Raw genomic sequence first — 144,179 nt, forward strand, 5'->3', positions numbered from 1 at the left:
TTGTCAGTTCACAGATTGACTAATACAATTCCACACTGGCAGGTCTTCCTGATCACACTATAAGAAAATGTCAGCTGGTCCCCTGTATCTCTGCAGAGTTAATCATCAGTTCAAAATGTCACCATCCCATTTCCTTCTTTCTTTGCTTACTTGTTGTCCTTCTCATAAACTTGCGAATTAACTTAAAAAGGCTGACTCTCCTTTGCACCAGCACAGAAGAGATACTTTGGAAATGAGTAATCCACAGCTGGAACAAGGTGCACTGAAGCTTGCTGCCAATATAAAGTAACCAAAGCTTTCAATGCTGTTTAGATTCTCTACCCTATCGCTTTGGTACACACGTGCTCTAGGTTGCATCATGTGGTCCCAAGGCAGACAGTGAATACTGAAAGCGTGTCACATCTCCAAAACACTAGGAAGAAGTCTGTGATTTCTTGCACACACAGGCCTTCCAATCACAGGAATTGGTTAGGTAGTTCTTGAGGAACAGGCATATTTCACATCAGTAATCCTTACAACTGGCCTCCTTCAGCAAATACTGCTGAAAATGAGCAAGAACTGGAGGTTCAGGCTCAGATAAGGGAAGGATAAGTTTTCACATATGCTAAGGGATCATTACTACACAAAAAAATTTACTGTCACGTATCAGATGAGATTCCACTGCAAACCTGGGGGAGGACTGGACATAGCCTTTGACCCTAAGATCTTGGAGATGTCTCATCAAGATCTTTTCTTCCAAACTGAACAATCTTAGCCCTGAAAATATGGTACCCACATAAGTAATAAGCCCTGCATAGACTAAGTAGCACTATAGAGAGAAGCACTTCACCCGGTGCATGGTTTCATTTCGGTCAGGCAATGCTGCACACTTTACCCCACCAGTGATATCAGTATGCTGTGTGTTATTATGGAAAAGCACAGATGATCCTTATTAACCTCCTGTATCCCACTCAAGGTTTCACAGATCCCCATCATCCCTGATTATTGTCTGTTGTCCTGGCTGATGAGCACCAACATGGAAGCCTGCCCATTTTTCCCTTCTATACGCCTTTTGAGCTCACAGTCAAAATGTAAGCACACTATGGATGTAAAAAATACATGAAAATACCCATGTTGTTCTCCATCTTTTCACCTGATAATTAGTTACTAACAATTTATGTCCTTTATCGTTGCTACTTTCAATTAATATTGTAATCCCTAATACACTTCCTGGGTAGTGGCAACCAGTCCAGAATCTATCATGGTATATGTGAAGTTTGAGTTGTTCCCCTCTCCCAACACCCAAATACCTGTCTATCCCCATTATGCTAGTAACATTTTGCTGTAATTCATAATAACAGAAGCTAGCCTAAATATTAATACAGCCATTTTAAAAATGCCACAGTGGGTTAAAAAAAAAAACCAAACAAACCCAAAACCAAACAAACAGAAGAAATCCCTTTCTTTAAAAGACTAATCCTGCTTTTAAATGTACAAACATTTTCACTTCTTCAGTCCCTTAAGTGTTGGAATTGCTTATAGCCTCAAGTGAAATACTTCCCTAGAGAAACAGAAGCAATACAAATTTGCCAATAATTTTTTTTACAACCACTTTGTATTATTTACAGTAAATAAATTCGTGTGGAGAAGGGGTGCATGTGGAGAAAAAGAGTCTTGCCAAATATCTTTTGTTCTACATTTACAAAATAGAATTAAAAGAATAATTTAATTGCATTTTAATAAAACACCTGCTTTCAGGATTTTCTTTGCCCTGTCCCATTTCTTACCCTCCCTCCCTTAAATCTATGACTTGAATGCAAAATGCATGAATGGTGCACGAGTGCAGGGAGTAGAGACTGCAATTCCTTCTAGTTAATTGTCCTGGGTTCAGCTTGGCTACAAAGCATTTCTTCAACAGAAAGGCTGGCTGATGCCTTCCAGTCAAGCTTGCAGCTCTGTGGTTGGGACTGGCATCTGGTAGACATAGGTTTGAAGGCCTGAAACTGAAAGGACAGTTTTCACAGCAAACAGTGTTTCCCTGTACAGCATGAGGCCTGCAGAATCCTAAACTCATTCCTTGTCTCTTCTTGCATGCTCATCTTCAACTTCCTAAAGAGCCACCGGAATTTCAGATGCATTTTTCACCACTTCTGATATGGAAAAATCAGCCCCTGGTAGGGAAGTTTTGGGCAAGTTTAAGAAGTTGCAGTCCAAACAGCTCATTCTTGATGCTGGATAGTCACAGAATTCCTGCATCTCTGATCATTGTATGGAACACAGGTCAATCATTCCTAAACTCACAAAAAGATAGACTCAAACTTCATTCCAATGGTAGAAAAATTATGTGATCATGACCAAAAAACAGAGCAAGCAGCTCCATGTGGGACTATGATTAAAGTATATTCTTAACAGAAATATTTTCCTAACTTAACCTTCTTGATGTCTCTTCTCATCTATAAACCGAAACCTGAAGTAAAAGAATAAATGTTTAAAACTGCTTATTGAAAAGGGCGAACAGTGGAAAATATGATTCCAGTTTTTCACACAGATATTCTTAGGTGAATCCAGAGGATTAAAAGCTAGCTTTCCTGCTGTCCAAGTTGGATCAGCTGAATGAAGTGCCATAAGAACAAAATAGACATAAAGCTAAGTATATTTAGGAAGACCCTATGTAGCTTTTGCAAAGGAAGAATCCTATCTCACAGGTCCACTAGTGGGGTTTTTTGTTGTCATTTTTTAAACAACTGCTTAACACATGAACATGGAAATCTAGCAGATGCAAACATCTGGACTAGGAAGCAATCCTGATACATTCACTGGGACAGAGCAAAGAAGAAGCAAGTAACCAATATCCATTCTCAGTTAGAAGAAAATAGTTGCATTCGCAACTGTCCCGTGGAGAAATCCATTGCCTATTCCATAAGCCTTTGTGCCTTTCGAACACCAGCACCCCAACCCCAAATTACACTGTACTTAAACGTTATACTGAACATAAGAAATTCCCAGAGAGGTGAACTCAATGCGCTGACAATTGCTAGATAGAACTCACTTAACCAGGAGGTGGGAAAGCCTCTAAAGATGGGCTCTCAACATTTTCTTCTCAGTTAAGAGCTGGAGCTGAGGTAGAAGAGACCCCAAATGGAGCTAGAGCTGCCCCTGTGCCTGGCAGTGGAGGCAGGCACATACAACTACAGATTTCATCACATGTTTCCATATAAATATCTGGGCAAAAATTCCCAGGTGTACAGCCTGACTTGACAATCCACTCCTGAACACTTGCTGACATGCCTGGTCCGCTAGTAATCCATCTCCACCTCTGTGACCACCCTAGACATGAGGCATGGTGCTATTCAGTCATACTTTCATAAAGGCTGACTAGCCCTGATCCACATCAGAACAAACCAACACAGGTATGAGGCAGCATAGAATCCTAGAATAGTTAGGGTTGGAAAGGACCTTAATATCATCAAATTCCAACCCCCCTGCTATGGGCAGGGACACCTCACATTAAACCATATCACCCAAGGCTTCCTCCAACCTGGTCTTGAACACTGCCAGGGATGGAGCATTCACAACCTCCCTTCCCTGGGCAACCCATTCCAGTGCCTCACCACCCTAACAGGAAAGAATTTCCTCCTTATATTCAATCTAAACTTCCCCTGTTTAAGTTTGAACCCGTTACCCCTTGTCCTATCACTACAGTCCCTAATGAAGAGTCCCTCCCCAGCATCCTTATAGCATCCCCCTTGCCTTGCATTATGGCTTCAAAGTCTGGCAATACACCCAAATGTGTGTGCTATTTCCTGTCCGCAAGTGCTGTTTTATCCTAGGACAGGAGGTAAGGGGGCAGCACATGGCAATAGGCTGTTGCACGTTTTCTAGTACGTTCAAGAAACAGAGATAAACACAAAGGTAAAAGAGTCTGAGCTGTTTAGGATTAAAAAAAAATTAAAAAAAAAAATAATGCCAAAAGTTGACGGCAAAATGCTGCAAAAGGATTTCATGATTCTGAGTAAATGGGCAATAAAAATGGCAGATGAAGTTAAGGTTGAAGAAACATAAAGTGGTGCACCTAACAAAGGCAATTCTAACTTCATATCTAAAACAATGGCATCTGAACAAATTCTTACCTCTCAGGAAAGTGATTTCAGAATTAAAAGAGAGAGTTTTATTAAAACACTCCATCAGTAATCAGTGGCAGTCAGAGGCAGACAAAATCCTAGGAATTACTAGGTGAAAAAAGGCAGAGAACAAAACAAAGGTGTGTATAAATCCAAAGTGGCTCCAATTTTTGAATACTGCTTACAGGTTTGGCTTGTTCGCAGATCTCCAAAAATACAATATAGAAGAAGAAAGGAGAATGGTAACCAGAGGTACGGTATGATTCCAATACAAGGAACAACTGGATCGCCTACAGCTCATATCTCAGAGAAATGCCACCACTCTCTCTCCACTTGAGGCTCCCCTAAACTCATGCCTCTGCCAGACTTGTTGCTTAATTTGATTAGGTCATCTTTATGCTCTCAGTGAAACTGTATTTGTCAATGCAGCCAGTAAAGTCCAGCAGCTTGTGTTAAAAAAAAACACTGACTGCATATGGACCATACTCAAGAATTCTTAGCTATTAGTCCCACTAAAGACAAAGCAGCTTGCTGTTCAGCTCTTTCTGGACTCACCACAAAGATGTTCTTACAAACTCATATTTCATCTCCATTTATAGATATCTATATCAGGTAGTAACTAGTTAATCAATAATTCATTAATATCCATGAGCCAATAAACAGTTACTAAGTTCAGATGATAAGTTATTTCTATTCCCTTCCCTTAACAGTCTTCTAGAGTTCTACAATTACCAATAACTTACTCCTAATTATAACAATTATTATTTTTATTAGCTGGCAAGCACTTTACAAATCAGATAGTAAAGCAGCTGTAAAATAACTTGTGCTTATTTTGTTACTCAATTTAAGATACTAACCTGTGACATTCTGTGCCTTTTCAAATGCCATCTGGAAGAGCAAGTAATTTCTCACTACATCTGATCAGCAATTTTATAATTTTTTCCAACACTTTATTTTTAGCTATCTATAGCAAAGCAAAATATTTTATCTCATCATAGACTGCAGTGTAGATGAACTGGGAATCTGCAATGCTGCACATAAGTGCACATAACAGCTATTACTGTAAGGTTGCCTGAAGCAAACCAAGTATGTCAAGCACTCGCTGCTGGTGAGCTTTGTCTGATTTGATATGTCCACACAGTGCAATGGGAACAATCGCAGAGAACTTGGCTACTGTCTCATCCACTTCAGTTCACACCAGGGCTAGGCATTTGACTGCCACTGCCAATTCATCTTCTCTTCCTGTTGTCAAGAAGCTTAGAGTACATAAGAATAAAAGGCAAGGCCCACCTATTCCAACTCTTTGCTGATGTGTCCTTCAGTATTAAATGAGAACATAACAACAACTCAGCAACAGATAAAAGGGAATTAAATGACACACATCAGTTGGCTGTGTCAACATGCAGGGCACATATGACCCATGGGATACCTTGTCTTCAGGGCATACCTTTAGCCCAAGTGTCCCATGTCCCTACAGGCCTTGGCTCTTTGAAAGAGCATTTCAGCCTAGAATTATAAAACTAATGAGGATAAAGAGTGAAAGGTCTCCAATCCCCATGCTTTTTCCCTTCATTCTATGATTCTATGATTGCTTGTGGCACAGTAACCAAAGTGATCTGTGTTTATAATATAATGTTTATATATAATATATATAATGTAATAATATATAGAGAATATAATATTATATATAATATAATGTTTATAATAGAATGTTTATAGTATCTGTATTATCCAGAAGGACATGGAGAACTGGAAGTGCAGCTGCTACATTCTCCCTTGAGTTTCCCCACTCATCTCAAATTTAAACTAGCCTAGGCGTTTCTTTTGACAGATCTTTAAAGATTTCTCTCTCTGATTTATCCTGTCCTGCTGGTCTTAATGCTAAGCAAAAAAATATCACCTTGGCTTTCTGTGTCACAGGTAATCATGAAGGGAAAAGGTGTGATGATAAGAGGTTTTTCACTCTTTCTGATCATCGTTTTTGTAATTCTAGGCTGAAATTCAGTGTTTTTTTCTTGGTGTTGGGTTTGGTTGTTTTGTTTTGTTTTTTTACAGCCTGATGAAGATGACCAAAGCTTACAGTGTGCAAAGTGTCAAATCATCTTTCAGGGCAAAGGGTAGGAAAAGACAAGACCTGCTAAAGGACTTGCATGGTTATATGAAAGCCACAAACTATATCTAACAAATTCTAAACTGCACAGTCCTATATCAACTGCTGGACATGCAGAACGGGTGTGAAGTCTGCAAACACACATTTGCCCTCTGAAATTTCACTTGTACCCTACAGCTTTAATTCCAGACAGACCTAACGTCACTTACAGCTCAAAGCCTCCTCTTTTTCTAAGCTACCGACCCTCCATCTCTAGTTCTTAAGGGACCTGACCTTCAAAACTTTCTCAAAGCCTACCAAACTAGGCTTGCCAGAAATCAAAAAAAGCCAAAACCCTCTGAAAGAAGGCAACAGATTCCTGCCTTCCCAAAGGCTGAAGGAAAAGGGTCTTCCTCTAAAACAGCTCGAGAAAGAATCAAACCAGAAGGACAGCTCCCAGAAGTTCAAACTGTAGAACTGAACTAAGCAGCTGCCACAAGCACCTCTGTGCTGTTTGGAGGCAGCTGTATTGGCAGCTCCTTTTCCTCCAAATGATAATTCACCTATTCTAAATTAAAGGTTATTCACTACCACATTATTAAGTTTCAGTTACAAAATTATAGATTTTTATGATGAAAGTGCACACTGCTTCATTAACAAGCTTCATCTTAGACATTAAGAAGTCATTTTCCAGTCAAAACCACAAATTTTAAACAAAATTTGCCTCATACAGAAGACAAAAAGAGAGGTGTTTTTCCTTTTCTGTCAAGACTCCTCTAAGAATGTGTTCATAAAGGTACAATAAATACACGGTAAACATTGTAAGTATGTTACTTGAAAAGTAGACATGACGTACATGAATAGAAACCATTCTTTCAGGCAACCTATGTCAAGCCAGTTTATATAAAGGTGTATTAACCGTTTAGTCATCCCTAATAAATTACACCGAAAAGAAGCAAAATATAAAGCATTGCTGAATTTTGATCAGAACAGATTTAAGTGATTTAACACTTCACTTACAGAAAATAAACTTGCCTTGAACTCTATTTGACAAGCCAATAATCAGCACAGCTTGGCATTAGGGACACTTTCCCATGTCTTGCATTGCTATCACCACTCCAAAGCAAAATCAGCTATTGTACTTAAACCAGCTCCAACCACAGGAGCTGGTCAGGTATCAACAGGTACCACCTCTGGGAACTCATTACCAGCAACAAGTCACTATCCACAGCCTCCAAAGCCAAATATTTAAGCTTCACACAGGAATTAAAGTGTAATAAAAACAGGAACAGCAAAAAAGAAGCTCCAAAACATGTCTCACTTACCTAGATGCTGCTGCTTTTCCAGAGATGAAGTACTTTACTTATGTTCCTCCACACAGCTTCCATACAGAGGTCTATCCCCCAGTGTTGGGCAGTAACAAGACTCACAGGTATCTTCATTACTCCTGATTAGCCTTGCTTGACCTTCCACTAATTGGAGATAACCTGAAGGGTGTCTGTCCTGGGCATGTGCAGAACCCCAGGGGAGGAACTACTGCTCTGCTCTACCACCCCACAGCTTGGCTGCTTTAGAAGTTAAACTAATTTTTCCTTCCTCTGAGCAGTCCTACCTTGTTTCAGAGGGCATGCACGGCGATTCTGTTACAAATACTGCTCAGGTTGTCGTAAATTCATTAAAAGGCCTGGTTGTGTTCTGTAAAGCTGGAGACAACATGGGCCTGAGTTCCCTTCCTCTGCTCCCCCACCCCAGTGCATTTAGTAGAGTCACACATTTTGGAGACTCACCTCTTCTCAGTACCTAAGCAAAACCTCACCTACCTGCTTCCTTGGGCTCACCCTTGGGACACCCTTTCTTGGCTTGCATGCACACCAAACACACAGTTGTCACCCAGGATTGCAAACCCCACTGTGAAAGCCACAGCCTGCCAGCTACCACTCAACAGATACCACATAAACTCTTCAGCAACATCTTGAGCACCAGAAGCAAGCACAGCTCAAGCAGTCGACCAACAGATGCAGTGAATGACTGTGGTCCAGCTGCTGCTTTTGCCTAAGCCCAAACAGAGTGCAGGGAAGCTCTGTGGGATCTTCCTGGTACCCCCAGTAACGGACTAACGTGTCAGGTATCTAAGCAACAGCAGGCACACAGCAAAAGCCCTCAGAGATGAAAGTCTTAAAGATCTAATTGAGGAGATTTTTAGTTTTTGTGAATTTTGGAACAGTGGAGAAATTCAAAGACAAAACAGAAACGTGAAAATAATCCCCCAAGTAAGTAAATGTGACTGCAGCTTGGTTAGCTGGCCCCCAGTTCTGAATGTTGCATGGGAAGACTGTGATGGTCAAAACCTCTATCCCAAACAGATAATGTGTTTTGACCAACTACAGCACCCAGTTGAAGGCTGCTATAAAAATAATTGCCATGTCCCCTTTTTGTATTCAAAGCCCCAGAAACAGAGAACAAATAGTGTGCTGCTTGAAGCAAAGTCAGAGCTAATTCTACAAAACTGTACAGGAATCAAAGAGCCATTTACCTGGGCTCTGCTTTTTTCTATCACCGTTAAATTGCAAGTCAAACATTCACTAACTGTCCTTTCTTAGCCATGGAAAACAATAAAGCTATTGATTTTCAGCACTTTTTTTGTGTGCTGACTTCTTGCTCCCATTAAAATGACTCCAGAAAAGCAATAGGCTTCCCGCTGAGTTTGTATCCATTGTGAGTTTGCATGGAAGCATTAATGAAGAGTAATAAAATACCAATAAATTAGGTGTGACAAGAGTTGCAAAATGTCAGCTCAGGTGACTTTGGTTCCGTCTTCTCCCAGAAGATGGAGCCAAATGACCAACTGTCTGTGGCCCAGACATGATGCACGTAGATGCTACTGAACAAATCCCTTTTCCAATGTAGGAAGGTACAGTTAGTGTCACTCAACCACTCCCATGACTAAGGCTGGCTTGGAAGGCAGTCAGGTTTCTTGCAGGTTTTTTTTTGCATGTCATTTGCATGTCAGAGTTGGTTTATAGCTATCAGATTCACTGATCCCAGCCTGGGCCCTTATGGCTGGTTCAACCCTAATGGATTCTGGCTTTTTATGCTACCACGTTATTCTCATTGCAATGACACTGGGCCAAGTTCTCTCTCACGTAAGAGCAAGTCCTCTCATCTCCAGCGATGATACCAAGTTATTCAGGAGAGGTGAGGATTGCCTGATGAACTAACTGCCTGAGCTGAGGGGAACATCTAAGACTTGGTGATTACGCAATGTAATAGCAGATAAAATTCAATGCAGACTGCAAAGTGACTCATGGGGAAGAAAAAAATCCTAATTTGGCATACAAACATTGATTTTTCATCAGGCTCCATTTTCCAGTCAAGTAGTACAGCATGAAGAAAGGCTCCAGCTACATGGCAGGACAGGGTACAGTAGGCAAACTTTATACCCAGCAATTCAGCAGAGCTGTGACAATTAGGCCAGTTGGAGGCCACTAAAAAGGCTGGTATGAAAGTCTGGGCTTGGAGTCAACTGTAGACACCTCTGCTGTCCTTGCAAATAATCTATAATACATGTGCATTCCTCTAACAAGAAGAAAATGAGGTCTACCTTCTGACAATTATGATAGAGGTAAAACTTATAACATTAAAATTGCAGCTAAGGCCACTTAATATTTGAATGCACATTTCAGTGGAAGTGTAGCAAATCTCACTTTTGATTCTTCCCACACAGACCTCCACCTCTTACTCCAAAATGGATATTTTTCTCCCATTATTTTCAACAACTAAAAGCCTACAAAACCATGGATTTCAGCTGTCACACACTGTTTTCAAAATATTTTTCTCCCCTGTTTTTAAAACATAAGTGGAAATTTTAAAATGCCATTTATTTTTTCCTTCAAGGAATCAGATGACCATTGAAAATCAGTTTTTGTGGCAGAACAAGCTTGCCTACCTAAGACAGCAAAATTTATTTCCAATAACTTAGAATCATAACTCATTGTTTATGGGATTGAATTCTTCCTTGTTTCCCTAAAAATAAACCTACAGTTTTATTTCAGTATCATATTCCATATATCTCCAGAGATTTCAGAGCTTCCACTTTAAAACATATCATACTTTAGGTGAGGTGGGCATTTCTGTTCTAAAAAAAGTCATTATTTTATTTTTGTGACAAAATGTTGAGAGTTTGTCACAAATTATACAGATGTTTCTTATTATAGGAGATTTAGAATTGAGCTGAGGTATATGCAGGAGATATTGTCACACGCTGCATTTGCTAAGAAAGGGATGCAAAGGGATTAAAATTTGATGGTTAACATAAATATTGATAGGATATTGTAATTATCACATGGAGGCTCTGGATTCATAAAGAAGGGAAAACTAATAAGTGAGCACAGCGAGTGAAAGCCCAGCTGCATCAGTTCCGATTTTCATTCAACTCAGATCCTTAGGTACAATCTAAAGAACAGAACAGTCTAAACAAGTCATTTGTGTTGGCTAGCCTTGATACAACTATATATACATGGCCCCACTTTGGATTTTTTTTTGCTATACAGAAAGCAGGAAGTTCATTAAATAAAGAAAAGCTCTATTTTCTTTAAAGATGAGTGAAGAGTCAGCTACAGTTTGGGAACAAACGCAAAACATGAATTTAGCTTAGCCTTGCATAGGCATACGGATGTTGAACCCAGACCAAACATGGAGATGATCCCTTTTTGTCCAAGGAGTTATTTAGAACAAAAAATAACAAACAATAAAACATGTGTGGGGAGGGACACTTAGAGCAAAGGAAACTGAGCAGAGGAAAAGAATGTCTGTCGGCCCCTTTCAGCTGCTGTACATCAGAAGGGATGTGGAAGTACATAATCCTGCAGGAAGCAATTGCAACTGAGCTCATGGAGTACATGAAGAAATGAATCCATTATGTAGGAGTTTGCAGATGTGCTGTGTGACTAGGTTTAGCCTTCACATTGCATTCTTCTTGGGCAGGTGGGATTTTTAGGAAGCCTAAATAGTAGGTGTAATGCAAATACAGCTGTGGAAATTCCAGGCATGACAGAATACAAGCGAGGGAGTAACAGAAGAATTCAAAACATAAGGTCTGATTTGCTCTAGAGCCATTACCATGCTGATGGATGGAAAGAAAGAGAAATTAATTTACTCAGTCCTTCATAGTCTCAAATCCCACAGTTGGGAATGTGTTTTCAGAAATGCAGTCCTCATCCCTTTCAGAAACTTAAAGATGAAGGGTGTCTTTCAGAGAAGATTATCACCTGCACAACATCTGTTTGCCAAAACAAGAGCTAAGCTCTTAAAACCTCTTGGCCCATTCTTTGAGAGAATACAGACCAAAGACTTTAACTTGTATTAGAAGAAAAGTATATGTTTTAAGGAATACGCAAATCCCCACAATTTGGCTTTAAAATCACCAATCACACAACTTGAACATCATTACTCCAACAGTTAGTTAACCACAGGGTTAAATCTTTGTATCCGATTTCCACTCCAGATTTCAATTTCTAACTACTGGATTTTGTTATTTCCTAGGGTCAAGCTCAAAGCTGTCAATTGTCAATGTTTTCATATCCCTTAGAGGTAATTATAGCCTATGAGGAAGTTGCTCATTTATCTTTGCTTTGATGAGACAAAAACAGACAGTTTCTGGAGCCTCCATGTATAATGTGCATTTTTCCGGCTCATTTAACCATGTGTGTTTTCTTCAAACATTCTCCAACCTCACAATACTTTGGAAGTACGAAGTCTAGAATAGGACTCTGTATTACAGAGGTGTTCCAGACAAGTCCACATGTGGGGCTGGTGGTGTCTTACATAGGTACTGTCATAAAGACAAGGAAACTATTCACAAAAACTATCAAATGTACTTTTATCCAGAAGAGCTATTTAGCTCCATTGGAAGAATATGGCACAAACATCTGCGAAAGAACTGGGTGAACAGTCTGATTTTATGTACTGCTACTTTAAATTGAAATAATTGCTTCTGGCAAGATTCCAGTTCAACTCTTTCAAATTATCAGAGGGAGATTTTGAAGGAGAGATGTTTGAGATTCAGGATAAAAAAATCCAACAGCTTCAGGTCAGTAGCAAGAGCACAGTTCCCCTCCACAGTCTCTCCTTTACAATTTCAGGTGCCATGCACCTTTCTCCTCAAGAAAAGGAGGAGGTAATAAAAGCACATTAAACCTGTCCTGGTAAATAACACTCCTTTTGAATAGAAGCAATGTCTTATAAATTCCTAAAAGAAGCCTTACATAGTACATTATGTGACAACTAAAATCTGCCCGTGGCTGTTGCTGCTGCTATCTAGTGGTGTATGGGGAAAGTAAGGCTTAAAGAGAACTTTGCAAAGATGATATTCAGCATAAGCATGCTTTGACATGCGATTCACATCTGGATCAGCCACAATATGTCAGAAGTTACTGAAGGATCGGGAACTGTGTTAAGTCATGACCTGCCACTCCCTGCTTCTTTTTTGCAGATGAGACCATCTAGGTATAGACTAGGAAGGCATTTCAGCTTCAGTTCTTATCTAAAGCTCTTGATACACTTTTTAACAGCAAGATAAAAATGCCTTGCACAAAGTGATTATTTTCTGTCAGATCTGGGAATTAGTGCTAAATTCTGATGCACACCATAAATAACTGCTTCCATTTAATGATGCTGAGCATGTTAGGCTATGTCACTCATTCCTTCGAAATGAAGAGGAGATGTGATTTGAAATGACAAGCTGCGGGTGTCTAATCAATAATCCCATTATGTGTCAAGCAAACCAAATTTGATTATCACATAGCAGCTACAATCCTCCTCAGTGAAGTTGCAACTCAGTTACCATTCAAACTCCCAGTCTCAAATCCAGCAGGTGAAACTTGTGGGAGATTGTTTAGCTTCCAATTTTGGAAGTATCTAGAGGGTTTGTGAGACTGCAGTCCCATAACTGCTGCAAACCACAGGAGATTCTACCCTCTGGTGGAAAAGTGGCAAAAATGCTAGTGTTTTCATCTGTTAAACAGCCCTAGCTTCCCACCATTCCTTGAGGCATCACTTCTTCCCCAGGCCCCTCACTGGTTTCTTGCATCTCTAAGCCCTTTAAAATATAAGTAGTTCCAGAGCTTGACTAGATTCTTCACTTGTCCTGTAAAAACATTAGGAAATTTCAGCCCTTCTAGTTTGGCTCTTCTTAGCTCTATATAGCATAGTTCATCTCATAGACTGCTCCTTTTCGTTGATCTGCCCACAAAGGCTCATATTCTGCCTTGCTCTTCAACCTTGTAACATAACTAAGGAATCTAGACAGGAGTAAGCTGTAAATCAAAAGATACTGTGAGATCCAACAGTGTATTTCTACAAAGGGTCTGCAAGACTTCATGACATCAGTCAAGACAATTATTTCCTCAGTATGCTCTCCACATTCACAAAAATATCAGTTCAAAGCTGTGTTCTGCTTACTCAATATCTACATATATGATAATGACACTGGGTGCATTTGTTAGGCTTAGATTTAGCAGTTGTGTCATCACCACTGTGAAGGTGGTGATACATATATAGGTACAGTGACATGGATGTGCTGGAGTTAGTCCAGACAAGGGCCACAAAGATGATCCAAGGGCTGGAGCACTTCTACAAAGACAGGCTGAGAGAGTTTGGGTTGTTCAGCCTGGAGAAGGTTCCAGGGAGACTTTAGAGCATCTTCCCACTACCTATAAGGGGACTACAAGAAATCTGGAGAGGGACTTTTTACAAGGGAAAGTAGTAACAGGGCATGTGGTAATTTGGGCTTTAAACTGGAACAAGGTAGATTTAGATTAGATATTGGGAAGAAGTCCTTCACTGGGAGTGTGGTAAGACACTGGCACAGGTTGCACAGAAAAGCTATCGCTGCCCCATACCAGCAAGTGTTCAAGACCAGGCTGGATGGGGGTGTGGGAGCAACCTGGTCTAGTGGAAGGTGTTCCTGCCCATGACAGGGGTGGCATCATCAGCAGAGTGGCAGACTTGGCGATCTGCTATCCCATACACATATCCCCAACAAGGACTACAAGGTTACAAAGAACGTATCCAACCCCAGGCAGTGTCACTGTCATGACACACCGAGTTTGTGCAAGACATGCTCAGGGAAGTCTGTGGCTTTCCACTGCATGAGAGATGTGCTATTGTTGAAAGTTTCCAAAGATCTTTAAGGTCCCTTCTAATCCAAGCCATTCTATGATGATTTGATGATGATTATGATTCCATCTGAGTCAGTACAAAACCAGATTTTGCTGCAAGCTACCATTTGTGGTGAATCTGTATCAAAAATAATGATAAAAATTGTACTAAACAGTGTGTCTATAGCTATCTCTAGGCCATTTTCAATAGACACATGGTCTTTTTGGAAGTGATGCCAGAATTATTTTTCTCCTTTTCTGGAGTGGCAACACAATGAGAGGTTTGTGAAGATGAAGAGATAAAATGGACTCATTTAGATTTCAGAAATGCCAGCTGGAAGTGTTTCCAGTCTGATTAGCAGCAGCACTGTTTACAACCCTGAGATTAAGTTTTCTTATGTAAAGCATTAAAAAGGTTCTAACATTTATTTACCAAGTTAATATTCTAAATAAAACTGAAAGTTCTAGCCCAACATAAGGAATCATTTATTGAATCAGACTGAAGATTTTTAAGAGGTGATGACTCACTGTACTTTGGGATATAATAAATCAATGCCTTTTCAGTCGTAGCTAATGAAAGAAATGCTCCATGATATATTTTTGTAAAAACCAGCTTACAGACAATTCTGTAAAGCATTTGCCTTGGATCACTATATTGTGGAGCTGAAAGCCAGATTTCACTTGTTAACCACACACAGGACAAGGTTTTTAGGGAGTTCCAGTCCCAGTTAGGTACAACAGAAAAGTCCTAAAGCATCCAACAGCCAGCAGCTTCTCTGTCACCATTGCAAAAACCACACTGCTGCCACCATTACTGCTGCATATAGCTGAAATGGGAACCTCTGGCATGTTGTAGAGGCATGCAGCCAGACACCAGGAAGGACACAGCCATGCTCCACTTCTTCAGAGCCTTCACGCACAAATCCTAGAGTTGCAGGTCTCTCATCTTAACTTGCTGAGCTCTCTCATGGTTTCAGCATAGCCAGCAGACAGGGGCAGTTTGTAGAAGCAATAGATAAGTGGCAGGGCCTTAGATAAAATTTCCCTGTGACTTGCAGTGTATTTTCTTCCTGCTGCCATTCGTTTTTTTTGAAGTTCTGCTACCTCTCAGCAAAGATCTCAGGAACTTTTTTCCTTTACCCAAATGGTCATAAGGCCTGAGATTATTTCAGCTCCTGAAGGAAACAGATGCCCTCAGGAAAGCAGGCAGTTCACTAGTTTTCTGACTGTGGGAGGTGAGGATGCTTTTATAATGAGAGGTACACAGAAGGGGCAGGATGTGTTTGTTACTTAATTCCACAGCTTGCCTCATAACCCTAGTTGAATTCTGAGCATGTCTCCTTTATCCCTTGTCTTCTTTCTCTTCCCTAACAACCTGGTTATAACAATCATAGTTAAAACCTAGAAGACCTGAGCAGGATTACAATGTTGTTATTCCAGTTTGGTGACATTGGCCAGAACGCAGTTTGGTATGAGATAGGTAAGGGCTTAAGGAGCTAAACTTGCGTTGTGCACAATCCAAAGTGCATCAGCCCTGCAATGCTTTTTACAAACAAACACAGGCTCTGACTTTAAAAAGCCTATATACACTGCACATCCCAAGCAGCAGCATTCAGGCCATCGTACTTGTTTCCTCTGCTAAGTATAGAAAAGTGGGCAAGACCAGACTGCTGTGAAGCAGACAAGTTTTCCTATCAACATCAGTAGGAATCCAGCCTTTAAGCATCTTATTGCTTCTCTCTTCTTTCTTGTGCAGCAACTGCAAGTACCAATAGCATTTTAATTTGAATTGGAATACTTAAAACTGTGATTTTTCAAGGACTGCTAACAACACCTACTTATCCTAAGCAATGGCGCCCTATGATGTCCATGTTTATTAATTGAAAGTTCTCTTAATGTTCCTAGAAATGTTTCCTGATTGAAGTTTTCCTCAGAGCCAAGGGGAGTTTTCTAAGGAATCAAAAGGAACAAAAGCTGCATTTTCCTCATGCCGTGTTCTAGAGTCTAGCAAAGCGCCTTCCAGCTTGGAGTATCTGAGCAAGCCCATTGAGACTAATAGGATTATTTCAAGCTGGTAAGGCTTCTGTATCTTGCTGAACCTTAAATGAGATGTGAAATGATTGAAAAGTCTCCAGAGAAAGCATGGGTTGATCAGGTGGAACTTAAGGTGCAGTCAGACTCAGAACACGAAGTCCAGCCTGTATGGTAGGATCACATGAAGGAGGCATGTCACCCTCAGAGGAAGGCACACTAGAAAGAACATGCATGTCAGCATGCAGGGTCACATCCCATGTAAGGGGATGGCTCTTTTTTTGAACCATGTAAAGTGCCTTCCAGAGAAAAGACAGCTCAGATGAATCTTCCATGCCATGCAACATAAAAACCTGTGAAATCTCTTTCACACCAGCTGCCCCATCTTCCATTCCAGTCTCCTCATGTTGTTTTTTTTTTTTCCAGTCTTCCCCTGTAAGGCACTTTTCCAGTTAAACTGTCCAAAACCACTGGAGAAACTCTCCAGAACAACTAAAATTGCAGATTTATAACATGCTTACCTCATACCAGCTAATCATAAAGAGCTGCTGTTCTTAAATAAAAGGAAGCCTGGAGCAACACAAGCACTAAGGCTCAGGCCCTGCAGTGCTACTCCCTGAGCTCTGATCCTGCCAACACTTTCCTGCTATGCCTCAGCAAAAGCAGATGCGCCTGTGAAGTCTTTGGTAAAAGTCCTGGGACTAAAGAAGTTTTGTTGATGATTCATTAACACATTTCTCTTAAGTCAAGGAAAGAGCACAAGAAGTACTGTCCCTCAGACTGAGGTTCTCTGCACCCCCAGTGATCAGTATAAGGTCTGACATCACTCCCCATTCTGGTTTTCCAGAAAAAAGAAATCCCATATAGTGAACTTCTCATTCTATCTTTAGCATTTTCTCTATGCTCAGCTCTGCCAAGAAGGTGTTGGCAACCTAAATATCCTGCAGGACAATTAGCTAACTGGTGATATCCTTCTTAATTTAAGAATTCTATGCTTTTTTATGTAAATTCTAGTACTTTCAAGTGGGAATTAAAGCATCTTCTCAGACATTTTCATAAAGAGCAATGCGGGTATAAGAGTTACACACCATTTTATTCAGTACACTTAGGAAACACATAATCTGATTCACTTAGCTTTGCCTTATCAACTTAAATAGGTTCTCATGTACCAGGTGCTGTCAGTATTTGAATACTGAAATTTCAAACTGTATGCATTATCAATGCTTCTAGGAGCAGACCTAGCATTTCATAAAACAGAAGGAATAAGATTTGAAGGGAGTGGCACACTTGTTTTTAACAGTAATGAAAAACTGTATCAAGGAATCTAAAGCAGGTTACTGCTTCACCGAGTAAGAGAAGTAGCAAGCTAAGGTACATAGGTCACCATCCCAAACCATACTTCAACAGCCAAACATTTTGTAGAAAATGTTTTGTAGAAATTTTGTAGAAAATGTTTGGATGTTGTTTTGTAGTTACAGATAAAATATACAGTACTCAAAAGCATAAATGAAACCTCCTCAACAAAACTTTCAATTGGGTTACGCTGGCTAAATCCCACATCTACTAAGTTTAACTTATGACAGGTGGAATTTCTCTCCAGTGGAAGAGAAAATTTCTCAGGAGTGGGCATCAGGCTTGCCATTGTACCAATGGAAAGAAGCTGGTGCCTCTTGCTAGCACTTTTTGAAATTCTTAAGAGAAACTGGAGTGATTAGTTTCTCTTGGAGCTCAAGGAAAGCACATGTCCACCATGATAACATTTCTAATGACAGGCAACCCGGTATTAGAACTCCACGTAGCAATATCACCTTTACTTTGCTTTTCTATGCAAAGATGTGTATCTCTTGTATCTCTCCTAAAAGATGCACCTTCTGCCTCCATGTTTAGTATTTCCAACTTTATTTTAGGATATCCAAGAAGTCCCGGTTTTATTTTATTTTGAGAAATAAATGGCTGTACTCCATAGCTGGTTTCAGTGCAGTGTACAGTATATTTAATCCCATAATCTACACTTTAACTGGTAAGAAATGATAAAGCCACAGGACAATCCTCCTGTGAGTGAATCCCTTTAATATCTTTCAGCAGTGTTACGTAGTATTGGAATAATTTGGTGTTTGTGGAAGTTGCATGGAAAAAAGCCCACCCAAACAAGCTGTCCAGTGAGCAGTGAAACCATTGAAGGTGGGCATCCTGTACCTATAGGATGCATGTCCCATGATACTATACTTGTACCTTCCCCAGACCTCTTTTACTCTTGGACAGTCTTGCCTGGAAGAAGCTATGTGGCTAATCTAAAGCAAAACTCATGCAGATTATACTGTCCAGTACATGGAAGCCAGACCCTGATCTAGCTATTCCCTAACAATTTCTCAGGGCTATATTTGGTGCCCTGCCCTCAGCAAGGGCAGTAATCTGCACAGCTCACCTCTTCCAGCCACCAATTCTCATTAATCACATAGGAGCACAATGACTTTAAGTATCTCCTTTTCCAACTGGATTAGGAGATTTTAAAATTATTGAAGAAATTGCCTCACCATGTAATTACCTGAGTCTCTCCCCTAGAAAAATTCCCCTGGAAGCTTTAAAAAAATCAGGACTAAAGAACAACCATCTCCTCCTGCAAAACAACCTATCCGCCCTTTTCCATCTATGAATAGATACACAAATGTACAAGCACGCACACATTAACTTCTAGTGGAACTTTTATTCTTCAGTCATACCTTTTCATTGCTGTTACAATATGAAACCTTCAATTTTTTTACGACTTAGAACACAGAAACTTTGAAAGTGAAAAACTATTTGCCTTTCCAGAGCAGCAAAATATATTGGAAGTGAGCAGCAGGAAAAATAAGTCATGCACCTTGCAAATGATAACTGTCAGTTTTCTCTTATGGAAAACTAAAAAAAGTCTGAACAGAGTCAGTCAAGCAAGAAGATTTGTTGATTACAAGATTGCGTTTTTTTCAATTGGATTTAGGATTGGGGGAAGAAAGTCCTGAGAGAGTGGGATGGGATAAAACTGAAGACACTAAAACAGGAACAGAAAAAAAAAAAAAGGTAGGTGCATTGGCAGAGCAAATAAGATATGGAATAATTAAGTGAGAGAAAAATTAGAGACAGCTAGTCTGTGACAGAGATCCAGTCTTGAACACCACCTTGGAAGGATTAGGAAAAAACTTAAGGACACCAGAGGAGATGGTCCTCTGCCCCTAGTTCCTTGTCAGGACTCCATACAGGTGTCCCCCCATATTGGCTTTGACCTCCTCACAGGCCGTAAAAAGCCTCCAAAGGGGTATCTTCTACTAATACAGGAATGGATGATCTGTACAATAGGTTACCTTCACTATCTCAAACCAGTTCCTTCAGTATTTTTTGCCCCTTCACTTTCCATGTGACATTTACTTTCCCTAAGTTAAAATGTGTCACCAAGCATTGCTGCTTCAGGAAACACAGCTGCTCTGTTCAGGTTCCCAGCAGTGCATAGGTCTAAGCCATGAAGAAGGAACAAGAATTTTGTTGCCAGCAACTCAAAATAAGTATCAATAATAAGCCCTACAGGGTAAAATTTTCCAAACCACCTACCTGTTTTAGGAGCTTAAGATCCATTTGTAGAAATCATTGAGGAGTGTAAATTCTACTGAAAAATCCTATTTGACTTCAGAATGTCTTTAAAAATTACTCTTTAATTACAGGTAGCATTTGAAATATGGTTTGTAGACTAGCATGGAAGCATGAGTGGGTATATAATAAAATTTTCCATAGCATCTCACCCATTTCTGTACTTCCATATATCCCTTCAGCCACTTATGTACAACCTTTATTTATAAATCTTTTCCTCCAGACTCCCCACTGGAAGAGGTGGGTCTGAGAATTATATCCCCTTTATCCTTGGAGTCAAATAGAATTTATCTGTACAGCAAACTTACTTAGGTTTGATTTAATTTTTGGGGAGCTGCGTACGTTGAAAGCAGACATTTAAGAAACCCAAATAGAATAGTCTGACATGCCCATATATGACAACTGGCTCCTGGTAAAACAGCGTATCAGGTCCTTGCTTGTACTCATTTGCAAAGATTGAAGAGACAGTGATGAGTTTCCAAAACACAGCATGTGGCTTTAAAGCCATGAAATCTACTCTCCTGCTGTATACTCAGAGTGCTGCAGGCATGCAGGTATGTCAATTATTTTCCCTGAGCAGCTTGTGAAAGAAACTGTAATCCCTGAAATGCTCTGACACTGTCTGTATCTACATGGTTCTCGCTACAGAGGGGACAGGCATGAATGTACTATACATTACCTGCCTACACATTAGTTTATTTATAGCATAATTGGCAGAGTACAGCTATTGCATGAATAAAAATGAAGCTTATGCAAATCAGTTTCTCCTCCCAAACACAAAGATCTTTTTGCAGCCATTGAGGTATATGCAACACAATAGATTTAGTCAGCTGGGATGATTCACTTGAGTTTGCAGGCAACAGGTCCCATCTGGGCATTGAGATGATAATATGGAAGATATTCTGAATGGCATATGCTAGGCCAATGGCAGAGACCCTTGTCCTATACTAAGCACTTGAGAATAAAAAAGCTAGATGAGTACCCATTGCCTACCCTACCCACCTGGGAAATAAGAAACATTTAAAAACTTGCTTACTCTAATGTATCCCCTTCATCTCTCCCTGAAACTTGATGTAAAAAGTTAAAAAAGACCCAAGCATTTTAGCAAAGGTCTATCAATACCTGCCCTATTTTAAAACTGTTTACCTTGCAATCTGAGGGCAAGCTGGTCACATATGTATATTACAATTAATGGCAGGAGTGGACAGGTAGTTAGACACAGCTGTGGGCTTCCCACTCCCTGCCAAAGCAGACAAGTTATAGAAGGACAGCAACTACACCCTTAACAGTTTCTTTCAATAAACATAAACCATGCTATCCAGGGCCTGTGATTCTCATGTAGTTTATAAAAAGGATTTAGCTCATGCTTAAGCCTACATCTTTAATGTTGTACCAAAGGCAAAGGGGTTGGTCACAATCATGAGTTTAATAAACAACGGAGGAAAACCAAAATGCGATGCCAAGATTTTCCATAGTGTTCATAAAAATGCTCAGTTCTAGTGAATTTTCCTTCTCTTGCTAGAGCTGATAAAACATATAACAATGCACCATCAAAATGAGCAAATCTCCTTTCCTAACCAGTCTGGCATGTACATACAGCTGCACAGACAGATAGTGAGAAGGTTTAGACCCAGCTGGCAGTGTTAGGTCTTTCAGCTCTGTATCTCTATTAGATCATATACAAACAGCATTAGCTCCTAGCTGTGCCAATCCTTCAGGAATGCAATATTTGGATGTAGAAAGATTGGATAAATCTAAGCCTGGACATGGCTGGAGAAATGACAAAGAAAGAGGACATAATCAGGAGCCTGAACAACTTTTAAAGGCTTGCTTTTACTATGTATCATTAGCTATCATGTTTATCTCTTCTTTTACATGTGCCTGATCTAAAGATCACTAGAAGCTGCTTTCTGAGCTCATCAATAAAATAAGCACTTCTCCTATGCACACAGGACCAAGACATCACACCCACCCTCAAAGAGATGCAAGAAAATCTGTTCATTTATTATCTAAGATCAGTTTAAAAACAGAAACTTGTGTGATGCTTCTTTCTTCACACTGCTGGAAACAGCACCTTCCTACAGCAAATGTCCCCAGACCCAGGCCAGGAAAATCATTTGGGAAGAACTGAGTAGTCCTTTTTTGCCTTGGTATTTGAAAACAGGGTATGTAACCTTCAACCGTCTGTGCTCAAAATGCCTTAAATATGAAGCAATACAAGCATAATCTTTCTTCTTTTGGCTTGCTTGCTGTGGCTTCTCACTCAATATAGCAGCCAAAGGAAAGCAGCAGTCCTAGGGACAAGTCCTCCAGGGACTGCTGCTCTCTCAGGGGGACCACTTTGCCCACATGACTGAAGCACATGTGTTACCTAAACAGGCTGACACTAATTCTTCATGCACTTGCTGTTTTTAGGATAGAGACTTGCTGTAAACCCAAGCATCTTCTTGGCAGTTTGCTAACATCTGTGAAACTCCCTGGTGAAATTGGCTAGGAGGATCATGAGCTTCAACATGCTCAAGCAAAACTAACAGTTCACTTCAGAGCATTTTCAAACTAAGAATTAAGAGCTAATAAAACAGGCCATCCCCAAATCTAAATCTTTAAAAATTAGCTAAGACGGAGAGAAATAGAGAAGTGTACTCACATAGACCTTCCACCTGAATGGTCACAGTGTGATGGAGGAGAGTACAGACACATTGATAATGACCTGTTTTGCATTCAGCCTCAAACTGGAAATACTTAATTTTCTGACATAAAGATAAATATTATTTAATAAGAAAATAGTTTTTTCAATATGAGATTTCTTCTAGTCCCAGACTCTGACATCTTCTGTGTAAAGAAAAGCCACAGTCCATACAATCGTACACACATGCTTGACACATGTTGACGCCTAGCACAGAACATGGGAAGCTTGGAAATCCTGATTTCAGGGATGATTTTTGCCTCCTTTAGTACAAGCCAATCAATCTGAGGATGATTAGGGGACTGGAGCACCTCCTGTGTAAGATAGGCTGGGAAAGTTGGGGCTGTTCAGCCTGGAGAAGAGAAGGCTGCGTGGAGACCTCATAGCAGCCTTCTAGTATCTGAAGGGGGCCTATAGGGATGCTGGGGATGGACTCTTCATTAGAGACTGTAGTGATAGGACAAGGGATAATGGGTTAAAACTTAAAGAGGGGAAGTTTAGATTGGATATAAGGAAGAAGTTCTTTATTGTGAGGGTGGTGAGGCACTGGAATGGGTTGCCCAGGGAAGTTGTGAATCCTCCATCCCTGGCAGTGTTCAAGGCCGGGTTGGACAGAGCCTTGGGTGACATGGTTTAGTGTGAGGTGTCCCTGCCCATGGCAGGGGGGTTGGAACTTGATGATCTTAAGGTCCTTTCCAACCCTAACTATTCTATGATTCTATGAATCTCAAATCTCCACACTGCCAGGACCACAGACCAGATCCAAAAGTATGATTGCTCATCAGACTGCAAAGTATTCCAAGCATCATGGAAACTTCTGTGATTGACTTCCACAGAATTGCTGAACCTGGAGGTGTCAACCACATTGTCAAGAAATGGAGAATGACAGTTTTGGGGATGTTTCGGTGTTTCTAAAACTGAATGCTGTGAGGCTTCGGTAAGGGATTCTCCTAACAAGTTCTAGATCTCATCTCAGAGAGTGTGCTGTGGTGACCAAGCAGTTTGCTTTCAGTTGTCTTCTACTGGCTGTGAAGAGGAGCCTTCTCAGCCCAAAAGGCCTAGGAAGACTGACACGGCTTGGACTCAGTTCAAAGACTACAAGAGTACAGAGACTCAGCTGTCTCCTACATAGTCTTTCCAGATTGCAGAAAGGCATGTTCCGCAAACAGCATATGCGAAGCTGCTCATCTGCTGTTAAAGGGATTGTGTAAATAAGCAGTGAGCATCATTTCTCAGAGAAGCTGAGTACTAGAGCGGTGGGGAGCTGTAGTGGGAGAGTAACTGTGTTGGGCCAAATTCCTCTTCTTGAATGACTGAGACCATGAATACTTTGTAATTTTCTTTCAATATTAAGTTAAAAAAAAATGAGAACCCAGAGGCCTTAATAAATTGTTCTGTGTTCCTTCAACTAAACTGAGAGTAAGAGAGAGACAATGAAGCATCATTGTACTTTGCCATGCAATTGCAAACCAAACGAACAAAATTACTCTTTGGAAAGCCTTATCAACCTTTAAAGTTGCTTAAAGATTTTCATGGCATCTTTATCAAAACAATGTAATCAACAGAAGTTCTTTCTGACCCCAAACTTTGCACAGAGAATTCCTAGTTCCCAGAGAAAAGCCATGTCTGCCAAAAAAGAAAGCAACAGATGTCATCTACATAATGCACTAGGCCTGGTGTCTCTTTTCATTGCTTGCAAAATAGGATGGTCACTTTTTCCTAGGGTAGGCATTTGACAAAATAATTGTCACCAGCAATGTCCTTTATTTGCAGTCTTTAATATGACCAGATGCTACCTCTCATGCATTCCTGAAATATTGCACCCAGGAAGAACTTTCCAGTATGAAATCCCAGCTGGAGTTAATTCACACTGACTCTTGGTCCAAGTTGTTTCATGAGTTTTCAGGCTTTTCAGTACAATACTCCATTGGGAATCCAGAACAGTATCTCCTAGGTAAGCAACCAGCTTTACTCAAACTGTTATTGGTCACTGGAACCCTGTGCATGCTGGCAGATAGCTGTATTTTAGGATAGGGAAGTTTCACTTATCATTGACTTCAGCAGGTCACTAGTAGCACAGCTTGATAGCCAAGGTTAAGGAAACAGCAAGACCACTTCAAAGGGGCCAAAAGAAGTGTTTCTAGAGAAATGCAGTGAAAGTGAACCAAAACAGAAGCCCTCAAACCAAACCTCACACTATTTGCAATAAGAACTAGCCCTTTATTCTGTACTGAAAGAATATGTACCAATCTACTGATCTGTAAATATACAGTAGCTTTTCTTAAAAAGAGAAAAAATAATCCTTTGTACTTACATGCTTCTAGCTGATCCCTACTCCTAGGGGATTAAACACATTTCTATCACAGCCACATGGGTTCACAATAAAAGGAATTTAACAATAATTTCACAATTAAATTTTCCAGGTCAACAGTACAAGCAATCATAAAAGCAAGTGGTGTAAAACTGGAATTATACCCAATAAGCCAATTATTAATAGAAGTAAACAGCTGTTTACTTGAAAAACTGATTAAAGAGGTCAACAAAGGTTCTTGTCCACCTTTCTCTTATTTTCATCTTACCTGAAAAATGCAGCCTTTCCTTCACATTTATACTTGTAAATGTCTTTCCTCATATTATTTGGAAGTTAAAAGACCTTACATGTCTAATATCATTCAAAAGTAGGATTTCTAAAATATATGTGCATATATATGTGTATATTTTCCCACTTAAATGGCAACCTTTGTATTAGCAACTTTCTCCTCTGGTGTAGCAAAATGCTCACAGAACACATTCATCTCTACTGAATCCATATTTAACCTACCAAGCCAAGAATTTTCACAGTAAGACTTAAACATAAACGAACTGAGAGGCTTCAAACATCCCTTATTTCATCTCTAAGCAAGAGGAGGTCGCTGCCTCGTTAGGATGCTGAGGCCTGTTTTGGGAAGCATTAGAAGACCCCTCTCCTAACATTTTGAAATGTCCCTATTGTACTGTTTTTGAGGTTTCATTCAGTTACTTCAAAAACCAAAAATCTTAAACTCTGCTGTGTTTGAAGATATCAATGTTTTATACCACTGACCTTTCATTTCCTCCTCTTCTTAGTGAGTATGAAATGCTTCTCAATCAGATTTAAATTTACTTCCAACGTCATCTAGACTAACAGAATTAGGACTGCTGCCTTAAATTGATATTCAAGCATGGAGCTATTTTAATAAATGTCAACGAGCAAATTAAATATTTGAATTTGGATGTTGGTCTCCAGAAGCAGAAAAGATTTAATGCTCATCTAAGGAAAAACATGATTAATATTCAGGTCAGATCCAACCAGCAAAAGCTGCTGAGTCTTCAGCACTAACACATTCCTAGTGACTTTTGGAAGCGCTAGTAGTGAGATCTGTTTGTATATAAACATATGTGACAAAACTGACAAGTCAATCGTATATAATTTAAATATCTGCAGATTGCTTCAACATGGTTATCACTGAATTGGTGACATGGATGCTGTTGCTATGGGAGCTGGATATGTTTATGTAATGCAGGGGGCATTTGCTCCACCATGGTCAAAGCATGCACAAGGTTGCTTTGTAGTAGCCAAGTTCTATACTTCATTTGGCTATGACCAAATTCTGTTCAGGATGTTGAAGAAAACAAGACTTGACCTTAGTCTGCCCTTTGCTCCCCAGTATGGGCAGTGGTTTATAACAGGCTGGATATTTCTCCAGTAAATGCCACGTGACATGTTCTATCCAGCAGCTACCTTTGTCTCATGGTATTCCTGGATTACCTGGACCCTTTGACACCTGTCATTGCAGATCTAGGCTAGCTATGTGCAGAAGCAGGGCCTGTCTTAGGGTTTCAGGTAGCCCACAGCTTGGTCAGAAGAGGAGCACCATGCTGCCACAGCAGAATGCAGGTTCCAGGATCAGCTGCACTGGCCTGTGTTATCTGGTCCTCTTATCATGTACAACAATATGACACAGATGTGGGGCAGAAGGGACTAATATTGTCACATTCCAGCCAACATAGCAGAGGGGGTTCAGCAGGACACTGGCAGAGACAGGAATGCAGTCTTGGTTTCCTCAGTCCTGTCCAGAAGGCCAACATTTATCTAGGCAGAGCACCAGAAACAAAGTTTGGAAAGACACGAGTGGACAAACAGGGGACAGCAGGACATGGAAGGAAAGTATATTTGGGGAGGAGTTCAACACATCATGTTGTGCATACAAACCTCACTAAATGAACAGACTCTACTACATTCTATTTTCCACCCCACATTAATCAGCAAGCTCCACAAAGTCAAGACAAAGAGATGTACATTTGATCAGATCCTTGATTATCATTGATAGAAGAGTACAAACAAAACACACAACACTGAGACAAGATAAAACAAGGATGTGATTGGTATTGTAAACAAACAAATAAGAGACGGGTCGCTGCAGATGCAGAATTCCATTTGTGAAAAAGTTAACAAGTAAAAAGAAAGCACTCTCACCTAGAAGCCTTCATGACCAAGACACATAAAGACAGTATTTGCATGTTAATAAATTGCAGTGTGAAAGCAAAAACCTAACGATAAAAGCTGAGCACAAGATGAGTACTGCCATCCAGAGTACCTCTGTACAAGTTAAAGGACTTCACACACCACTACCCCTCACCCTGTGTGTCCGTATTAATGGCCTGGGTCCTTACTTTTGATTAGTGCTGCTCCCAAGTAGTCAGTGGGGTGACATTGTGGGAAGTGACTGTGACAGAGAAAAAACACTCGGCAGTGCTGCAGCCACAGACAAGCCCTTAGGAAGTCTACTACTGAGAGAACAAAGACCAAAATAAATCCAAACCATGGCCAACACTTTTACATGAAAGATGAAAGAAAGATCCTCCCAGGAAAAGTGCTGTTCTGAATTCAACCTTGGTTATTAACATGATCACCTTGAATCTCAGTCCCTGTAATTTACCATTCAAACAGAGAAGATGTATAGAAAGGAGAAGGGAATGCAAGCCTTTGCTTTCCATCCTCAGATAATCCTATCAATGTGTCACTGAACACAGTGCACCAGAAAATTCTAAATTTCCCAATAAAGAGAATATTGTGGTATCTGAGGTCAACCTGTGATCTCTGTTAAGAGACTGTAAATTCAAATACATCAGTGAAGTCAGCTCAGATTTATGAATGCACATTAGACTGTGTGAATCTCTGAACTTAATGCCACTGGAGATAATTTTGTGCATTTAAAAAAAGAAAAAAAAATTAAAAAAGATAAGAGAAGCTATGTTATGATCATTTCAATGCTGGTTAATTTGAAAAGAAGCCCTGAAAGGAAGTTTTCAGAGAGAAAACAAAAACAAAAACCAACAAACTATTAAGACAACATTAAAGGAGCTGAGAAACTAAAAACAAAATAAAGAGTTGAACGATGCTCAATTAAGACATATTCTGACACAAGCTTTGTTATGAGCTGTCACTGACAGAAATTATGGTATTGCACTGGTAGAGAAGGCCTTCTGAAAAAGTGGGGAGTGGCAGAGCCAGAAAACAGAGGCAAACGGTTTTATTACTAACTTTAATTCATGGTGCAGAGATTTAATTGAGGTGCAAAGTATAAACAGTGACTCCTACCCTCCCAGGGGAGAATGTCCCAGTGCTTCAACCTCTGAAATAAGAGAAACAAACTAAAGATAACAGAAAACTACAAAATAAGATGGGCAAAACATGGGCAATATCTTATATCTCTGAACCACCTCAAATCTATCCCTTCTGAGCAATGCCACCAAGAGACCCTAACATACTACTTTTCTTCCAGAAATGAAACATATGAAAACTGCACAGAACTATTATATGAGAAACATTAGGTTGGTTTCTCTGTGGTCTTCACGTCTTTTACTAACTTCTGATGTTACGTGATATGGGTACCAGAGCTTATACATTCATTCATTATTTCCCATGCCAGAAACTAGGAGCTGCCAGGCTGAGATGCCAGGCCCCATGTGTTTAGGGTCCAGAAGAGGGAACTACCAAGTTCCCACAGACTGCAGGGTATCTTAGTTCCTGCAGTAGTTCCCTGCCCAACTACTGTGGATCTTCTAGCTATAACAATAACTAAGGCAGTATTCCTTATTTAGATACTGCCTACCCATTCATAAAGCAGCAAAAATAACAATCCCCCCCTGTATCAATTTGTCTTTAATTGACAGTGTTTAACTTGATCCTAGCACAAAACTACAAGGGATTAGAAGGCTACATGAAAGATATAGTTACGGGGAATCCATAATCCAGCATCCTCCTGGACACTAATAATTTCAAAAGAGAACATCTCAAAGTTTTCTGATTTTGACTAACCAAAACACATTGTAAAACTCTTTCCCATCTATTTAATTTATTTGGCACTGCTTTTAAGACTCCTTGAAATTCATGTATCTTTTCAGATCAACTCAGCTGTATAATAATAGGCCAAACATGTCAGCTGCTGGGAAATCTCATGATGTCCTGTCTATTTTTACTTCTTTTAGTATCCCTACTGATTTAAAACACCATCATTCTTAATAGCATGTTATTCAAATTTTAGTAAGAACAACCCCCTCAGAAGCAAGTATTTGGTAAGATTCTGTCATACCAAATTCAGGTTGATTAAACAGCAATAACTATTCCTTCCAGGACCAAGGTTATAACAAGCAGGTATCTGAAAAGGAGCTCCTTTTATGTTACCAAACAACTATGGATCCCAACTGCTTCTATGTTACCAAAAAACTATGATATATCTACAGTTGGTTTATTTTAAAAATTCATAATAGTAAATTTGCATTGAATATTTCCTTGCCAGAGGAAAGCCTCTCTGGGCAGCATGTTTAATACAATTGAGTTTGTTGATTTGTGATTTGTTATTCTCCTTCACTGAGTTTTAAGCTTCTCTACCTGATGATGCATTACATCCCTATGGGCAATGCCCTCCAAGTACATAAAGCTGTGATTTGGGTACTTGATAAACATTAGTTTGATCCCAGCATATTTGATTGAAACACCTGCTGCATGAAAATTGCATCTTTTTCTGATGCCAGAAAAAGTTCTGTTTCTGTGGAAGCTGAAGTGGAGCCAACATAAAGACGTCCACCTCAGCTTAAGAACAGAATGAGTATAGTTAAAATGATAGCTGTCCATTTTGACTGAGCAGAACAAAAAATTTGTATCTACTTTTTCCTGAGTCTTCTTAGCACTTTACATGTTCCAGGTGCAGCCAGCAACAGACCCATGCAATAGGCTGTAAACACAGTATAAGATAAACCTCACAGTGCAGGACAACTGCACTAGCCTGAAGGGCTGCTACATATATGGGTCTACCAGCCTTGCTAATGGAGAGTATGCAACCACTTCTGAAGAAGCAGCTGGCAGAAAGAGTTCATACCAGAGTAGGACCCAAGTCTGTAAACGTCACAAGTCATCTAGAACAAAGGCACAGTAAATTCCCCACTGGCATCCTATCCCATGACTACTAGACCATAAACCTGAGGTGGATCAGACACTATAATGGTAACCTTTCATAAGGCACCAGAAGGTGCCTCAGACAGATTAAGATATTTAGAAGATGCCTTCTTCCACTGAATTTCTCAAGTATCATCACCAATCTGTTAAACCTGTTTATAAGCTGTTGACTGATATAGTTTACTTCAACACATCAACACTCCTTAAAGCATTAGAAGACAACAAACACTTTATAGTAGGACATCATAAGACATAGAACTATTGTCAGTCCTGCCTGAATTTGTTCACCTGAAGAGATAGGAGTAACAACCCAAGCAGGACAGAAGAGAAGAATTTTTTTCATTGGAAAATTTCAAGAAACCAAAGTACTTCACTAACCAAAAATACTTTGGTTTAATCATTTCGCTTAGATATAGCTATTGCTTCTTAACCAGCTATACTAATGATCATGTCTGTGCTAAATAAAAACAAAGGACAATTACAGCATCCAAAGGGTTTCATCATGTCTTGGCTCCTTTGAATATTTATTGCCAAGGGAAGGTGAATTATTAGTGGTGAAAAAAACAAAACCTTTAAATTCAATGCTTTAAAATTGTACATAATATGCACTGTAAGGTTGTGCTGGTCAAGCTACTATCTACAAATCTTTCCAAAAGCCACCAGTGGCCATTCCATATACCTATTACAGATGGTAGTACTGTTAAGTTTGTTCTCAGTTTTCACGACCTTATGTTTTCTTAAGAAGCCATGGCTGAGCAAAAGGAAACAAGGCTTTTGCCTTGTCCTGGTTACCACCTTGCTCTGCTGTATGACCATCCAGCAGGCAGAAATCATTTCTTTGACCAGAGAACCCTGCCTTTAAAGCAGACTGAATGAATCCACTTGTTAAGTGCCACAGGCCAGGACGACATGGCCAGGGAATAGTGGCAGCAGGAACAGGATGACTGTGATTAGACTGATCTGGGCTACTATGCATTTCCAGCCTAAATATATTCAGCTGGATGAACCTGACTGGGGAAAACAGGGAGAGAGAGTTACCAGATCTGAATGAAAGGAGCAGCTGATAGCCAGCATTTGCATAGCTAAATTCAGGGATGACTCAAAGACATGGAACCCCCTAGGAGTTTGATATGGAAGACATAGAACCCCCTGGGATGCTCCAGAAAACTCCTGAATTGGAATAAATGACCTGCCCTAAAAGGGCTCTGTGGGCAAATCAGAGATTTAGTTTCTGAAAATTAATTTACTTCGTCCAACAGTCCTGACATTTATACAGCTAAAGAGGGAAAAAGCAAGGAGAAGATGACGGAAGTCAAGGGAAATAAAATACTACAGAGGGGAAAATGGAAGAAGAAGCTAAAATCACAAGCCAGGAAAAAAGGCTCAATACAAAGCCTAACCAGAAGTAGGACAAGTTTCCTTTCCACTCAATATATCCCCAAACCTATTCCAAGGATGAGTCAGTCATGTGTCAGGGGCTCCTCTTGCACATTCTAGTTATCGGCTCCAGAGGACTGTGACCTCTGCGACATGGCTGTACACCAACATGGCTTGTGTGATAGCATACACCCTGCATGATGTTGGCCAAGTTTCCCCTACTCCCACCAAATGCCCTAACAACAAGTTATTAAAACCCAGCCTTCCCAAACTGACCCAAGTTAAACAGCCACAAATTAAACAGACACACACATCTGTTAGTTAGAGCAATTAGTGTGGGATGCAATCAGCTCAAATTCCTATCCCAGGCTGAGCCAGAGCAGGAATTGAACCCTTATCTCCCTTTCTGTGTAAATTCCCCAGGTCCTGTTTCAGAGTAAAATCCCCTCTTCTCACCCTACCAGAGAGTATCCCCCCACCCCCTCCTCTCCAAACTGAGAAATATTTCCTGAAAACACTTTGGTGACAAAAATTATATGTTTATCAAAAAAGTGTTGTCTGCTTTTTGCTGAGCAGAAATATTCCCAGCAATATCATCTGATCTGTCCAACCAGTAGATTTACCTTACCCTGTCTTCTCATCTATTTCATACTGCTGATTTCTGAAAGTCTCATTGACAGTATTTCCTGCTTCCAGATGGTCCGTAAATAGCAAACACAAAATAACCCTTGAATTTAAACATTGCCATCTCCATCAACTATTTACCCTGTGTATCAAACATATCTTTGATTACATTCTCAGTGGGACAATAAAATTATCACCTCTTATTAAAATCTGATGTACACAGGGAGAAAAGTGACAATTGCAAGCATTTCTGTTCAAGAACTGCGATAAACTCATCTGTGACAACTTCCAAATAGAGAAAACAATTTCTGAAGGTGGAAAACAGCTCTGGCCATAGGCTGCTATTAAAAGTGCTGTGATTTGTACCAAACTGCATTTTTAAAGTAGAAGACTACTGCACTGAATGCTGATCTATGCCCGTATTTTTTTTTTTTTTAAGAAATTTTGCTCCATCTGGAGCAATAAATTTCTCTTGCCTCAAACATTAAAACTGTCTCTAATCCTACAGACTAAACAACAGGTGGTAGATTATTTTTCAGAATTAGCAGCCAACTGCTAGAGCAATTGTCAGCCCAATTAGTTTGGTTTGAGGTTTGAATTTCATGGTTTACTGGCAGCCTATGTTTCTTACCAGTAAAAAGCAATGTCAATCCTCCAAGACATGTGTCCCCATTTCCTCAGTCTCTCCAAAGAGAAGACAACTTCCTAGCTCTCGTTTTAAAGGGAAATACACTTCCTGGCATTAAAACCCTAAATGTAGTAAGATTCCCACTGCAACATATAGGAAGGTTTTTTCAAAGGTGTTCTGAGTTTTCCTAACATTTCTCCTACTGGGCCTCAGAAAGGAATCATCCTTTTACTAAAATGGAATCCATTTAGACTGGCACTCAGTAGAGACAGATAGAATATTATTTTACCTGCCTAGCAAAATAAAAAAAATCTGAAAAAAAAAATCCCCATATCAATTTGACACTAACACTGAAATTGCAAAACCACAAAACCACACCCTAAATTAAATGCACAGTGTCAGCTCAACTCAGTTTAATACATCATATGCCTTGGTCTAAATTTGATCAGTTATCAAAACAAAAATCACCAAACAGATGCTTTTATATATCTTTGGGCTAGAAGACAGAAGCTTTTCAGTCTGCACATGCTGCTGTGAAAACACATTAAATCTAAAATTCTTTTTTTTTTTCCTTAATTTTGTTGTCAACATCTTTAAAACAGATCTTTGTCCCCAAACTTTATCTTTCAATAAGATGGCATTTTATGATTAAAAATATTTGAGATCATCCCGAGCAGTTCAGATGCTAAGTGCTTTTGAAAAATTCCAGCACTGACAGATTTAAACCATTATCCCAAAGTTGCATAGCTGTGTATTTTTTGAAACAGCAGGTTTTGTACAAATGGCCACTACAGGTGCTGCCATGGGAACAGGCTTGCAGCAGGCTATCATTAGGTAGCCGGGAGACCAGACAGCAGGTAAACCATGGGCATCTCCCCATTTCCGCTTGCCTTTTTATGTCTGATTATTAGGTGACCTGTTCAAGGTACCTTATTCACCCCCAAGTGACAGCAGACACCTCTAGAGGGCAATCCATCTCACCTATCAAACACTGATCTCATGATAGGGCTATTCAGCCTTCTCTGCAACAGCTACAGGAGGGCATCTGCCCGGTTTGAAGAAAATGTTGTAGCACCTCCACAGCTCACAACAGAGAATGTGGATCACTGTGTGGGTAATTGGCAGAACTATCTCTTGCAGACGTGCTTTCTTGCAGACTAGTTGTCCCCATGCTCTCTTGCAGACTAGTTGTCACCAAAGTTAGTTAAGGGACAAGCAATTGCTTGAAAAAGGCTCACCTGAGGTTAAAGTGAAGCTAAATGGAAGATGACGGGAAGAGCTAAAGTTATCTGAGAGCAAAGTTTTTCAGACAATGACATATTTTCATAAGCCTCTCTTCAATTTCAGTTAAACCTACCTCCACCCTCCACTGAAAACAGAAAGAACCATCTACCTTGTAAAGTTCACCTCCAGACTTAGAGATTTCTTCTAAGCATATTTAGAAAAAATAATTAAGGCATCACTATATATTGAGCATGTTAATTGAAAAATGAGAGACTATGCACTTAGCTTTAATTAGCAACTGTTCAGTATTTACTTAGGAGCTTGTCATGCTAGAACTTCTTCAGATGGCTGCTAAGGATATTTTTGCCATAACGTTTTTTATGTTTGTATGAAATAAAGGAAAAATATGGAGTATCACATAAGGATACATACATTAATACAGAAGGCCTAACTTCTGATATAATTCTAGAGAAGAGCAACAATGAAGATGCCACGATTATTTTTGCTCTGCTCAACCATGTGACAAAACTCAGAACCTTACATGAAGCTTCTCCTCCCTCTCCAGCATAACACCCTCAAGCTCTTGCAGTAATAGGTCCATCTCCAGAGCTAGTTCCAGCTCAGACCCACTCAACAAGCTGCTGCTGCTCTGCTCTCCTGGCTTGCTCCTCTGGCAGTCCCCAGAACACTCCTTCTCCCTGCACCCCTGTCATATGTTCACTGCTCCTGCTCTGCCACACAGGTTTTTCAGCTTCCTGTCACACTTACCCTTTCATTTTAGGGTGAGTGTTGCTAGTCTTCAGGTGTCTCTCTGCTTTCTGCTCTGTGTGCCTGTACATAGGGATCTGTTTTATTCAAGACGAAGGTCAGCCAGTCATTGATCTCATGTTTTGATTACACATGCAGATCCAGAGGTATCTGCTTCTTCCATTTAGTTCCGTTACTCCTACTACCTCAGTTTTCTCGATCTTCCCCCTCCTTCTCCAGGCATCTTGTGCTCCTGTTTCCTCCCATCCATCTCCATTACTCAGGGTTAGAGTCATATGAGCCTCTATGCTTATAACACTTTAGCAACTCAGCTCTCTATCAGGGCTCTGCTTGTTCCCATGACTCCACAGGTGCCTTATTTCTCCTCTGTTTTACTCCATGGATTCCATCTGACATGGTTTCTACTGAGAGTCAGCAGATCAGACCTGCTCCCTACAAAGTGAAGCAAGCTTCGCAAGAGGGGAAATGGAGTGATTTATTCCTCATGCCTGTTCTTATCAACACCTTACTACTGAGTATACCAGTGAGTGTGAATTAGCGGTATATTACCAGAACTCAATACCAGTAATGCCAACAGTGAGAGGGGGCAGTAAAATCTCCAGTTCTATAGGTCAGAATAGGTGTGGTGGGTTGACCTTGGTGGGAAACCATCGTCCTACCAAAGCCACTCTATCGCTTCCCTTCCTCAGCTGGACAGGAGAGAGAAGAACATCTCAACAAACTTGTGAGTCAAGATAAGGACAGGGAGAGATCATTCACCAATTACCATCACAGGCCTAACACACTCAGCTTGGGGAAAAATTAGTTTAATTTGTTACCAGTCAAATCAGAGTAGGATAGCAAGAAATAAAACCAAATCTCAAAACCACCTATCCCCTAACCCTCCTTTCTTCCTAGGCTTAACTTTACTCCTGATCTTTTCTACCTCCTCACCCCCAGTGGGGTCACAATTCCTCCAGCAAACCTGCTCCAGCATGGGCTCCTCTCTCCATGAGGACACAGGTCCTGCCAGAAGCCTGCTCCATCACAGGCTTCCCACAGGGTCACAGCCTCCTTCAGGCATCTTACTCTCCTGTGTGTGGTCCTTCAAGGGCTACAGGTGGAGATCTGCTGCACTGTGGATCTCCATGGATTGCATGGGAACAGCCTACCTCACAGTGGTCTTCACCAACCATGCGTTGCAGGGGAATCTCTGCTCTGGCACCTGGAGAACCTTCTTCCCTCCTTCTTCACTGACTTGGGTGTCTGCAGACTTATTCTGCTCACATATCCTGACTCCTCTCTCCAGCTGCAATTGCACAGAGGTTTCCTTTTTTTTCCCTCTTAAAATGGTATCCCAGAGGTGCTACCACCATCTCTGATGGCCTTGGCCAGGGGTGAGTCCATCTTGGAGCTGGCTGGCATTGGCTCTATCAGACAGGCTTCTGTCAAGAAGCAGCACAGGTCACACACCAATTAAATCAAAGCTCCGGAGTTACTACCTTTCATTTTTACAGCCAATTCTATTGTAACATCTTCCCTGAGATACTGCGTATTATTTAAAAATAGAACTGCTACAAAGACACAAGTTATTCAACAGCACTTCTTTAGAGCCTGTACTTTGTCTGCAATATTTCCAGACAATAGCAATAAATACATAATTTTAATTTTAACCTTAGCAATATCAAAAGACTACATGTGCTAAAAATTGAATGCAGACACAAAACCCCATAAGCACAATTTTCAATTAAATTAAATGCCACTTCATTTGTTTTCTTTGATTCTTGACAGCTTAAAACTCAATCTGGGGGAACTGTTCCTTGGTGAACGTTTTAAGGAGGTAAACACAATCTACTGGCTTTTCCCTTTTTGAAGTATTGTTTTCTTATAGCCAGCATTTGCAAGAATGCAATTATTAATTTCTAAAATGTAGCCCTTATCATCTTGCCTTCTTGTTGGAGAGGGCAGGATGAATATAAAGAAAAGATGGTGCTTGTTCAGAATGAAATTATCATAGAAGAATAATTTCTACACTTCCAGGGAACAAAAAGACAACAGGCTCCAAGTGTGCAGAAGTTGAATATGCAGCAGAAAAAGGCAAGGGAGGCTTAACCTACATGAACATTCAGAACACAGCATCTCAGCAGGATCTTCTCTTTATTTCGTACTGGTGCAAACAAAATATGACCTTCCTGGACTACACATGTGCAGCAATAGGTAATGCAGCCCTGTTTGACATAGAACAGTAGACTGCCAGGGGTAAGAAAACACTGTGCAGTACTTAGAATAAACTACTCTGGCCACTCATAGGATTGCTACTAGCATAGTTATTAGCCAGCTCCTCTGAGCCAACATAAGACACAACATCCAACATTTAATGGATTTAGGCATATTCATTCCCAAAGGACTACTGAAAATCTGCTACATAGCCTACACGCATATCCATGTAAAAGTTTGAAGCTGAAGCTCTAATAAGCCTACTAAGGACCCAAGTACCAGAAAGAGATTTGGATCCTTCCACTGCCCTCATAGTAAATAGCCTATTTTACTACTCTCTGCTATTGCCATATGCACGCTTTCAGGTGAGGGTTTGTATTGCCATTATGTATTTTTATTACCTGCTAAGAGAGAAGCTATTAGACTTATAATTATCCATTACTGGTATCTGAATACATTTTCCCGAGAGAAGCTTTCCACTAATTCATACTCCTGTCATGTTTGCTGCATCACAACTAATGTCATTTTTCTAAATTAGATAAATAAAATATTTATATTTGACGACCTTGAAAAGAAATGTGGACCACCTGCTCAGAATGTATTTCCTTGAATTCAATAAATATTAATAGAATACAACAAGCACCAGAGCAGAAAAGGAATGAGTGATACACCTCTAATGAGTGTAGTGGTATTTATTATTTAAATGACCATTAGAAACACCCTTAGCCTTTGAGGAATTCAAGCAGGAGTAGTAGACAAATGCTTCTGTATGCAGGAGATTAATCGCTCTCTTTGTGCAGTGCAAGAACAATTAATCGGGGGGGGGGGGGGGGTTGGTTTGGGATTTTTCTTTTTTTTTCTTCTCTCCAGTAAATAGAATCAAATTAAAATAAAAATCTGAACCTTCTTAGCTGTTTAACTTATGTAGCAGGAAGTGCTACTTTGGCTTCTGGGTGGGAGACAATACTTCCCACACAAACTCCTGTAGCCTGGCTCCAACTAGTTTTGTTAATCCTCATAAACAAATCATGTTTCAGACACAAGAGGACAGGAATGCTGTCACAGAATAAAAAGAATTTTGATGTGTTTGAGCCAGAAATAGCAGTTCTGGTCAGGAATAGAAACTGCTGGGTTTTAGCAGACCTCACAAGCAGTATGACAGACGGATCTAGAGAACTGGCTTTAAGACTCAAGTTTCATCATGATGAGGTATGAATAACATAAGTTACCATCACTCAAATAGATCATTTCGATATACACTAACCAGAATCATGGCAGGCCATTGCAAAAGTTGACATAAGAAAGAATGGCTATATATAATGCCATTCTTCCCCTTACAACTACAGTCACTGGTCCTAGCATATGGCAAAGGAATACCATAAATCCAGGGTGACCCAGTTCCATCCTCTAGTCAACTGCCCTTGCTCTACCATAGACCTGTACCAGCACCAAAGGGTTAGAGAAATTGTTTACAGGGGCTGTGTCCCATCCCACTTGGCAGGTGTGGGAAAAGGTCATCATTTACAATACTCTTCACAGGTTCACAGGAGAAACCACAGTCTCTTAAGAGGATAAAAAATGAAACAACAATTACTTTTATTATAAACTTCCCTAAAACTGTGCCAGGACAGCCAAAATTCTTGGCTGGTTCTTATTTTCATAAAAGACATGAAGTAAAAGAAGAAAAGAAGAAAGGAAATAAAGAAGGAAAGAAAACAGAAATAGGATCACCAACTCTTGGATCCAGCAACATCTCCTCTGTCAGTGAGTTGAAGTTCTTTCAGTTGTAGTCCTTTCAGTTTTCAGTTGTGGTCAAGTCCTTGTGATCCTTGTGGTCAGCAAGTCTGCTGGAATCCAGGACAGACGGATACACCACACAACTGAAGAATGGTTGCCTTTTTATAGGGTCAGGGTCTCTTGGACCCCTCCCATAGGTCCGACTCATCCACAGGGGATCTGGTGAGCCCCAGACCTAGTTCACGTTGTGACCCGGCAGGTGCCCCAGTGTCTGTGCCCTTGTCTCCAGGCAGTTTGTTGCTGGGGCAGTTGATCTTTGAGGCCTCGGGGTAGACAACACAGGGAAGCATCCTCACCTTCCTGGAGCAGAAGCCCTGCTGTGCCCCCCCTGCCGTTTTCGAAAGCGATAACCAGCGGTCAGCACCTTCTGTCTTTTGACTTGAGACAAACACAAAAGCGGCATCTTGACCATCACATGCTGCAACTCGCCTCCAGAACTAGGAGTTTGCAGAGCATCATCTATCATGCAACCACAGGGCAGAGGAAAAAGAATCAAGTTAGTATTGCATAAACAGATCCTGAAATCAGATAAAGGCTTTTAAGTTCCACGTTGTACATTTTGCATTAGATTGAACAAGCACAGGAGATTTGCTGCAATGAAGTTCTGATGCTGGTTTCAATGTAATTCTGATTATTTCCACAAAAAATTGGAGATGAAAAGAGAAACAACTCATGTCAAATATCATGCTTACTGGCTATATAGGGCAAACACGAGGAGGGAAAAATAATCAGTGTACTCCATTGATATAATCAGTACTGCTTGGCATCTCAAAAAAATAACTTCAAAAATGAGAGACTGCTATTCAACATAAAAAAAATTCAAATAAGGCTGACTGAAAATGGAAACAAAAATTAGCATTTTTGTATATGTAAAGCAAGAGCATTAAAGGCTTAGTACCACTTGTTCTGGTAAATCTTTGTAAAAGATAACAGAAAGCTGAAGCTTTTAGGCATCCTCTTATTAAACATAAATGCAGCAGAAGAGGCACATTTCTTATCTCTCTTGCTACTGCTTGTCCTTAGCTTCACACCTTGATTTTCTGGCTATTAAACAAGGGGAGCTCTTATTTTTACAGCTGGCTTCTAGGGTTTTGAAAGGTTATAAAACTTTGAGTAGCCTGAACCTGTTTAGATAAGGTTTAGAAAAAAATAAGTTTGATGGGAGAGTTACTCCACCCTTCTCTTCCCCTGCAGACTTCTGCTGGTAGGTAGGTGCCTCTTAAAGGCTGGAGACAAGGTGGGCTTTGCCTCCAAGCCTAACCTGAGTCCATAAATATATCCACTCGCAGGTTTGATTGAAGTTGGTGAATGGCATCGCTAATATGGGAACTGAGACATAGAAATCCTAATGTCTTTGCGGGGGATTCTGAGGTGATGAAGGTAAATTTGCAAGATCTTTATTGCAAGCTTTGAAGTTTAAAGCCAGATCTGGTCTTGGTATAAACCAGCAAAGCAACTCTGATGTATGCCAAAATATTTCAATGAAGACCAGACAAGGAAAAGACCAAGTGAAGGGTAGCCTGGTTGCAGAAGAATAGAAGCTAGGAAAAGGATGACATTTGACTTTTAGGACTGCTTTTGTAAAGGTCAGGTGTCTAGATGCCTGTACATCACATCACATTGGTTAAGGATCAAGTTCTTTCACAATTGCCTATATAAAGTCAGATGTCTATTGCTAGGTAGATAATGATCTTGACATCTTGATAACTTGCATTTGATGGAAATACTTACTAGGTGGTGATATGACCCCTTGAAAAATAAGATTGGAGCTGAGATTTTCATTTCTCACCCTCCAACACTCTCCATGACAGTTTAAGTAAATTTCACATTGAATGTACAAACTTAAATCTCCTGAAACTGATTTTTTTTTGAGTTCATTATCAAAGCAAAGAGTAAGGGTAGGAGCTAGACAGCTGGTTGAGTAGAACTTTTCAAGACATTCCCTGATATCACAACACAGCCACATTTACAAACAAGGAAACTTTTTATTCTTCCTGATATTTAAACTTCTTGCTGATAAACACACCAGAACCCGGCAGCTTTTGCCACCATTCACTGCTATGCAAAGCTACATTTAAGCTTGTGCTTACCATTACACATTGAACAGGTGTTTATAGATTTCAGCACTTACAATCACCACACATTACAATCAAGAACTTTTTAAGTATTGTGGCATTGGGCACAAGTAGGTGGCTTGAACACTGGACACAAGACAGATCCTCTACAGCAAAGCAGTGTTCCAGAGGTTTTGCTATTAGTCTTCAAAGTCATTAAAGAGAAGGCAGTGATAGGGTAGAGTGATTAGTGTTGGCATGGGTTCAAGTACTGCTTTGCCACTCACCTACTCTGTGATCTTGAACAAACGATCAAGGATAATGGCACTCCTTTGACTTCCAAAGATGCTGCAAGAGGCACAGACCTTGGTAACTGAAGACCTTGCAGCCTCCTACAAAGAGGTGGTAGGTCATCTTTGCATCTGCAGATGCTATCCTGGGGAATACAAGAATGTGAAAGGAAAGCATAGCCAACTGCTGTCTCTCAAAACTAATCTTTTAATAGGATTGAATTGTCTTGATTGCATCACAAAAGAAAGTCTTGCCAAACACAGACCTACATCCCCATATTAATAGGATACAAATCATTCCTTCTGCTTCAAGCCACAGGGTACGTTAGGAAGTTCTATGCAAATCGGAAGGAAGAAAATGAATAGTTAAGCATTCACTTAATGATGAAGTTGTTATGACAACTTCTATGTATGTAGTATTTCCAGCTAATTACCTCTTTTAGTAATATAATTTGTCTATAATGTACACTGATATTTGTGTGCCTTACAACAATAACAATGAAAATGCACAATATATCTTTTGGAAGAGCAACAGACCTTTGTGTCTGTTACCTATTAGTCATGAGGTGCAACTATGTAGAAACATGAGTACCTCTGAATTTAATGGAGCTTACACTCCCAGTATCACTCCATTTGTACCTCCACAAGCAATATTTTGCAAATATGCAGCAGGCTTTTTTTTTAGGATAGTTTTTTAACTAGATAAAAGGACATTCAAGACCCCTATGACTCTCACTCAGTTTAGTCACAGCTAGATGAATTAGAGGCTGAAACATTTTCAAATGAAGCATGATGTCCATTCAACACTGGCAATCAATGACCCTAAATTTGTGATGAAGTCTGAACTTCACAGTTAGGCATTCAGGAGCACATGATTCAGTCTGTATCAACAAACACAGTCAGGTAAATGGGCACCTGCATATGAGAATTTTCTCTCTATCGTTTGTTATAAATAAATGCAGGTCAGACCAGTTTCCAGTGAAGCTCTGAACAATCAGATTTACTCAGGATGCAATGCTCTTCTTACTAACAGTGATTTTTACCATGACATTAGCACCCAGAAATGGTGACTACAATGTGTACGTAGTGCACATGAACTTTACAAATGGGCTTGCAATGAACAGAAAACTCTTAGACATCCATCAGCTGAAAACTGCTGACTAATATCAGCAATATTACAGGAAGAGTGGCATCATATGTAGAAATAGCATCCTGGATGCAATTTCTAGACTGCCATTCACCAATGGCAAACTAGACTGTCATTCACCAATTTCCTGAAGGGCTCTGGTAATGATACCCACTCCTGCCTTCACAAAGCACAAGTCCTTTCACTAACACACCAGAAATTGCTACTGGCCCTAGAACCAACAGAAGTGCCCTCAACATGATTCTTCCAGATGCTGTAGCTGCTAAGATAATTTACCTCCCTCTTGCGTAACCAAAATATCTATGCTTCACTACATAGACATGTTCTAGTAATACAAGACATGGGCTGTCTTGGTCCATGACACAAGGCACCAACAGCAGAGAACACCAACAAAAGAAACTGCAGAGAGCTGTAGACACTAGCACTGCCAGAACAGACAGTTTGAAGTAATTTTAAAATAAGAAGTGGCTTAGTTACACAGACACCAGACTTTTCCTACTCTAATCCCACCAAGTCAACTGATGGTTATGTCCAACCATAAGTTAGAACAGAATGACATCTTTTGAAAGTCTCATGCCATGTGTGTGATGTTACCCATCACTGGAAAGATGAAGAACATCCCAGTTCTATTCCTAAAGAAAATGATGCAGATGTACAAGAGTTAAAATACCTTGTAGCTCCTCTTTCAAGTAATACTATGTAGAGCGCTCAGGCTTGCCAGAGTGGCAGTACACCTCTGCTCACAATGTCAGTTTGACCCATCTCCTTTTTAATAAACAAAGAGCAACTTAAAAAAAACCAATAATATATAATCCAAAGTTTAACTCATCATTTTGGTTTTAAAAAAAAAAAAGGAAGAAAAATACATTGTACAATAGGAGGCAGAAATAATGTCTAGAACATCATTATCAGAATTATAATAATTTAAACATTTTTCAGAAGTTTTCAGTATTCTGTAAAAAAATCAGGGAATTGTATATAGATTTTTAATCTTCTAATCATTTGTACATCCCAGGAGAAGCTAATCCCTTTTACATCCCAGAAGCTAATCCCTGTTACACTCCATTGGATAAGGCACTAAATTATAGGTAAGCATGCGATACTACAGGGTAGGCAATTAAAAGCCTTTCTTTAAAAAAAAATCACCCTTGGTTGAAGCATATGTGATTTGGTTTACACAGGTGATACTAAAACCAGTTTCCTGATGAACATAGCTTCTCACACAATTATTTATTTCGAAGTAGCTGTAAGTCTGAACTGGATTTCAAAAGGGATTTGGCAAAACAGGTATTTAAACCTTGGACCTATTCTTACACTGAATGGAAATGCTGTTGAAAAAGAAAAGAGTCATTACTCAAACTAGAAGCATGTTTTCTGCTTGAAAGAGTTCATATATAGTGGGTAAAAGAAATCCCCTTCTTTAAATGTGAGCAGTATACATTCACTATACCTCTTGTCTCAATAATTAATTAAGCATGTGTTTAAGTGCTTTGCTTAAAGACATGCTTGTTTAGTAAAGGCAGAAGTGTCTTAGCGAATTCAGGAGTGTAATATTAAGTATACACTTTGATGCTTCGAAAACTGCTTTTGATTTGTTGGAGAATAATTTCAGAGGGAAATGAAAAAGATGGTCTCCCCATGTTCTTTAACTAAACTGCATATGTGATTTCTGATCTACTGGAGAAGACTTCATCTGCAGCACTTAATTTCTAACAGAGGAGCTCTGTAATTACCTCTTTGAGACTGCCAGTGTAAACACAACAGAATCCAAGAAGCTGCTTTGCAAATGAGGGTTAATGCAGCATATCACAGAATCATAGAATCATAGAATAGTTAGGGTTGGAAAGGACCTTAAGATCATCAAGTTCCAACCCCCCTGCCATGGGCAGGGACACCTCACAATACACCATGCCACCCAAGGCTCTGTCCAACCTGGCCTTGAACACTGCCAAGGATGGAGCATTCAGAACTTCCCTTGGCATCCCATTCCAGTGCCTCACCACCCTAACAGTAAAGAACTTCTTCCTTATATCCGATCTAAACTTCCCCTCTTTAAGTTTGAACCCGTTACCCCTTGTCCTATCACTACAGTCCCTAATGAAGGGTCCCTCCCCAGCATCCCTATAGGCCCCCTTCAGATACTGGAAGGCTGCTGTGAGGTCTCCACGCAGCCTTCTCTTCTCCAGGCTGAACAGCCCCAACTTTCTCAGCCTGTCTTCACACAGGGGGTGCTCCAGTCCCCTGATCATTCTCGTGACCCTCCTCTGGACTTGTTCCAACAGTTCCATGTCGTTTTGATATTGAGGACACCAGAACTGCACACAATACTCCAGGTGAGGTCTCATGAGAGCAGAGTAGAGGGGCAGGATCACCTCCTCCGACCTGCTGATCATGCTCCTTTTGATGCAGCCCAGGATACGGTTGGCTTTCTGGGCTGCAAGCACACACCGAAGCCAGCTCATGTTCATTTTCTCATCGACCAACACCCCCAAGTCCTTCTCTGCAGGGCTGCTCTGAATCTCTTCTCTGCCCAACCTGTAGCTGTGCCTGAGATTGCTCCGACCCAGGTGTAGGACCTTGCACTTGTCATGGTTAAACTTCGTAAGGTTGGCATCAGCCCCCCTCACAAGCGTGTCAAGGTCCCTCTGGATGGCATTCCTTCCCTCCAGTGTATCAACCGAACCACACAGCTTGGTGTCATCGGCAAACTTGCTGAGGGCGCACTCAATCCCACTGTCCATGTCAGCGATGAAGATGTTGAACAAGACCAGTCCCAACACCAATCCCTGACGGACACCACTCGTTACTGGTCTCCAGCCGGACATTGAGCCATTGACCACAACTCTTTGCGTTCGGCCATCCAGCCAGTTCTTTATCCACTGAGTGGTCCATCTAACAAATTGGTGTCTCTCCAATTTAGAGACAAGGATGTCATGAAGGACATCACTGATTTTTGTGGAGGTGGATGGAGAATACTATTCCATTTGTAGTTCTCACAAATTCTTTCTTTTGTGAAAAGAGAGTTTTTGAGGGGAACCTCTCACATTGAAAATTGTCAGAAACTAACATTGATTAAGCACCAGAGCTGGATACTCAAAGTCCTTTCCTGCAGTTCATCCACTGAAGAAAGCATCATCTGCCTTTTTTACAGAGCCAAGTGTGGTGGTATGTCCACTAGCACTGACTACTGTGGGCAAAGCAGTGGGTACCTGCTTTGTGCTCACACCTCAGAGGGGCGTTACACATTAGCATGTCAGTCTGAGATAATGAAATTATTAATCACTGCTTAATTTTGATTAATGTCAAAGCATTAATGAAACCTGACCTCAAGTGAGCACCTTTGTCGGTAAGAAGTCCTTTCTGTGGGGCTTGGTTTCTTGATATGGTGAAAGAGCATTTTTCCAAGCTATTCCAGGCCTTAGAGACTTCATATTGAATTATATCCAAGTAAGTTATTGGTGTGCTTAGTTTAATGTGGGGCTGCAAAGTGTACTTTCAAGTACTAAGGAGTGCTTGTGCTACGTGAACTGTGAAGCACTCTACAGCAGCAAAATACACCCAAAAGTCAGCAAGCCTTTGTGCTCCTTAGGCTCTGGAGCAAATATTAAATCCCGATGCAGCTGCTTGCATGCTATTGCCAGGAATGGTCCTATCCACCTTAGTTTCTTGAGTCAAGAAAACTGTGCCTTTTCTGCACATTTTTTAAATGAAACAAAGCTGAAGATTTCTTCACCAAAAGCTGAGAGTCTTGAGAACTGAGAGGTGACTTATTCGGGTATCTTGGTGTCCTGGCCCATGGCAGGGGGGTTGGAACCAGATGATCCTTCCAACCCTAACCATTCTATGATTCTATGACAGTGTTGAACGCTTTGCACAAGTCCAGGTATATCATACAGGACTGGACAGCATTAAACAAAGGTTAATCCTCAGCAGCAAAAATATATTCAATGGACTCCCTATCACATATCAAAAAGGGAGAGAAGAAAAAAGCATTGCCTCTCAGATACTTAATTATCTTCAGTATATATGCAAATATCCAGAATTTGATGAGGTCTTTAGTTTTCACCTTTAAGCACCACATAAGTAATTCATGAAGCCAGTACTAACGTTGTTGAGCAGCAGTGAAAATGAAGCACTAATGACTTCAAAGGTAGGGTGCCCATAAAATGAGTAGATACCTCTAAGGTCATCTGTACCATCTGAATGTAAGTGATGGAAAAACATGCATCAGCTCAGCATTGCATCAGCTGCACATTTCTAAAAAAGCATCCCTAAAGCCAAGGTAAGTTATACAGACAGCAGGTGAGTTGCAGTGAACAAAACTCACACCACCATGACTAAAAAGATCCACAAACACTTATTGGCCTCAAAACACATTAGCTTATGAGACAGCATTTCAATAAGGGCAGAGAATCAAAATAACAGACTAGCAAGTCACTGTCCTGGGAAGGTGGGTCAACAAGTAAGAAACTGACCACTTTGGTTTTGTGACCTTTCCTGAAGACAGGAAGATTCAAGTGAGATGCAGGATTATGTTTACACAGTCATTGGGCTTTTCAGAACCATTTGTAAAATCTGAGCCTCAGTTATCTGAAGAGTTAATCTGTGACAAACTACACTGCAGCAAGTCAGTCAACAATGCATCTGTGATGTTGCTGCAAGAAATCCACTAGACTTTCAAACTGTCCAAACAAGTATAGTGGATATAACTTCTATGGCAAGTTTAGTTCTCTGAACTAGCAATATTGCTTATGCAGTATTTAATAGCAAGTATTGAATTTATAAAATAAAATTACAGGGTCATTGGGAAGTGAATGATACATTAGTAAATTAAGATAGCTGCTCTTGGCATGAAAGCAATCAAGCCTCCTGTGAAGATGTTTCCATACAACTCATTTTCCATCTTATTGTGCTTACAGTATTTCAACCCAAAAAGAACATTGGAGGAAAAATTTAGTATAAATAACTTTAAGAAAGAGGACAAATCAATGGGCCCAGTGTTTCCACAGTCTTGAATTATTTAAGTACTGCTTGACTTGAGTGATTCCAATATACAGATATGTCAGAAAATGTGCGGCTCTGGAAGACCACAGCCCCTGCTGGTGTCCCTATTTGAATAGCTCGTGGAGCTGCAGCAATTTACATCCATGAAGAATCTTCTCTAGACAAAGAACAGAGAGAGGAGATTTGATTTTTAAAGTGCTATCTCCATGAAAAGCTAGGCCAGTAGACCAGAGATGTATATGGCTGGTTTGGCTTTTGACAATAAGCATGAAAAGTAGTGGAACATTATATTTAGAATCGACAAACTTGAGTCCTAATATGGATGGGTGGTAAAAGCACAAAAGCTGATGTGCATTAAAAATAGTGAAATTGGTTCATTAAAAATAAAGAGGGACAACAGGGGGAATATTACATTTTCCAGAATTACAATACACCCCTTTAAGTAGGTTTACAATCCAAAACAAAAATGGCAAAAAAAAAAATCCAAATACAAATGCTGCACAATCAGATCAAATGGCACATAATTCATTACAGGCAAAAGAAACAGGTAGTTGATTCTTTGCAACACACTGAGATAAATCATTCATTATACTTCTAGCAGAAAATGAGAAGACTGCTGCCATCAGTGTCACTCCTTGATTTTACCAAGGTAGAACTTCTATTCAGCTGAAACAGTGAAATATTCAAGGTCTGGGAAGCACAGGACTGAGAAAGCCTAAGTGATTTATAACTGACTTAGGACTCTGCCTTACCATGTCTCTCAAAGCCATGAATTCACCCACCTGAGAAAGGAGAGGAACTCCTGACTATCAGCAGGTATATGACTCTCCCATCTTTCCCCCCAGGCAGGACACCAAAGGTACATGACAATTGCAAGGAGGAACATGGATCCCTTTTAAACATAGAACCATAGTCAGTCTGCTGAGTTTTTATGGAGCCATTTTCAGCTTTACTAAGTGCACCTGAGGTCTGCAAAGACTTTCCTGTTCTCTGCAAGACTTACTAGAGCACTCCCCACTGCTGCAGTGCCTGGATCTTGCCTGTTTACTACTGTGACAGTTTTCTGTTTACAGCTGTTTTACAGCTTTCTATTCCTTCCAGAAATCATGCAAATGCTGAAGATGTGGCATCAAAAAAGATGATGCTGCCTAGCAGCTGGGGACCTTTGTTTTCATCAGGGCCCAGAACTTGAAAGAGCACTGCAAGCAAAGAAACAACCCACCGGCAGCCCAGCACAGAAAGTCCTCCTACCCATGGCAACCAACCCACACGCTGAGTGAGAAAGGCTTGCTAATAAAATGCAGTTTTCCCCAGCAGGGAGTATTTTGCAAATAGGTAGATCTTTTTTAGTGGCCTCTGACCTGCTGGCAGTGGGAGGAGAGGTACACCAAGAAAGCAGCATGGCATGGCTTCACTTGGGCCCCACAGTGCCCCTAGAAGAACAGTTACCACTGGGGACAATAGAACATGTTCAAGAAATGCTTTAAGATAAGCATGGCCAAACTAGCCCTTTAGGAGCCAGCTGGACTTGTCAGACTAGAAAGCCATGTTACAACAATCAATTCCTGTTTGAGTTGTAAACTTGTATGCTGCAGGGCTGGTACTTACCCCTGAACCTGTGGAACAAGATTATAGCTGACAAAACTGGAATGAAGAGACAATCTGACATACACTGCGATACATCTGGCACAGAAATGCTAGAAAACAACATTAAAATAAAAAATCTGGTGAGGCTGGAAATTCTCAGACTTTGACGTGTAAAAGCCAGTCCTTAGCTACAGGGATTTAGGAAGGTTGTATCATAATTGCTAACCCCAGGACTTCTTTTTCTGAGGAAGGCAGCTCTGCCTATCATCAGCCCCATGTTGTCACTCTGCTGCCAGCCAGTCTTGCTCAGCAAGCATAGAAAGATGTCTACTCAGTGGTCTAGCTATGAGAGTAGTACTATGCTCCTTTGCCTCCTGCCCAGAAGTGGATTTGTGACTATTTAAAATGGAAATACTGCTTTCCAGCATGAGAACTCCACTTGCTGTTGGGGATCTTATGCAAAAGAAAAAATAATATATATTAATATATGTAAAACTGAAAGAAGAAAACCTTTGAGAAATTCATGTAGCCAGCTGGGGAACAACTTGTGAGAAAATTGTTATACAGTGCCTAGTGAATTACCTTTTCTAGAGTGGCAGCAGCTAAATTATCAATATCCAGCAAGTGATAGTCTTGATTACAGTAAATCCTAAAGGCAATAAAGCCTCTTCAATGGAAGAACCTACTGCATTGTTATTTGCAGGATCAAATCATTTTGTCAAGCCTTTGATTTCTGCATGCTTATTTTGGACTTTGAAGGTTGCATAATGCACTAAAACCTGAGACCCACAAAGCTTATCTGCCTTGGAAAGTGAAAAGAGTTTAAACTGTGATGGTTAAACTGTGATTAACCAATGTTAAAATTGATATAGAAAGTCCTTCACAGTCAGCAACAACTTATAGTTCTAGGCTGATACTGGGGACCCAACAAGGTCTTGAGTCAGCTTCAGTTTTCATGAATCCAGAAGAATGAGGCAGTCTTAACCGAAAGAGGACAAAGCAGCCAGAAAACCTACCCCAAACCCGAGCTGAAACATGTCTTTATTGTGGCCTTGTTTGTCCACAAAACACCATTTAATCTGTCTCAACCATTACAGCTAAACTTTTATTATTTATAGGGTTATATTGTTCCAATCTATCTTACTGTGTTCTATCAAATTCTAAAACAGGAGATCTCAAGAAGGCTGTGGTGGGCTGCTCTTCCTCATTTTAAAACACAACATCAAACTTACTAATGTCAGCAGAAACCTTCACAGTTCCCCTGTAATTTTATTTTTGTTGGATTTCTGGGTAAGAAAGATTTCTGGTAAATCCCAGATTGCTGCTCGGGTTGGGCTGGGTATCGGCTGGCAGGTGGTGAGCAGTTGTATTCTCTTCCCTTGTTATTTCCTTTATCATTGTTATTATTGGTGGTAGCAGCAGTGGTTTGTGTTATACCTTAGCTACTGGACTGTTCTTATCTCAGCCCGTGGGTGTTACATTCTTTCAGTTCTCCTCCCCATCCCTCCAGGAGCAGGAGGAGGAAGAAGAGGGGGAATGAGCAAGCGGCTACGTGGGTCTAAATTACCAGCTGGGCTTAAACCACGACAGCAAACCTGTGCAAGAGAAAAAAGCAATCTAGATTTTTTTCCATACCATCTTTCAATTCCTTCTCACTTTTCAAGATGTTTTTACAAGTCCTTAATTTTAAAGATAGGATATTCAGATGGCAGCTAATTCATTATAATTGCTCCTCTGATTTTCTATGATACGAGAGTGCCTAACTGCAAATACCACTTCCAGATTACAGCTCTCTCCCCTATCTGAATACAGCTTTCTGAGAACAAGCTTACCTTTTGGGAAATAAATCTGAAGGACTCTAATTTAGACGTCTGGGTGACCAAGGAGCATCATATTAACTCATGTCTGAAAATACATCTGTACAAGGAAACTAGGAGCAAACTGGAGTTCAGAGACCCCAGGTGATACAAAAGGCAAAGGGGCCTGACTCTTTCAGGGGAGGCACTAGATAAGATTTCACCTGTCAGAATGAAAGTAAAGGAGATGCTGGGTTTTACTGATTCCTCAAACCTCCACAGATCAAGAGGGGTCTATCAACATTTAAGGGGTGCAGTACATTTTCCCTGAGGATCATCAATTACCTTGTGCAGACACCTGTCATTACTTAATAATGTTTCTGTCTTGCATTTAAAATATATTGACATTCAGCATTTTCTCAGGGTGCAGCATAACCCAGAACTCACTGATCTCAGCCTTTCATCTGCAAAATGAGTTTGGCATTAGGAAGGGATAGGGGAACGCACACAACCCATACCAGTTTCTATTTTTGCTAGGATATCCTTTGAAATCTTGTAGTTATTAAGACTGGAAAAATCAAAAAAATCAACAGCTTCTTTCTTAATATAGATATGCAAGAAAGAATCATCTTGCCCAACACTGAATGGCTAAAAGTCAGGTATTTAGGCTAAGCTAGTTATTTTAAAGAAATCCAATGCCTCTCACATACAACCCACTTTATCATATCAGAGGGAGCTTAAGCCAGCACTTGGACGCTTGCCCACAGGTGGACAAATTAATCCTTCCCCGGGATTCCCATTTTGCATATTCTAGCCTTTGCTTTACTGCCATAGTTGAAACCACAAAGCAATAGCAACAATCCTCTATTTACAACTGATGCATTTCAGCTCCCAAACAGAAACATTACCTGTCTGAGTTTCAAGTGAAGAAGTTTCCATCACTCTTTTGCACAGGGGGAGATGCTGGCTTCTTCCAAGAGCAGAATTACAAAGAATTTTTAATGCCAATAGTGTGACCTTCATTATTTTGAAAGAAATAAATATGAAAGTGAAACACGTGCCATAACTATGTTCACTATGAACCAAAAACACCCTTTATGTACTGGAAGGCTGTTACAAAGTCTTCCTGGAGCCTTCTCTTCTCCAGGCTGAATAACCCTGACTCCCTCAGCCTGTTTTCATGGGAGAGGTGCTCCAGCCATCTCATCATCTTTGTTGCCCTCCTCTGGATTAACTTGAGCAGGTCCACATTCCTCTTGTGTTAGAGGCCCCAGGGCTGGACACAGTACTGCAGGTGGGCTCTCATGAGAGTGGAGTAGAGGGAGAGAATCACCTCCCTTGACCTGCTGGATATTCTCTTCTCGATGCAGCTAAGTATACAATTGGCTTTCTGGGCTGCGAGCACACACTGCTGGGTTATGTTCAGCTTCTCATTAGTAAATGACTCACTGCTCTCAGTCATTCACTGTTCTGCAGCTGTGCCTGGGATTGCCCCGACCCAGGTGCAGGACATTCCACTTGGCCTTGCTGTACTTCACAAGGTTGGCATTGGCCACCACTCGAGCGCATCAGTGCCCCTCTGGATCCCATCCCTTCCCTCCAGCATATTACCAAGCCACACAGCTCAGTGTTGTTGGCAAACTTGCTGAGGGCGCACTCAATCCTACTGTCCATGTTGCTGACAAAGATATTGAATGGCTCCTCTCCCAATACCAACACCTGAAGAACACCACTGATCTCCACTTGAACACCGAGCTGTCAGTCTGCTATATCAGCTATCTTCAGGACTGAGCACAGCAGTAAACCTAGGTTATAACAAGTGACAAAATGTAACATCTTTGTAGCAGGTCTTTTTAACCTAATCCTTTTTCACAGCATTGGAATGAAAGTGGCTCAAAACGTGCGCAAAACAGGTAACAGAAGACTTATGAATGAGTCCGAATGAACCCCTCACACCTAAGGTACAAAACTGATTGTAAAAACAAATTAATCTGTGTTTGACTCAACAGTCTTTCTTACACCCTGGATTTCCTTGCTGTCCCAGAGATTAGGTTACACCCATTGCTGCAGACTATTTGGAGCTAGTTGTTCTTCCCCGTCCAAAAACCAAGTGGTAACTCTCCAGAGTTACCCCAGTAGGTTTAGCAGCACAGGGAGGCAGAGGCGGAACTCCACAGTGGTTCAGTTTTCATGCACAAAGGCATTAAGACATGCACTAATAGAAAACCTGCTATGCAATTCACTGTTAAAAAAGCTACCAGATGGCAATTCAGAAGAGGAATTCCTGGAGAACTAGAAACAATGAGAAGTAAAACACAAAAAGTTTGGCACAATAGCTCAATTCATGACCTTTATAAAGTCCTCTGTGCACACAAAGCCCAGCTGTAATTTTTGGTTCAGGCTGAACAGGATTTCTTTACAGTTTTCAACCCTGCATGTGCAGATGAGTAGACAGAAAACCAGGGACAATGGGAGCATTCACGGAGTAACCAGGGACTGGTTAAGGCATCCGGCTATTGCTTCAGTTTAGACATCGTTTGGGATTTGTGCCTCACATTGTGCTCCCATCATGTATGAGAACCCCATTACGTAAGGCTGGAAGTCAAAAGCTTGGTGTTTCCCAAAGCTGGAAGACAAGACAGGCTATGCGCTAGAGCAGCTCCCCCCTGTGATAGCTGTAGTGGCAGACAAGCCTGGATAGCTGCCTGCCACCTGTGTACCAAAGACCCTGGTGGTGGTGGCACCAGCCAGAAGGTGCTCTTAGAGGTTGGCTCAGACATTATGCCTGGACACACGTCCTTGACCTTCTAGTGTCCTTGGTCCTCACTCACTGCAAAAGTCTTTTGGACAGGTGGGTTCACCCTGGCACTCTTATGTTCACCGTCAGATGAGGATATGGGAAGCATTTTTCCCCTCGGTCCTTCAGACAGAAGATACACTGTTGAAGCAACCACTATTCCTAGTTTCCCTGCATGCATGGAGAATTTAAGTCCCACAACACAAGTCCAATGCACATGAGAAGGACTTGGTGACCCTTTGTCACTGCAGCTGACAGAAATTACCCTTATCCTACAAGCTCAGGAATGTTGAGTCCTAACTAGAAAGAAGTGCAGCAGGAGGGCCAGGAGACCTCCTTGGATGGATAAGGAGTTGCTGAGGAAACTTAGAGGGAAAAAAGAGGCTTATAAAAGGGGGAAGCAAGGACAGGCAGTCTGGGAAGAATACAGAGATGTTTTCCAGGAACCTAGGGACCAGGCTAGGAAAGCTAAGGGCCAGTTAGAATTAAACTTGGCTAGGGATGTAAAACATAATAGGAAGGGATTCTATAGGTACATTGTGAATAAAAGACAGACTAGGGACAACGTGGGCCCTCTCTGGAAGCTATCAGGAGAACTGGCTACCCAGGATCTGGAGAAGGTTGATGTTCTTAATGACTTCTTTGCCTCGGTCTTCACTGGCAAAGGCTCTGACCACACCACCCAAGTCTTGGAAGGCAGATGCAGAGACTGTGAGAAGGAAGACCTTGCGCCCACTGTAGGAGAGGATACAGCTCGAGACCATCTTAAAAACCTGAATGTGCACAAGTCCATGGGACCTGATGAAATCCATCTGTGGGTCCTGAAGGAGCTGGCAAATGAAGTTGCTAAGCCACTGGCCATCATATTTGAAAAATCATGGCAGTCAGGTGAAGTTCCCAATGACTGGAAAAAGGGAAATATAACCCCCATTTTCAAGAAGGGGAAAATGGATGACCCGGGGAATTACAGAGCAGTCAGTCTCACCTCTGTGCCTGGCAAAATCTTGGGGCAGATTCTCCTGGAAGGCATGCTAAGGCACATGAAAATCAACAAGCTGCTTGGTGACAGCCAGCATGGCTTCACTAAGGGGAAATCCTGCCTGACCAATTTGGTGGCCTTCTATGATGGGGCTACAGAACTGATGGACAGGGATAGAGCAGTTGATGTCATCTACCTGGACTTGTGCAAAGCGTTCAACACTGTCCTACATGACATCCTTGTCTCTAAATTGGAGCGACATCAATTTGATGGATGGACCACTCGGTGGATAAAGAACTGGCTGGATGGCCGCGCACAAAGAGTTGTGGTCAATGGCTCAGTGTCTGGCTGGAGACCAGTAACAAGTGGTGTCCCTCAGGGATCGGTGTTGGGACCGGTCTTGTTCAACATCTTCGTCGCTGACATGGACAGTGGGATTGAGTGCGTCCTCAGCAAGTTTGCCGATGACACCAAGCTGTGTGGTTCGGTTGATACGCTGGAGGGAAGGAATGCCATCCAGAGGGAGCTTGACATGCTTGTGAGGGGGGCTGATGCCAACCTCATGAAGTTTAACCATGACAAGTGCATGGTCCTACACCTGGGTCGCAGCAATCTCAGGCACAGCTACAGGTTGGGCAGAGAAGAGATTCAGAGCAGCCCTGCAGAGAAGGACTTAGGGGTGTTGGTTGATGAGAAAATGAACATGAGCTGGCTTCGGTGTGAGCTTGCAGCCCAGAAGCCAACCGTATCCTGGGCTGCATCAAAAGGAGCGTGACCAGCAGGTCGGAGGAGGTGATCCTGCCCCTCTACTCTGCTCTCGTGAGACCTCACCTGGAGTATTGTGTGCAGTTCTGGTGTCCTCAACATCAAAACGACATGGAACTGTTGGAACAAGTCCAGAGAAGGGCCACGAGGATGATCAGGGGACTGGAGCACCTCCCATATGAAGACAGGCTGAGAAAGTTGGGGCTGTTCAGCTTGGAGAAGGCTGCGTGGAGACCTCATAGCAGCCTTCCAGTATCTGAAGGGGGCCTATAGGGATACTGGGGAGGGACTCCTCATTAGGGATTGTAGTGATAGGACAAGGGGTAATGGGTTAAAACTTAAAGAGGGGAAGTTTAGATTGGATACAAGGAAGAAGTTCTTTTCTGTGAGGGTGGTGAGGCACTGGAATGGCATGCCCAGGGAAGTTCTGAATGCTCCATCCCTGGTGGTGTTCAAGGCTGGGTTGAACAGACCCATGGTTTACATGGGTCTGTTCATTGGGTGACATGGTTTAATGTGAGGTGTCCCTGCCCATGGCAGGGGGGTTGGTTCTTGATGATCTTAAGGTCCTTTCCAACCCTAACTATTCTATGATTCTATGATTATAACTCTGAGCATCAAAACAGCTGGGAAATTCATTCACTTCCCCTTGGACTGGCAATACAGTCCTTCACTAACCTGCAAAACAAACCAATCCAGCCTTCTCCCACTATCATCACAGAAACATGCACAGTACACCTTCTGTTACCCAAATACTTCATGGAAGATCCAAAATACTAATTAAATTTGAAACTATACCCTTGGGCTTTAGAGACTGCCTCAGACACCCTTGGCCCAAGCACACAGATTACAATGCCTCTTGACTGGCTCTCCAGATTTTGAAAACAAGGCTGTGCTCTGGGAGTAGTAAACTCAGACAGCAGATCAGAAGATTCCCTGTGGCCAGCTGGCTTAGATAACAAGCGGGTGCTCATGCAAGCACTGCCAAAGTAACAGGAAGGAGATGCCAGACATCTGGCTTAGTAGTACATGGTAGGGAACATAGTTGTTTCCTACATTCATCTATCCAATCTATTTTGCTAGATTCACTTAACTGGTACCAATCAGCAAAATATCTGCCTGCCTATAGCATGTGCTCATTGCCCCCAGAAACATATGAAGCCTGACACAGCCATTGCTGTGACTAGCATGGGATTGTTTGCAAACAGAAAAAAGAACAGAACTCACCATAGACCTAGTTCTTTTGCACAAAATAACATGTAACACTGAATCATCTGCTTTGAAAACATGCAACTAACCACAGAATAGCTCACCAACAGCCCTCATTATTTCATTAATAAGGTGCTGTTCATCTAATTCCTCCTGCTGATCTGTTGTCAATGTTAACAGGATGATTTCTTACATAGAAGCATACTGTCTTTGCAGTCACCACATGGCGCTTTTCTTCAGGCAAGTTTACATGACAACTTTTAGCAGAGTGAAACATAACTGGGTTTCATAGGAGCACAATTCTTTTAAGACAATAACACTTCCCTTCCTAATAAGGCTAGTTAGGATTATTTTATCTATATATGCAAAAAACCTAAAAAAAAAACCACCAAAAACCAAAACCAAAAATCAAAACCAACAAAAAACCAGAAAGCATTGTTTCATCAAAACAAGCTCTCTACAGGCAGAGCTTTTATTAAGGAGAGTTTTACTGGGAGAAACTGTACAGATTTAGGAAAGATTTCCAGTGAAAAGAATATTTTGACTACAGAGAACAGTTTGAGACACCTCTGTCCCTGATAGAGAGATAAATGGAGCATAGATAGTGTTACACTACACTTGGCTAATGGGTACAGTACCAGATTCAGGCTCAGCTCAAGCTGGCACATAGGGAGCAGAAACCAGCAGCTTTCCACTGTGACTTTGGGATGATCAGGATGATGTGACCATAGCTAGCCACCAGCTGGGCTGCAGTCATCCTCCTGGCAAGCAGAAGCATAGGCTGATCAGAGGGCCACAAAAAAATACAAAGAAGAGCCAAGGCATTTGAAGGGCCAGGCCTTCACCATTGACTGAACAGTCAGCAGCAACTGAATTAGTAATTTATCCATGTACCCTAGAGCTGAGCGGACTGTCAGTGAGCTGTACAGCTTCAGCTGTTTGAGCTTTCTTCCCCCTACAGAACATACTGTTTGTCATTCAGAAATGATTCTTGAATTTAACAACATTTACTTAATTAAAATAAAAATCATAAAATATTTCATCATGTGAAAGAATTTAGTATTTTATTAACAGCAGAAAAATATATCATGAATTTAAAGTGACCTTTTAAATATAAAGTGGTCTTATTTTATATGTATAGAGACATCCTAAAGTATAGGAGTTAAATCCAAAAGGGGACATCCAACAATTCACAGTGAGATTGTCACCTCTAAGAAGACTTGGGTGCTAAAACAGTTTCAGTAGCTAATGGCATATGGTATCAAAATTTGTGAGCACATTCTAATTCTGCCAAAGCTTTTATTTTTGTCTTCCACAAGTTGCATGCCTCTAAAACCCATCCCTCAGGCCTGGTTATAAACATGAAAGATCAGAGTACTGTACACATGGCTGCTCTTATACAGGATTTTTCTTAAGTATAGGCATACACACTTGTTTGAGCCGTGCCACAAAACTCAACACCACATTCACTGCAACTTTTCTTATATCTCTGACCATGCACAGAGATGCAAAGACAACCTTGGCATCTCCACTCCAGAAGCAGAACTCATGAACAGCAGTTGGTTTCATTGGGTTTTTGTGGTTGGGGCTTTTTTTTTTTTTTCTTGGTTTGTTTCAGGTTTTTTGTTTTGTTTTTTTTTTTTTGTTTTTATCTAGCTGCTTGAGGAGAACACTTGAAGTTATCATCTTATTCTATTCACTAAGGAGGCAGCAATAACTCAACAGAAAAACACATTCCCCCATCCAGCTAGGAATTCTTAGTTGAGAGGAAAATCCCTCGAAGATTGAAACACTAGAACTGAAAGACTTATTCAGAAAGACTGCAGCTAAACCTCACAGAAACTACAGCCATCTTAAAAGATGGTGTGTGCTACCTAAATCCAGTGCACCAGTGCTGGATTATTTCTGCTATAAACCCCACCAAGCTTTCTTCCTGTGGTGGAGAATAACAATTTTTGGCTTGTCATCTGAACACAACCTGTAGCCTAATGCATTGCAAACACCTTCCTAGTAGTAGAGCTGCATCAAGCCATCATCCGTGTTGTACCTTGGAGATGGAGCCCTAGCTGTTTCTATATGTTAAAAAAATACTAACAAAGAAAGGAGGGTGTTGGGCAAGATATTCTATACCAAAACAAACTTCAGCCAGGCTTTCTTTTCTCCTTTACCTATTGCAGCAAAAACCAGATGAGATATGATGTACCCTTTACAAGCAGCCCTGTGAAACTTTCAAGTGCTATGCATAGTGAAGTCCATTGCTCAGACTGTGTTTGAAAACCCTAATATGGGACAAATGTCAAAGTGAGAAAAGAGCTAAGAAATGCTAAAATGCCTTTAATCGCACACTGGCTCTTCATCACAAGGCAAACTGCTTGCGAAAGCTTCAGCTGTACTACAATAAGTTTGCTGAAATGAATGTAATAGCATTGTTAACGCAGAGCTACTATTATGTTCTTAAGTGTGCATGACTTACTTTTAACAGAACAGTTCAGTTCACATTTGTTAAACAGACAATAGCAGCACTTTGGAAGAGGGTATAAAACTTTGAAATCTCCAGAGGCATGTTCAATGTGACAGTTATTCATGGGTTGTTCAAAGCTCACTTTTAACAGAAAATAGACTCTTGAACTAATGCAAGCCTCCCCCCCCCCCCCCCTTTTTTTAAACTGTTGTTCCATTCATAAACTGGAGGTTGAAGTAATAGCAAAATTTTTATGACCACTTCTAAAAATATATGAGGAAAGTCTAAAACCATCTCAAAGTTGATGCATTTAAGCCGCAAATATATCTAGAGAGCATGAATTTCACCGGCAGGAAACAAGAAAATAACATGTTGATGTGCAACAGCCCACTGTTTATTCAGGGCAGACAGAGGGAGCTGTTGCTATTCAAACGAGAGACGCTCTCAGACAGACAAAGATGATGATATATAATCAAGTAGTTTGAAAGATGACTGGCACCAAAGACCTCATTTACTAAGGTCAAAGAGAAAATGCATCTGTAATTCCCCCTATTTGCTTGTATAGTTTTCATCATCTCTCGCAAAAAAAGCACCAACAGTAATGCAGAAGTGTTGCATAATATTTAAAAGAAGTTTTTCAAGCCTGGCTCAATCACAGTCCATTATCAAAGCCAAGCAGATTCAAGAGCATTTATCCACAGATATGCCTTATACTATTGTAAAGAGAACACTTACCAGGGACCAACAGAGTGGGTTGCAGACTGAAAGGGACCGATGGGCACATCCAATGCTGTCTCAGGGCATCACGGACCCATGTTCAAACTGACTACTGTAGGCTTGCAGCACAACCCTCGCCAAGTCACTTAGCTTTGGACTCCCATCCTACAATAGCCTCTTGCCTCTCAGCACTGCTGGTAACAGTTCTACATAGGACCCAACTCCAGTTTTTCAGTCTCAGGGCTATTTTCTCAGTGACCTACCTATAGGCTGGAACCAAAACTGTTAAACAACAAGTTGTCCTCAAAGCCTGGGAACAGGAAACTATGAGGACCTGTTCAGGATCAGACTGGAGTCTAGCTAACTGGTGCCTTCTATCTATCAGTTATTTAGAATAAAAGTCAATACAGATCTCGACACCACTACCTCCTTCCACTTTGACAGGTAAGAGGTGAGTGTTCCCAAGGAAGAATTTATCTAGAGCATTACCTGCATTCATGGATATTCAGCATGTGCATTAACTTGTCTAAACCTTTATGAAGTTTTACTAATACCCTCCGTAGCATTCTCTGGCAGTGAGGTCCACAGGTTAATTTAGCACTGCAAGGGCAAACCAGGTTTGAACTCTAAATGCAACAACTTCATTTGCTGCCTTATTTTCTTCCTGTGAGAAGTTTCTCAACAGCTCTTACTCTCCACATACAGGAACAAATCCACTGTCTAGTTACAGCTATGGCACTAAACACTAGCCATCACTGCTGTTCTCCCAGGACAGGGTTTAACCACAGAATGGAGGAGAAAGCGAATACCTTAGAGGTGCAGCAAGCAGACTCCAACTGAAATCACGAAACCCCACAATTGCTCAGAGTATCTGGCCAGCAATAGGCTAGGTGCACAACTGTTTCCTTTGCACTTATTTCTGCTTTGTAGCAAAGCAATATCCTTGTCATGAAGAACCATGACAATACTAGCAACGATTAGATTAAACTAGGTATCTGAAGCCCTTTCATTAGCAGGATCTGAAATAAATAGCCTGCAATCCTCTTAAGCAGGATCTCAGTTCTGAACAGGAAATGTTAGGAATACACAAAACATGCCAGAGTATTATCCTGCTGTATTGCTTTTGCTCATATTGGCAAAAGTGCTGTGCTCTGTGAAGTGAGCTTTAGTTCAATATTCATTGGGAAAAAAAAAGAAAAAAAAGAAAAAAGCCAAAAAAAAAGAAAAAAAGCCTTGCAAAAATTAATGGCGTTTTAACTAGAGCTGGGTGAAACACCCAATAAAACAAGAAAGCACAGGAAGCCAGCCTTTCTGATTCACTGCCAGCACCATAACCTTTCCAGGCTTTGCTCTATTACAAGCAGCAAAGCAACAGAGGATAAGAGGACATGTTTAGAAGACATCCTTGGAAGATTACCAGGGAGATTATTGATTCCTTTTTGCCATATCTCAGCTTTAAAAGAGATGGTATAACAGTAATTAAACAGGAAATTCTATTGCATGAACATATGGACTTATATATTCGATACCAGAACACAGGCTTCTTGTCCTGTACTCTATGCTGGAGTCCTTCAGGTGGGATTCCCCAGAGAACCTAGTATAGCCCACCTCATTGCAGCAAGTGGCATAAAACCTCCTAACTTAAGGACAGAGTTCAGTAATGCAACATCCTAGCTGCTCTTTCTCCTACCTTTGAATTTGTCTCCCTACTGCGCAGTTTAATTGATGCCTATCAAGTTGTTAAACCCCTTCTTGCATAAGTACATGGAAGAGACATATATTATTATTCTTCTGAGAAAAAACTGAAGGTATCCATTCTACAGAGGGGATTAAATTTCAGAATATAGTCCAAAACTGTACTTTCAATCTTGTTTAATACTTTGATTTATATCCTCATTAGCATGGGGGAATAGCTCCTATTAAAACTATTAAAGATAATTTTTTGCAATAATATCAAAGGATATGAGTAGGTGTAATGACAGTACTAATGATAAAAATTAATAACCATTCATTATTTTTAATCATATGTTCAGCTGAAATGAATAATCAGGAAAATAAACAAGACATTTTATATGAACCTAAAACTAAGGGATGTGAAAACACTATAAATTACACTCTATATTATCAATTGTCCACTCAACATTTAAAGGAAAGTATTCTGCAGGTAGGCCACACAGCCAGGATCCAGCGAGCAGCATAGCATCAAGCAAACCTCTTCCATATCTGTATCCTTTGATGCCCTGCTCGCTGTCACACATCCAGGATAATGGGGGCACTTGGTATAGTACTTTCAGGTATGTATGGGGATCACTGGATTGGGATGTTATTAATGCTGAAAAACACTAATAATAAAACATTTCTTTCCTCAGTCGCTACAGTTGTGCCTTTGGCATCCCATTGGCCATGTCTGTTCTGATCATCAGCTCTTTAGCATGATGCTATTTCTCACTCATAAGCAGGACAGCATAGACAATACCTCTACAGACTTCAGAAATGTATCTTGGATTCAAGCTCAGTTGCCAGCACAAGCAACCAAAAGAAGTACCCATATGACTTTTCAAGATTTATTTAGTACTTCCAGTCTGATCAGTGCCTACCCACGCTAAGCTTCACACAAATGCTCTCAGCAGTGCATGAAAGGAGGCTGGGCTGACTAAAGGCAAGAACTCTTCTGCCAGATCGACATACACAGCACTTGATTCTCCCAACCATGCTCCCTTCCCATTATGGAACAGTTTCAAAAACTATTAATTTGCACTACTTGTTTTGTATTTCAAACATGCAAGAAAAATCCCCAGCAAATAAGATACTGTACTTCTGATCCTTGTTTCAAAGCTATGAAAACCCAGCTCATGCAAACATCACCTTCTTAAGTACGTACTTAAAAGATACTTGCACCTTTTGGTCTTAAAGGTGGAAAGAGGTCTTCTCAGAAGGAGGACTGTCATTCAGGTTTTCTTTAAGGACAAAGAGAGAGGTAGGAAATCAAGCAAGAAATAGACCTCTTAACTGATCAAGTTATTTTCAACAATAGAACTGCAATTTTGTTTTCATTACAGGTCACCTTAAAGGTTTTGCAAGAGCCTTTGCTAGATATTAAATTCTCCAGTGAAACTTACAACAATCACTTGAAAGTTGAAGCGATTTTATCGGCAGACTCAAATGTAAGCTTTCCGGCTGTCAAAAGCTCTGTGCTTGTGTCATCTAAAACACGTCCTATCTTAATTCTGAAATAACTGATATGGTTTTTGGTCTGCAGACAAGCTGCATCTTTGGAAGCTTCACTGCTCCAAAGCTTCAGCAGTTACATTATTCCACAGCCTCAGTAACAGCATGAGAATACCTGTCACATGGGACTTTTTCAAGAGCCATGCTTTTACCTTTCCCTCAGACAAGGTTCTGCGCCAGTGAAAAAAAGAGTGCCAGCAAAAGGCTACCAGGTGTGAACACTGCATGCTCATAAAATCTCTTCCCCAGCTGATGAATTGGAGTCCCACATACTAATTGTCACCTCAGTTGCTGGTTGTAGCATGCAAGACTTTCCAAACTTGGCCAAACTTGGACCACTGGAAAGGCCAGCTTGAAGCTAATTTCTGTTACCTTGTCATCCTAACACACCTGAGTCAGAGGAACAGTTTCACTAAATCAAGCTGCCCACATCCCTCCCCACCCCCTTGACACTTTTACATGACATGCAGAGCCCTTTGCCAACAGCAGCCAGGCTGGCCCATGTCAGCAAAACCTTTTTCATCATCAGGGAAGAAAAAATCCGAGTCAAAGAGAAAAATAAGAAAAAGGCATCTTCTCTCCTGTAGTATTCACTTCTGCATTCCACCAGAAAGGTGACCATCCAGTCCCTCAGACTGTTGGTCTGACACACAGGAAGTTATGCAGGACATTGGGCATCAAGTCAGTGGCCTGTCCTTGTCGAGGGAAGCCTTCACCATCTGGAGAGCAATCATAAGAAGCAATATAAGTCCTGTTCCAGCTCATCAGAAAAACACAGGGATGGCTGGTTTGGCAGTCAGAGGATGGCAGAAAACAAGCCCTTTGAAGTATGTACAGGGGCTTTATATTTTGTGCACCTAATGGATCTAGAAGCTTTTCCCCTCATATTTGCGTATCTGCAAAACTTGTACTCTGACAAAAATGCTGAGTGAGTTAATGAATACGTGCCCATGGCAGGGGGGTTGGAACTAGATGATCTTAAGGTCCTTTCCAACTCTAACTATTCTATGATTCTATGACTATGAGCACTGCCCTGAGAGCACATGGAGATGCTGGAGCACTCAATTTCAGAGCACTGTGGGGATTGTTATGCAGGACTTGCACAGGCAAGATAAGCAAACAAGTATATGTTAATCCAAAAAATCCCTCAAGCTCACAAATTCATGAAACTAGCTGCTCAACTCAGTGAAGGAAAGAGCCTTTAAGGCCAGACTAGGATTAACTGAGGCTCTCAAAGCTGCAACAGCTCAGGCTGACTTGCCACAGAGCCCAGGGCAACTATCCAGGCTCCCTGGGTCACAGCACACCCAAGCCCTTGCCAAATCCTGTCACTGTTTAGAGGCATTTCTCTACTTCAGAAAGAAAGCCTAGGAGGTACCAGGCATGACTGACTGCTCAAGGTCATTTAAGACCTGTTGGTATGTACCCTCAGCCACTGGCTGTCCACAGGGAGATGTTGTGGGGAGGGGGAACTCAATGGCTTCCCCTAGGGATTCCTCCTGGTGTGAGCAGGAAGACGGAGGATTAACAGGGTGGGTATAAGAAACTATTAGAGCATCTTGCCTCTTCCCACATCTCTCCTGTTAGCAGACTACACCCCTGCATTGTCTTGGTGTCTTCAGGCATGGAAGATCAGGCTGGTCAGGGCCACTTTGTATTCAAGGCAGACAAAGCAAGCCCCTGCCCACTTGTAGGATGTGGCCAACAAGTCCCCTGTCAGGAGCCCAGAAGTCCTAGAGGAGAGCTGGATTGCTCACAAACAACTTCTTCCTGTGAGTGCAAGAGGCAGGAGAAAGGTCACAGGCAATCTCAGGAGCCACTTAGCTGCTCCCAGAGGTGCTGATCCCACACCTGTGGCAGCACACACCTATAACCCCAGAAGACCCAGAAATCAGCATCAGGCACAAGGGCAGAGCAGCAGCTGGTAAGGAAGGGGTACAAGGCACAGAGGCAACCTATGCCCTAGTTGTGGGAACATTGTTATGGTGGTTTTTACTCTGCTTTTTGCCCTCAGAAGCATTAGTTCCTAGATTTGAAGGTGTTACATGGCACCCACATGTGCCATTGTTGCTATAAATAAGATGGTGATTAGGAAAAAAAGAAGGAATAACAGTAACTCTATGAATTCAAATTAATCTGTTACTTCTCAGCTTTTCAGTTTGCAGTTTCAAGTTTAATAAACCTCAAAGATGACTTAAACTAAGACTTCTTGGGTAGTGTAAGATACTGATGCATCCCTTAACATAATATAGGAACTTTAGGGAGGTGCAGACCATAAGGAATGCCATTCAAATCACTACTGAAATACAAGATAAAGTGCTACAACATTTTTACAGGTATAACTAAGAGGGCAAAGCTGAATATGCAAGCAGAATACATCAAAGCTCCTGTGCAAATACTAATTAGTAATGATGGCCTGCTGCAGAGGCTAATCACAAAAAATGAGAATCAGTTAATGGCCCAGAAATCTCAGTTAAAAAGTAGGAAAAGACTGCAAGGTCAAGAAATAGTATCTTTAATTGGAAAAAAATATAACAAACCCCCAAAAACAAAACCCAAACCACCACCTCAAAAACCCACTATAAACCAAAAGGAACAAGAGGTGGCTATCTAAATCATGAAGCAAATGAAGACTCTGACAAAAAGTCCATACTTCAAGAACAGATTGTTTAAAGAAAAAAGATTCTGTAAGTTTCCTTCAATCGCTAGGAAAGTGCTCCAAACTCAAGCATCTTCATGGCCTTGGTGGGGCTCTCTGGTTTGTTGTACAGGGTAATCCTCTACCAGACAACATTTAAAGAAGCAGCTGAAGCTATGGATTTCAGTCATGTTCTTTCAAGCAACTGTGTGCAAGTATGAGAGAATTCTCAAAGGGGACAATAATGAATAGTAAAAGGTTGATTCTTCCAGAGTAGGAGTAACATTGAAGGAAAACAGTTGTTGTGGCTTAAACCTGGCCAGCAACTCAGCTCCCCGCAGCTGCAAAATTGGAAGGATAAAGGTGAGAAAACTCATGGGTTCATATAAAGACAGTTTAATAGGCAAAGCAAAAGTTGCATACACAAGCAAATCAAAATAAGGAATTCATTCACTATTTCCCAGTGTCAGGCAGGTGTTCAGACATCTCCAGAACAGGGCTCCATCACAGGTAACAGATACTTGGGAAAACAAATGCTGAATGTCCTCCCTTCCTCTCTCTTCTCCCAGCTTTTATTGCTGAGCATGACACCATGTAGTATTTGGTCAGCTGTCCCAGCTGTGTCTCCTTCCAACTTCTGCACCCCCAGCCTAGCCGCTGACAGGGCAGCATGAGAAGCAGAAAAAGCCTGTTGTGTAAGCACTTCTCAGCAATAATGAAAACATCCCTGTGTTTTCATTACACATAAACACTGTTTTCATCACAAATCAAAAATGTAGACCTATAAAAGCTACTATGAAGAAAACTAAATCTATCCTGCTAAAACCAATAAAATAGTAAAGGACAATCATACCTGTTTATAACAGGGACTTAACTGTTGTATTTCATGTTTCCTGAAGCTGGCACTGTGGCACATAATTGTAAGTCATGGGTTAAAACCTTTCCTGTGAAAGAAAAAAGATGGTGAAAATCTATGCCTAAATGTAGCAACTGCAACTTTGAATTATAAGCTTTATCTCTTTGTTACAGGCAAAAAATGGAACCAAGAAATAGCAAAAAATCTGTTTTTCAAGAATAATATATATTAAACTGAATAAAAAAAAGAAAAAGAAGTCTGCTGGCTAGGCTGTTAAAATCTGACTCCTATGGAGGAAGATGTTCTAGACTGGGTAACTAAGACAATAATTAACAACAGCTTTATGTTATTTTTAAATGTCTCCCATAAGAATCACAGAAGAACAAGTAGTTCATCCCACCCCATAGATACTAGTAAGTACCTGCTGCCTAACTTTGCTTTAATTATTTTCCATCATTACATATTTATATGAGAAGGAAAAGATGTAACACTTAACTTAGGGGCAAGACTGAAGGTATTAAAAAGATGAAAATAAGGAATCCATGGTGCAAATTCAAGGGTGTCTCAAAGTCCAAGCAAAAGAAATTCTGTTTCCCTCCCACTATTAAATAGGATCAGAATGACCTGATCATGAATATATTTATGCACAAATTCTGAAGTGTATATAAAAGTCTGCGTAGATATAATGATATTTATTTGCAAATGATATTTGATTTGGTAGTAACAAGTGATTCAATTAAGTGCAAATATTCCCACATGCAATCTGGTAAAGTATAATTTTTTATGATTAAGCTATCTCGGCAACTTTGGCAGTGAGAACTGTACTTTCATGTCTTTCAGAAAACCATTACAGGAATTGGTAGTGCTTGAACAGGTAAAAAAGGAGTAGGTCAAAATAGGTTAAAAATCATACTTGGCAGATAGAAGAGCTTCCTCAATTAGAGATGTCAACAAAAAAAAAATCTGTAGGATGTAGACATGTAACTTTACAGGAAAGTGTTATCAAATGGCTAACCAAGTAATTATAAAAACATAAAGTTACTATGTTCCTTTTTTGAATGTTAGCTATTTTTCCATTTAAACCCTTTGAACAAGATAGCCAGTAAAAGAGGTAGTGCGTCATCTTTGCAGTATAAGACCACAGTCTGAAATTGCTACCTACAACGTACCTGTAGTAGAAGAGACTCCATTAGCAACTGAGTCTGTGGGAATCTGTGGACAAAAGGGGAGTAGCCAGCACTGCAGGCTAAAATTGCTTCTAACAGGTTTCCCTGGGTTATCCACCACACCAAAATGTTAGTCTGTACAGTCTCTCAATTACAAGACAGGGTAACCTCCCAGAGGTTACACAAGTAGTGCAACTCGTTCACGCCTCTTGCACTTGGTCTTGTACCCTGTTATAAACTGTCACTAATATCTGCTGTAGTGTGAAGTGTATGTGAATGTATGTGTTACTGAATCTGGGCTACTGCATGTGTACAGTGCAAGCTTTCGCCCTAGCAGTGGGCAAAAAGAGTGGGGTGAGCTGCAACACTGGTTGTTGCCAGAGCTGTGTCCAGGGCATGTCTACGGCATGCTGTGCTATGGTCATTCCCACTGGAGAGCTGTGCAGGGCTTTGACCTGTACCATGTGTTCTGTCTCTTCCCTTGAGTTTCATCATCTTGCACTCGCAGATCCTGAAGGCTGCATGCCTACTAGTATTGTCCTTAATGTCTGAATTATCATTTCTTCTGGGCTAGTATTAAGAGTTTAGACCCTTATGGAAGGGAGTAAATAGAGCTTAGAAGATAGGGTAGTAGCTAACAGTTGCTTAGGTAGCCAATAAGTACTTCCCAGCAATGCACCTGCACAAAGCTTAACAGCCAATTAGTGCTGCAGCTTCTGCGCTGATCAAGCATGCTTCCTCCAGACAACACTATTAGCCTTCTAGGTGAGAAAAAACAATACGGAGATTGAGCAGGGTCAGATGAAACTAAGATGCTTTTCAAACACCTGAGTACTTGGCTTTCAGTTTACAAAGATCTCTTTAACAGCATGTGTTCAGGTCTGTTTTGTGTGTATATGACCCTCTTTTCTAAGAGGTCTAAAGTGAGAATGATATGGTTGGAGGAACCTGAGTATGGCTGACACAGGTTAGAAAACATTGAATAAAAAATTTACCCCTAAAGCAAGAATGAATCTTCTGTATTTGATACAGAAGAGTCCCCAGCAGTCCAGAAACCCAAAAGTTAAGACCTCATAAACCTGATGGGAAATCCCACACAAATCAAACTTTCTCATGCCACTGCCAAACTTCCAGGATTAGCAGGTAGTACCTGAAGAATGTGAACTGAAGCAGGACTCACTCCTGTCTGGGTCTGAAGAAATTTCCTTTTAGTGTTCACATGAACTATAAGTAAACAACAACAAAATGGAAAAAAAACAGAAAGCCTTCACCTGCATAATGCCTATTTTGGATATAATAAAAGCACTAAAACTGAGAATTCCTATAGACTGCTTTCTCAGGAGATCCCTCCATCTTTCTGCATATAAAAGACAATCTTCAAACTGTCAGGATCAGGAAAATCTCCTAAACACTGCATATGAAAATATTTCTCAAGTAAATTTTGAGAAGGAAGTGTCAAGAGTATTTCAAAGCAGATTGTTGATTATGAGAGCAATTGCCAACATTTTTGAATTGCATTTTTGTTCGGCAGCCCAGTGAGTACTACTTTTTTATCTTGGAAAAACAAAACCATCCACTGGAACCCAAAGATGAACATCAGTTTCATATAAAGGTTAAGCAGATGGAGTGGTGGACATAGGCACAGCCTGTTAGACTGCAAATGAGAAGTTTATGGTGATCTGCCCCATAGTTTGCTTTGAGGGCCTCAGGGAAAACTTTATGGGGGAGACAGAACATTTTTAGGTGAAATGCCCAGGTATTATTCAACAAATGGACTTCTCAATTCTCCTGTAATTTGGGCTGTAGTCAGACAGACTCTGCCTTCTTTCACACATATTTAGGTTGAGTATTTCAGCTCCAAGAAGTAGTTGAAACAGTCAAACACATCCATCACCCTGTCTTCATAGAACCTCCTTGTGGGCTACACTAACTCTAGCAAGATATCTTTTCTTATTTTTACTACCTGAAAATAAAATCCCCAAAGGAGCTATTCAGAACCTTGTTTCTTAAATGTTTATTGCTATTTAAGGTTAGCTATCCCCCACCCCCTCAAAAAAAATAAAATAAAAAAATGCATCCCTGTAGCTACCTTGCCATAACAAAGATGTGCAAAGTTACTGATGTCATTCTTCAAAACCTAGAAAACCAAAACATCTCTTCCTGCCTGCTCTGTATTTCACTGTTTGTGTACGTGCAGCTAACTACTACAAGAGACATCCAGGTTTAGATAAAATGAATGTCTAAACTACTTCTAGGTGCAACCATAATGCAGGGCACACACACAACGAGGAGGTGACACATTTGCAGTTGTTCGATCGATTGTGAGATTTACCTTTCTCAGGCAGAAACCAACAGACTACACTCTTCCACTGAAGATCCAGTCGGGATCTGTATTTTCCTGTGTGTGCATACAAAGATATTACCTATTTACTATGTAAATAAGTAGGTCATCTAAGCTGTCTACACCTATTATTTTTGCTTCTTTGTGTACCACTTTAAATTCCTTTCTTGATTTTCCTATAGGAGATGTAACACAGAAGAAATTATCCCTTTCTTGACGGATACCTGTGTGGCTTCTGGTTTATGTAGGCAACTGTTTTTCAACGTGTGAGACCTGAACAAGATGTTGACCTTTGATGACAGGCTGCTGCAAAAAGCATCTGACTTGTAGGGTGTCATGGCAGTTTAATTCTTGAAGTTGAGGGGATTTTTTTGTTAGCAAAACCTGCTTTGTTGTCTGTGGTTCTATGGACTTGCTGCCAAAGACATGGAGTCGTACTCCTAGAAGAGAGTACTGGTAGGAATTTTTTCTCCTAATTATTTAAGTGCCTAAATTACATTCTTAAAATGACTTGGTCCAGAGTCAGGGAAGTATTTTGGAACTGAGAGTTATAAGGTAGCTCAGTGGAGCAATTATTGAAACAGCTCATAAATATTTCCAAATCTGAACCATGGGACCATTTTGGAGAATGCACTTGCCAATACCCTTAAGTTCTCCTTAGTTTTCAAAATTCAGGAGTTCCTGAGTGAGGAAGGGGTTATTTGTATATAAAATTTATTTCAAATCACTGAGAAAAATGCAGACCTCCTCTAGAAGCATCAGAATATGAGTGTGATTTCAAATGAGGAGGGAGAAGGAGGTTTGTGTTTTACAAAAGCAGGAAAACCTTCAAGCAAAATATAAAGGAATCTCTTTGAAACAGATAATCCAATCTCTATTCCTCAATTCTCTTCCAGTGGACTCTTTAGGGGAAAAATGACTGAAGCAGCTAGGCAGGGAGAAATTGCTCCCAAAGGCTGGGTAATTAAGGAGGCAGGATGGCATCCAAAACCAGGCAGTATGCAATCATGGCATGTGTCCTGGTTTCAGCTGGGCTAATTTTCTTCATAATAACTGGTACAGTGCTGCATTTTGGATTTGGTGTGAGAACAATGCTGATAATACAGTGATGTTTTAGTTTTGCTAAGTAGTGCTTACTGTAAATCAAGGACTTTTCAGTTTCTCAGCATTATTTGCATTTTTTTAGGTTTATTCCTGTCTCTGTTTCTTGTGGGTTTTTTGGTTGTTTGTATTTTGGGTTTGGTTGGTTGTTGGTGTTTTTGGGGGTTTATTGGGTTGGGCTTTTTTGTTTTGTTCTGTTGTTTTGTTTGTTTTTTTTTTTGTGACTTTAGCCTATGGTCACGTGGCATGCAAACACGGACATGACTTCTTTTCTCCTCATAGGAGAAAAAAGTGTCTTCAGGATAGTGACACTTGAAAGTCAGAGCCTGTTCTGTTAGCAACTCTTTGAACTGCTTGTGCATGCATTAATCATAGAATGGTTTGGGTTGGAAGTGACCTTAAAGCTCATCTAGTTCCAACACCCCTGCCATGAGCAGGGACACCTTCTACTAAGCATGCTGCTCAAAGCCCCATCCAACCTGGCCTTGAACACTTGCAGGGATGTGGCAGCCATAACCCCTCAGGTCAAACTGTGCCAGTGCCTCACTGCCTTCAGAGTAAAGAATTTCTTCCCAGTATCTAATCTAAATCTATACTCTTTCAGTTTAAAGCCATTCCCCCTTGTCCTGTCACTACAAGCCCTTGTAAAAAGCCCCTCTCCAGACTCCTTGTAGACCCCCTTTATGTACTGGAAGGCTGTTACAAAGTCTTCCTGGAGCCTTCTCTTCTCCAGGCTGAATAACCCCTACTCCCTCAGCCTGTTTTCATGGGAGAGGTGCTCCAGCCATCTCATCATCTTTGTTGCTCTCCTCTGGATTAACTTGAGCAGGTCCACATTCCTCTTGTGTTAGAGGCCCCAGGGCTGGACACAATACTGCAGGTGGGCTCTCATGAGAGTGGAGTAGAGGGAGAGAATCACCTACCTTGACCTGCAGGGCATGCTCTTTTTGATGCAACCCAGCATACAGTTGGCTTTCTGGGCTGCATGCAGAACCCCAAGTCCTTCTCCTCAGGGCTGTTCTCAATGCAGTTCTCCACTCAGCCTGTATTTGTGCTTGGGACTGGAAATATCTACCAGTTATGACTGGAAAAAGCATTGTGCTACGTGGCAGAAGAGCCAGCAGAAACATAGCCATGTATTTTTAGTCACCTTGTGATTAATTCCCAGGCAGGTCTTTGTTTACAGTGCTATCTTTACATGGAGCAGCCATATGGAATAGGGATATTCATCCTGACAGCTGCTCTGCTTTCCTCAAAGCAATGGAGGGAGAGACTGTTTCAGTATAACACCTGCCACATTTCTGTCTTCCTCCAAACACCATCACAGCTACAAAGGGGACAGCTACACTAGTGCAACCCCTCTGCTTCTCACAACTCATGGGGGCTGTCTGGAGGCACGTGTTGCCATCTCCTTCTAGAAATGCTCCAGGCACAGACTTCAACTCTCATCTCTGGGGAGGCACAGTCTAGATCTCAGCCTATCATTCACGTTACAGCACTGTAAGGATGATGAACAGTGTGTAAACAATGCGCATGTTTGTTCCTCCATTCAGCTGAGAGAAGCCACTTGTTTCCAGGTGCCTTCATCGGCATGTCCATCCTCTCCACTACATTCATTTAGCAAACTGTCATTTCTTAGGGCAGAAGACAAAATAAAATAGAAAAAAAAAATAAGTGTATCAGTGATAACCATAACATCTTCTGAAGTTGCTGGTCTGCATCGTACATATCTGAATTTTTGAAAGCAGACAATATTTTCTTCTCCCATAAGTCCAGTTAAGCTCTGATCTCTGAGCCCCCTTTGAACTCATTCACAGGCTTGGTGTGCAAGAAGGGTTTCTTTCCTTCTTTCTTCATCATACAAACAAGGTCAGAGACTCCTCTAGTCATCTTATTTCTAGGGCAAACCTACTCAGGGACAGATTTGTGGAAGCTCCCCATCAATATTTTAGTCCTATACTGAAAGGCGTAGCTTTTCAAGGTGCCTGTAGCTTCTCCACCACTTAAGGTGGTGGAGAACTAACCATCATATCGGTAACTTTTACAAGACCTTTGCTAAAATATTGTCATTCATACCTGTGCGGTGACTGCCTGTGTGGCTCATTATGAGTATCATGGTAATTGCTGAGGAACAAATAAACATAACATGTGCCATGTGGATAGAGAGTTTTCCCATTGCATTTTTCTGTACAGGATTGACGTGCTGTTAGTAAGCGAGGGTGAGAGCAGTTGGGCAGCTCTGCATTCTTGTCATTAAAACAAGATGAGAAGCAATGCCTCAATGTATCCTATTCATTTGTCACAGGGCCAGCAAGTGGGTTGGACTGCCTTGTTCCTGCAGAAAAACCCATGAAACAGCACAATGAGAGAAGTGCATGCAATTGCCTAAAAGGCTGCAGGTAGTGCAGAAAGGTGTCCGATTCCCTTCTGCTGTTGTCACCCTGACTTTACTTCATGCTGGGGATACAATGCAGAGACGTCTCACCCGCAATTACAGGATATATTGTACATTTTTGAAAAAGCTTCTTCACAAAGGAATTTTCCCCCTATTTTGCCAAGAAGAACATCACAAGCCAAACCTCCATTCTCATTCTAAAAAGCCTAACATCTGACCCTGATGAAAATGTAAAAGGTTTTTTTTTCCAAGTTACGCTGAACTGCATAATAGAACGGTCATTGTTAAAAGTTGCCATAGAAATGGAGAAAGAAAGAAAAATGATTAAAAAGAAAGAGGACAGATGCCACCAGGGGCACAAGAGGTCACAAAACCCTGTCCCTTATCCTGCTGAGCAGGATGAAGTGACCTTAGCCCTCAGAAGATTCAGGCAGCTTAGAGAAATGCATAAAAAAAAAAATCTGAAAATCCTTGAAATGCAAGAACGGAGTTTCCCCCTTCAGCCAACAGATCAACACTGCAAATATTCCCAGATCCATGTGCCTCGAGTTAGGATTCCCTGTCAAGAACGGGATTCCCTTAAGGAACATTTGCCCTCATTTACCTGCCTGAACCACAGTCAATTCCCTTAGTTTCAATGGGCTTCAAAGACATTTTGATGAGTAGACCTAATTTCTGTGAGCTGGCTACATAGGGAGGTTGGAGACACCCATCTCTAATCAGCCAGGCCTTTTTGTTGACCATAAAGCTTCTGAAATAGTTACTCCCCAACCTATTGCTACAAGCTAAATATATAACATAGAAAATAATTCCTAAATTGTTCTGTGGGTGACTTTGATGCAGATGATTCAAGAGATTCCAGCATGGATTCACAAAACTCCTTGGCACTGGCATCTTTTGTGCTGTGCTGGGACCACTGCAGTCTAGCAGCCTGCAGGCATCTTTTTTAAAAATCCCAAGAATTGTCTTAGTCTCCTAGAGATATGAAAGGAAAAAAGGCATTCACTAGAAGTAAATATTACCTATAGGCAGGTCTTTTACTTGTTGAATGAATTGGGTTCTTGAAAAAGGATTGGGGAAGGCTTATTGCAAAAAAGAAGTTCTGAGTACCATTATAGCATTTCCTTAGCATCTGTGGAGGTGAATTAGTTCAACAGTGGCACTTTTTAAGGTAATGTTTTCAGTGTCATGTTATAAACGAGAAGCACTCTGACAAACCAGTGGCAATAGACACTAGAAATGAAGCTGGGAGAAGAGACTGGGTTTGGCCTTTTTGCATGCAGAAACATCTGGGCCTGTACTTAAGCCAGCATGGGGATGAAGTGGAGGAGGATCAACCTGTCACAATGGATATTGTAGGTCCTAAGGAGGGGGATACAAGTGGAAAACTTGAAACAGTAATCTGATTTAACTAGACTGGCCATCTACTACTGTAGGGACAGGAAATAAACTAAAATTTCAATATAACCATCCAATATTGCCAAATAATGTGTCAAAATAAATTTCCCCTCACCTGGGATAAAAATAATTGGGAGCATCCTTAGCATTTTCCAATTACACTACACATAAGAGCAAAGAAGTATATATCATAGCAGCATTAGGCGCCTGGCTTTCAAGTAAGCCATGCACCATATTCTTCTGACCTCCATTTCTAGGTTTCTTGCAGTTTTCCAGTTGTTAGATTCTGTGCACTGCAACATTTCAGAAAAAGAATTCAGCTACTCCAAATCTAACTTGAAAATTAAAGCAACGTAAAATGATGGTAAGAAACTGAAAGTACTTTTGCCCTCAAATATTTTTCCCAGAAGCAGATTTTACTGACTGAAGTACTATACGCATGAATTCCGGTTATGTGACTTAATAAATTCCCCACAGATTGGTATCAGTTTTCTTGTTCTTTTCCTAAAGGACTGTGTTGCCGCTGCCTTCAGTTGAAGAGGATTTCATCAACTGAAGTGCAGAGCTAACTCTAAAGCTGTTTTTCACTGACTGCAGAAGATCTGTAGTGCTTGTGCTCACCTGCAAGTTCTGATGGATGTTCCATGCTCCTAGATAAGCACAAAATAGATAATTTGGTTCTCTATCAAAGAATGCTTTTTTTTGGGAAAATGGTAATCTGGTAATACTACAGTACTTTTGGAAAATGAACATTTCAGTTTACCATGTCAGTGAGGGGCTAGGGGGGAATCAGACAGAGGACTGAAATGATGTAGACATCTCAGGTTGGTATGCTGGGTTTAGTTTTAGTTTTCAAGTGACTATTTATTCCCTTTCCATATTACTTTAAAATGTTGTAAAACCTCAGCCAAAACCCAAACAAATAAGAATAATAAAAAAACAACAAACTGAGAAAATTTGCTCTAAAATATTTTAGTTGACTAAAACTTTGTATTTTGTGTTTGTTTTGCATCAGCCTGAAGCAGAGGTTATCTTACGTTTCAATCCTGAGTAGCATGGAGTGGGTACATAGGGACAGATCATTCACTCTCTCTTCTAATATGATGTCTAAGGGAGCACCATAAAAAATTAAAAGTAAACAGATTAAAATAGGCCAAAAGAAATTATTTTGTTCAGTAAGCCTCCAAGTTTTAGAGGATACAACTACATGGGGAAACTACATATGTGCCATACACTTCCCTATGCGTTGTTTTTTGGCTGGTATAAAACAGGAGATACTGGGTGGAGTAGATTATCCAGAAGAGTCCAACCCATTGTTGCCATTTTAATTCTCTGTTCTTTTTACGCTAGGATATATATATACATTTTATGTACTAGTTTCATGAAATGAAGCCCTCATTTTACATGGTGCCTCCAGCAAGCTAGATAGAAATTTAATTTTAGATTAAAATAGCTAGCGGGTAACAGGTCCTTCTACTTATTCTTCAGCATCTCCCTCGTCCCAGTACCAGCTGCTGTGTGTCTCCACCTTTTTCCATGGTTAACTGGTTAAACAACTCACAGGATCACAACTGAATTAAGAGCCATTGCCAAAGGATTGGGAGATTCATTACACCACTGGCAATGAGTTATATATATTTCGATCTCTCCTGTTTACTGTAAGAGCAAGACAGGACATGCAATGCACATCTGTCTAAGATGTATCCTTCACAAAAAATGTCACAAAGCTGCATGAAAAAGGAAACTTAAGAACAAAACAGCTTGAGTCACTGAGAAATCCTACTAACAGACTGCTATCATATCAGTTTCTTTAAGCTCTATCTGACATCTCTCTTGTCTAAATGGCTGAGATTTTCAGATGCAAAAAACTGAAGGGCAATCAAGAATGAAAATACCGAATCACAAGATTCAGTAACACTTTCAGAATGATGCAGTAAGACTGATCTTGAAAAGGCCAAAACCTGTCAGTAGAGAATAACATACAATGCTGTCTGAATTTTCAGGGAATCCTAGTAAGAGAGAAAGAACTTGCCTTCAGGAGAGTGACTGCATGGAAATTCAGCAAGAAGAAGGTGAGCCAATCTCAGCTGAGCAGAAAACGTGCTGCCTGCATTTGGCACTGACATTTTGGTAACATTTGACAGGTCATTTTCATCAGATTTCTTCAAATCAGTGTTAAACTAATTTAATTTCTATTTTGTGAAGACACAAGCACAACTGCTCACAACTGTTTCCGTATGGTGCATTCAAGATACACTTACCACAGGTTTTTACAAAACAGCTGCAGAAAACAGTGCTGAAAAGCAGATATTTTATAAGGTATTTTATACCTGTCTTTGGGTAGGCAACCCACAATCTTCTCCCTCAAAGGATTGAGGAATGCAGTCTTGCTGCCTTGCAGGGAGCCTCAAGCTCTCAAATCTCCCAAGTGCTTTGGAAAAATCACATACAGAAACATTAACCCTGTGCTTTTGAAACTGCTTGTTAAGAGATCTGAATGCTCACTTCCTATTAATTTTCGTTCATTTCAAAACACATATATAGACAGCAAACCTAGTTCCCAAGGGATCCCCTGAATGGGGACAGCTTTGTGCCAACAGCCCCCTCTGAAAGCAATTTGTCAGCTGCCACAGACACGCAGGTCATACCTGTGCTACCATGACCAGTTTAGTTTTAGAGTCCTGCAGTGCTACAGAATCAACAGGTTACCTAATGAATGTTTCAGACTATCTCATCAGTTAGCTACTGACTAGTGGGAGATAAGCCTTTTGGCATTTCCCCTCCAGTTGTGGGCACTTAACTCTTGGGAAACTGATGCTGCAGTACCTCGGAAATGGTTATCTTCATCATCTCCATGCTGCAGCACCCCCTCAGCTAGTTGTACAGTCTTCATGTTGATGCAACAGCTATGCCCTGCAACACTGCCGTTTGCATGAGAGCCAAGTCCAGCCTTATCAACAGTACGGATGTCCTGTTGTGAATGAACCAACATCCAGAGCCCCTTGCATGGGGGCTTGCCCCACAATAAGCCCCATGGCCTTGCACCAAAACCACGCTAACACATGGCCCTGCTCCCATATCCATCTGCGGGGAGGGATTATTAGGGAGGCCACAGTCATATAATCATAGAATAGTTAGGGTTGGAAAGGACCTTAAGATCATCTAGTTCCCACCCCCCTGCCATGGGCAGGGACACCTCACACTAAATCATGTCACCCAAGGCTCTGTCCAACCTGGCCTTGAACACTGTTTAAGTTTTAACCCGTTACCCCTTGTCCTGTCACTACAGTCCCTAATGAAGAGTACATCCCCAGCATCCCTATAGGCCCCCTTCAGATACTGGAAGGCTGATATGAGGTCTCCACGCAGCCTTCTCTTCTCCAGGCTGAACACCCCCAACTTTCTCAGCCTATCTTCATACAGGAGGTTCTCCAGTCCCCTGATGACGCTCGTGGCCCTCCTCTGGACTTGTTCCAACAGTTCCTTGTCCTTTTGATGTTGAGGACACCAGAACTGCACACAATACTCCAAGTGAGGTCTCACAAGAGCAGAGTAGAGGGGCAGGATCACCTCCTTCAACCTGCTGGTCACGCTCCTTTTGATGCAGCCCAGGATACGGTTGGCTTTCTGGGCTGCGAATGAACACTGCTCTACTAAGATAAAAACTGATTAAAAGGCCCATCTCATTTATCCATAAAGCAGAGTGAGGAAGGCAAAACTACAAAACCCCAATAATGGGTTCAGCACCATTTCTAGAATTAGAGAGAGCCACACTGCATGGTGCTAAATTATGTGTAGTGAGCAAGTGTGCTACAGGAAGACTTATAGAAATAATTACAGAAAAAACAGAACTTAATAAAAACAAGGTTAAGAATTGTTTATCTGGTAGCCCCACAGCAATCAAATCGAAGAAGGTACTTTTTGATGCTTTGTATGTACAAAGAAAAAGTTTCAGTAATTATAATAGCTAACAAGCAAGGCTCAACTACCTAAAATCTTGCCAAACTCTGAAATAAGTTACCCTTTAACCTGTCTCTATTTTGTATGCTTTATAGCTATAATTTGTAGCAGAGAGATAGTAGACGAAGCTGTACTAGTTGATACTTGAAACACAGTATTATCAGTAGATAAAACACATTTGAAAAGAGTCAAGATTTTTAGAAACCATGCCCCAAAATTAAAGCTATCTAAACATATTCTGTTACAGACCTTCCCAATCTGAGGAATTTTGTTGCCTAGGCAACCTGGTCACAGTGTACGTTGGACAGTTCAGACCATGCTTGCTGTTTTAAATAGAAATACCATATACTTAACAAAGAGCTGATTTTTAGCAAAAGGTATATATGTGTAATAGATACCAATAGACCATGTATTTGCTTTGTGCTAAGAAGCCAATATGCTCATATAGTACTTGCAGAGACGAGTGTGATGTGTAAAACTAAGGATGAGTGAACAAAAATGTAAGGGTGCTGAAACAGCACTTAAGCCTGATTAGCTGGGTGGAATAATCATTTGCATAGAGCCCCCCACATGTATGGTCTTGTTGGTCTTATCACAGAGATGTAAGAAATATTCAAGAAGTGGTAGAAGCTATTTCACATTGCTTCAATATAGCCAAGTAGAAACTGGCCAAGCAAGTGAGTCAAATGACTTTACATTGCCACTTGAAGAGCTACTGGCTAAAACCAGAACCACGCACGTACATGAAAAAATTTCTGCACAAAAAACACTCATCAAATTCTAGTCCTAATGCTTTCTTCAGGAGTGGGAAGTGATAGCAAATAGCATGGGGTTGCACAGTGCTGGATCCTTTGGCAAAGGCATCACTGGAAAACATACTAGGAGTAGCCAAGCACAGTAAAATTAGGAAGTGTTCAGTGCAAGCCTCAGTACCTTCTGTATAGGGAGGCACGGCAGGTGGAGATTTCTATGAAGATATTAAAATTTCCTGTGTAAATCTGCCCAAAAGATGCAGAGCAGCTACACTCTTGCTACAGGACTGTGGGAAGATATGCAAGAGTCAGTTCTAGCTGAGTATTTCAAATCTTGGCCTGAAAAAAGAGGCATTCCTGCCTGATCCATAATGGCCTTGTTAGAAAGGGGAACAAAGTTCAACAAAATATGTATATGATGCTTTGTATTACTCAGTCACCTGGATGGTATATATTTGGTGTCTCATTACCAGACACAAAAAAAAAACCACTCACTGCTTGGTTGCAGTCTTGTCACTGCTAAACATCAGCAAGTTCACTTGAAGAAGTTGGACCATAGAGACTATAAGACCTCTTAGAAGAGGTTGGACTGTGAGTAACCACAATGACTGGCAGGAATTGTATTGATGGGCACTGCCTATGTTGAAAAAAAGAAGGAACTGGAACAGTTAGGCTGACAAGGAAGAATCAACTTTTGCATGAGTTTCTACTTATTACATGCATGATGTTTACAAATATATCACTTAGCCAAGCAATGCCAAGCTAAAGACTTCTCAGAATCCTGTTTAGTCCTTTGAATCACTACCAAATCCCATTTACTGCCTTTGCAAGCAGAGGCTTTCCACATAAGAACAGGAAGAAATCGTTAGTACCAAGGTAGGAGAAAATACTTAACCTAACTCTGCCTGGCATGGCTTTTAAATGGCAAACTCTGCCTTCATACAGCCTAAGTGAGTTGTGGGAAGTCTTGTGTATCTTAAAAGATGTCAAGAGACTCAAGACTGCTGTAGGCAGAATGAGGGAGACATTTCAGCGATTGTACCCCTGTGTAAGCTAAATGCAGTATAAGAATGGCTATATTCCAGAAATACTTACATTATCTTCCAGTTACTCTTATATACTGCTAGGTATTTTATGCCTGATCCTTGGATAATGTACAGTAGTCACACAAGTTTAAGTAGCTGGGTTTAGCTGTAAGCATCATTCCAGCAATTAAGCCATTTCCTCAAATCTATAAATTTTACTTCAGAGTTGTTTGGGTGACAGGGCACCATTGATTCTCCCTTCTACAGAAAACTTGCAAAGCAAATCAATAGGACTGTACATTCGGAGGTCCCTGGCACACACACACTAAAAAAACAAAACCAAACCAAACCAAAAAATAAAAATAATAATAAAAAATAAACATCCCAAACCCCACCAAAAAAAACAATCAGAAAGACCACCCGAAAACCACCTAACCAAAAGCCAGAAAACCACATTCCATAAATACTACCATGCTGCGATAGAAGTTTGGTTTGGAACAAGATTATGCTAAGACACTGAATTAACTGAACTGATTTATTACCACTTGAAAAACCTTGTAAATGATCTTGACCTCAGCTTCTGTGCCCACAGGTACCATTACCTAACCATCTTTATTTCCCTCCTTATAATTTTTTATTTGTTTAAAAACCTTATTTGCTAATAAAACTCATATAATAATTCTAGCGTCCTGTATTGCAGGTATGGAGCACAGTCACAAGGAATATTGAGAAATTTAGTAGAGGTAAATGAGCAATTAGATTATGATATACACAGTGGTTAAATAATTTACAATCCTCAGAGTACAGATAAGCAAACTGTTCATTTCAAATAAAGAAGATTTAACTTTCATTTCTCCTTTGATCTAAACTGAATCCTTCCACAGATTATTTATCAGTTGACTGAATCTCGTAGGGAGATGGGGGTTCTGACCTCTGCTTATTTATTCCATTTTGCTATTTAACTTCAGTTTGCTTGAAAAAACAAGGACAAGGCTATGACAGTTCAGAGATGCAATCTGCCGATTGAACTTCGCCTGGTATCTATTAGACACACTAAACAAAAGAAACTGCATAAATATTCATCAGCAAAGAAGTCAACCATGATGGTAGTTTTGAAGCATTATATGTTATTTTTGCAATTATAATTGTGATTCATCAGCCCTAATGATATCTCACTATATTGCCTGACTTATTTTTGCTGAGGTGAGCATAATTTATTTTTCCACTTTATGTCCTGTCTCTTATTTGTTCCCAAATATGGAAGTAGTTTTACATAATAGAATTCTACTCCATAGTATTGGACAGGTTGGAGGTTTTCCTTTCAGGTAATGACTGTGGTATCAGTTTGTTCTACCCTTTGTATCTCATTTGAATAAATCCTGTAATGTGACAAGTAAGAAGGATACGAACCTCTTGGAGTGAGTCCGGAGGAGGGCCACAAAATGAGCAGAGGGCTGAAGCACCTCTCCTATGAAGATAGGCTAAGAGAGTTGGGCTTGTTCAGCCTGGATAAAGGGGGATGTCTTTAACCTGAAAGGGGATAGATTCAGATTAGATACTGGGAAGAAATTCTTTACTCTGAAGGTGGTGAGAAACTGGTACAGGATGCCCAGAGCGGTTGTGGATGCCCCATCCCTGCAAGTGTTCAAGGACAGGTTGGATGGGTCTTTGACAAACATGGTCTAATGGAAAGTGTCCCTGTCCATAGCAGGAAAGTTGTAACTAGATGATTTTTAAGGTCACTTCCAACCCGAACCATTCAGTGATTCTATGAATAGGAAGATGGTGCTGCCTTTCAGCTACCTACTTGGAGAAGGAATTATGGGGTTGTTATTAGGGAGTACAGGCCCAGCTTTCAAACCTATCATTACCTCTTCAGAAAAAACTACTTTTTCAGCCTAGTTTCAAAAGACAGCTTTATTTATCAACTCTGTTTATCTTTATAAATTAATCTTTTAATGATTTTTTTCTCTTTCTTTTCCTGAATTGTAAATCTGCCAGAACACAGACAAAAATTATCCCATGTTAGAAAAAGACACAGTTCAACTTATTGCTTTCTGACTACAGCTATCCCAGCTAGGATTGTCAAGACACTGAAGTTACATTTTTAAAAGCACGATAGAGTCCTCTGCCCAACTGACTTTCAGTAGGCATCTAAATCACTGAGGGTCTTTTGCATGCATTCCTGAAACCCCCTGAAAGGTGATGGGGGAAGACTATCTAATTCTTTTAGACACAGGAAAATTTAGACCTGGGTGACAAACTTGCATATATTCTACAATACTTAACAAAAATGCCTATAAATCTTCTGGATTCCACTGAAAATGTGAGCTGAGGGCTTGTTTGATTTATTGGAAGAAAGCAAAGGTAGGAACAAACAAATGCATTGCTGTAGCTTCCCTCTAGTCAAAGCATTGCAAAAAGACGGGGACAGATTTTATTCAAAAACAGGTGCTCCTCCTTCTCTTTCCAAAAGGAATTGGAGATATTATCTGAAATTACCAAATATGCAAGAAACGTTCCCGCAAAAAAAGCTGCAAGGGACAAATGAACATGACAACAGAAAGGTCTCTATAGAGCTGAGCTACAGCTACAATCTGACCCTGTCAGGCTTGGCAAACCTCTGGCAACCCCAGTCCTGATCTGCTTCATGCAGGGCTGGCCCTTTACAATTTACTCTCCTTTTAGGACTGAATTGTACTTGCTGTGAGGACAGTCAGGTACAGGACTCAGAGGGGCTGCAGGATCTCAGACCTCAGGGGTTTTCCAGGTGCTGACTGGACAAAGCTCTGAGTGAACCTGCCTGGATGCAGCATTGGGCTTGCTTTTAGCTGGAACTCCACCTCTGCCTCACTGTCGAAAAGTCTTACGCTCTCTCTTTTAGAAAGTCTCATGCTTTCTAAAAGATCACAGCCCACAAGTCAGCAACAGAGAAATCCAGTAAGTTTCTGCTGTTGTGATTCAAATCCCCTGTGTTTACAGTATGAGTTAAGTGATTTCAGTATCACTAGAAAATACCACTTCTTGCTGAAAAAAAAAACGAGATTTTGATGAGCTTTGCTGGCAAGGCCTGTTCATTTTAGTCTCCGGTCTCTTGGGAAAGTTTTTCCCTAGTAGACTTCTTTCCAAACTTCCTCAAAACCCATTCTTCACGGTCTCATGGTTGCTCTTCAAGGTACATCCCAACAACACTGGGGCTCGCTAGGGTCCCTAGCAAATACCATTCTTGCAGCTCCTTTCACCTGTCTTTGCTGAACTCTGACCAGCAGATACCAGCACCAGATACATTGTTTTAAACTGGATGGAGCATCATGCATAATTAATATATATCCCTTTCCCTTTGCTCATTTCAGAGAACAGTTTTACTTATTGCTTGCTTGGTTAGGAACCATGAAATTAAACAAAGTAGGTCTGGAACGGACCACATGGGATCACCTCATCCATTACCCCTTCCCTAAGGCCTACAAAGTTAATAATGGAACAACAAGCTTGCAAACTCCAGCTGCCAGGCTTTGAAAGTCTGGCTTATCTGAAAGAAGTACACTGCTCTTGTCAACATGGGAGAGTCTGCATGTGCTTGCTGATCTGTGCAGAGATTCATTTTAAAGAGTACATTGTTCTCAGACGGCCCACTGCTACCATTATGTGCATCAGTAAGTTTCATACTATGCAACTACCAGCACTTATGTTCAAAGAAAACACTTATTATTCATGAAAAAAGGTAGTTGCTATGCTCTCATTAAAAGACACAAGAAACAAAAGATTGGTCCTTGTGCAGCAACATCGTATGCCTATTCTGTTAAAAATATTTATTATATTGAGGAATGTGCTGAGTTTCTGCACCTTTCTCTCATGTAGCACTGCTAACTTCTAATGCATGTCTTCACTGGATTTGACTGCTTAGGAGTTTTAGCCATTATCAAATACTCCTTTCACTGCACGGTTTCTTTGTAAATCATTCCTCTGAAGACACATCCATACATGACAAATGCTGTTGTCTTTTATCAATTCTTTGCTTCAGTTAGATTATTCTTCTGGTCAGAGCTATACTACACCAAGATTCGATCAGGATCAGTAGACATTCTCTACAGAAACCTTCCTCAAACAAGAAATCATGATTTCCAGCCAGTAATGTCTCACACACGAGTACAACTTGAAGAGTATATAGTACTCACATAAAGCATACACAGAAATAGACCAAGTAGCAAAATCATTGTCACTTCCATGGAAATGTTGGCAATCGATCCAAAAAATCCTGCATTTTACTGAACCTTATCCGCTCATTTGTACAAGCAGATAAATATGGCTTTAACAGGTGAATCATTCTGCATAGGAAGGACTGTTGGGAGCATTTTACTTCCAGAGCTGTCTATTCCTGTGTCTATGTATATTATGATCTTCATGCTTTCTTTTACAAAGGTGTACTTTATGAATCCAAATAATATTTTGGTTTGAATCCTCATTTAAAATATGTTAAAATTTTAAAGAAAAGTTACAAGGAGACCACTGCTGCCCTTGCAACAAATTACTTTCATGGATACTTAAGGCTAACTTTAAAGGCTATAAGCCAGGCTTAGACAACAGGTCTAAGCACATGATAGAGAAGGATTGAGCAAAAAAAAAAAACTTTTACTAGTATTCACTGTCAGCACACTACTAACTTTAAAAGCAATGATAAAGCAATGAAAAGCATCACAAATTACAAAGATCAGCATTCTGATGAAACAGTCAATGTCTTTTCCTTTCACAAATTCCATATGTAAGATGTAGATTAAGAGCTACTCTCTGAACCTGCAAAGAAAACTTTTACTGTTCTATCTGGAAGCAAAGATTTCTTTGAATGCTGATAGCAGAATTTGTAATAGCTCCTAGCTGACTGCAATGTAAGAAAACAGCATTTTCTTTGGGCTTTGCTACAGCTTAAGTAACTTCATATTGTGTGCACAGACTTCATTTTGCTTAGATGAACAGGGTGATTACAGCATTGTCTTCCTTCCTTTCTTCCCCCATTCCCCACATTACAAGGTGATATAAATTCAGTCACACCCTTGATTACTGTGGATGGGATACTGCAAACACAGAGGTGTGAGGCAATATACAATGCGTGTAATACAGTAGTAAATGAAAGAACACTGCAGAGGCACAATTTTTCAGAAAAGAGATTAAAAGAGGAATGGAATCCACCTTCCCTTGCAGCCTTCCATGACAAGAATACTTAGCTGTTTGTGAACATGTTATGATTTGGAAGTGCAAGACCAAATGAAAAAGGAGGCAGAACACAAGCAATAGGGATAGTGAAGAAGCACTGAGTATGTTGCAGAGTCCCCCTGGCGTCATGACCTGTCCAGTGAAGCTGTGAACAAGAACCCACTCAGTTCCGCTCTTAAGTATATTAGTTAGCCTGCATTATTTTAACCCAGGGAAATTTGACTTTGCTTGACTTAGCAGTGTGCCTTTTAGGACTAGAGCAGCCTTGCTTCAGTTAGATCTTAAAGGCAAAAGCAGCAAAATCCAATAGGAACATGGATCTAGTTCCTGTAAAATGCCTTGGGAAATTTTCCTTTGTAAAACTGCAATCCAGTCCAATTCTAAGCAGGAACAGCAAATCCCATGCTTTTCAAGATTTTTGATTTCTGATCAGTTTCTAAAGGCATGACTCAAAGGAGTGGCAACAAGATTCCACTCATTTGACTTACACCTTCCTCCATCCCTAGGATTATCTCTCAGATAACCATCTAGAACAAACACAACATCTGTTCACCCTATCAAATACACAAACCTCCAGTTAGATGACAAATTCCATCAGGATCTCATGGTGACCTCTGCAATTCAGTGCAGTGCTCAGTGCTTAAAAAAAAAAAATTAAAAAATCTAGCCACTGTATAGAGAATAAATGAAGATTTATAAGCTTTGATGAGAAAATGGAGTACAGAATTACCTAGGCATTAGCTGGAACGTGTAGAAACATTTGCAGTGTACATTATGCTACAGGGATGAGATCCTGCAAATTGTTAAACTGTTATATCTAAATCATTTAGATGGCTCTGAAACAAGTGTCACCCATCAGTGTAAATAACAGTTGGAATTTCCAAAGAGTCATTGTAAAGAGGTAGCCACAGTGTGTTCTTAGATTAAAAATAATGTGTTGATTTTAAAGTGGAAGGTCACTCACTGCACAGTAATTAAACTAGGAGGTTATCAGCAGTGATTTGTTCTGATACCCTACCATGCAGAATTGCATACTGCTCCTCATAACAGTACTGAAATACCTGTTATCCACTGTCCACTATTGGCTGACTTCAGCCAAAAAAATCCCCAAGTTATTTTCCACAGGGGACAAACTGATCCCATACATTTTATGTTCCTGAGGAATTAGGTTTAAAATAATATTAGCAGCACTGCACAAGAAAATGAACTATCAGGCAGAAAAGTAGCTGTAGCTGGACTGAAAAAGAAATTTTTACACAGACTGAAAGAACAGGACTTGCCAACTGGAAACAAAGAGAATAGAGAACTGTACTTGGATAACTTGCTGTTCACTCTTCAATAGTTACTCTGCACGACCATCTGGAAATTCCTCTTGGTAATTCCTTTTTAACAGTTCTATAATCACATCTTAATTTGTCATTTCTTAGAAGGATTAAAAGAAATGTTTTGCCTCTGCCAGCCCCATCTGTGCCTGTGCACATGAAGACCATGTACAGGCAACGCACACATGAAAGCTGGGAACAGTCACAACAATCTGCCAATGCCGGTAATGCCTGAGGAAAGTCTTTGAGAGTCTGCTTGCTGCACCTACAGTCTCTTACCAGACTGTTTCCATATCAGTAGTGGTTTATCTTTAAGAAAACAGCCCTCAGCATCAGCGAATACTAAAGGTTGGAGAGACCCTAGAGGCCATACAGCCCTCAGACAGGACAAGTCCTTTTTGTTATCCTGAGGGTGCTTGTCCTCAAGAACAAGTCTGAGATATCTTGGTGGAGATATCCAGTTAGGCAGTCTTCTCCAAGAGATATAGCACTACCAGCAGAAAATTTTCTAATGCTTAGCATGACCTTTTTTTTTTTTTTTTCACTGCAATTGGAGTCCCATTACTTTTTCTTGTATCTACCACGAACACAGAGAACAGATTTATTGCCTTCCTCTCTGCAGCAGCCTTTTATTTATGTGGAGAGGTGTCCTCCATCATGTTCTCTCCTTTAAATCAAGTAACCCAATTTATTCTCTTCTCCAAACTAAATAAACTCTTTTCTCACAGTAAAAAAATTCCCAAAATGTTTTGCTTTTGTGTCTCAACTGAATTAAAAAAATAAAATTGCATGAGGAGATATTTTAAACTGAAAGTTTGGATGTTTCAGCAAACAAAAGGTTGAAATTCAGTACCTCAGAAAATGTCACTGTCTCAGATAAAATTTCAGAAATTTTAACACATCAAAAGAACTAAAAGAAAGTGCTCGCAAAACATTCTGATATTGACAGATCTACAGCATTTTCCAAAAGAGATGCTTGCTATGAAAACTTCTCTTGGCTCTGTCACCCAAACTGAACAAAGCTCTTAACAATGTGTCTAACTCCAAAAATATGAGCAGCATCTCTTCCTTTCCTATTCATCTCTGCCCCCTCTTCTCCACATCCCAATCCAACTTAGAAATAAAGTGTCTTCTTAAAATTCATTCTCCAGGAAGCCAATGGCTGTAGTTAGAAATTATCCCTACTGTGAAAGCCCTCACACCTTAGAGCTAAGTGTGTCCATCATTTGAAGGACTTTTTCCTTAAAAATGTATATTTAAGCATTCTCAGTCAGCATGCCTTCATGGAGAAGTATGGTCCAGCACACCAGGAAGAGGGAATGGAAGAGACATAGAATCATAGAATAGTTAGGGTTGGAAAGGACCTTAGACCATCTAGTTCCAATCCCCCTGCCATGGGCAGGGACACCTATATCACCCAAAGCCTCATCCAACCTGGTCTTGAACACTGCCAGGGATGGAGGATTCACAACCTCCCTGGGCAACCCATTCCAGTGCCTCACAACCCTAACATGAAAGAATTTCCTCCTTATATCCGATCTAAACTTCCCCTGTTTAAGTTTTAACCCGTTACCCCTTGTCCTATCACTACAGTCCTTCCCCAGCATCCCTATAGGCCCCCTTCAGATACCGGAAGGCTGCTATGAGGTCTCCACGCAGCCTTCTCCAAGCTGAACAGCCCCAACTTTCTCAGCCTGTCTTCATACAGGAGGTGCTCCAGTCCCCTGATCATCCTCGTGGCCCTCCTCTGGACTTGTTCCAACAGTTCCATGTCGTTTTGATGTTGAGGACACCAGAACTGCACACAGTACTCCAAGTGAGGTCTCACAAGAGCAGAGTAGAGGGGCAGGATCACCTCCTTCGACCTGCTGGTCACTCTCCTTTTGATGCAGCCCAGGATACGGTTGGCTTTCTGGGCTGCAAGCTCACACTGAAGCCAGCTCATGTTCATTTTCTCATCAACCAACACCCCCAAGTCCTTCTCTGCAGGGCTGCTCTGATTCTCTTCTCTGCCCAACCTGTAGCTGTGCCTGGGATTGCTCCGACCCAGGTGTAGGACCTTGCACTTGGCATGGTTAAACCTTATGAGGTTGGCATCAGCCCACCTCACAAGCATGTTGAGGTCCCTCTGGATGGCATTCCTTCCGTCCACTGTATCAACCGAACCACACAGCTTGGTGTCATTGGCAAACTTGCTGAGGGTGCACTCAATCCCACTGTCCATGTCAGCGACGAAGATGTTGAACAAGACCGGTCCCAACACCGATCCCTGAGGGACACCACTCGTTACTGGTCTCCAGCCGGACATTGAGCCATTGACCACAACTCTTTGTGTGTGGCCATCCAGCCAGGTCTTTATCCACCGAGTGGTCCATCCATCAAATTGATGTCTCTCCAATTTAGAGACAAGAATGTTGTGTGGGACAGTGTTGAACACTTTGCACAAGTCCAGGTAGATGACATCAGCTGCTCTACCCCTGTCCATCAGTTCTGTAGCCCCATCATAGAAGGCCACCAAATTGGTCAGGCAGGATTTCCCCTTAGTGAAGCCACGCTGGCTGTCACCAAGCAGCTTGTTGATTTTCATGTGCCTTAGCATGCCTTCCAGGAGAATCTGCCCCAAGATTTTGCCAGGCAGAGGTGAGACTGACTGCTCTGTAATTCCCCGGGTCATCCACTTTCCCCTTCTTGAAAATGGGGGTTATATTTCCCTTTTTCCAGTCATTGGGAACTTCACCTGGCTGCCATGATTTTTCAAATATGATGGCCAGTGGCTTAGCAACTTCATTTGCCAGCTCCTTCAGGACCCACAGATGGATTTCATCAGGTCCCATGGACTTGTGCACATTCAGATTTTTAAGATGGTCTCGAGCTGTATCCTCTCCTACAGTGGGCACAAGGTCTTCATTCTCACAGTCCCTGCATCTGCCTTCCAAGACTTGGGTGGTGTGGTCAGAGCCTTTGCCAGTGAAGATCGAGGCAAAGAAGTCATTAAGAACCTCAGCTTTCTCCAAATCCTGTGTAGCCAGTTCTCCTGAGAACTTCATGAGGGGGCCTACATTCTCCATAGTCTGTTTTTTATTTGCTACATACCTGTAGAATCCCTTCCTGTTATCTTTAATACCTCTAGCTAAGTTTAATTCTAACTGGGCCTTAGCTTTCCTAGCCTGGTGCCTAGCTTCCCAGACAACATCCCTGTACTCTTCCCATGACACCTGTCCTTGCTTCCACTTATTATAAGCCTCTTTTTTCACTTGAATTCTCCTCAGGAGCTCCTTATTCATCCAAGCAGGTCTCCTGGCCCTCCCGCTGCTCTTCCTTCTGGTTGGGATGCAACACTCCTGAGCTTGTAGCAGGTGATCCTTGAATATCAACCAACAGCCTTGGGCCTCTTTGCCCTCTAGGGCTGTATCCCATGAAACCTTCCGAAGCAGGTTCCTGAAGAGGCCAAAGTCTGCTCTTTTGAAGTCCAGGGCAGTGAGCTTGCTGCATGCTCTTCTCGCTGTCCTGAGGATCTCAAATTCGAGCATCTCATGATCACTGCCTCCAAGGCTGCCCCGGAGCGTCACATTTCCAGCGAGCCCTTCCCTGTTGGTGGGCACAAGGTCAAGCATGGCACCTCTCCTTGTCGGCTCCTCTGTTACTTGCAGAAGGAAGTTGTCTTCTACATTATCGAGGAACCTCCTGGATTGCTTGTGCCGGGCCGTACCGTCCTTCCAACAGATGTCAGGGTGGTTGAAGTCACCCATGAGAACAAGGGCCTGCGAGCGTGAGGCTTTTCCTATCTGTCTATAGAGTGCTTCATCCACAGGTTCTCCTTGATCAGGCGGGCTGTAACAGACCCCCGCAGTAATGCCTCCCATAGCTATATTCCCCTTAACCCTGACCCACAAACTCTCTGTGGACTGCTCACCTGTCCCTAGACAGAGTTCTATCCTTCCAGCCTATCCCTAACATAAAGGGCAACTCCCCCTCCCCGCCTGCCAGGCCTGTCTTTCCTAAAGAGCCTGTAACCTTCCATCCCACCATGTTTCTGTGATGCCTATTACATCATACCCCCGTAGACATGCACACATCTCTAATTCCTCTCGTTTGTTCCCCATGCTACGGGCATTTGTATAAAGGCATCTGAGCCAAGCTCCAACTGAAGCCAGCTCATTGGCTGGAGCAGCTGGGATATCTCTACATTGCTCCGAGCATTTATTATAGGTTCTGGCAACTGACTGGGTGTGTTGGAATGCAATGATGCCCTCCTCCCCCAACACATCTAGTTTAAAGCCTCCTTGACCAGTCTGGCAAGCCTCCTACCAAAACTGCTCTTTCCCTTCTTTATCATAAGACCAGCTCCACCAGCCCCTACTAGACCTGGCCTACAAGCTTGGGTCCCATGTTCAAGACACCCAAACCCCTGACTATGACACCACCCTTTTAACCATTTATTAACCTGGCCCATCCTCCTACCTTTTTTTAGGTCCTCCCCTGTATCCTGGAGAATTGACAAAAAGACCATCTGAGCTCCAGAGCCCCTAACCACCTCCTCCCAGGGCTCTGTAGTCCTTCTTTATGTTCCCCAGGCTACTACTATCTATGTCCCTAGCACCCACATGTATCACCAGGAGTGGGTAATAGTCTGTGGGACTTACTAGAGCAGGCAGCCTGTCTGCCACATCCCTGATCCATGCCCCCGGTAGGCAACACACCTCCCTTGAGACGGGGTCTGGCCGGCAGACGAGCGCTTCTGTCCCTTTCAGTGTAGAGTCCCCTACTACTATGACCCGCCACTTTTTCCTGGCAGCACCAGTAGAGATCTTCTTTACCAGTGCATCAGCCGGCTGTTTCTGGCTCGAGTGCGCTTCCTCATTAGCCCCCTGCAGGACAGCAAAGCGGTTCTGTGTGGGGACAGGGGATTTAGGGGGAAGCCCCTTGCTTTTGGTTGTCCTGTTCCTTCTTTTTTGTTGTTGTTGTTTTTGTTTTTTTGTCACTAATTCTCAGCTTCCCAGGTTAACGGCCTCCTTCTTTCCTTCATGAGGTAGAGGTGAAGCTCGAGGCCCCTGCACAGTTTGGGCCTGCAGCAAGCATTCCTGCTTGCTCTCAGCTTCCCTGACATCTCGCAGCCTATTAACAGCATCCCGCAGCTCAGCCCCTGCTGCAGGAGGACCTCCACCAGGGAGCACCACGTGCAGCTCTGCCCATTGTGCACCCTCCCCTCACCAGACCAGTGCAGGCATTCTCTGCACCCCGAGCTCTGCACTGCAGCCTCCCCTCTCACCGGCTCTGTCTGGGTGCCTACGCTGCCACCGCCGGGGCAGTCAGAGCAGAGCTCCGGGACCGGGACCGGGACCGGGACCGGGCCCTGCTCACACGCCGAGCGCTCACCACCCCGCTCCCCTGCCCGCACAAACCGCCTCCACCCGCTCTGTCCGCCGCGCTCCCTGGGGCAGGTTTTTACCCAGCCAGGGCTGGTGCCGCTGCTCCTGGCTCCGCCCCGTGTGAGTCAGCTGCTCGCTCTCGCCAGCTGAGCTGCCGGCTCCTGGGCAGCTCCTGTCGAGGACTTGAGGCTCCCTCGGTGGTTCTCGCCGCTCTGAGTTGAGGCTCTTGGAAGCTGAGCTTTCCCCTGCTCAGGTGTTGAAGGCGTCCTCTCTCGAGCTACTCACCTCAGCAACTGGCACATTGAACTGTGTGTGGAGCTGATGTTAATGCAGTCTGGAAAGGGCTCAGGGATATCCTGCATGACCCAGTCCAATGATGAAAGCTGTGCTGAATCACTCAAGATAACCTTTGGAACTTGATAGAAAGATTGGCCAAGATATTTCACACTTATTCTGGGAGGGTCTTCATGGTCATTTTGGAGGGATAGGCATCTCCAACATGGAATGAAGTAGGTGGGCAGCTGGAAGTACCATTCGCTCTCCTGTGCCAATTAGACTTCTAACTGCATCTAGGAAATAGCAGGATGAATCTAGGGGTGTCATGTCTTTTGGGATCTCTTTTTGTCCCAAGTGGTACTCAGAAAAGACAGTTGCAGGAGATTTCTTTCTACACTAGGGAAAAGCAAAGTGTACATGAGAAGTGTAATGACTTGCAAACAGGAGGATTAGCATTGTATCAAACCTGTACGCTATCCATTGACTTCAGGGGCTAGGAAGCAAGAGAACACCAATGTTTCTCAAAGGGAAAAAAGAGTGGCATGGGTACTATATCACTCTCTCCAACAATTACTTCTCTATACTGCAGTTACAGTGGGAAATGGCTGGATTATAATGGACTTTCTTTCCATTGCTCCAAGGTCCTGTTGCATGCACTTCTGCATAACAGGCAGCACTGGCAATTATGTACATCAGATTTCTGTTAGAAATTTCATTCATTTATCTTCTGTCCCAGTGTTTCCCTAATGTTGTGGTACAAACTTTGCTGCTTTCATAGTTAATTCCTAACCACTCTAATTAAACTTATTGATTGCTTCAGAGGAAGGATGTGTAGTGAATGGAAATGCTTTTTACCTTACTTCTTTTTCCCAACTCTGTGAACAGCTGCTCCTCAGAAATAAACTTACCCTTTTATTACTTGCATAAAATTTAGGTCAGGTATGGCCTAGAGATGTCAGTTAACTGTGACAGCGGATGCTTTGGGAATCTGTATTCATGGGATCCCACAGTCAAGTAGGACATGCTGGGAGGCTGTACAGAAGGAACTAGCTGCAGCTCGGTGTAGGTCTTATCTGCTAGAGATTTGTCAGAAGCTGCAGAACCTGCCCGGGAATTTGGAAGTTCTCTCAATATCAGCTTAGACTGAGCCATTCTTTGTCACAGATAGAGAGGAACACCTGATGCCTATACAAACTATATTTTCTTACTCTCTTCTCCCCTTCCTTCTACCTTCTCAGGAAGTTCTGCTGAACAATTTTCCATATGCACCATCATAAGCATCGTTTCCTTGCATCTTCCTCCCAGCCAAAGTCCCATTCCACCTGGTGATACATCCAGAACCTGTCTGCCATGTGCGTCATGGCGGCACCTCAGCTTTGCTCCCCCACCCAGCTGCTATTACTCTCCCAAAACACAGATCAGAGCAGCTGGGCTGTCCTGGGCTGGCAGAGCTAGGCCATGGATTTGAACAGCATGTGGGGCATCTAGCAGAGACCCCAGTTCCTAACCGTACATTGCTAAATATATAGTGACAAGACATATTGGTACCTTGTTAGGGAAATAAGTACAAGTGGAGGAAAAGAGTAACTAAAGATAGGAAGTAGGGAGAAAAAAACCTTTTCATTTGGAAATGTAAAGTCCAAAGCAGAAATAATGTATTTCAGTGATCATATATCCCAGTTTAAGGCTGATGTATCCTCCTTGAAAAAGTTGCTGCTTAACACTGAGCTATATTATTTCATATTCTTTGACATAATAGAATACGTATATTTATGTATGGCTGTAAAACTCTGTTATTTTTAAAAGTTATTTCATTAAAGTGTTTGACCTTTTTATGTTTCATGGGTACATTTCTTATACAGTAATAGAAATAATGACTGTAAACCATTTTATGTTAACGTGCCTGCTCATTTAAATATTATGACCTGGATGATGAAATAGAGACCACTGAGCAATATTTGGGGTTGCAAAGATAAAGAAAAGGTCCATAAAAAAAAAATTAAAAAATACCCGTTATTTGTTTGCACTTACATTTGATTTTTCTTGTTTTTAAGTTTATACTCCTGGGTGTTAAAATGTTCAGCAATTATCTGATTTGTAGCTACAACTGCAGCATGTTTACTTGTAAAATGTCTTCCAAATTAAGATCATTATTTGTCCTTTTAGATTTTCCCTTAACTTTGCAACTGAACATTTGCAGCTCAACGAGAAGCAGCAGAATTTTTACATTCCAAATGGCTCTAATGCCAAAGCATTTTGCTGATTTAATGGCTGGTTTTGCAGGATAGAGAAACACTAATAATTCTCAGCAAGCAGAAAATCAACAGCTATCGTTTTTCAGATGAGATTTCTATAGCTCTGTCAAGTGTCCCATATTGTACAAAGGAAAGCCAATTCAGTGCTGTGTTTAATTTTGCCTCCAGAGACAAGAGCTTGATATACCTTTCACTGGAACCCAAAATGCCAAATAAGGGGGAACTCCAAGTTGGTTGGGGTCCCTAAACACAAGACTTAAGTGTCAGGAGTGCCTGAATCACTTGGGTCCAAATATTCTACACGATACTCAACACTTAAGAGCTACTGGACCTTTAGGTGCCTGCCATCAATGTCTTAGGGATATGGTGCTCGTATTTCTATCACTAAAAACTATCTCAAAAGCCTTAAGCAGACTGAACAGCTCACCAAGGCTGTAACCCAGCAGATAACTTCTTCTCTTGACACACGTGAACTGCAACACACACAACTGGTACATATCCCAGCAGTCTGGATACTCACTTGCACTGGGGCAGAGCTTGGTGCCTATCTTTCAGGTTACACTACCTTAAGCACAAACTGCCTAAATTTACCCTTTCCCATACATACGTGCTCTGAAATCTGGGCTGGCTGTTTTCAAGTCTCTTCTTTCCTTGCACATAAGCACAAAAAGGGGCTTATGTCCAAAATTTCAGGGCAGCCAAAGTAGCGGGAAATAGTAGATGAGTACATTTTCCTGGCATGGCCAGCTATGTGGGTTCTTGACCTGCATCCTCCCCTCTTTATTTCCTCCCTGTGTGGCTTTGGCAGTTGCTTGAACATCTGCTTTGGTAAAAGGATCCTATTTGCAGACTCCCTCATATGCACACTACGGCTGGGGCGCTGTGCACAAACCTAATGGCACCAGTCATGGCTTGGCTGCTTTGGGTGCAAAAGAAGCATGGCTGTAAGGTATGTGTGCGCTGGGAGCCCCAGGCTGCCTGCTGCAAAGCCTTTCTTCAAGTGTGGTTTCACTGCTACTTGCACAGTGGCAGTAAGCTGACAGCCAGCTGAGGTGTACCCATATATGCTCCTGTGGCACCTCTAAGCGTCATCGTACACACTGGTGCAGGGAGAGGGACAAGGCACTGAGAAGATTCACATCTGAACCACAGCTGTAAGCACAAAAGTGCAAGCTCTTAGAGTGCAATCTAGCTGTGAGCACATCTGGATGCACAGAGGAGACGTTGTAATCCACAGTAAAAGCAACAGTTAGGTAAAATAATTTAAACACAAATGCCCAGAATCTTAATTTTTTTAACTCAAGCTTACTTCTGGGTACTCAGGGTGTGATTGAAATTCATTACACACAGCAGCCACCATGGCTACTCCAAAAGCAGTACAGAGCAAGGGATGCGGCTGTGCGTATTACCAGAGTTTTAAGGTGGTTGGAGCCCTCATGCCAGAGCCGAATGGGATCACGCAGGCAGTTTTCAATACCTGAATAACCCTTTCACTGAACACCTCCTGTAACTGGTTAATTCCCAGGGGAAGCTGCTAAGTTTCAGTGCGCTCAGTACTAAAATAATTTTGGTTTAGAGAAAGATAACTGCAAAAACACACTGCCTTTTTCTGAAGTAAAACAAATTCAGAAAGGGGATTGATGTTGAAAAACAGTGGAAACACTCAACCAAATCTCATCCTATGGCTGCATGCTTTGGTGACCTGCACTGCTGTGATGTCAGCACAGACCTGTAAGCTCAGTTTACTTGACCAGGCAGAATGCAGGACAGGCTGCTCTAGGTCATGGCTGTGTCACACCTGCCCCAGTAACCTAAAAAGCAGTCAGGATTGATGAATGTCACCCACACTCTTTTCTCAGTTCCCTTGGGTGTCTAGGGGATGGATTTTTAATTTCCTGACACCCATTATCAGGCATTCTGCATCCCTGAATACTTTTTTTTTTTTTTTTCTAAACCAACCACATCTGTGACTCTTGGAAGTTTTTTGAAGGTCAAAGACAAGGCAGTAAATTCCTGGAGACTGACAGCGTAACATTTAAATATAATGACTCTTCAGAGGGAACAAAAATGGTGGCCTGAAGAACAAAATACCGGAGATCACATTGTGTGTTGCACTTTCTGTTCTTTGCAGGACAATAGCTGTCATACACCAGACAGAGACATGGTGGAGAGGAATGAGGAGAGACAAGCAAAGGCAAGATGGTACCAAGTGCTTCAACTGGGGGCAAGAAACCTGAGGTATTGTAAGGATTCCTTTGTTTTAGCCCCCTGGAAAATACAGGCTCCTGTCAATTTAGGCACCAAAGGAAGAAGAAAGATTATTCAGGGAAAGTGCTGTACATTTATTTAAGCCAGTAGTGAACACATGAGCAGACTCAACACTAACTTGTCCAGAGTCTCCTATAACCGCGCGATACTGCACCAGCCAGCTGCCTTCAGCCTGGCTCCCATACATGTGCATTACCCGTTCTAGAAACAAAAGCAGTGAGATGCTCAGCACAATCAGACATACTCCAGAGAAAAACCCAACAACCAAACTCTCAGCTTTTAAATAGCATTCCTAGTGCAGATTGATGAAATGGTCTGTACCCCCCCACCACACTGCCTTCTGACATCCATCCATTGGCTTGACAAAGCAGGTAGTCGCACAGACTCCACATGAATGCACCCGTGGCCAGGTTGCCTTGGAAACCTTCAGTGCTACCTAATATTGTTATAATTGGCAAGAAAATATAGGGTTTCTCCAATGATTCACAGCAGGCTTTCATTTTACATAAATACAAGTTTTCCATCTGCAGTTTTCTGAAGGTTTGCTTTGCTTTCTCCCCAGAAATTTTAGAGACATTTTCTACCCAGAAAAATTAAACTGTTTAAATGTTAGAAATTATGCTGTATCAGTACAGGGGGCCATAAAGCAATTCCAGTGTCCCTGTGTCTAGTGAGAGGGGTTTATAACAACCAGGAAAAGCCCTGCAGTCATCTCAACCACATTTAATTCTGTGCACAGCTCTGAGCTGTAATTCAACTCTGACAGAATAGGTCAGCCCAATTGCCCCACACAACCTTGCTCAGGCTGCATGCTCTCCGTGATACCATCTACCCCTCAGTGATATGTGCAGCACAACTAGTAGAAACTCTGAGCTGCTTTTACTATATGAACATTTCCAGAGTGTACTAGAACTGTTATGGGACGTACTCACCCAACACATATGTCATGGAACCAGTAAATTTAAGCTAAATGAAATGTATTGTTTGAATTCAATTAAAGTTCCACCAACATCAACTACAGATTTGGGATGTTACATGGACTTGTCACTACACTGCTGGTTCTTAAACTTTATGGTCAGTGATCCAAAATGTATAGTCACTCACCTAAAAGAGAGAGCTCTTCTCTCACTGCTTCAAGGAGGACCAACTCTCACAGGGCTCCATTTATACCCTGCTTGAATCTGAGCCATGGTTAAATATGATCACGTAGCCCTTATGGGCTTAGAACCCAGCTTCCTGCCCCTGTCCCTGCTGACTACCACTACATGGATGAGATGAAGAGCTGTTCATACACAGGGTCTCCTGGCCTCTTGTCTGTGAGGGGGAAGCTTCTGCAGGTTTTGGTCAGGGTTTATCAAAGCTTTTGTCAGGGCAGGTGTACCTGCCACAACATAGTCTCAAGGGAGTGAGACTTCGAAGAAGACCCTTATATGCTCACCTAAATAAAGTCTGTGAATAAGCTTACAAGTGTGCCCACATTGCATGTACTTACCAGAAAAGGGTAAACAAACTCTTGGTTCTGCGGTGATAAATTCCTGTGCTCCTTTGGAGAGCGGCAGCCTTGCAGCTACTTCTCCAGCCCAAGGACCAGCTTGTGGCGGATGGAAACTGCAAATCCTGTTTTTCTGATGAACAGCTCTACCTAGAAAAGAGGCAGGAAAAAATGCTGGACCACTGCATGCTAATGGAATCAAAAAGAAATGTTTGAGGGTGGCACTTGAAAAAGGCACAACCTAAAGCCATAATGCCTAAATGAGCAACTTGAAACACTTGGTGGTGTTTGAACAGAATGCTTTAAGTCATGCTAACATGAAATTTTGCTTGGAACAGAGAAGTGATCCCAATTTCACCACTATTCACCTGTGAGTCTGAAGCCCCACAGCTCTTTAAAAAGCTCCTCCAAATGTACTGTGGCCATCCCCAAAAGCAAGTTCTGGGGTTGATGCAGGCTATTCCTGTAGCTGCAGCTGGGCTGATGAAATGCCCTAAGCACCCTTTCCTGGGGCTGCTGCCTCAGCTGGGTGTCAAGCTGGGGCAGCGATGCAGGCTATTCCTGTAGCTGCAGCTGGGCTGATGAAATGCCCTAAGCACCCTTTCCTGGGGCTGCTGCCTCAGCTGGGTGTCAAGCTGGGGCAGCACTGCCATTCCAGCAGAGCTGGGAGGCTCCTCACCCCATCATCCTGCTTTTGGAAAAAACAGTGAAGACAACTTAAGCTGATACCAAGCTGTATAAGAGATAGATATAGTTTTATTATCACTAAAGCAATGAAAACCTCTGACATATGACTTTAGACTGCCAAGTTAAAACTACACTAAATCAACTGTACCAAGACCAGAAACTATGCTTTCTCCATTTGTTTTGGAGAAAAATATACAGAGGTTCCTTCCTGTGTCTGTGCAATACAGCTGGTCTGTATTTTTGTCTAGAGCCTCAACAAACCTCCTGAAACTGAGATGATGCTTTTTTTTTTTTAAATGTAAAAGCATTGACTTGTATTTTAACAAAAGAAAAAAAGCTCTAAGCAATTAATTTCAGCATTTCTAAAATTACATCAGCATGCATTTTGGAAGACATGTTTTTAGCAAGTATTTTTGCTGTTGTCAAATGTAGTTAAGTGTCGCAGTGCAAGGCTACCTGGCATTTTTTCCCAATCTACCTGGACCAAGCCACTAGAGCTTAGGAGATACAGTGGTTACCTTAACTTTATCTAAATGAGTTGCAGACATGTGTTTTCAAAAAGAACCTGGAACCTAATTTTTAAATGCTCAGCATACACACTTAGAATTGAATTTTTCAAAAGATCTCAGGACTTTTGAGCAGAGGTGGCAATAAAGACATTATGTTTTGAAAAGAGCTGACATCTGTAAGATACTCAGGTTCCAGCACTTCCACTCCAGAAAACATGTGGGTATTGGACTTTGAGATCAAATCGGAGAATTTGGCAAGTCTGCCTTGAAAACCTTGGTTTTAATCAAGCAGAGCTGCTGCAGAAGAAAATCATCTAAACTAGTGGATCTGTGTTTGACATCACAAGAAATTTAGCAAGGAAAGTAGAAGATAAAATGAACAAAGTAAAGGTTAATAACTCACTGGGTGCCACTCAGTACTCATCCTCTCTGAATACCACACTATTTATTAAAGGTGTCTACCTAACACTTCAAACCCAACATCAGGTATGTGTTGTTAATGTATGTGTCAATGTATGTGCTATTCTTGCAAATGCATCCGCTCTCAAGTACAGTGAGCCCATTCAGTTTAAAATAAAAGCAGTCTAAACGCACTATCATGCAAAACTTGCACTATTCCTGGCAAAACCCCTCTTTGGTTCACCTTGCTTTAATTTTGAAGAATCCAGGCTTATGAGACTGGACATTAAACTCTTCTGTGGAGAAATAGGGCACTACCACAAATGTTTTAGTAAGTTTTTTTTAACCAGAAGGGCTCCTAAATTGACCTCTTAACACAGACCTGCAGAAGCTGAACTAAATCCTACTTCTCTAACCCTGAACAGGCTTTCTCTAAAAGCATCTGATCCAAGGGTAGAATCATATTGCATTTCAAAATATCTTGTACCACATCTTATGTTTGCAATTTTAAGACTACAGCAACAAAATTCTGTTCACATGGAAGGCTTCTAGATCAGCTTTTTATGAATTTTACAAAATTTCTTGGAAATCTCTCATACTATGGAAAATCAGATGGTTTTACAGTAATCTCAGACACTATTCTTACATTCTTACAGAACTGAAATACTATGACCTGGCACCATAAACCCTGAAAAAAAAAAAGAGATTTGGGACATATTTCCTCCTGCTGAAAATGTCAATGCTTGATTTATCAGTGGGTTTCTTTTATACTGCTGTGACTTTGCTTGGAGTTGCTGCATTGTTGTTTAGCGGCATGGAAATTTTCTTCTGCCTACTCTTGCTCTGTGCTCATGCTCTTTACCTTTCTGATTGGAGCAAAATGCTGGGCAGATGATACACAGCAGAGGGAAAATGTTCTGATAGAACAGCTGTTTCCTCAAATGTTAGTGTTTTAGGAAATATGCCAGTTTAGATAGAAGAGAAAACATCTGACATGGAATAAAATACTGAGCATTTTATTACTGCCTCTTTTTTGGGTCTCAATTTCCTATTTCAATCCCAATTTTACATGACAGCCCATCATTTTGAGTCCTGCATCTTGTAATATACACAACATATCTTTATTTATTGCTCTCCTCCGACCCACTAATCACATCAATGATTCCAATGTGTCTGTTTCACTAGACTCCATCTACATTTGCATTCAGCAAACAAAAATAGCCAAACGTCCACATTTCCAGTGAGATGGCATATGAGAAGCAGGGCTCTTGCCCTGACCTATTGTAAACAGCTGGAGAAATGTCCAGTTACACTGAAAAATACTGTAACAGATATTATAACTGCAAAAAATAGCTCCCCCCCCCCCCCTTTTCTCTTTTGTGTAGTAAATGCTATCAAACTGCTAAACTGGGTTGTGTGCATGCTGCAGTGATTTCAGCAGAAAAGCAGCACCTGGCTGTAGGAGGTTCTGCTGGATGGCAAGCAGAAGAAGGTTTGAAACTCAGCAGATGGCACAGATGAACACTGTGCCAGCCAGGGGGTATTACCTGGTGCACCTACCAGATCACTTGCTGCATTCGTTATCGAGCTGGGAATGAGAGGCATCTTTGTTTTATTATCCCTTTTTTTTCTCCCTTTATGTGATTTTGCTTCTAGCCACTAGACAACAGCAGTGCTCTTCTCTGGAGTGTGAAAGATTCAGTAATAAAAGGAGCCCAGGAAATACAAAACAAAAAAAATGAAACAGCTTCCCCTCCCCTCAAAAAAACCTCAAACCTAAGCGAAACAAAAAAAAAAAAAAAAAGGAAAAGAGAAGGAATCTTGCTTTTCTGTAACAACTGGCCAGCTCCAACCTGGAACCTGTTGGCTTCCTGTGATTGCTAATAACTCTGTTTACTCGGAGCCAGACCACAGTGGTGCTTTTGGACCACAAACTGGGCTAGCATCATGTAAGTGCGTAAAGAAGCAGTATTTATCCTTGTCATGCTTTTGTTGCTTTTTTCCCACACTTTTAAGTGTTGCTAACAAGCAATTCAAGACAGCACAGCTGGTCTGAGATATGTCTCTGCATGAGCAAAGGAATGGCTTTGTTCAGAAAGCAAGCACAAGTTATTCCTTGCAATCCACAAGGAAATGCTGTGGTAATGGAAAAATATCAGTTGTCCTTGCACCTTCTCCCTTTGTTTTAGCTCAGGGCTTTGCTTTCCCATATATTCCATGGGGCAGATCTGGAGTAAGTGCTCAGGACAGTAGGGTTTGAATGGAAGAGAGGATAGGTGTTGGGTTTTTTTTTCCACCTCTACATTTGGGTCTTTCCATGCTAGGGCTGAGAAGAGGGCTGGGCATTTATTCTACCAACATGTCAGCCAACACATAAGACTCTATCATCTGCAGTCAAAGTTGTCGCAGGAAAATCTCTGGTGTGTACCAGAGAAAATCAGCAATAAGGAGACCTGTAATAAAAAAACCCTCATAGATTTCTTGGACGAGTTTGATGATGTGAATATTACAGATGATACACCTGATATCCATCACCCCCAGATTGAATACATAGACAAAAATTAATCAAATATTTTCTTCTGCCCGTTGATGTCTTTTCTTCTTCAACTATAAAGAGCAAAACCACCCTCTACTCCAATACATCTCAGCAAGAGTAAATCTTTTCCCTTGGGAAGGTTTGCAGCAAAGCAATAGAGAATTTCAGGGCAAGCCTAAGGTAAATTGACTCAGATTCCCTCAGAGACACTTACCTAAATCACCCTTCTTGTAGTGCCAGCACAACTATCCTTCATTTTCACAAGCACTGAAAAGAAAACAGAATAATTGAATTCATTTTTTTCCCAAATAAAGAGATGTTAGAAAGCAAACTCAAGTTAACCACGTGAAAAATACTTTCTTAGCGCTGTAATTCAAAATAACAGTGAAAGTAAAAGGAAACAAAAAGGAAAAGAAAGAATTTTATATTAAATTGCATTAGCCAGTAATCTAATAATCAGTTGATTAAATTTCCTTATGAATAACCCCTGCTATATAATGACAACCCACATACAGTACCGTGATACCTTATAGTAACTGGGTATTTGCCCTCTCATTATAAAATAAAGCATACAGTATTTTAATGCAAAGGATAATGTCAGGTTTGATAACATCAGGCAGTTCGTAGCTACATTTTAATATGGCAACAGCACCACTCAGGCTTCCTTTCTTGATGAAAAGTAAATTCTTTTTGTCACACAAGGAAATATTCATTGTTTCAAGACTTTTGTGAGAAAAATGGTAAAGACATTAAGTCAGAGGCATGAAAGATTATTCATGTTCAACTTGAAAATCAGGGACACCCAAAATACTCTATTTCAATTTGCATTTCTTTTGATCCACTAGACTTCAGCTGAGACAAGAGAGGAAATTAAGTCAAAGACTGATTCCCTTCCAATTAAAATCTAGTAGAGACAGGAGTATTAATCCTCTGTCCAAGATGTGCCCCTGCAGCTAGGAGGGACAACGCTGCAGAATGTCAAATTGCACACGCAGGCTTTTGGGGAGAGAAGTCTCCCGCATGGCTTGCAGCTGATAGATGCAGGTCATCAGTGACGAATTCCTCCAGAGCAGCATGGGATGCCCCTTGTCCTGACATAAAACCCACTCTTGCCCAAAATGCTTCCGAAGTATAACAGTGGAAAAATTATGCCAGAGCTCAGATATTGTGGGATTCAGCCTGAGCTTTGCTGAAGGGAGCATCAAGGCTGGGGAAAGAGGCCCCTGCAGCCATGTCCCTTTGGGTATGAGCTTTTGGTGCATCAGAGGCTCCGAGCCTTGCTTTCATTCCCCCTCCAGTAACCAGGCTTGGTGCATCATTTATTACCTGACTTTACTGATTTTGGGAAGCAGAACTTGAAAATGGGGAGGGTTCATTGTCAGACACCTCTATGCAGTGTGTCACAAAGTGTACGCCATAGTCTTCTTCTGAAAAAAATATACTTTTCTGCCTAAGCAAGAAGGGGTTAAGCTCTCTATGAAGCTGATACATGACAAGATTGAAAACTGCCAGCACTAAAGCCCACATCATTCATATTTGTATGTGCATTAGGATTTAAATGTGGATGCCAAAAATGAAAATGTAGCTTACTGATGAAAGAAACATTTCCTAATATAGATGATTTTTTCCCATTTCTGGAAGAAATTGGGAGAATTAGCAGCACCTGCAAAGGCAGAAAAAAAAAAAGAAAAGTAAAAGAATTGTGGATAATTGATACTCCAAAGGCAAAGACATCTTTCATGGAAAAACATAATGGGCCAGAAATTCAGCTGCTGTACATTAGCTGATTTACATTAGCTGAAGAATATTCCAGTATAACATTTTTCTTATGTTACCTGGGAGATAAACGATTTAAAATAGAGAAAGAACTTAGCATGCATTATCTGCCATCTTTTGTTGCTTAATAATTTCAGACATTGTTACTATTGTTTAATATAGAGAGTCATTACGCAGTAAATTACAATACAACAAAACATCACATGCAGCAAAGCATTACTTAAGCAAAATCTCTTAAAACCCAAGCAAATGAAGCAAATCAATTTCAAAGGTCATTAAGTGAAACTGAAGCCATAAGTATGAAATTACCAAATTATCTCAGGTTCCAGGCTACTCCTAGGACAGCTACTAGACAGGGCAAAGACAGAGGCAGTGTTTCCAATTTTGCTCTCACAGATCACAATGAAACACTTCACTGTGGTGAGAACATCCTATTATGTTCTTATTCTTTAGCTGGAACAGAATGTTTCTGGCCCTGGTTTTCTAAGGACATGCATTTGCATGGTTGCACTGTGGCTGTCTGAAAAGCCTTTCCAAACAGCATTTGAGCTGCTCACCTGGTTTCAACGAAGTTAGAAAGAAGGGTAGAAATCTCAAAGATGAATTGCAGCAAACTGTGAAAAATTGGTTCAAAATAACAAGGGTTCAGTGATCCCCGGTGCCACACTACCTGCCAAGCAGCAGAGCAGGCGCTGGGCAGTTCAGAGTAAGCCTCAGAATGTGTTGTCTTCTGCCTGGGCAACCATTAACAGAGGGATGGAATTAGGAGCAAGGGGATGAGGACAAGGGAAAAAAGAGGTAGGAGAGATGAGGAAAAAGTGGAGCAAGTGGGTGGATGAGAGTGAGAAGTAATAAGGAACATCCCCTTCAGCACTGAGAAGCATTCACTTTTGCACTTTTGCAAATAAAGAAACTAATGGAAGGGTTTTTTTTGAAAATATATCAAATTAACTTGAAACATTCTCCTCTATAACATTTTTCCTTAGCAGGACAATGGTCTGCAAGAGACAGTCACATTTGCTTTGGTTATCCAAATTTTAGTGCCAGGATAACTGTTGGAGAATTACCATCCAGCCTTGCCTTGCTTCCTCCAAGAGGAGCAACTGAACGTTGTTAAAGAGCCACAGATTTGAAGCCCACACTACAGCAAAAGAGCTCTTACAGCAAAAGAAAATGCTTAACATTAAGGCATGTAAAAGTGCATCTGAGATAAATCTTGCCAATAAGGGTGATATAATCCCTCTATCTAAGAATTCTCCCAATATGAAATATACAGCAGCCAAAAGGATTCATGACAGTAAAAGGACTGTTAATTTTTTATTGACTGAATGACTAAAGTAAAGGACGCGTTTGCTCTCTCCTCAAGCACAGACACAGAGGATCATGAGCTACTGAACAAGGGCCGTACTTTGCCCTGTGATGTTGAATCTTGACAAAGCTCCTTAAGGGAGAGATTGCTGCAGATTTAAAAGGACCATCACTTGCCAGTTTGTTTTGCAAGCAAACTTTGCTCTATTGTTGTGGTTTAAGCCCAGCCAGTAACTCAGCACCATGCAGCTGCTTACCTACCCTGTGCCATTTTCCCCTGGAAGGGATGAAGGAAAGAACTGAAAGAATGTAAACCCCGCGCATTGAGATAAGAACAGTTTAATAACTAAAGCACAGTATACTACTGCTACTACTACGAATAATAATGATAAGGAAAATAACAAGGGGAGAGAACATAAAACTGAAAAGGGAAAGAAAAGATAACAATAAACCCAAGTGATGCACAGTACAATTGTTCAACACCTGCAGACCAATAACAGAGCAGTGATTTAGGCCTTCTGGGTGACTCCCCCCAAGTTTATATACTGGGTGTGACATGCTGTGGTATGGAATACCCCTTAGGTTAGTTTAGGTCAGGTGTTCTGTCTCTGCTTCCTCCCAGCTTCTTGTGACCCTCCTCACTGGTAGAGCATGAGAGCCTGAGAAGTCCTTGATCAGGGTAAGTGCTACTAAGCAACAACTAAAACATTGGTGTGTTATCAACATTGTTCTCAGACTGAAGCCAAAACATAGCACTGCACCAGCTATTAATAAAAAAAACACAGGACAACATGTAACAGGCATGCAGCTCCCGTAGAAGTCCAATTTTCCAAGTAGCAGCAACCATGTTATTCAGATCACTCTGCGTTGTGGTAGGAAAGCTTGTTTTTCAAGCTAAGTTTTAAAAAAACACATGGGTCATTACTGGACAGAAAACATTTTCTTATGCCTGGATCACATATGAAATTCCACAGTGGCCATGAAAAATGCTATGCCTATCATCCAGAACCTGGAACCACAAATTGTTGTTGCCAACAACTATGCATGTAGAGGTCTAGACAAAATTGAAGAGAGACTGCCTATACTGAATCAACCCATTGACAAGGTTGTCAAGAATGTGTCACCAATGCCAAGGATGTAATTGCTGGAGCCAGAGCTGTAACAAGCACTGTGGCTGGTGCCAAAGAAACTGTTGCTCACATGGTCACTGGAGTTATGGGCAGACTAAAGAAGCAATGCCAGACAGTGTAAAAATGACCAAGTCAGATGTCAACAGCAGCATTAACACTGTCCTGGGAAGCCACAGGGTGCAAATGGTGAGCAGTGGAGTGGACAGTGCTCTCACTAAATCAGAGACCCTTATAGACCAGTATCTCCCACATACAGAAGCAGAACTAGAGAAAGAAGCTGCAAAAGTTGAAGGTTTTGAAATTGAGTACGAAAGCCAAGCTACTACATTAGACTAGGATCCCTGTCTTCAAAGTTCTGCACTTGCACCTACCAACAAGCCTTAAAAAATGATCCCAATGCAGATCATTGATCTGCTGGGACCTAAAAGCCAGCATCTGAGAGCTGAAAATTTTGTCAAAGGGAGGAGAGAAAAACTCTGAGTGCATCCAAAAGAGGAAAGCACCTACGGGTGCTAAGCCCATTCCCCATTCAAGGGGCCTATAAGGATGCTGGGGAGGGACTCTTCATTAGGGATTGTAATGATAGGACAAGGGGTAATGGGTTAAAACTTAAGCAGGGGAAGTTTAGATTGCATATAAGGAAGAAGTCCTTTACTGTGAGGGTGGTGAGGCACTGGCATGGGCTGCCCAAGGGAGTTGTGAATGCTTCATCCCTGGCGGTGTTCAAGGCCAGGCTGGACAGAGCCTTGGATGACATGGTTTAGTGTGAGGTGTCCCTTCCCATGGCAGGGGGGTTGGACATTGATGATCTTGGGGTCCTTTCCAACCGTAACTATTCTATGATTCTATGATTCTACATATATAACAGATTGCAATACGCACACACAATACACATGCATATACCAGTATGCATAAAAACAATTTACAAAAAACAATGCAACCGGCAATCATATTTTCCTGCTTGCTGAGCTGAACTCTTGAGGTTCTAGTTTATCCTAAGAAAGACAGATAAAGATCTAGCTATAGGAAGAAGTGGACTTCTACTTACCCTACAAAGTAAGGTTTGGGGAGGACTAAGCAATTGCCACCTTCTCTCCTTCCCCTCAAATGTGCTAGACAACACTACAGTGTTGGATACCAGTGCAGATACTCAGTGTGGATTACAGCAGATTTGAAAAGCCCAGGAACTACTTGGGATCTAATTCCAAAACAAAATGAAACACCTGCCTTAACCAGCACGAAAAGCTGAATGCAAAAATAATTGGGGATAACATCAAATGGCTTCTCTCTGTGAACAGCAGGAAAACATGCGCTGCAAGTAAAGCTGCGTGACTAATTGATTTGAGGGGTTTGTTGGCAATCTGAAAACCACAACTGAGGCACAGTAACAGTAACCTAAACTCGTATTGTTTTATTAGTTACAATCGTGAGGGAAATTATCTAACATACGGAGGAGAGAGGGCGAGAGAGAGGAAAAGAGGTTAAAAGTAGAAATAGTCGCCACCCTGGATCCTGTGGCGCCCCATGGATGTGTTGACGGTCCGCAGCAGTCGATGGCGAGCGCACACACGGCTTCTTCAGTGATGCTCTTTTACAGTTGCATTTCGCTGAGTCATTCTGCATGAGCCATTTCATGCCAATCGCTTCCCAGCGATGTCAGCGCTGCTGGGTGTGGCCGGGAACTTCACGCCCCTGAGCCTGCAGCTGCTCGCTGGGTACCTGCACAGGAGCAGAAGGAGGGCGAGGGGGAAAGGGGAATCCGTGTCTGGCATCGAGGTGGGGTGGATTGTTCCAGTAGGCCTCCTTAGTCCCCTAATACACGGTCTGTGCGGCCATGACGGTCCTTGTTCGGTCCACCATTTTGAACAGGAGGTAAAACTTGCGGCAGATTTTCTGAGGCATCACAAAAAATGGCAGAGCTGAATCCCACACACCCTGCTCCACCAAGTCACTTCAGCTCTGGATCCAGACTGCATTCTTTATAATCTTCACTGGCAACAGGAGACAAAACTGAACCACTATGTCTGCAGACAGTCACAGGTTCTAACCTTGTGTGCCCCATACCATTGAGCAGTATTTGGGCAAGAAAATTCTTCATATCCACCTGTATGAAGATGTCTCTTGCAGTAAAGGTTGGATTCCCTTTATTGCAATGGAATTGCAGAGAAAAGAATTATCCTGACTCTACCCTATTGTATCATTTTTGTATCTCCCAGACAGGCTTGCTTTCCCCTTGGAGGAGTATATTAAGGAGTTATGTGAAGGGGAAAAAAAAAAAACAGGTATCTTTGCTCTAAGTTTGCAACAAACCATCACTGGAGAACAACCAGATCCCTTTTCTTTACCAGCAAAGCAGCTGTGGACACTAGCAGACAACAGCTGATTGTGTCAATTCATTTTGGGAGCATTTCCCAAATACTGTGCTGCTCTGGTGGTGCAGTGGTCAGGGAAAAGAAGAAAAAGGGAAAAAGAAAAAGATAACCTTTTTCATAAACAGAGACAATGAGAGGAAACAGAGCTTCCTTATTCTCCCCCTGAAAGCACTATGAAACAGGCCTTCTGTTTATTTGCCAGGGCACAAGTGGAGCTCCTTCCTAAACCAGCTGATCTCTGCAGTTATTACAGCATTTGTCCTAACAGCAAGTTTTCATGGTGAGACTGTTACAAGAGTCATTGAGGCAGAGGGAAGTATATAAACACAAAAATGTCCTGACTTGCTCATTACAGGAGAAAGCTCTTGCACAGGCAATTGTCAGGCAGTGATCAGTGTTCAGCTGTTCTCCAAGGCACAAGCTTGCAAGACGCACAGAAGAAATCCCTTTTTGGGACAATTCCTGCTCAGAACTGGTAAGATGACACCAGTTCTTGTAGCTACAACAGGGATTTTCCAGAGAGGATTCAGACTCATATGAAGTTTTAGGGCAGTCATTACTTTTTACCTTGCTATGCAAATTTCGATTGTGTAATGCAGCCACAGTTAAATGTAAGGATGAATTGCCTTCTCCCTTGGACCAAAAAAACTTGGGTCAAAAATCGATACCTTGGATTGTTCTCTGCATGTCAGCTTTTAAGAACAGTGTCACTTCTACCTCAGAAAGTGTGCAAGATGCATGCAAGTATCTTCTGCTTTGTTTTCTTAAATAGGATGATCTTTGCAGAGAGACAGAAAAAGGTGTACTCTATTTCCTAAGAGCTACATAGCATATTCATTGCTCAATTCCAGGCCTAAGAAAGAATTCAAGAAGCTAATTCACGTCATTGAATCTGACATCTTGGTCCAAGACCACAGAAGAGCATAACCTCCAACCATACCTGAGGGCACAGTATAAAAGCACGTGTAAGAGGCAGGGTTTTTACAAAAGTAGCATAAAATTAACAGTTAGCTATTAGCCTTTATGTACACATAGTGTTTATTTCCCAAGAAGGTCTGAGACCGTGAAAAAAAAACTCTCTATCCTCAGGAGAGTTGAAAAGGAAGGCTGAAGAGTGGAGGAAAAAAGGCTGGTGACCAGGGATCTTGGGATGCTGCACAGCTGCTGCAACTTTCTTCTTTACCAGTGTGAAATGTCATGACACAAGCAAAAGCCATATTGAGCCATCAATATTTATAAATCTCAGAAACTACCAACTTGCTTTTGAGAGAAGATTTTTATATACAGTGGAACTCCAGCAGACTAAGAGACAAGTTCAATACCAAACTAATGAGAAATGAGATCAAGTTAATACACTGTAAGCTTTGGCTAAATCTGTTTATCCTATTTATTCATTGCCTTGTTGATCTGGAACCTTTAAATAAGAAATCTGGCCTGTTCAACAATTATTGCTTCATTAATCCTCCAAAGGTCTATGAATAATGAGACAAAAATAACAGCTCCCATTGTAGAAATAAGGAATATAAGTAGAGAAGGCATTTAAAGAACAAATATCCCCACTTCTCCTCCTTTAGCAAATGTAAAAAAAAAAAATCTCTTTCCTAAAAGAATGAAAAGGCTGCAAGTGTAACTGTCAGCCAGCAGCAAGTTGATAATCATCTAACCTGAGTTCTTTAGTTGAAATTTTAGGTGAAAATTTTCCAGGAGAGTTCATGGGCAGTAATGAAAAATAGCAAAAATTGGGTCTTGAATGAATGATCCCTGCAACGGTAACACACTGTGAATGAAAGTTCAGCTAAAGCTACGTGTCATCCAGCCCCAGCTGCATAGGCTTTTATATGGGGTGAGGCTTGGTCTGGAAAACTCTTATTTAGATACATACTAATGTCTGAAAACAAAACCTGAAGGACTGATATTATTTCAGGTAGCAAAGACTAAAACCCCATTATTAAAGATTCCTGAAGCAAAGCAGCCTCAGGTTGACAAAGCCATTTCATTTTAGTTGAAAGGAAAGTTTACCCCAGTTATCATCAGGGCACTTTGTTTCTCGGTTAGACAAAATATGTTGTTTCTTTTCAGGGAAGATCCAGTACTCCCTGGTACTGTGGTGATTAAAGTTGCAAAGAGAAGTTACTTCCTCGTTCTGAATTAAAAATAAGCCCCAGGAGAAACAGGCTACATCCATGTCAGAAAGAGAGAAGGGGATTGCTGTAAACTTCCAAGGAACCTAATGATTTCTTTTATAGAATCATAGAATGATGTCTATCCATGCTCTTCTTCAGCTTGTCCAAGCTCATCTTACATGTCTGGACTCTTCTCAGAAGGCCAGCATTAAATAAAATGGAGAGGTCACTTGTGAGAAAGGGATTTTTGGGGGTAAAAAAGAAAAATCATGGAAGAAGGGGAGACCTCCAGGGAAAAAGTCAAATGACCAAGTCATTCTAATGAGGGAGTCCTTTATCTCACTGATAGGGAACATGCAGTGAGCATTGAGTTGGGGCCCGGACTTAGGTTCTCAGCCCTATGTTTTTCTAGCAAAGTGAAGAGTCCAACATTTTGCTGTATCTTACATAGGGTAATGCAGTTTTACTGGATGTGCCACTGGAAAAGCTCCCACATTGCTGAATTAATACATACAATTACAAGCTTTGCTAGTCTGTAGAAATTGAACCCCAACCACGCACTTGCTCTGGGTGCTCAGGAAGGCCAGCTAGATGCTAGACTAACTGGGCAATGTGATAACATACTGCTTAATTCTTTCCTTTAGCACCAGGGTGGGAACTTTCTTGAATGCAGGTGGTCTTCAGTTTACCTTTCACTGTTGCTCCTATTGCCTCTATAATTTTGGAGTGGGCATTCTCCTGCTTTTTGGGCTGAAGGACATCCTCCTTGGGCTGGGTCAGTTCCCCTTCAGAGAAAGGAGCAGCTCTCTCCAGCCTACTTGAAGAAGGGATGGAGCTCCTGCCACTTTCCAGTGCTGTAGAGCCAGAAGATGCCGCTGATGGCCGCTGCCTGCTGGTCCTGTGACTGCTGGTGTCAGGTATTGGCAAGTACGGGTATAGCCCCTCACCACCTGGCTGTGGGTGCTCCTCTCACCATGTAGTGCTGGTGGTTGGCTTCTCTCCTGCTGTCCTGTGGGCTGCGTGTAGGGAGTCTGGGTCTATCAGTTCAACTAGGAGTAGTTTCGACGCTGGTCAGGCCCTGGGGGGGCTGCAGCTGCCGCTGCCCTCACATGCTGGGGAGCTGTGGCATGGCCCGATTGCTGCAGTACCAGAGTTCCTGGTGTCTGGTGCCAGAAAACTGTGTCATGGTTATAATGCCTTCTGGCTGTCAGTGCTGGTGCTGCTGCTCTCCGCTTCCTCAGAGCCAGAGGAGGACCCCGATGACTCCTGACTCTCACTGCTGGAGCTGCTGGTAGCACGTGCTGGGAGGCACTGGGATAGCCCCGGCACAGCCTGTCTGTGCATGCATCTCTTTGCACGTGGACCTGGTGTGAGGCTGCTCTCCTGCCATATTTTGCTCTGTGTGGTGGGAGTTTGGTCCTGACGTTGTAACAGGGAGCGGTCTTGCACCTGCATGGGCCCAGTGGATCTGGAGCTGCTGATTCTTTCCAGAGCTGCGGAGCCACGGGATGATGCCGATGGCCGCTGTCTGCTGGTGCTGGGCCTGTGGCTCACATGTGCTGGTGAGCACTAGGCACAGCCTGGTTGCGGGGGCTCCTCTCAGCTTGTGCTGCTGGCATGTGGCTGCTCTCACAGCGTTTTCTGGGCTGTGTGTATGGAATTTGGTCCTGAAATTGCAAGTGGGAATGTTCTGGCACCCACACACGCCCAATGGGTCTGCAGCTCCTGCTTCTTCCCTGTGCTGTGCAGCCATGGGATGATGATGATGGCTGTCGCCTGCTGGTGCAGCGGCTGCAGGTTTCATGTGCTGGGGAATATTGGGAAAGCCTCGGCACTGCTTGGCTGTGGGTGCTGTGCTCAGCACATCTTGCTGGCCGTTAGCTTCTCTCCCACTGTCTTGTGGGCCATGTGTAGGTAGTCTGACAGTTGCCCCGAGTTTGGTTTTGCCATCAGTCGGGCCCAGGGGGGCTGGAGCAGCTGCTGCCCTCACGGACTAGGAAGCTCTAGCATGGCCCTGATGGCATCTGTCTGCTATTGCTGGGGCTGCTGGACTCATGTGCTGGAGGCCCCAGAGTCTGCTCCGATGCTGCCGGGCTGCTGGTGCTTTGGCTGCTGGACTCCTTTTCCAGAGATGCAGGAGACTGCCCCAGTGCTCCTGGGCTGGCAGTCCTGGGACCAGCAGGCTCTGAGCTGGCAACGGAGGAAGGAAGGTAAAAGGGGGAAGCAGGAAGGTCAAGGATATGGCCACTAGGCCCAGGGCAGAATAGGCTGGAGCGGTGCCCCAGATCTCCTGGCACAGAACAGCTCTGCCAAACCCACACTAGGCGCTCACTACCAGACCTTGCCTGGCCCCTGGACCCAGCTGAGGAGCACTCAGGTGCTTTGACACTTACAGGTGCCCAGGCCAGTACAGCTGTCACACTTCCATCTGGCCTAATGGCTGTGCCTCAAGCCGAGCAGCTTTCCTGCGTACCCCCAGCAGCGCAGGAGCAGCAGAGGAACAGCTGCCAGGGCATGGGGAAAGAAAGAGGTTCATGTCTCTGAGGATAAAGCACCCACAGCACAGCTCTTGTCCAGCAGAGCTCTTGTTCTCAGCCCTTCTGCTTCGAGTCGTTGCTGAGACAGAGGTCCCGTGCTGAGCCCCAGGGTGCAGCTTTGGCAACTTACCCGTCTCTCTCTACCACCCTCCTACCCCCTGGACAAAGGCACTCCCTAGCATTGCAGAGTCTGTGCCTCTCGTTAATTCCGCATAGGCGTTGTTGTCATCCCATGATGGACGTCTGATGGAGAATGTAAAATTGATAAGTCACTGCTGACCTCGCATAAGGCAAATGGAAGGCCCCCCCTACTCTTCCCCCACACCCCTCCCCCTCCCCCCCGCCCTGTTTCCAGCTCCTCCATGGAGCTAAAGCCCAGACTCAGGGGACAGCTGATGGCCACGACTGCTGGGACAGGTCCAGGCTGGCACAATGCCGGGCAGGAGGACACTAACCTTATGGGGAGTCGGATCCCCATGTTGAACATTTCCACAAGAAATCAATTCTGGTTTCTTCACAGAGAGCACTGTAAGCAGAAAATGCCCGAGCTCATAGCCTGTCCCTGCAGGAGAAACACAAGGAGCATGAGTGAGGCTCTGGTGCTGCTGAGAGCCTGCTTTGCCTGGGACGAAGGAACAGCTGCTGCCTGGACGCAGCCCTGTGAAACCAGGTGTGTCTGCACGCTGAGCACACCATGATCCCATAGGTGGTTCTGCCTTCCACAGAGTCCAGGCAGATGAAGCAGGTGGTGTTCTCTGGAGTCACCTCCTCTTGCTGCTGTGGGCAGTGCTCCCAGCAGTGGGACCTGGGGGAAGGGGGAAGAGATGGGTGAGATGAGAAGTGCTGGGTCCTTCCCAGTGATGGTGAGGAATGGAGAGGAGATACCTGAATGGCGGGATATAATGGGTAACACATCTGCCCTCCATGGCACAGGGGAGATGGACTCTGCGGTCGCAGCCTGTCTGTGACCCTCTCTCGCCACACATGAAGCAGACCTAGAAAGAGCACAGCAGCCACCATGAGCGGCAGCCTCAGGCCCTCTACAGCCAGCCCCACACCTCAGGGCAGGGTGCAGAATGTGGCCGCTGCTCGGTCACAGGCCACAGATCTGCCTGGCAGAGAGGGCTCCTGTGCTGGAGCCTCTGTAGAGCCGCTGGGAGCAAGGCTCTCGTCCCAGAGCTGGTTGGAAAGGCGGGGATTTTGTTCTTGGCATCTGGGCTAAGCTCCTGCAAACCTCTCCTGGCAAAAATCTCCCTGATTGTCTCAGATCCTCACCATGTGGGCTGCCCGCTCAATTGTACATTGAATATCATGAAGAGAAAATCTCATCCGTCCTTTGTATTTGGTTGCTTCTTGAGGAAGCTCAGAGGCAAAAAACTGCAGAAGAGAAGAGACAAGGAGGTGATGAGGGGTATGCAGCAGGTCTGGCTTGTTGCAAAGCTGCAGCCACCCCCAGAGGAACTCACCAGGCAAAAGAGATAGGCAGAGATCCCTTGATTGCCCAGATGTGGCCCACACACATCCAGGTCTGCCTCTGTGCAGTGACACAGCACGCGTGCTGGAGGGGGGAGAGCAAATGCCACTTGGAATGAACACCTCTGCAGGGCTGGGGACGTGTCCCTGAGGGACATGGCTTCCTGGTGAACTTGGCAGTGTTATGTTTACGGTTGGACTCAATGACCTTTAGGGCTTTCTCCAACCTAAATGATTCTGTAATTCTATTAGCATTACATGGTTTCTTTATCACCATTTGCTTACCCTTTGATTTTCCTTCAATCATTGATTTGATCATTGCTTCATCATGAAGAAAGCCCTTTCAATCCAAATTTCTGATTATGTCACGAAGATCAATTTTAAGATACCCATGCCAAATTACACCATTTCTGAAGAAGCCTCAGGTATGGTGTAAACTGTAGGACATAGTTTAAGTCAGTTGATAAATATCAATGATTGCAAAAGGTAAGTGCTCCATGGCTTTGAAACAATTTTCCATCAAATTAAGGTTTTCTTAAGGAAAAAGGAAAATACAGGGCATGGATTCTAAATACAGGGTAAGGGATATATGTGTGAAAGAAGAGCTAAACAAAGGAAAAAACAAGAAAAGATGGTTTTAATTAAATAATGAGAATGATCCAAATCTTATTACATTTACACTAAATACCAGCAAAAACAATCCCAGTGGTTTGACCCTTTAGCAGAGATGTGACTAAGAAAAGATGATGATACAAATTCTTTTCCAGAAAAGTAGACTTAATTGTGCTGAAAGCATGTCAGTAAAAGCCTGAGGAGGCTGCTAAATAAGGTCACAGTTAGGTGCAGTGTATGGAGGAAGGCCCACACAACTTACCTGCACCCCATATCACTTTAAAAGGGTGACACTGCATTAATACAGATTCTTCATCCACAGGGTTGGAAAGAGCAGAGTCCCTCTATATTCATCAAGCCAAATCTCTTCCCCATCCTTTGACATTAGATGCCTGGTTAAATTCTTTGAAACCTTATTCATGTTACCAAAAAGAAGAATCCTTCCTGTTAATTCAAACCTTACCTATTTTTTTCTGTTGCTTCACTAAGAAAAAAAATCTTCAGAACAAGAAACACAGTCATACCCATATGAGATTACCTCATAGAATACTGGACTTGTTCCTAGTAACACTTAAGTCCTCATGCATATTCCCGAAACGGGCACCTTTCTTCAACATCTCATCTACTTCAGCTTCACTTTCCATATATGAATGGAATATCACATATTTATGCTTGCCTGCTGGCTGGCTATCCTGTGGAAGAGTGAAACTCAAGTCAAACTTAGCAAATACTTGCTGCAGTCATACATAGTATCTAAAAGATGTTTCCATGACATGAAAGGAGGAATTGACTATTCCTCTTGCAACTCTAGATACTTTCCAGGAATTAGGTATGCGTCATTTTGTATACGCTCACAAGAAAAGTGGAAACATAACCCAAAATTACAGAATATGATTTTTAAAATCTCTTAAACCACATCTATTAAATTATTTTACTGCATACTATTCAGACAGAAGCTGTGAGTCTCACTACCAGATTGGAGAGGGCATCTTGAATGAGTTTCTTCTGTAACTCTCTCTCTCTCTCCTAGAGCTGCTAGCCTGTTCTAGTTATCCTGCAACTGTTTCTTTTTTGGTCTATGTCCCTTTGAAGCAGTAGCATGAAGACAAAGCTCTTTATTTTCCAGGAGGCTGCTCTTCCCATCCTCACATTTATCAGCTTCACATTCTAGATTTTGATTGCTTACATCCCACTTTGATTGTGTTGAAAGCAGTTTGGGACTTATCAGTTGTCGTTTAGTGTGTTTCTGGGATGCTGCGGCATTACTATCCACATCGCTGCTCTCATCTTCACTCTTGATACGTAGAAGGAGCAACATCTCCATGCTCTGAATTTTGCTTGTCTTGTGTAGAAGTTGCATCTTTGTTCTTTCCTTGCAAGTGTGGCCTGGGCACAGGCTGACCTCTCTCATCTGCAAAGGAGGCAGCATCAGACAGTTCCTCGTGTGGTTCACAATGCATATTTTTTCTTTTTACTGCTGAGTTCAAGTGAATACATTGGATGTTTCTTCCACTGTCTTTTGGACGAATCCTCCCCACAGTAAGAAACACAATCTTCAAGATCTAAACTTTCTACAGGCCTCTTCTCTAAACCAGTTCTGTCCCTTGGTAGCTCACTCCTATGAAGGGCTGATATTTCAAATGCAAATTATTTTGTCCCTTGGAACTTGTTTCATCAACATCCTCCTCCCCTACCAAAATCCCAGCAACTACATCTTCAGGGCAGATACATTTTTTCCTAACTGCAGGGCAAAATTTAGAGAGTTTTGTTATGGCAGTATTTTGGTGGATCACATGTCACAATGCGAGTCTGAGTTAACCCAACATGATGCTTTCAGCAAGCAAACTTCCAGTCTCTATGAACAGGCTGGATTCTGTGTGAAAGGACAACCCAGAGTCCTTTTTCATGTCAGGATCATAAGCCTTTAAGCAACTGATTTGCAGCCTAAACAATGTATTCAAATCTCACAAGCTTACTGCCGGATTCCAGTGAATCAACATTAGCTACTATGTCACAATTCCAGACTGCAAAGCAAATGTTTCCCCATATGACGAAGGAAAGAGGGGAATCGTGCCTATGGCCAGCCAAAGTGAAAAGGGTATTTTCTTTTTCTGTTGACTCCTAAGGGGCAGGATAGGCAAAAATATGCCAACTTTACCAGCAACCCATTTCTGAAAGAGAAGAAAAATAGCCAGTGTTAAACAAAGAAGGAATGGAAGTAATCCTGGAATAAAACAAGACATATATACTTGATAATAGAAACACTCATAAAGAGCCATTTGTGATTAGTTCTTTATTTGTTTACTCTCTTCAGTGAGATGCATTTGTACTGTGCAAGTTAGCCAGCTTCCTTCGCAAAAAGGGAGAACAAACCAAAACCAGCCAACCAAAAACTTGAATTTCTACAACCTCCAAAAAGACAGTGATAATAAAGAAATGGATTTCTTTAATTTACAAGTACTAATTTTAACCTAAAGCTTCTGGTTTATGAACTAATAGTGGTAACTATACAGACAGGATCACTATTATTTTGCACTTTTCCCAATACATAAAGAAATCACATCCTCCCACACCCATTCAGTTTTATTTTATTTAAAACTGACAAGCCTGTAAAACAAGGAGATAGGAAATTAGTAATTTCTTCATTAAAAAAAAAAAAAATACACCTCAGGCTTAACTATGCCTCCTTCTACAAGTTTCTTCAGCATGATCTTATTATTCACTCAAGTTTCAACTTGAAAAGTCATAGAATCATAGAATGGTTTGGGTTGGAAAAGACCTTAAGATCATCAAGTTCTGACCGCCCTGCCATGGGCAGGGACACCTTGCACTAAACTGTGTCACCCAAGACGCCGTTAAACCTGGCCTTGAACACTGCCAGGGATGGAGCATTTACAACTTCCCTGGACAATCTGTTCCAGTGCCTCACCACCCTTATAGTAAAGAACTTCTTCCTTATATCAAACTTATACTGCCTCTGCTTGAGTTTGAGCCCATTACCCCATGTCCTATCACTACAGTCCCTAATGAAGAGTCCCTCCCCAGCTTCCCGTAGGCTCCCTTTAGATACTGGAAGGTTGCTAAGTGGTCTCCAGGCAGCCTTCTCTTCTCCAGGGTCAACAGCCCCAACTTTCTCAGTCTGTTTTCGTGCAGGAGGTGCTCGAGCACCCTTATCATCCTCATACCCAAATCTTAAACAAGAAAGCTCACATCTAAATTTCAAGTTCTAACTTCAAAAGACTCATTCAGGTCATTCAGATACATGTACTCTGGTGTTTCTACGCTCCTGTCAAATAGGCTCTTCTTCACTTCTTGTGCACCCTGAAAAACACAGTTAAGGACTACTGAAAACCAGAGAGAAAAGTCCCTTTTAAGTAGTGCCTGCTCTTTCTCTTCATGAACACACATGTATTTCCCACCCCTCTGAAAGTAAGGGCTGCAACAGAAGAAAGGATGCAATCATTGAAATCCAACCTGCAAAGAGTACAACACCCAGTACCATCATATGCAAGATCTGCAGGTAGAAAAAGCCTGTCTGTCATGAAGCAACTGAAAGTTTGAGCCCTGTTTCTTTCAGAATGATGATAAAAGCAAACCGAGAGAGGATCAGGTTGTCAAAGAAAAAAGCCAAGCTTTTTACGCAGTTATTTAATCCAGATTGAAAATAAACGTACAGCCTAGCTGAATGCTTTTAGAAGACTGACAAAGGTACAACTGAGTAACTGCCATGTTCTCGTTTTACTTGGCATTAAACTGTGTGACAGAGGGAACAGTCAGAGACCTAAGCATATTTGCAACCTGGAGTAGGATGGGTTCAGAAGCACCAGGATGCTTTGGGACTGAATTCCTTTTGTAACACCCCTCTGCATGGTTGGAGAGAAAAGGAGAGAGGCACTCTATGTCCTACATTTCAAGTAAAGTGGCATTTTTGTGCTTCAGTATGAAGCCAGGGATCAAGGAGCTGGATGGTGTCTCCTAAGGAGCAGTGTAATTAAGAATCAGGTGCCAGATGCTCTGAAAACCTCCAGACTGGAATTTTTGGCTTCTCTGCAGCTGGAAATGCTGAATCTCACGTGACAAAAAGCTAAGCAATACAGACGCCACTAAAAGAGCCAGCTAAGGTAAAGCCTTTCAGAGAGTCATCTCCCTGGTCACCCCACGACTTCCCCCATCTCTTGCTATGCCTCAGAACTGGGACTGCCTTTGTGTTCCACCACAGCCCTTTGTATGGCAGCCAAACTGTTGCACAGGCAGATGGCAAATGAAAGTAACCATCCCATTGGTACACAGGCAGATCAGGAATGTCTTCTTCTATAAAAAGTGGAATGACCTGCAAGCAAATGAGGTGTTTCTTACTACCTGCCTTAAACGCCACTAGAGTGTGGAATGAAGCCAGCTTCTTGCTAAACAGCTGAGTGTTTCAAGCCCAGACTTGACTCTATTGAACACTACCCAAACAACAGCACTCAGACTAGTCAATAAAAAGCATTACTAATGGTCACTTTTCTCCTCTAAGCCAAGTGGAAAAAATGGTGCCACACTGTTGCTGAGGATACATTTTGCAGCTAGCATCATCTCAATAAAACACATGCATTTCCAATTAAGAAACGTTTCCTCAGCAAGGCTTAGCACAGATCTCATGGAGCCGCATTCAGCATTGGTATGAGCTCAATGACGGTCAGGTCTCATATTGAGCCAATTGCTACACCCAGCAGTGTCTCAGTGCCCCCAGACCAAAATTTGAGCATTAAACTAATTAGCAGTATGCTAGTGCTTTTATACAGTCCATGCAACCAGCAGGATAAAAGATAAATAAGTTGTTAGCCTCTCCTAAAGGCTTCCAGACTATTTATTTATAGACTCATTTATAGGTGCCCTTCACAGAAGCATCTGACCTTTTCATAATGATTACTGAACCTCTCCCATAAAGTCTGTGCATAATGAGACAGCATTATAGTGCCCATTTTAAAGAGATGAGAACATGGACTGAAAACAAGTAAATTAAATGATCTGGTTGCAGAAGCAATCTGTTCCACAGACATGTGCCAAACAAAGACTCTGTTACTCTATCACATCTCCTTTAAAAACCACTCAGATGGCTCTGGTGCTGCTGGAAGAACTTTGTAACACTAACGTCTATAGATTGGCATTAGACCCAGCAAAGGCGGGAAGAAGATGCAAACCGTCAAGCGATGCCACCAAGCACCATCAGCACCTTCTGATTACCTTCCTCTTAATGGAATGGACCTGTGAGTCACAAAACTGCAGTTCTGAGGCTGGCTTTCCTTCAGTCTCCTAAGTTGTTCTTGGTGCTTGTCTCAAGGTGGGCAAAAGTTTCCTAAACCTGGAAATGAAAAGTGTCAGATCAAAGCTTCATTTCAGCCCTTAGAACAACTCCATCACTCACAATATTTAATTTCATTTGCCATCAGTAAGACCTAGGTTGCTAAACTGACACTTGGCCGTAAGTACCAACTGCAAACTTGATATATTCCTACATTACCCTTCTGGGAAGTTTCCAGACTGTTTTTCACAGGTGAAGATACCATCTTGTCAGAAAAGTAAACACAAAAAAGAGATTGCTAGAGCTGCATCTAGTGGATGAACTGAACCTCTTTATTGCTAGAGGATTACTAGTTTGCAACCTGTATTGCAGAACACTAAGAATCACCTGATGAAACCAAAGATGTGTGAAAACTCACTGACTGTTATTACCAGAAAAGAGATACCTAAGATCAGATGCAAATCAAGCTCTGTTGTGTCCTAACTTTCTGCTTTTTGTCACAGCAGCTGACATCTCTGCAAAAAATTCTGCAGGAAATGTAAGAAACATAATGGACCACCCAAAAACTCTTTCCAGGTTGATATTTATGTCACAGTATTTTTGTCCAAATTTAGGTTAAAAAAAAAAAAAAAAAAATCAAGCCTGGAAATTTCTTCAATAGTCAGTAACGGCAGCATGGATGTAACATGTCTCTCCCCTGAAGCTAAGTTGTTAGCACATTGATGGAAATTACCTCAATTCTACTCCTGTCTGATGTTGAAGGGCTGCACTACTGAGAAACATATTTTTCTCTTAAGCTGTGCTATCAACAGCCTCTTTTTACTACATATAGGGTCATAAAATAGTGAAGATGGATAAATCTGGCCCATTTCTTTTCACACCAGAACATTTTCCAGAACAAAGTAAAACATCCCCTCACCTCTCATGTCCAAGAGTGCCATGTTTGAGGCACACAGGGTTCATCAGCAATGACTGCAGAAACTCACCCAGACAGCAAAGAGTAATTCCAGCAAAGCGCATCAGACAGCTTGAAGGCAAACTCTTTTATGAAGGATTTAATGACCTCGTTGGAAGCTATTGCTCTGTTCCCATGCAGCGTGTTCAGATTATTAATAGGTATTTATCTTCCAAAGGAAAGAACAAGAAGATTAAATGCACAGTTTAAGAAACTGGGGAAAGAATGATTTTTTAAGTATGACCAGGCAGGTGATCACAAGCACTTTTGAAAAGATATCTTCTGAGATATGCAATGCTTTACCTAAAAAGAGCCAGGCTCTCTTGGCTGCCCCATACAGCCAACGCGGCAAACTGATGATGCTGCTGACAGAAACAAGGGGTGGGGGTGAGGAAGGGGAATGAGTGAGTATTGAAAGTGCCCAGTTTGTTTATGTATATCTGAAAAGAACACTCAATGCAAATAGAATTTAAATTTCAAGATAAATGTTATGTTTAAAAGTCAACATTTCAGTGATTTAGGTGAAATAAAATTCTTTCAACACATCGGAGTTGTATTTTCTTCCAAATGAGAACAACAAGAGGTTTTATTTAACTTTTTTTCCTTTCTTGGCCTGTAAAAAAAACAACATAGTATTTATATAGTTTTGTTCTACATTAAGGTTTTGTACTAAAGATTGATTTTATACTATAGTATTTTAATTGAAGAACTGCTAAGGCCATCACCATACAAGTAACTTCAGACATCTGTACCACATTAACTAAATCAAATTTTCAAGTAGGAGCTCAAAAGCCCTTACCTTACATATCAGCTGGGCATCAGTGTGGAAAACAGCACCATCATATTGTGTTAGATTATACAGCTGCTCATTTAAAACAGTGCAGTTTAGAGGTTACCATGCTATAAAGTATTTATTTTTATTGCCTTCCTCTTTTGATACTTTGAAGAAAACAAGTGTATGAGAGGGACACATAGAAAGCAATTTTATTGTCTGTGCACTCACCAAGTTACACAAAGATGCGGTGCTTGCTTTCAGGTTTTTTTATTATCATTTTTTAAATAATAAAAACCTTACAGGAGACACAGAAATGGCTACAATTATTTGTTCAATTGACATGAAGCCTCTTAGGCTAGTTTCTAGTTTTAAGCCATTGTTTTGGCAGATAAAGATTAGACTTTCCACACCAAGGTGGATATACTAAGCCCCCTTTTTAATGCCTGCAGAAATGAAGAAACTAATGAAGGAAAAAAATATCTTTGGGATCTAGACCTGGCCACAAGTGTACCCTTGCCAGATATTTAATGAATATTTTGCTGCTCTGTTCCTTTTGCTAGTTATCTGCCCTCCAACAACTGCAGATTTTGGGAAAGACTCTGCAATCACAAGAGATTGTGCAGTAACAAGCAGTATTTTAACTAAAAGCTCAAAAATATTTTTGATGGGTCTTAAAGGCTATTTATTTTTCAAAGACAGACTTTTTTGTACTTCTAAATCTTGCTTTTTTATTATTATTAATTTTTTATTCCATAAGGATGCAGTGCTTTGCTCTGATTCAGAAAAGAGCCTGCATGTGGAAAGCAATAGGGAAAAGAGAAAAAGCAAAACAAGCCCAGTCTTTTTCTACTTACAGGATTTCTAGTGAAAATCATAAAACAGCAATGGCTGGTCTCCTGAGCCAAGTTAAGTCCAAGCTAAATCTTTACTGAGTGGAGCTGACCTGTGATGCTGTCACACAGTGGCAACAATCTGGAGGTGGACGTATGTATGATTTGAATTCACTACACGTTGCTAAATCCTTCTATGACCATACCCTTACCCCCAACTCAGCCAGCATCACACCAAGGGACCAGATGTCCTTTGCCTTTTCTGTGAAAGATGTGCTTCTGCTCTTGGTTCTTGGTTCTTGGAGGTGCTGGCTGCAAGAGCTGGGGATGCCCAGTGCTGGGGATGATTAGGAAATACAGACCTGTATTTCGCAAAAGCACAGACTTAAGACCTGGTGATGGCACAGTGTAAGACACACACCTCTTGGGTTCAATGCATGGGACTTAAAAGGGGTGAGAGAGGGTTCAATTGAGGTCCCACAGCACAGCATCGGATCCACTCTTCCAACCCAGACTTAACAACCTGCAGTACCGGTTACCCTTGCTAAAAGGCTGGGTGGAAATTCCCAAACTCCACTGAAGTGTTACTAAAACTACTCTTCAATTTTAAACAGCATTTAAGTGGTCAGCAAGGTTTGTTCTAGACCCCATATTTCACCTGTGCCAGAGCAGTACAGTATTTCTTGCTTTTATGAGCATTTCAGTGTGACTGACATTGGGTAGCAGGGAGTTGAAGTCGTGCCAGACCTGTTTCGTTCTGACATTTATTTGTGCAATGAAGTCCAAGGATCTTTTCTCCTTTTTTCTATGTGCTTCACTCCGTACTCTGTGACATTAAAGTCCATCACACTGCTAGCCCTCCTGTACCCATTAGATTGCACATGCCAACAATGCTAGGACTCTGTGGTGAGGGAAAGGCAGCAGAAAGAAAACAAATTGAAGTAAATTTTGATTTCTTTCTAAGCTTTCCCTGATTTAAGGTAAGATTCCGTTGCCGTGAATCAGTCATGGATGAAGTTATGCATCATTCACTCCTAAGAAAGAAGCAGCAATATACTCTGTTGATATAAAGTAGTGAGTTAACAAAGTTCAATGGTAAATGTGACTATGGTTTAACAAGATTTGGTGGTACGATATACTTGATTATTTACTTCATAGATGACAGGGTCAGGCAAAACTGTCAGGGAGACCCTCCTGTTGAGTCATGAGTTTCAGAAAAGACCCCCTCACTTTCTGAACTCCTTCTCTGACAGGAGTCTAGGTTGCAGATGGATCCACTCCTAGTCCCAGACTCACTCATTTATGTCTAAAGGATTCTATATGCACAATCAATCCTCTATATCGCTTGGCTAAGATTTCAAAGTTCAGCATGTTATTAATCACTTACCAAGAATTTGTTGCAGCAAGAAATCTCTCATCTAGGAGTAATCTTAAGAGATGTGCCTATTCAAGGGGAGATCCTCATGTACAAACCATTGCAGTGAAGTGCTGTGCTGTCCACTATAAAGTAAAATAATTGACTTATAATCATATTTGCATATCCACGAGATATCTGAGTCACTATTACAAACAGCCCTTGGCTGACATGTTGCCATCCGTACTCCAAAGTCCAGAGTAAGATGGATGTAGCATCACAACCCCAATTAGTGGTTACAGCCTGATGAGGGGGTGCTGGTGGTGCTGGTGTAGCACACAATCATGCTGCAATACACTAACCTCTGTCTTAAGGAGGAGGCAATGAATAAATGCCATATAAATGCCATGCAGCCAAGTCACTTTTCCTCCCATTCATTTGAGCACTGCACAAGACATCTGAAGTAGTAGTAACCTGCCTGGTGGATAGATACAACCACAAAAGAGCCATTTCTTAAAATAAAGAAAAGTAGAAGTACAATTAGAAGTGTCTCTTTCCTATTCCTGACTACTAAGCCACACAGCTCCAGTGTCTGGAAGAGACGCCATCTAGTCCTCTAGCATTTCCAAAACTCCTGCATTTTTTACTGTTCCTCCTTTCCCCAGTCCAGAAACTGGCTGGAGCTCCTGTCACCGATGCCTGTAATTTCAGAGCCCTCCTGTGCTGCTGATGAGTAGCCAGTGGAAGGAGCCTTCCTTCTGTGCAAAGCGGAAAGGTCACCTGAAGGACAATGCAGAACAGCCTCCCCATTGCTACCTGTGTGCCATTGGAGACATAACAAACATCAGTTCCCACTGTCACAAATCCTATTAATCTTCAGCGGTCACTCAGCATGCTCACAAAATGCCATACAGGAAGGCAATCCATATAGCCAGCATTTGAGCATGCAGTGGCAATCAAGCATTGCCAAAGCTACGTGCTCTCAAACGTGAAGCAGCAGGGAGGCAGGAAGAGCAGTATTGACATTTAGGGGCAGATATGCAATGATGGCTCACTTAAGCTGCATGAGGCTAGTGGCTCTACTGCTAATTTTATCTGAGACCTTTTACATGCAGTTCTAGGTGATTTGTGTTCAATTTGGCTTGAACTTCATTCATAGCAAATGGGCCAAAATAATAGCAAACTGAAACAGCTGAGAGCAAGTGCTCATTTTTATTGTGTCTCTTGGATTTGAGCACCATTAACATTCCTGGGTTCACCACAATTGCAAAAACAACATGCATGTGTCAAATGACACTGGGTAGTTCTGCTCTAACAGAGTTCAGCTCTGTTACTTACAGTTAGAGACAATTGGGCCTTATGGCATCCAATTCTTCACACCTCTCAGGGCTTCAGAAAAATCATGGAAAGACATGATATCGATTTAGTTAGAATATAGATGCTTAAGGTTGGTCTTTAGTCAATCCCCATCAAATGAAGGGTCTCCAGTACTCAGGGAAGTCTGCTGTCCACAATGTCAGACTCTTCAGTCTGAGTGACAATGTTTGAATTTAGGCAGTATCAACAGAGACAAAGGTGACAAAACAAAGAGAGAACAAAAACAATAACAACAACAAAAAAAAAAGTCTCAGGAAAGAGTTAAATAGAACAAGAAGGCTCAAAATAGATAAATATGTTTTATCTGGAATAACAAAATAACGGGGAGAAAGAGAGTGGAAAAAAATATAAAGTGAGGAGCAAAAGAGTTCATAAAAGAAGAGAGAAATGGAAGATGGTTGGGAGGCACTGAGAAAGCTGAGATACACATGGAAATGAAGAGAAGAAAATTTGGAAAGCAAGCCATACTTCTAACTACTGCCTTCTCCCTTCCTGAAAATTGTCTCAGGTTTTGCATGCACTGCTATCCTGGCCTTACAGTTAAGCTGTTATTCTAAATGAAACACAAAAGGTCACAGAAGTGAGAGGACACATTCAAAAATGGTGTCTTAAAATCTCCCATTCTGACAAAACACAACTTTCTGTTCATGTGTTGCCACTGTGAACAAGTTGCAGCATGCAGAGTTTTCTAAGCCCACAGCATTTTGCAGGACCAGGCAGCTTGCTGTGTCAAGCAGCGCTAGCTCTAGAGAGCAAAGCATGACAATGCTACCTGCCTTTTCTAACAACTACTGCCCTTATTTACCAAGACAGAGCTGCAAACACCAGCCCTCATCTTCCTAAGTAGCTTTTAAATATTTTGTCCTATTTGCAACATGTTTCCTCTGGAAAAGAGATGGAGGTGCAATGGATAGTACCCAAGAGGAAGTTTTTGAGCCCTACATTCTCATAAAACTCCATTGATGGAGAACAAAACTCAGGATGAAGCTGTTTCTTCAGCTGTGGTATTTACAGAATTGCTCTGCTTGTCTTTTGCTGAGCTTAAACACCATTTTTTCCTCACTAAGAACACTGAGAGAGACACTCTCCTATACTTGGTTTGACAAAACTTGTAAGAATTGACGTGCTTGTCAGATTTGTTCAGAGTAAGAATTATCAGAAAGGAAAAAACAGAAGGGGATTACTACATACACCCCATTTCCTTTCGAAATCAAGCTAAAAGCGTTATCTTGGTTTCCAAAGATAGGCTTAGAAAATAGTTACACCCATTAATCTTTCATTGACCTTCCTGATGCTGTCAAAACTGAGAGCAGCAAACCATGTGTTTTCCATTTGATTTGCTGTGTTCTTGTTCAGTAGGTTAAGATCTTGAAAGACAACTGTTTGATCAGGGCAACCAGAAGCCATCTTCTTGGTGATGCTCTTACACACTACCTGCAAGTTTTCATAAAGCACTTACTGTCTCCCGATGGCAAGGGAGCTGTCAACTCTGGAGGGCCACAGCTCTGTGACACGAGTCTGACTCACAAAACTGGAGTTGCTGCTATTGCAAATCAACTTCCCAGTCCCATTGGTATCCCATGCCACTAACAGGGCTAATGAGGATTTGCCTAATTCAGGTTCAGAAAGTCAGGAAAGAGTTTAAGGTATTTCCAAATGCTAAGTGCTTCTTGCTCCACACCAGATTTCTGCATATATGATAATTCTGAACTCTGAAATAACAGACTGGTAAATACAAGTATCCAGAGGAGGACAGGAGGGCTGAAGCTGCACAAGTCAAAAACAGTGACAGAAACCACTTCTGGACACAGAAGTCTGACAGTCAGCTATGCTACATCTGCAGATCAGCTGCCGCATGCATCAGGCTGCGCCAGCAAGGCATTTCTCAAATTCAGCTGATGGCACAGCCCAGGAACTATGTCCAAGAGGCAGTTTCCATGTGGGCATGTGGTGCAACTGAAGGAGTTTAACAGTATGGACAAGGTCAAGTCCTTCCAGCTGGCCTGAAAACCAAAACCAGCTTTCTGCTCTTTAATCTACTAGCACAGACGTAGCGCAGAGCTGATGGGAGCTCTGACAGGGCTCACTTACTCACATGCCATCCACCATTTAGTTTTTCCAACCTGAATCCTTGAAAAGATGTCTTATCCTTTAAGGATCACCATCCTGGAGTGTCCTACCCTTCTAACACTCTATGTAAAACCACCCCCAAACACAACTCTAACTAGTTACCAATCCTTTCCCCAGTTCCCAGCTTTCCAGATGAGGTGGGTAATATTTTTAAGAGATGCTGCTGTTACGTCTGCTCTTGTGATCATCTAGATGCCTCTATGTTTATTTTAACCCAGTTTCAGCACATGGGGGGAAAGTTTGCTGGTTTGTAGTTCCAAAGAGTAATGGTGCAACCTGATATAGCTAGACACCACTGGCTAATGCTTATAGAGGACTCTAAGCAGTCAGTAATCCTAACAAACAAAAAGCAAAATATTTTGGTATGTTTAAACTCCATTTCACAAGTCATTCAGCTGCATTTGAGTGGATAACATAGGTAAGAAAGAGGAAGTTGAAGTCAGATTTCAGATCGGACTCCCTTTTCACAAGGAGTCTCATGGAAACTGATCATCTTTGTGGTCCTCTTCTGTGACTCACTCGAGCAGGTCCATGTCCCTCTTGCACTGGGGGCCCCAGAGCTGGATGCAGTACTGCAGGTAGGGTCTCACAAGAATGGAGTAGAAGGGGAGAATCACTTCCCTCAACCTGCTGGTCACACTTCTTTGGATGCAGCCCAGCATATGGTTGGCTTTCTGGGCTGCAAGTGCACATTGCTGGTTCATGTTAACTTGTTGTCAAACAAGACCCAAAGTCCTTCTAGAGAGTGCACCAAGTCATCAAGTGGTGCCTCCATACCTCCCAGAAGAGAGTTGTCTATTACTGTCAGCCATCACCTTTTCTTAATTACACTTGTTATACAAGGAGCAGACTGGGCTATTGTACTCTGCTCCAGCATCAATCCTGCTGTGAAGCGTCTTTCCTCTTCAGCCTGCAGAGTAGTAAGGATGTTCTGCAAGGGCACCTCAATCTTTGGGGAAATCTCTTCCTCCTGCAGGTCCTTGCCTTTGCAAGCTTAATTCCCCTTCATTATTGGTGTCCCTCTGTTCTGTGTGTGTCACTGTGGGAGTTTTTGGCTGTTTGGCTGCAGTCTGCTTGGAACCAAGTGTCTAACTCCGTCTCATCCTCCCTGTTGCTCCTCAGCCTCCTTACCACCTCCTGCAGCTCAGCCACCTGCAGGCAGGTCTGATGCCTGTCCCTGTCCCAGGAGGCAGCTCTAGGCACCTCTTGAAGCCTGAGGTCTGCACTGCAACCTCTCCCTGCAGCAACTCCATCCAGCTGGAGGCATCATCCACCAATGATGTAGATGGTGCAGACACCCCAGCTGGAGCTGTGGCCTTTGCTCTTAGTCAAGTGCCCACTATTCTGCATTGAGGGTCAGGTCGGATAACTGCTCTGTGCAGATGTTCTCACAACAGTCCTTGGTTGGTGGGTTATGTGTATTTCAAATCTCTCAGCCAGTGGAACTTCCCTCCTTCGAAGAGATTCTCTTCCCTTTGTGCCCTCCTGCATAAATTGCTGCACCATGCCCTGGCTGATATGTCACACTCTCTTCTTGGTCCTCCTGGTCATTGTGCTCTCTAGGACTGCCTTTTGTGGGAGTGGGAGGTGGCTACCATTACTCCTGGCCCCACACAAGCTTCATCTGCTGCTCTCGTGAGAGGTGAGAGCTGCTGGCTCCTGGCAGCTTCATCTTCCAGCTAAAGAAACCATGTGGCCCAAACTACATGAGAAAAAGCAGATGTTAGGACATAGAAGAAGTTGCATGACCTTAGCTCCAGCTGAAATCAAGTGACAGTGTTGACAACCTGAACATTTATAGAGCTGAGATATCATACCCCAGCCGGCTTTATTGTTTTTCAAAATCAGGCTTATTTATCCTGGTGCTAACACAAGGTGTGAAAATGAGGTATGTACTTATCCAATCTTAGTGATCAGGCTTGTCAGCCTGTACTCCAAGCTAACCCAGAAAAATTGGCAAGCTGCAAATCTGCCTTACTGACTTCTAACAGTAACCCTTGTACACAGTATTAGAATACCAGTTCAGCTGTCAGAGCAAAACCTCATTTTCTGGGTCCTAACATACTGGAGGGTTCTTGAATTTTGCCTTCCAAGGAGGGAAAACAGACAAACAGACTGCTGTTCAGGCTGCCACATAAACTGCGCTTCCAAAAAAATCCTGCAAGAACAAAATGTATAGGCACTGTACAGAAAAAAATTACTTTTATTGGCTCTGTAGTCTAAGCCACAGCACTGTTTTAAGACTGATAGACACAGGAAAGCTAGATGCTCCTGGATTGTTTTGGCATTAATGATGTGGCCAAGATAAATAGCTGAGCTTCACAGAACAGTGTTTTCAGAGCTCATCCACAGTCTGGCATCTGGGCCTCGCTAAAGCCCCAAAGCATAAAGAATTAGCTCATGACACCTGCCCAATCCAAAATTCAAACAGTGGAACTATCCTAGGCAATTAGTGAGAAGCTTACCACCAGGCAAAGGCGTGTGCTCTATTCTTGCAGCAAAATTAAAACAGCATCTTTAAGAGTATTAATTTTGGGGAGGGGGTGGGATCTATGTAATCAACTCGGCAAAAAATAGGAAGTCTGAAGCACCAGGTTTCACATTTTTTTTCCAGGGATTCAGCACACAACAGGTGCCCTTGGTCTTAATGAAGTGAGGAAGATGGGATTTCTCTGGTGCAGCCAAGCACGATTTCTTTATTTGAACATTTTTAAAGAATCTCCCTCCCTCACTATCTTTCCCACAAAATACTTACGTCAGTGCTGAATTCATTCAAACTCAAGATCCTCAGAAGCTCAAAAGAGTCAATGTCAAGATTTTACACAAGGAAATGCTGATTTTTTTTCAGATTGAAATATATATTTTTTTTAATAAAATTAACTATTCAGTGTGCATTTTAAAATACGCAAAAATTGAAACCCAGACTAAAACAACCAGACACCAATTTCCTTTACTCTGAGTTTGAGGGAAAACAGAACATTTTTAAACCTGACTAAATATTCAAATGTACATACCAGTTGTAAAGCACATGACTACTACAGCCATAGTAGGAAACACACAGAAGAAAGAGACAGAGAAGTGGGTAGGATAGAATTCTCATTTGTTTCTGTCGTGGTTTAAACCCAGTCAGGCAACTTGTTCACTCACTCCCAGTGAGTGGTGCCGGGCTGACAACAATCGAGGGCCCCCTCCCCACACCAGGGTTCTCCCCTTCCCCGCTCCTGGAGGAACGGGGAGGAGGATCGAAAGGGCGCAACTCCCACGGGTTGAGACAAGAACAGTCCAGCAACCAATGTACAACACAAACCACCACCGCTACTATCAACTACAACAACGATAAGGGAAAATAACAAGGGAAGAGAATACGATACCACCGGCCAAGAAATGAGTCCCACCCGGAAGCCCCTGTCCTTCCGGGTAACTCCCAGTTACCCCCCACCCCGGGCATGACGTGCTGTGGTATGGAATACCTCCCTGGCTAGCCTGGGTCAGGCGCCCCGTCTCTGCTTCCTCCTGGCTTCCCCTCCCCTCCCTGGCAGAGCATGAGCCTCACAAAGTCCTTGGTCAGGGTAAACATCACTTAGCAACAACTGAAAACCTCGGTTTCACCAATATTGTTCCCAGGATGGAAGTCAAAACACAGCACTGCACCAGCTACCATGAAGGAGAAACATGACTGCTACTGCTGAACCCAGGACATTATCCACCCCTTATTCCATACCATTCACATCATGCTCAGATCCCACATTTTCAATACACCATCGCTCTCCCACATATATACATCCATATACATACAGACCAAGAGAAAAAGATCATTTTCTTAGTGCATGGACCAATCCCTATAATGCTGCCAAGTCCATTCGGTCCATGATGTCAGGTTCCATCTCTTGTAACAATCTTTCAGGGCAGGAGGGGCTGTGTGCAGTACTGGATCGTTGCCTGCTGATGCTGGTCGTTTCTTTACTGCAGAACTCATCTGGTTCTATCAAAGTTCATTCTCTGTTGAGATGACGGTCAGAGGGAAGTCAGGGCCAGTCGCTGGTGACCTGAAGACATCTAGTTGATGGGCTGTAAAAGTATTACACAGCAGGCAACAGCATACAATTGAGTTCACTGGCTGTTTTCCCCTAAAATCAAATCCCCTTGAGGTATACATCGGACTTCCCCATCTTCCCGCATTACCCACCAAGTATATCCAGGTCCCTGAGCAAAAGCAATCCCACGAGTGGGTTTGCCTTTACCTGAAGCAGGAATAACCCAGACTGTCTTCCCCAGCAAATTCTTCATATGCACCACGGGAACTTTGTCCCCCTCTACAATATGTAAAAGTTCTGAATGGGCTGGGCCGGCCCTGTTGGCAGATCCTCTGGTGTTGACCAACCAGGTGGCCTTTGGTAAATGTGTATCCCAATGCTTGAAAGTTCCCCCACCCATCGCTCTCAGTGTAGTTTTTAACAGCCCATTGTACCGTTCGATTTTCCCAGAGGCTGGTGCATGGTAGGGGATGTGATATACCCACTCAATGCCATGCTCTTTGGCCCAAATATCTATAAGGTTATTCCGGAAATAAGTCCCATTGTCTGACTCAATTCTCTCTGGGGTGCCGTGTCGCCACAAAATCTGTTTCTCAAGGCCCAGGATAGTGTTCCGGGGAGTGGCTGAACCCAGGACAATTTCTTAAGCCATAGAGACATCAAAGAAAGAAAAAAAAAAGTCCAGAGAAGATGAATCCTGAGAACCAGCTGAAGTGCAAAAGTCTTGTTTTGCTTACTCCCTGGAACTCTTTCACTGACCAGGGAAACATAATGGTCCCACTGAGGCTATGACTGCCCAACCCAGCAACACCACAGCAACAAATCCAAATTCCCAGTTCAGCTGTTAAAATCAAGGAGAGGGAAACATGCTACACTAGGTCGGACCAGTGCTCTAATCAATACTACAACAGCAGGCATCTTTTAGGCTTTTAAGTTTCACTGATAGCTCTTGTATCACAGGAAAAGTGTAAGCAACCTCATCCTCATCACTAATGCATATCTCACCTCTTTGCTCCCTCCCTCTTTTCCTAATCATTATTAAAGTCTTTTTTTTTTTTTCCTAGATATGTTCTGTTTCTTCCATTTGGACAAACTGTGGTAGGCCCACTGCTGAAAAGATGAGCTGTAGAGGGCATCCTATGCCTCACTGCAAACAGCAGATAACAAGGAATAGCAGCTAGGCTATAACAGACCCCTGATGCTCACTCCCCAGGACACTTAGCGAAAGATCATCTTCAGAGAGGATGAGCCTGGTATTCTCCTCTACATAGGAGGATTGGCTACAGCAGATGAGCCCTGTGCAGCCACAGTGATGCCTATAGCCTGTAGTAAAGCTTACATGCAGACACAGATCCATATGCAACTTCTGCCTAGTTACTTCCACTAAGAACCTGATTCAAGTACATTTGGCACTGACACAGCACTCCATAAAGCTCTGGGTAGAACAGAAAATTTTTGCAGAAACGAGGCACTGCTTAATCAGATGCCTTTTCACATGCATTTTGCTTAATTTCATAAAGCACCACTAATGTCGAAATCCAGGCATTACACCTCAGAACTCCTCCTGCAGGAAGGCTTGTGACAGAGCTGGTATGTCACCTTCTTGCTGATGAAGTAAAATCATCATCCAAAGTAATTTAGCCCAGTGAGGGTGGCCAAGTTCATCAAGACAGCAATGACTGTGACTCTGCAATAGCTTAGCTTGCCTAGCTTAAGCAATCACATTCGAAGCCTTTTTGCATCTTTTGCCAATGAATGGGCAGAGACACCAGGCTTCAGAACTTGGGGGAAATGAACTGCTTTGGAGCTCCTGTCTCTAAGGATTGAGACCAAGGATATGGTGTCTGACTAAAGCTCCTCAACAAGGTATCTGAGACTAAATTGGGTAGGCAATGCTCTCTGGTTTTAGAAAGCTCAAGTATCAGCCTGAAGTGATCCCTAAAGAGGAGCTGGAGTTTGCATGGCCAGAGACAGTAATAACACTGACCTTCTCATTGCTGCAGCTGTGGCTCTGCTTTTCTATACACCACCAGAGTCTGTCCCTATACTCACAAAAGGAATCACAGAGCAACAATTTTGCAGGCTCCATCTATAAGGAGCAGGAAGCAACATGCTGGATACTGCTAAGTATAATTGAAGTCTGTCTCTGGTTGAACAAGATATAGATGCTTCAAGCTTCTTTCTGCTATTGCGTGCCTCCTCCAAAACCAGAGAGCAAATCATGGTCAGCACTGCTTAAAGTGGTGGGAAATCAATTCCCTTAGCAGCAACTGTTCTGATTTTCTGTTTTCTTCTGTATTTTTTCTAAGAGGTCAGGTAATTAGGACTGAAAAATCTGCATCAACGCAATCAGTAGTGTCACCTTGTTGACTTCAGAGAAATTGCAGCAGAAATGAATCTGACGTCACAATTCTTCCTTTCACTGTAACAAATGGAATAAACTATGTAGATTCTGCCTGTATGCAGCACTGTGCAAGAGGTCCCTCCAATCACATCTGAAAGGCTTTTTCTCATTCAATTCTCCCACACTTGGCAACTAATATTAACAGTTAGATGAAGCAGCAAGGCACAAAGATGTCCCCTGTCTCAGCCAACGGATGCAAAGGGAGAGCCAACAGTATCCCTACTCATTCTCCTCCTTCCCTATCCATAGGCTTAGGCGGGCATCAAAGGTCACTGCTGGAATTAGGGTCAGGAGAGAAAAATACCAACACAATAAAAATTCTGTTTCTGAACTTGTGGAAATACACACAGTTCACCTTGCTTTCTAGCCTATATATGGAGAAGTAGGGAGAGATTTTATCAGACTGTCATGGTTTAAGCCCAGCCACTCAGCCACTCTCACTCCCCCACCTTCCTCCCCCCCGCTCCCAGAGGGATGGGGAGGAGAATTGAAAGAATGTAACTCCCATGGGTTGAGATAAGAACAGTCCACTAACTAAGGTATAACAGGTATAACACAAACCACTGCTGCTACCACCAATAAATAATGATAAGGGAAATAACAAGGGAAGGGAATACAATGCTCACCACCCACCGACTGATACCCAGCTCGACCAAGCAGTGATCTAGCCCTTCCGGGTAACTGCCCCCAGTTCACATCTTGGGCATGATGTGCTGTGGTATGGAATACCCCTTTGGCTAGTTTGGGTCAGGTGTCCTGTCTCTGCTTCCTCCCGGCTTCCCCTCCCCTCCCTGGCAGAGCATGAGACTCAGAAAGTCCTTGGTCAGACTAAACATTACTGAGCAACAACTAAAATCATCGATGTTATCAGCACTGTTCCAAGGCCAAAAGTCAAAACCACAGCACTGCACCAGCTACTAAGAAGGAGAAAAACAACTGCTACTGATGAACCCGGAACAGTATCCACCCCTGATTCCACACCATTCACATCATGCTCAGATCCCACATTTTCAATATACCATCACTCATATATATACATATATATACATCCACAGAGAGAGAGAGAGACATCATTCCTTAGTGCATGGACCAATCCCTATAAAGCTGCTGAGTCCATTCGGTCCATGATGTCACGCTCCATCTCTTGTAATAGTCTTTCAGAGCAGGAGAGTGTGATGTAGTCAATCTGCCAGGCCTCCCCATATTTGTACTTCAGTCGTCGTTCTCCATACCAGAGAGGCTTTAACCATTTGGCTTGCTTAATTGCAGCACGTTTCACACTTGTGAATAACCTGGGCCATAGTATCCATTCTTAAGTCCACCCCTCGATCCCGAGTCAATCTCTATGTTGCATCTCTGCTCTGATGGCCTGAAGCGTCATGGGCCCACCAGGCTCAAAATAATTCACCTTCTCCTTCAGCAGCTTCTGCAACTTGTCGCTGGGGACTCCATACAGCTGCCTTCCATCTCTGACGCTTCCAAAGCACTGGAGTGGCCCAGTGGACTAGATACTTGCCCATACTGTCACACATGCCCTATCACTTATGACTGCCCAGCCTCAGGGAAAATCTCTTGGTGATCCTCCTATATTGTCGCCTAACCCCAGACAAGACTCAAACATGACTCTGCTTAACTTTCAAGATCAGATGAAATGGTCATGGATAAAACTCACTCTGTATGAGTGCCAACATGCTGATCCCCATCGCAGTCAGCAGGCAGGTCTCAAGGGTACCCAAAGGCCATTCAAAACCTTCAGAACTGTCTAACGATGCTGCTGTACTTGTCATTGGGGCTGGTGTAGCTGCTGTGCTTGGAGCTGGAGTAGCTGCGCTGTCTGCTGTGGTCAGAGTTTGAGTAGCTTATGTACTTGTTGCAGGGGTGTGTGGGAATATCTCCCTCATACGCTGACCACTCGAGGAAGGGAAAAGTTGTGTAATTGCTATACACTTCATTATATACCTCCCAAAGTATAGAGGTGGTGATCACACTGGGAACGCAAGTCAGATCAGTTTCATGATCAATGATTCTATTGTATTACAAGTCATTACCATAAAGTACAATGAAACAAGAACCTTAGCCCAAGGCCCCCAGCTGATAAAGGCTAACACAGCAAATACTGGCTGTAAGTAAGGTACGACATGCTGAAACTGTGAGATCAAGAGCAACAACTTCGAGAGCCCATAAATCAGCATTGTGACGAGTGACTATTAATCCAAAACAATGAATGCTTATCACAAATATGATTAGACACACTCCAGTCAGATCTGTCATTATCTCAACCCCTCGTGACCCACATTGGGCGCCAAAAAGAACTGTCGTAGTTTAAGGTCAGCCATGCAGTCTTTCTCTTACTCCACCCCTCTTCCTCCCCCTCCCTGCTCCTGGAGGGATGGGAAGGAGAATCAAAAGAATGTAACTCCCAGGGGTTGAGATAAGAACAGTCCAATAACTAAGGTGTAACACAAACCACTACTGCTACCACCAATAATAATAATGATAAGGGAAATAACAAGGGAAGAGAATACAACCGCTCACCACCCACCGACTGATACCCAGCCTGACTGAGCAGTGATCTAGCCCTTCCGGGTAACTGCCCCCAGTTTACATCTTGGGCATGATGTGCTGTGGTATGGAATACCTCTTTTGGTCATTTTGGGTCAGGTGTCCTGTCTCTGCTTCCTCCTGGCTTCCCCTCCCCTCCCTGGCAGAGCATGAGACTCAGAAAGTCCTTGGTCAGAGTAAACATTACTTAGCAACAACTAAAATCATTGATGTTAACAGTGCTCTTCCCAGGCCAAAAGTCAAAACCACAGCAGTGCACCAGCTACTAAGAAGGAGAAAAATGACTGATACTGCTGAACCCAGGACACAGAGACTTTTGAAAGACAGGTAAATAGATCTTTATCCTTGCTCTAAATGCCTCTTAATTTTTGCACTTTCTTCTCCCCAGAGCTCCTTATAGTCTAACCAAACCCAGTCTGTTGAAAGGGAAGGACAGAAAAGGAATTGTAGTGGTAGATGTCAGTTTGCTGAACAAGCCGCCAAAGTGTGAAGAAAAAGATTTTCTCCTGGAGCAGGGGGGCTTGTTCATCCTTTACCTCATGTGTTTACCCTTGGGCTATCATTATACTAGCAACATTTCCCAACTGAGCTGGAGCACCTGGTAGCTATAGTAACTACTTTTTCATATCTGCCCATAAATTCCCTAGGTTCTAATTAGGGCACTCATTTATAGCAGCAATAACAACACGGGAGAAATAACAGCAGACTCAGCTCAGATGCAGTCACCTCTCTTTCCCTCATATCACAGAAATGACCTGTATCTAAGCAGTCCATATATTATAAGATGTTGTTTATGGCACAAAGGCTACCTTACCTGCCATGTTGACCACTTTCTGTCTGTTACATTGTCTGTACATTCCCACTTTCTATAAAGTCTGTTCATCAGCCATCCATTTCAAACAAAAGCTTGGCTAATCTTGCCAGCAAGTTTCACACCAGGTTGGGTAAACGTGTTTTTTCTTGATAGAAGGAAGAAATCACACCTAGTCTACAACGAAACTGCACATACAGCACTATAGCAAATTTTACAGAGAAGTAGGTGGGTGCTATTACAAGCAGAAAAGCTAAGCAGTTCAACTTACAAATTTACCTGTACAATCTATATAGCTATGAAGAGAGGATAAACCACATCATCCAAAACAAATGACGGGTAAATCATGAAGCACAGTGTGCAAGAAATCAAGACCAAGTAATAAACAATTGCAAAGTTCAATGGCTCAGTGTATTTCACCACAAATTATTTCTTTCTCTATGAAACAATAAAACTTTGTGAACAATTTGAAGTCTGCTGACATGATTTAAAAAGATGGATGGGCTTGGATGTAGTCAAGAGTGTTTGCTTTATTGTTCACAGAGTCACTGCTCACAAGCACATTTCTTTTGGAGTCTGTGTGAATTATTACCAGAAAAGTCACAAATCTCTTTCTCGCTTTGGGCTACAATGTGCAGGTCTTACATGAATTTCTTCAGCTAGAAGAAAAAAGACATCACATCTGTGTATTGGCATAGATAATTCAGCAAAGTCATTCTCTGCAAAGATCAAGAGAGCAAGGCTTCTCTGGCTTCAGGTTTTGAGGGACCTGTTGCCAGCAGAAAATTTTCTCATGCTAGAAAATAATGTAAATTAGTATAACTTAACCTTGACAGTCAACAAGAATATCTTCTCTTGACCCTTTTATCCGCTTTTCATCCATGTCCTCTGGAGGCTGAGGGAACTGGCTAAGAAAATGTACTGGAGCTTTTGCTGGCGCTGTTGGTGATTTCCACTTTGGAATATTAAATACTTCACCAGTTACCCTGTTTGTCTTCCCAGAGTAGCAAGTCCTTATGACAGGGAAAGAGACAACAAGTCCAGCAGTGATTTCATGTAAACAGGTGTTAGTCCAAGCTACAATAGCTTGATGGCTAACCTCAGCCACAGGTTTGGGGACCAAATGATCCCTGTATCATGGTTTAAACCCACATGACAGCTAAGTACCATACAGCACCCCAGTCACTCCTCTTCCTTCCCCTCACCCTGGCTGGGATGGGGAGGAGTATCAGAAAAACATAAAACCCACAGTTTGAGATCAGAACAGTTTAACAAGTGAAATAAAGGGGCACGTCCAGGCTCACTTTGATCATGAAAAATTGAAGATATTTCACTGAATTTTAAACATTGGAATCCACTGGCATAAAATGCTGTGGCCAGGCTCTACAAAGTTTCCCCATTCCCATGTGGCCTGCTTTTAAACCAAGTACCCACCAAGAGAAATGGGATGTTCTTGGCCCAGTGAAGTGATATCCGACACTGGTGAAAGCCAATGTGTGTACTTCTCCCGTGACTCCTCAATGGGTTTACATCAAGACTCAAAGAACCCTGCACCAAGCTGGGTGACTGTGGTTGTAAAAAGTGGATAGCGTTTCTTCATTGAATGCTATTTTATTGCTTTATCAGCTGTTTACACTAAATAATAAGAGCTTTCAAAGAGAATATTGCGATGAGAAAATGTAAACTAGTGGATTGCCAAAGGAAGGTTCAGGTTATTTGCCAATTTAGTCATCAAGCACCATTTAGAAGTGTGGATGGGAAACATGATGATGATTAAATTCTAATAGAACAACAAAAATTGATTTAAGATACTGCCAAACTTGACGCACATTAATATTCAATACCACATACATGGGTTTTTTTCATTAAATAAGTGCAAACTAATTTCAGTCACTGCCAGACTGGATTAATTTTTGAAGCCTCCCTCAGTTCATGAGATGCTGTTATGGACTTTGGAGAAGAGTAGCATGTTGCAAGTTGTGTCACTCATTTCTCCGTCAATCTGTTATTTATTTAAGCTATAGTCTGTTAAGAGAAAGAGGCATTTGCAGTACGCATGATGTGCGTGTCTATGGAAGCTTCTAAAATTTACCATTATACTTTGCTTACTGGCTCTTCCATTTTCATTATGAGGGAATGCTCTGAAACTGTCAAAATCTTTCCAAATGACCCCATAGTAACCACTGTAGCTTAGAGTACTTCTTGGCTTATTAAATATTGTAACCAGAACATGAAAAATAGGATTTACTTGATTCTATTAGTTAAGTAAAGCAAGTGTTAGACAAAAAAATAATTGCCTGGGAAATCAGGCAAAATGCTAATTACAAATAAGATTAAATAAACAGTTTCTACATGATCTCTTAAGCTAGTTTCGTTGCAAAGACATCCTTTACCTGGCATACTGTGTGGTACATGACAGCCCTATATAAGGTTAAGCATTCCTTGGTATTTGCCTGGGAACAGTGCCAATGACAGTTTGTTCTCATTAAAGGCAAGTAATGCAGGAAGACTGTTACAATTGTACATCTGTATGTTTAAATCAATTCATTTTGGCCATTTTTTTTCTCTCTAAAGGTGCAAGTTCTGAAATCTCACCAGAAGTGCTGGCAGGAAATAGATTCCCAGTTACATGCAAGAGTGCACACAGAAATTAATTTCAAATTACCACTATTATTTTTTTAGCCTAATTAGTGCTGAGCAGCAAACAATTGCCTTGGCTTTGGGGAGCTTTGGAGGTTTTCTTGTTTTTTCCTTCCTTTTCTGCACCATGTGAAATTCTCCACTTTTCAGAAAAAATCTCTGAAAAGAAAAAAGAAATAACTTTCAAAGCTGCTGTTTGGAAAATAAGGGAGAAGAGCAGAAATCCATGCAAAACTAGGTACCATACTGGAAATTGGGAAAGCCCTTCTTGCAAAGGAGATCACACACCTTTAGTACTTGCTTCACAGTTCACTGAAATCAGACCGCTGCACTGGGCACAAATCAGTGATGCCTGTGCTCATCTGGGGATGTGCTTTAGGGCTTCAGGCTCACAGCTATCTATTTTTATACAGGTTTTCCATGCCACAAGTCTCACGACACATGTTTCTACCCTGTAAGATTCAGCTACTGAATGTGCTAATGTTCCAACTTAATTCAAGCTCCTGTGAACCAAATGCAAAAGCATTCTGCACAAATTTCACCGTTTTGGTTGTCCCTAAGGGCACCATGTCTACTTTAACTTTCCCAGTTCACAAAGCTGTGACTTCAAGCCAGCTGCCTTTGCTTCACAGTCAGGTGAAGTCCTGGTCAATAATGGGAAGCACAGACCAACCAAAGCACCTTCTCTACAGAAATCAATAACAACATGAACCACCACTGCTGTAAATTAAAAGAAAAACTAATAAATTTAGGACTGGGAGGAGGGCATCTATTCTTACAGTATTCCAGCCAAATATTTCCTTGTGGGGATGAGTGGGTGGAGAAGTGGACATATTTGTGATATTTAAATGCCACTGCTGGCAATTCTGCATGCTCATTTCACATTTTGTCTGCAGCTTGCCTGTTACACTGGATTTGCCTTAGATTCATATATCGATTTAGAATTGATCTGATGTAGGAGAGGACTGCAGTGTTACAGGTAACGGATATCTTATTGGTGCCAGAGACAGGAAATGTCTGTTCCCATCAGGAGATCCACAGGCTTTCACTGGAAGGCATCAGTATATTTAGCACGTCTACTAAATTTAACACTATATTTAGCAAAGTCCATTCCATCACATAAAATTTTCCTTCTTTTTACAAGAAATAAGAACAGATTTGGAGGAGCAATTAAGAATAAAAGGAAAAAAAAAAGCTAACCATCTTGGCATAGCTTTGAGAGGGGTTTTGTTGTTGTTGTTGTTGTTTTCCCCCTCCTCCTTTCTGTTTTTTTTTTTCAAAGGGAAAACCACACACCACATAAAAGATGATTAACAACAAGGAAACATCTTCCTGGATGGACAGAGTTGCATGAGGCTGCAATGAAGACAGGTTAGTGACCTATACTTATTCAAAATGGGAGTATTTATCATTTTTTTATCCATTTTCCTAAAGCAATAAGCTAAATTTCCTAAAACTCCTGAATCTTCACAGAGAAGATTACAAACAGCTGAATGAGCCAGCAACCCAGATAGATACCACCAGACAACAAACAGATTTTATAAGCAACTAAAGAAGTTTGCCATCTTGAAACACTGAGAATAAGAGATGAGAGCAAATACCATCCCATTAAAAGAAATGTAGACAAAGACTTATGCCAAACCATGAAGCATGCAGGCAGGATAACCACTTGCAACATTGCTTTCCATGAGTTGTTTCTCTTCTCCACTGCTGCAAAAGCAGTTTACAACCAAACAACCAGAAAGTGCTGAAAGAGCTAATGCAACATATTTTCCCTGTCCTCAGAATCTTTATGTTTCCAAAAAGCATGGGGCGTAAGTGTAAATCTTCTGAAGAAAGCACAGGTTTTTTTGGATAATAATAACTGTTCAATAGCTAAAATCTGTGCTCCAGCTCAGATGCTCTCCTATGGAGGACTGCAGAACTGAAACTGAATCACACACCTATGTACAAAACGTTGGAAATAAACCACCGCATACAGCAAACTGGCTCATGTCTGTGGCCTCTCAGGCTGCTGGAACAAACTCGTTCATATAGAGAAGCCTGAATTATTAATGGAAAATAAGATTAACTGCAAATTTATTTTCTTTCACTGACCATTGGAAATCGGAATATATTTGCAAGCTCAATTCCATGCATGTTTATCAGGCATCTATATGAAAGATTTTTTACACAATGTAGAATTTGAGACATCTTCAAAGCTGTCATTTGCTACTCATACTGCATTACATCAAATTGGATGTCTTGCATGTCTTACATATCTGTATGTCTTCTCTCTCACTGGAAGACTGAAACTTCCTAAACAGAGAAATAGTAAAAATTAATAAACAGCATGTTCTCTGGACATTGACCCCTCCTTATCCAGGTACTTCTGTTCTTCCCACTGCAACAGTATGCCTTCTATTATAAATTCCAGCCTCAAAACGTGAAGATTCAGCACAAAGTCCCCCTAAGAATTGAGTCTGCATCCTCTCTTTTCTGCCAAAAGGGAAATTTTTATTTGTGGAAAGCAAAAAAAAAAAAAAAAAGAAAAAAGAAAAAACCCAGGTATAGGCAAAACAAACTGCAGTTTAACTGCAATGAGAATACACAAAGGCCATATTGCAACATTTTACATCCTCCAGTGAGAATACTCCTGTGTCTTGTGCAAGATAAAGAGACAAACCCACTCAAAGAAGAGTTGTTTTGACAATTTAAAAGGTATTCTAGTTACAAATTAAAATTGTAGGACTGACAGAAAAAAATTTGAAAAAGGACATTCCTGCTCTTAACACTGATTCTTTCTACCCAGATAAAAGTTTGTCTGCAGTTAAGGTGCTTAATCTTGTCACCAGGGTGTTTTTTTAGCCCAGTGTGTCACCACCGCCTGCAGTCCTTTTCTTAACACATATTAAAAGCAGACTTTTACATAAAGCAACTAACGCACATCACCTT

General features: G+C 41.8%; 2 long non-coding RNA genes across 3 annotated transcripts; both read right to left on the minus strand.

Annotated features, from left to right (window-relative positions):
- Window positions 1-12,839: 12,839 nt before the first annotated feature.
- LOC133275519 (uncharacterized) lies at window positions 12,840-32,236 on the minus strand. The gene is made up of 2 exons (XR_009745568.1): window positions 32,163-32,236; window positions 12,840-13,164 (listed from the first exon to the last, which is right to left on the minus strand). It is a non-coding gene; the product is annotated as an uncharacterized LOC133275519 (long non-coding RNA).
- A 3,332-nt stretch (window positions 32,237-35,568) lies between these two features.
- Window positions 35,569-98,287, minus strand: LOC133275522 (uncharacterized). Of its 2 annotated transcripts, none has more exons than XR_009745570.1 (2): window positions 98,240-98,287; window positions 35,569-36,202 (listed from the first exon to the last, which is right to left on the minus strand). It is a non-coding gene; the product is annotated as an uncharacterized LOC133275522 (long non-coding RNA). The 2 variants fall into 2 exon arrangements; XR_009745569.1 differs by lacking the exon at window positions 98,240-98,287 and adding an exon at window positions 38,710-38,909.
- Window positions 98,288-144,179: the final 45,892 nt, after the last annotated feature.

The sequence above is a fragment of the Pezoporus flaviventris genome, unplaced genomic scaffold, assembly GCF_033815535.1.
Source record: "Pezoporus flaviventris isolate CSIRO_AGI_PZ_B2104156 unplaced genomic scaffold, CSIRO_AGI_Pfla_v1 ptg000002l, whole genome shotgun sequence".
Classification (NCBI taxonomy): domain Eukaryota; kingdom Metazoa; phylum Chordata; class Aves; order Psittaciformes; family Psittacidae; genus Pezoporus; species Pezoporus flaviventris.